We start from the raw sequence: 102662 nt of genomic DNA, 5'->3' as shown, positions 1-102662 counted from the left end.
TCCCCAAATTGGTATTTCATTCTCTCATTCAGACATCTTACACCTTTGCAGTTGAATAATAATAATAATAATAATTTATTATTTGTACCCTGCCCATCTGGCTGAAGAATAATTGAAGAATTATTGTTGTTGTAGCCTCCTTTGGAATTCATTTGTTCCTGAATTTGCCCGACCTAGAAGAAGTATAACTGTATCAGTCCATAATTCCTGCATTCACTATACTTTCCTGACTGGACATTGTTATTAAGGTTGCAATCCAATATACACCTGAGAATATGTGCTACTGAGGTCAGTTTGGCTTGTGAGAATTGTGTGAGCATGCACAAGATTGTGTCAAAGTACTGCTTTAAAACTAACTCCCAATGCCTGGCTTAAGTATTATTAATGGAATAAATTCCATAATACATTAGGGCAATACCTATATTTGACTAACTGTAATTCGTGAAATTGCATACAAACTTAAGTTTCCTAAGATTTCATCAGGCTAGGCTCACTTTCCATTTCCTCATAATAAAAACTTTCATGTGCTGTTCTGTACAAGAACAGGGAGAGAGTCATTCTTATAAAATTTCAGAAGCTTTTGCTGATCTTGCAATACTGTGTCACCAGAAAGGTCTTAGATAAAGACGTTTACAGGAGTATAAAATGTTAACTCCTGTAAGATATTTCATTAGACTACCTCAGAAGTTATAACACAAAAGCAGCTTCTGAACAAGGAATAGACAGAGTCTATAGTATATGAGGATATTTTGCTTTATCATTCAATACCAAATAGAGTTGATTTAATGCAAGCTCTTGAGTAAAATCCATCAGCTGTATTTTTGACAGCATATTTTACCAAATCCATTTTTACTTAGCCCAATGAAATAAATGTGAGGTGCTACAAAGCAAGGAACAACATTTAGGAACAAACTCACAGCCAAGTCTTCTAAACCAGCCACTCCTCTAAATACTGTAGTTTTCCTAAAATGAAGGTTAAAATATGGTATGCACTTCTTATAAAGGCACAAAAATTATCACCTGTATTTCCTCTGGTTTATCACCACTGCATTCTGTTTTGTTTTCCTCTGGGTGGAGCCCTCCTCACATATACTTCTCCTGTTAGGGCTCATTTGCTGAGGCATATTTACTTGGAAGTAAGTACTGTATAAGTGAATTCAGTTGTATGTAATCCCAAGTAAACATGCATGAGTTTGTGGACTTAATTGTGCCTTCATATTTTTCATTAAGGTTTCGAACCTACACGATAGCAGTCACTGAGATGTCTATAACTATTTTGAGCACCAATATAAATCAGTGTTTTCAAGCTTGCATAGTTGCGAGGTACTACAAGAGATCCAAATTTTTGTTTATGAGGAATATATAGGGACTATTTGTGTTCCCATCACCACTCAAGATTATGACCTGTGAAAGGAATAAACTCATCACAATTAAACAGTCCACATCTGGGTTTGCATTGCAGCATTTCATGGTGAGGTAGATTATATGTGTGTATGAGGATTGCCATTTGTTTCTTTTAACAGAAATTTAATAAAATAGAATTTTAATAAATATATACAGTAACAGCTATATGACAGGTCAAAATACAACAGATCAAGCTGTTCTTTGAACCTTGGTGTCCATCAGTGCGGCTGCCAGCCCTGCAGATAATAACATAACAGGAGTTCTTCAACAAGGAATTCCAATTAGAAGCAAGCGGCCTAATGTCACTAAAAGTCAGGCAGAACATAAAATAAGACAAAGTAATGCCTGTCTACAGTCACTGCTTCATGTAGAATTGTTAGAGCTCCATAGGCGGAAAGAGGGAGAAATATAGAGTGGTGTTTTGATGACGACGATCTCTTGTAATTGCTACCAAAATCACATTCATGAGGAATAGGGGGTCTCACATTAGTCACTGGATCCCTGCCTTTTCACTACAGTATTTCCATACAAACTGACCAAGTAAAAACGGGGCCTGCTCTTTATGAAGCAAGATATATACACGGTAATATCCAGCAGATATAGACAGCAGCACCAGTTTTGAATCTGCAGACATCTGTTTTAATTTCTGTAGCGACGGACATGTTAGCCTGTGGCAGCAAAAGCAATGAACCTTCTTGTGGCATCTGAAAAATGCTAGTCCACAAAACTGTTGTGCCCTTTCAAGAGTGCAATCCTATACAATGCCTACTCGAAAGTAAGTCCAATGAGTTCAATAGGACTTACGGTACTCCCAGGTAAACGTATTGCTGCTTGGCAATACGCTCAACCTAAGTCAGCTGCACTGACCACATCGAGACTAAAACCAAGTAAGTGTATATAGGATTGCCGGGCTCGTTTGTTAATGTTTGAGACAATGTGTGATTCTTATATGAACGTCTGTTTTTATCATTTTTGAAATTTCCACAAATCCTTTTAATTCCATCTGTGAAATGCTCTCCCCAGGGAAGTTCGCCTGGTGCCTTCATTATACACCTTTAGGCGCCAGGCAAAAATAATTCCTTTTTAACCAGGCCTTTGGCTGACCTGATTGACATTTTAAAAATGTGGCTCTTTTTGGGTTATTGTTTTTATTTTGATTTTATATATTGTGATCTTTTCTGTGAACTGCCCTGAGACCTCTGGGTATAGGGCAGCATATAAATTCAATAATTAAAATAAATAAAATAAAACCTACCACATATGATCGAATGAGCCTACAAGATAAATGTTATTATAAGCAGTGCTCTTTTTTTTCTGGGGTTACCACTAAACATTTTGTGAATCTAATGGGAGAAGAAACTTTTTTTTTTTTTGAATTTTTTAGGTTCTTCTCTAGCATGGTGAATCATCAGTTCTATTGCTACCCCCAATGTCCTTTTACTGTGTTTGTTTTTCCCGATTTGAACTACAAAATTATGATTTTCTTGAGTCAAAATGAGAGTACTGTACATAGCTGTCCGTCCCTTATTTGGCGGGAAAGTCCCTTATCCCAGCGCTGTGTCCCGCTCCTGTCCCTTATTGATGATGTCCCTTAAATTTCCCGGGTTTCAAAGGAAGCAGCTTCTCTCCCTCCCTCCCTGCCGGTCAGTTGTCTAAAATCCCTTATTTTGGCTGCTGATCCCTTATTTTCGAGGCTGATGGTCACTTATTTTCAAATCTGTAAGTTGACAGCTATGGTACTGTACCCCTAAACATTTTTTTAGAAATAAGCACTGATCATAAGCTACCGTTCATGGTTCCATCTACCCTCCTCAGTGAAAAATAAAATAAAAACAAACACCGCTTGGTGCTGCCAATAACTTCTCCCACCCAAATCTGCTGCCTCCACCCTCCCCGGAAGCTGTAAAGAAAAGGAAAACGTGCGCTGGGCGAAGAGTCATTGCAAGGTTGCGCGAGGGGGGCGTGTCCAGGGTTGCCTGGGGGGCGGGGACCGAGGGCCAGCCAGCGATTGGCCAATAGGAATCGAACCCGCCTTCGTTTCTGGCCCCGGGTTGGACACCGCGGACATTCCGCCGGCGCTCCGGGCCCGCTGATTGGCTGCGGCGCCCCTTCCCGCCCAATGAGCGCGCGCGTGTCGCCTCGGCGGAGAGGCGAGAGGCGCGCGCAGCCGTTAGCTGGCTCTTCTTTTCGGCGAGCGCTTCGCCGCGGCGCGGACGGCTCTCGCTCTTGCCGCCGTTTCCCGGAGATAATGGCGCCCCTCGGGAGCTGACGTTCGTGGTTCCTCTCTTTCCCCTTCTCTGTCCTCCTCGTCCTCCTCCTCCTCTAAGCTTCGGAAGGGACCGACCGTGAGGGAAGCCGACGCCGCCGACGCCTCCGGGCCTCGCGCGCAGCAGCAGCATCACCAGCATGAAAGTCATCGTCGGCATTGGCGGGTGAGAGGAGGGTTTTGGCGCGCGGGGCGCGGGCGCGAGCGAGGAAGGCGCGCGCGGGAGCCGAGCGGGCGGGCGCGGGGGCGCATGGCTTTGGACCGACATATATTCGCCATGCTGCTGCTGCTGCTGCTCTTTTTATTTTCTTTTCACTTGCTTTTATTTTAGTTTTATTAGTAATAATTATAATAAAGTAATAATAATTATATCAAGATGGTTTTCACTTGATATAATAATTATATCAAGCGGGTGCGCATGGCTTTGGACCGACATATATTCGCCATACTGCTGCTGCTGCTGCTCATTTTATTTTATATTCACTTGCTCTTATTTTTATAATTATTACTTTATTATAATTATTACCATCAAGCGGGGACGAGGGCACATGGCTTTGGACCGACATATATTCGCCATGCTGCTCTTTTTATTTTTTCCATGTTTTTGTTTTATTACAATTATTACTTTGTTATAATTATTACTGGGGACGAGGGCACATGGCTTTGGACCGACATATATTTGCCATGCTGCTGCTGTTTATTATTTTATTTTAGTTTCATTTGTTTTTGTTTTATTATTATTACTTTGTTATAATTATTACTGAATTTATCAAGAGGGGATGGGGCGCATGGCTTTGGATCGACATATATTTGCCATGCTGCTGCTATTATTGTTCATTATCTCCTCTATTCAGATGGCTTGTTTCTCCCAGAGCGGTTCAGTTTTGAACGTTTGTTTCTAGGGGATTGGGGAGAAAGAAGAGGGGGCTGAATTTTTATTTTTTAACTTATTTAATGCTTGCTCTCGTTTGTATTATGATTGACCCCAACAAATAAATTTTGTTTACATAACTGGCTGGATTTAAAAACAAGCAGCAGCAATAGGTTACAGAAAACACTTTTTTTTTGAAAACTAAGGCGGCCTTTAAAACAGATTTTTGGGGAGAGGCTTGTGATGCCATCAGGTTGGCAGAAAAGGCGCGCCAAGGGCAAAAGGGGAAGGTGGAGAGATGGGAGGGAAAGAGCCAGAACAAAGTGGCGAATTGCACAGGCGCTTATTTGGAGAATCCAGGATAGGCTTCCCTCCCTGTCGTTTCTTTATTACTGGTATTTTTATTTGAGTAGCAGTTGGCTTAGAGGGCACCTTCCCCCTCCAGGCCTCCACCTTTGCAGGGCAAGTGGAGCTGAGCATTATTTCCGGTAGGGAAAGTGATTGGGGGGGGGTAGCGAGAGAGGAGCTGAGTCTGCTGCAGTTGCTGCTGCTTGTGTTGGATGAATGGGGCCAGGATGGTTTTCACCCTCCTCTGGGGATGGCCTTCAGCCCTGCTGCACATGTGCAAGATCTGGCAGCCGTTGCAGCAGGAGGCTTGCTTCCACATGCTTCGTTTCCATTCTGTGCCGCAGCAGCTGTTGAGGTTATGGTGTGGGATGTTAAAAGTGTGAGGCGGGGCTGGTTGCTGGCCTCATGGAACTGTTTCATTTTCTCTCTTTTTTTAAAAAAATAATGTTATACTTTTTTATTCTGACAAATTAATAATCATAAATAAATAAGAATAAAAATGTGCACCCCACCACTGAGACCATTCCATTTTAACTATGCAAACTCCCAAAATTTCAACACCTCTTGCGATGGCTTGATCCCTTTCTGTTTTAACAGTACAAATTCTACAAACACCCTCCATATCTCCTCAGAATAATTTCTCCTGCATATCTCCCCATCTTACCTTAATGGCACATGTTAATTTATCATTATATCCCACACCTCTTTATACCATTCTTCCATTTTGTATTCTGCTTGCCCCTTCCACTTCCTCGCTATAATAATTTGTGCAGCTGCCAATAAATTTGTGAGCAGGACCTTCCTAGCCTGCGAACCTTCCACCCCATCGTAAATTGATAATAATGCTACCTCTGGGCTTTCAGTCAGCTTTAACCCAGTGATTTCTGTTACTTGATTTTTATGGAAATAAAAATTACATTGTATGATATTGTTTAATAAACGTGTGAGTTAAAGCCAGTTGGGTGGTCAGAAGCTAGATTCTGTGGCTGGTTGGGGAGGCTGCTTAAGAACCCACGCTGATGATGACGACGACGGCACAGCTTTTTAAAAATTATATTTTTATCTTGCCCTTTCTTTAAGGAAAGGGCTTAAGACAGCTTCACAGAAGATTAAGTTAACAGTGGCACCTATGCCTGCCCCCCCCCCCCCCCCCCCCCAGGAACAGAAGCAGCATAGCACTGAATACCAGTTTTGGGAGAAGACAGTGGGAGAGGACTATTGTCCTTATGTCCTGCTTGTGGGCTATCCTAGGTATCTGATTTACCACTGTGGGAGACTGGATGCTGGCCTAGATGGGACTGTGATTTGCGCCATTGGAACTCTTGAGTGCCGAATGGTGCATGTGGTTCTCACCATGCACAAAAGTGGTTCTACTTTGCATTGACAACTCTGAGCTGGGCTGAAAGGGTGTGATAGTTATCCTATGAACTTTACGGCTGGTTGGGCTGCCCTAAAACCTTTAACTAGTACTTTACTTTGGCTTGTCTATGAATAAAAGCAGTGATAAAACAAGGACTTAATGCATCTGACTAAGCAAATTGTGTGTCTCCAAAGCTACAATAAATGGTGCCTTGCTGTTTAGCTGCAGTAAGCTGACATGGCTAGGCCTTTGAGTCTTAAGTTTTTGTTCTTACTGGGGATGTTTTAAAATGGTAGACACTGTGAGAGAGAGAGAGAGAGAGAGAGAGAAAGGGCGCGTGCAAGGGAAGGGAAGCTTATGGGCGGTAGTCAGGACATAGTTTGCAGCCACTATAAGCAGAATCAGGAAGTACAGCTGTCTTTTCTAGCAGCTAGTTTCATATTTCCCCTTCTTTATCTCTTTGGTTCACTCATCTCCTAGTAAAGTTTTCCCACACAGAGATGTTTCTTGCTTCCCACAGATGTGTTTGGAGTCTGCATGTTTTCTAATTTAATTCATACCTTTTTCCTTCCTCCCATATTCTTATTTCAGGATCACCAATGGTGGGAAGACCACCCTGACCAACAAACTTATGCAGGCACTGCCTAATTGCAGTGTTGTGCACCAAGACGACTTCTTTAAGGTGAGGCAGAATTCAGTTAGTATACCCTTTTACGATCCCCACTTTCCTTGCATCACCTCCTACCATATCCTGTTTTGAATACAAGAAATCCTGCAACCTGCATATGCTGTAAGTAGACTGCTTATTACAGACTTGCTGTCTGTAAGGGGTACTTCACTTGACTCTTTCTATATAAGGTGGCTTTGGGAAATGGGTTGAATTCTTAAGATGAGGGTTGTACTGTGTGGCAGTGCTAGGGCCATCAGCACCCAGTGTTCTGAATGCCAAGTCCAAAATACATCCTATTTCTGTCTGGTGGCTGGAATCTCCCATACAGTCCCACAACAGTAACAGAATGCTGCAGTTTCTGCTGCAGCAAGTAAGCCACAAAGGATGCTGTAGTATCTAATATCCATAATTGTGTATTCCTGTCAATATCTACATGATTAATTGAGAAATTTCTGTTGTGCTGTCATCTGCACAAACACAACTGAACGTCCACATAACATGGGCAGAACTGCTGTTGTGACCTTCTAGGGCAGCAATCTGACTACCTCTGTGTAATGAATAATGGCCACTGTATGCAGAAGTTAATATTAGTTGATCATATGTTGTCCAGTAAGCTGTTAAAACCAGTGTTCTTTATTTAAAGTACTTTTAACTCTACTTCTTCATCAAGAAGGCTCCCAAAGTCGCTTAACAAGATCAAGTAGTAAGACGGTCCCTGCCCTCCGCCCAGCTTATAATCTAAAATAGGTGACTCAAAAAGAATGATGTAAAAAGCAATCATAGGCACCAGTTATTAACCTTATGACTCATTTGTGTAAGTAAAGCATATAGAAGTTGCTCATCTCTTATAAAAGTGGTATTTTCCCCTTTTGTCCCACAGCCATAGTAATGTTTTGAAAGGCAGGGAAGGGAGGTCATCTTGCAAATGTTAGAATACAAATGGTCCTGCTAAAATGGATTTTTGTACTGGTCACACCTTGGTGAGGCAGATTTCTAGCTGTTATAACTGAGGAGAGTTTTGCAGATGTGTTAGAAAATAACCTGCTATTTGCAGAGGTTAGGGAGTGGGGCTTCGGTGATAAGCATAGCCTGTTTTCCTCACGACTAACATGATAAAATATGCAGAAACATGTTGGTTTGCTGGTGTTCCCTTACCTAATTGCAAGTCTTGGCTGCTTTTAGCACAGAATGTTCACCTTGGTGCTGAATTCTTAATTTTACAATAAGACTCTAGATAGCATCAGCAGCACATCCATACATTTAAAATGGGGGACAAGGTATTCACTTCTAACAGCTGAATGGGATGGTGAGTGAGGGCCCTGTGTCCATTGTTTACTTCCCCATAGCCTTTCTTAATCTTACAGCTTAGCTAGTATTGGAACTTAGCTGAGAAGCACACACCTAGATGGAGGGCTGGCGCACCACCTCTTTTTGCTGTAAAAATTAGATACTCTAAGGGACGCGGGTGGCGAAGGGATGCGGGTGGCGCTGTGGGTAAAAGCCTCAGCGCCTAGGGCTTGCCGATCGAAAGGTCGGCGGTTCGAATCCCCGCGGCGGGGTGCGCTCCCGTCGCTCGGTCCCAGCGCCTGCCAACCTAGCAGTTCGAAAGCACCCCCGGGTGCAAGTAGATAAATAGGGACCGCTTTCTAGCGGGAAGGTAAACGGCGTTTCCGTGTGCGGCTCTGGCTCGCCAGAGCAGCGATGTCACGCTGGCCATGTGACCCGGAAGTGTCTCCGGACAGCGCTGGCCCCTGGCCTCTTGAGTGAGATGGGCGCACAACCCCAGAGTCTGTCAAGACTGGCCCGTACGGGCAGGGGTACCTTTACCTTTACCTTTAAATATTAAGAGAAATTTGGTTTCAAATATGCAGGTCTCCTATAGCTGTATCTAATTACCTCTACTTTAAACAGATGTAATATTGGACATATTTAGCCCACCTAGTCCTTTTCCCCCACGCTGTGTGCAAATTCCTCCCCTTCTTTCTCTTTTCCCTGCCTCCGGCATTGACCATTCAGTTGGTAACTTTGATCCTAGGAGTATAGAATCATTCCACTCTTAGTGAAACTGCTCCATATCCAGCAACATTTTTTTCCCCCAACTTGCTAACCTAATGGGGTTTCATACTGTTCCTACCTGAAGTTTTAAGCCGTCTTTGTCCTCTTGGCCTTGTTTTTGTTTTGCTATATCAATTTACTTTGGGAGGAGGGTTGAAGCACAGGAGTTGTTCTGCAGTCAGTGGATAAGACCTGGTGTGGCCTCTGGATGACATTTCTGTTTTTGAAAGTAGGTTAGGTGTGCTTGTGGTAGTGATTAGATAAAGGGTGAAGTGTCTTGTTTCTGCCTTGTCCATCTGCACTACTTAAATTTATTGAAAATGCAGCTGTAATACATTTTTAAGGGCACTGAGTTACCAGAAATCAGTTTCAACGGGCTCTTTACCCATCATGCTCTTCTTAAAATGGATGTTGAATTTGTCAGCAGTTCTGTAGACAGTTCTTATTCTGTTTCAGCCCCAGGATGAGATAAAGGTTGAAGATGGATTTAAACAGTATGATGGTAAGTTCTGCTTATATCCATGCAATTACTAAAAATAAAAATTCTAGTCCTGGAACTGCACAATAGGGCATGAGTTGGTAGAGTCCCTTGGAATTCATAACTTTGATAACATGTGTTTTCCTTGAATCTAATGAATTTACTGCTTTTTTTGTCTTAGTTATTAGTGCTTTGGACATGGATGCCATGATGAGTACCATCAACGCTTGGAAGAAAAACCCAATTAAGTTTGAACGATCTCATGGCATTAACACACTAGATACTAGAGCAATAGAGGATTCAGAGGAGAACGATACCATCCATATTCTTATCGTGGAAGGATTCTTGCTTTATACTTACAGGTAACTGAAGCACACGGTTAATGAGCTCTAACTAGGTGATTACTTTATAGAGTCATGACATTTCAATGATCCCTTCTGTTTGTAAGTAAAACATAATATTCCTAAAGCTGTTCCAGCCGTCTGTATCTAATCACATAACTGCTAGCAGCTGCTTGGCAGGTCTTTGATAATGAATTGAGTGTTGTGTGATTATTTTTGATTGTATGGGCACATAACAGCAGACTGTGATAACATAACCATTACTTGTTCTGGTGCATGATAGATAATTGCTGTTCTGATGGGCAGTTCTTTCACAATGTGATTACCTTTTGGTGGGGCTGACCAGGGCAGAATAGCAGAAATGAAGGACTAGGTTGGCATATTTTCAATGAGGAAACTCAAATCTTAGCAAGCATTTTTAAAATTTATATTCCTGGTTGCAGCTTGAATATGAGCAATCCCTGTAGTAAGGGACTTGGACTTCCAAACAGCTTTGGATCATCTCCCTCACCAAAATCTCCTGAGTGAACTTAATGATCATGGGTTAGAATTACCAGTTCTTTTATGGGTCATTTGAGTTCAAGAGCAGAAAACAGCAAGAACAGAGAGTTACGTTGTGCTGTCTGCCAAGAATACGTGTTGGGACTAGTACTATTTAATCTATTCTTAACTATCCGGGTGAGCTGTGAAATAGTTAAAATTGTGAATGTGACACCACAATGTCTGAGATGGTGAAAATCCAAGCTGATTAAAGAGAACTCTAAAGCAGGTCTCTTCAGCCTTTTTCAGACCCACACCCACTTTTAACCCAAACATGCATTTGGGGCCCCATTTCTTAATTTTTTTAATCATATATTGTAAAGTTGTACCTTGGATCCAGAACACCTTGCGAGTCGAACGTTTTGGCTCCTGAACGCTGCCAGCCCGGAAGTGAGTGTTCCAGTTTGTGAAAGTTCTTTGGAAACCGAACGTTTGGCGCAGCTTCTGATTGGCTGCAGGAGCTTCCTGCAGCCAATTGGAAGCTGTGCCTTGGTTTCCAAATGTTTTGGAAGTCGAAAGGACCCACCAGTTGAAGTCCAGTTCTCTCAAGGACTTGTCCAAGTTGAGTGAACAGGCAACAAAATGGCAAATGGGTTTCAATGGTAATAAATGTAAAATGATTCACCTTGTGGCAATGACATTCACATGCATGGTGCAAGGATATGAACTGGCACCGACTCTTCAGGAAAGATCTTTTGTTATAGTGTGTAGTAATATAAAATCATCAAGCCTCTTTGTGGCAGCCTTGAAAGTAAAGGTCCATGCTAGGAATTGAAAGTAAAATGACACATTGTTGCCCTGATGGAAATTTAATGTGACCACATTCAGAGTACAGGTGATTCGCAACTTACAAGCGTTTAGCTTGTGAGCATTCAGCTTTTATGCGCTTGGCAGTTTAAAAAATAAATAGAAGAGGAGGCAGGTATATGGGGAAAAGCCTGGCAATCCTACCTGCTGTTGATCCCAGTGAGTTTTGACTATATGCACTGTTGGGTTTAGGTGCTATCTTCTGAACATAACCCCCAGGGTAAGTTGAGAGTCACTGTATTGTGTATACTTTTGTTTGCTTAATAAAAGTATGGTAGAGCTGTAAAGGTGTAAAAAAAGGAAATATAAAATATCAACAGGTTAAAAGGCAGAGCATGTGGGCTTTTCAGTTTATAACAACCAGTGCGGGAGAGGGCATGACATATTATTCATGGTTATGGATTTCACATAATGAATTCGATGAGCAGACCATTTGCGACAGAAAAGAAAATATTCTTTCACAGGAGCTTAATGTATTACATTCACTGCTGCAGAACATGGTTGCAGCTTAAATGCCTTTAATAGGGGATTAGACAATTCATGGGGAATACGCCTGTCAATAGTTCTTGGCTATGAGCCACATAAGAGGCAATGTCCTGGTTGCTGGATGTAACTATTGTGTTGATGCCCATTGCTGGATAAAGGAAGCTAGACCATTTGGTATTCATGAGGGGTTTTCCTTTGTTTTGTTGTATTAAAAAAACCACCCAGGTCACCTTTTCTTTTCTTTTTAGGCCCTTGATTGATGTATTTGACTACCGGTATTTTCTTTCTATTCCCTATGAAGAATGCAAGAGGAGGAGAAGGTAAGCCAAACACACCCCCTACAAAAAGCACAAGTTGTTTGATAATCTGAAAAGTCATGTTGAGGTGACCGAATAAGTAAATGGGGTTTGCATGAGCAAAGGACTCCTAATTTGCTCGATAGTAATCACATTCAAGCTGAAACTTATGGTGTGTTTTTCTTCCTCCTCCCCAAATATTTAGTTCAAGGAATTACACTGTACCTGATCCACCGGGTTTGTTTGACGGTCACGTCTGGCCCATGTATGTCAAGCATAAGATGCTAATGGAAGACCTTAATGTTGATGTGGGTAAGTTTAAATTGGGACGTGGGGTCAGTTTTAAAGATGATTGTATTCTGTGAGGTAGGTGCTATAAGTTTATTTTAAGATTTTATAAGGCAGTGTTCCCACGGTGATTTTACCGGTGTGAAATATTAGTGTTATTGAAATGATCGATTTGCTCAAGCTGCAACTTTTGCTCATTAAATAACTTCATAATGAATTGACTCAGTATATGACTGAGTAGGGCAGTGTTGAATTGATAACAACTGTGTATCTGCCCAGCCTTCACTTCAAAGTAGTCCTTTTCCAGCAGCCCAGATTCTCTCCTTTACACAGCTTCAAATGGCTAGGGCTGCAAAGGATGCTTCCATGCCATATGGAGACTAAACGTTCTTCCCCACGATTCAGAACAAGTTTTCAAATTAAAAATGGGTGGGATATAGTGTACTCAAAGCTCACAAATCTGTCTTTGGGCTAGGACACCTTTGGCCCTCCAGATGTTGCTAAACTACAACTCCCATCTCTCTTGATGGGGCTGAAGAGAGTTATAGTTATAGGGCTAAAAGGGTAGGTGGTTTGGATGGGCTTGCTTAGTTGTCTGGGGCCATTTTACTCACTGCAGGCACATAACTTTACAGTAATCTGTAATCAGTATCCTAGCTCAGAGGTTTTCAACCTTTTTGGGTCCACGGCTCCCTTGACCCAACTACATTCTTTCTGTTGCACCCCTGTGGGGCTCAGGAGCCCAGTTATGTCACCCCTTGCCTGCAGAGCTGGCAGCCCCTCACCCCTCCTTTGTGGAGGATTCCCTCAGCCTCCTGTCTTCTCCCCTCTCATTGGGGAGTCCTTTGGGCAGCTGCTGCCCCTGATCTCTGAGCTGCCCACCTTGTCCCAAAGAGAGGTGCCTCATACTGCCCCACAGGTGCCTGGGAAGCAACCCTTGGCCATCCCCAGAGGCACTGTTTGCCTGGGGAGCTCAACAAACAGCTGTGCAAGCCTTTGGGAGGCAGAGATGTGTTGAGGGCATCAGAGGAGGGGAGGAAAGAGAAGCAGAGGCCAGGGTAACCCAACCATCATTCAAGGCACCACAGAGTGCCACGGCACACTGGTTGAAAACCACTGTCCTAGCTTGTTAACAAACTGTACTTTGAACTCTCCTTTATTTCCTGTTTGCTGAATTGCCATGGTTTGTTGCTAGGATCAGAAACATTGTAAAAGCAAACCAGTATTTTGTTACATCTGAATCAGGCCTGTAAATGGTCTGAAAACTTTGAATAATCCAGTATATATTCATGAAAATGAAACTGCATTTCTTCAGGAAGATCTTTGTGAATCTTAAACAACATTCTTTCCTCCTCCCCCTAACTCTTGTTGGCCAGATTTAAAAATGTATTACATATGCAGATCTGTGCGCCTGGCATACACAGAAATAGCAATACTTAAAATAACTGGCTTGTTTCAGCTTGCTTGCTTCCTTCTTCAAATGGTGGTGTTTTATATTTCAGTTCAATTGGATGGAACAAAATCAAGAGAGGAGCTCTTTCATGAAGTCTATGAACACATTCAGAACAGCTTAGAAGAACTGCTGGTAGGAATTGTTCTTAAGTAGGGGGGCAAAATGAGTTGCAGATTGTCCCATGTAAGATGATTAACTCTCATTACAGTTCGAAAAAAGTACATCTGTGTGCATGTGCATCAATGCTCTGTATTTTAATTTGGGCTACCCGCTAGGGTTGCTAACAGGTACTTGATGGTGAGAAATCTCTCAAATATTGATTTTTTTCAGATTATTTCAACTATATAAAGACTACATCCCATGTCATACAACTGTTATAAGCATATAATTACCTCTATTAGAAAATGTGTTTATTTAAAGTATGTGCAGCAGTCACTCCCTTAATGTTTGTTTTCTTTCTTTCTTTCTTTTTACAGAGATAGACAAGTGGTTGGAGGATTCTTGTGAAGTAGAAGACACTTGTTCAGTAACTTATTTTTTTTCTCCTACATATGCCTGGCTTGGCAGTAAAGTTCCAACTTCTATGAAGATTTTTTTCCCTTTGCTGTTAATAAATACATTTTTCTTGCTGACATAAGTCTCTAAAATGTGGCCTTGATTAAAAAGCATTTACCACCTTCAAAGCTTTTAAGATTTATTTTGTGCTTTTTTTAAATTAACACTAATCTATATTTGCATAGGAATCCTAGAGGTTGTATTGTGCAAATTATATTGTCAATAGTACAGGATGCTTCCTAATACCTGGTCAGACTGCCTTGTCTATTATTATTTATAACCCACCTTTTTCTCAGTGTGGCTTACAGCTAAAAATAAGAACCACTAAAATAATAAGCAATAATTAAAGAACAATTAAACACTGATATAATTAAAACTATAATCTGTTAAAACCATGCAAATAATTACAATAGAAACAGCACAGCAACAGCCCTTTCATTAAAACAGTTCCCAAAAGCCTGTTGGAACACAAAGGTCTTCCTGCCAGCAGGAGGACAACAAAGAGTCTAGCTTCTCTAGGGAGGGAGTACCAAAATCTGGGAATGAACTTTCCTGAAGAGTTCAAAATCCAGGCAGGTTCACATGAGGGAATACGGTCTTTCAGATAGTTTGGATCTAAGCCATATAGGGCTTAATAGGTTAACAGCACTTTGAATTGCACCTGGAAAGACAGAGGGCTAGTGGAGCAATTGTGGAATGCCCTCATCAGATGTCAAACAACTACCGTATTTTTTACTCTATAGGATGCACTTTCTCCCCTCCAAAAATTAAGGGGAAATGTGTGTGCATCCTACGGAGCGAATGCAGGCTCCTTGGCTTCAGCGATAGCAACGCGAAGCCTCCAAAGCGCAGAGGGAGCCCTCCCTCCGCGCTCCTTGGCTTCGCGTTGCTTTCGCTGAAGCCTGGAGAGCGAGAGGGGTCGTTGCGCACTGACCCCTCTCGCTTTCCAGGCTTCAGGGATAGCCGCCTGAAGCCTTCGGAGCACAGCGCAAGATCCCGCTGTGCTCCGCAGGCTTCATGTTCCTTTCGGAGAGCAAGATTCCTGGCTTCAGCCGAGAGGGAGAGCTGCGCAGCGCCCCTTCAGCGAAGTGGGAGGAGCAATGGAAGGGGCTCTGTTTCTCCTGCCGCTTCGCTGAAGGGGCGCTGAGCAGAGAGGGGGAGAATTTTTTTTCCTTGTTCTCCCCCTCCAAAACAAGGTGCGTCCTATAGAGCAAAAAATACGGTATTTGACTTTTAGAAGACATCTGAAGGCAGTTCTGTTGAGGGAAGTTTTTAATGGTTGGTGTTTTATTGCATGTTTAGTACTTTGTTGGGAGCCGCCCAGAGTGGCTGGGGCAACCCAGTCAGATGGACAGCATACAAATAATAAAATTGTTAATTATTAACAAGGGAGTCGTATGCACCCTATAACCAGCCCTAGTCAACAACCTGGCTGCAATTATTTGAACCCGTTGAAGTTTCCGAGCACTTTTCAAAGGCAGCTGCACATATATCCTGTTTAGATTATTGTAACATGCTGTAACTGAAGTGTGTGTCACTGATCAAATCGGGCATCTCAAGAAAATGGGTGCAGCTGGCAAACAGCAAATGTGCCCCTGGCCACCCCAGAGCTTCTCTAGCTTAGTATTACCTACTGCCAGCTGCTTTCCAGGCAAAAAGGTGTTTTACACCACCCATCTCATTCTTTGAATTAGAGATTGTGCCTGGGACACTACCTACAAAACATAGGCTCAATCCTACTGAGCCATGACTCCTCCCCAACACAAGAAAATTCTGCAATTGCTGACAAATCACAGGAAACAGGCAGTTGAGACAGTTCCCACTGACTTGGCTGCTATCTAGGGAATATTGACTTCAGCAGTGTGATACAATACGTTTAACAATGCAGATATTGGCAGTACTGATAGAAAAGGCCACAAAATAAAGCCTGGTTTTCATTGAACAAGTGCAGAATGTTCCATATTTGTTACAAAGATAAGTTCTATGTAAGGAGACACTTGCTGATAAGGAGTTGGTACAATTGTAACGATGACATGACATTTTATAGAACGCTTTCTGAATTTTCCCTGTAGCCCTTCTGACAGATTTGTAAGGTAGACCATTATCTCTGTATTACAGACTTGTAACACTTCTTGAACTGGGATCATTCAAGGTCAACGGTTAGCCACTACACCAGCTGTTAAAGCTGGGAAGAGAGCGCATATATAAGCTAACACAACTCAGTATATTATCTCATGGGTAGACTCAAAATAGAAAGTCAACAGCTAAAAATGCAACTGTTGCTACACTATGCTGGATGGTGCATTTACTAGCTGGATAAAGTTTTCTTTAAAATGTAGATTCGGGACCTACAAAGACATTGAAAAGTACCAAGTTTATTTGCTTTAAAAAATAATACATAAAATCCAAGTATTTATGAGTCTGAAGCTCTAGTCTGCTCAGAAACTTTTATTGATATACTAACCACAGGACATCTGTTTCTATATCTTGCTGTATACCTTTTAAAGCTGTGGTCGTACTTTTGTGGTTCATAGCAGGTACAAAAGGACTGGCGGCTACTTCAACCCTAGGTGTAGCAGTTTTCGTATCGGAGCCGGACCTCCCCAGTATCCCCTAGAAGAAATTTTTCAAGGGTTAGAACTGGGATAAAGATCCCTTCAAGCTTCATCATCCTATTCACCAAAAAAACCTTTTGTATTTAATGTTGGTGCTTTCCTTGCAATCAAGATTCCCTTCTCTTATTTGCGTAAGCTATGTAACTGGCATGACAGAATATAAATTGAAATGGTTGCTATTGACTGAAGTGATGGCTTGTTTGTATAGCTCGTGTTTAATCTGTGATGTAAAATTTCGAAACCAAGGGGAAAATTGGGTGGTGTTTTTTTTAAAAAAAGGGGGGGACAGAATACAATACCTGTGTTAGTTTGTTTTTAAATACACATTACCTACCAAAAACACTGTTTCTTTAGGACTGTGAAATGAAATACAGTCGTACCTTGGATCCCAAACGCCTTGGTAATCGGACGTTTTGCCTCCCAAACGCTGCAAACCCAGAAGCGATAGTCCCGGTTTGCAAACGTTCTTTAGAACCTGAACATCCGACACTGCTTCCGATTGGCTGCAGGGGCTGCCAGCAGCCAATCAAGCCGCGCTTTGGTTTCCAAAAGTTTTGGAAGTCGAGCGGACTTCCGGAACAGATTCCATTCGACTTCCAATGTACGAGTGTACGTATAACTTTGTTTACTATAGTTGAGCTCCACTGTCAGGGACTGCCACTGGGTGTACCCACCCAAACAGGCAGGCAGAAGCCCATGAAATTGGGGATTTCTGGGATTGGCATGAGAGTTGCTGTCCTTTGACAGCAATGGGCCTGATCTGGGCATCTTTGCTGCACCAGCTAGAGAGATGGCTCAGTAAAGGGCCATTCTTCCCTGCTCCCCTGCCTTGCGTACAAGAGATGGACGGCCTCCAACTTGGATCTCTTTCAAAGAGGATAAAATAAATTGAGGATCTGAATACTTAACTGCTGGAAATGGCAGCTTCTCCTATGAGGTGGTTCTGTTTGTGGGCTTCCCATGGGCAGCAAGTTGTCCAGATTCTGGACAAGATGAGGGCACTGGTGTAATCCAGCAGACTCTTATGACCCTAAATTGGTGCGATGGTTGTGTCAAGCCTCACTATGGCCAACCCAGGCGTTAGGACTGCAGTTAAAGCTATCCCTCTGAAAAATGAACTTTGCAAGTCAAATTTCCCTCTCTGCAGCTATGTAAGTCGAAAGCTGCGTCAAACCATTTGGAACGGCAGATCGCTAAACTTTTTTAAATTTAAAGTGCTTGTTTGGTGTAAAGGAAAGGTAAAGGGACCCCTGACCATTAGGTCCAGTCGTGGCCGACTCGGGTTGCGGCGCTCATCTCGCTTTATTGGTTGAGGGAGCCGGCGTACATCTTCTGGGTCATGTGGCCAGCATGACTTAGCCGCTTCTGGCGAACCAGAGCAGCGCACGGAAACGCCGTTTACCTTCCCGCCGGAGCGGTACCTATTTATCTACTTGCACTTTGATGTGCTTTTGAACTGCTAGGTTGGCAGGAGCAGGGACCGAGCAACGGGAGCTCACCCCGTCGCAGGGATTCGAACCGCCCACCTTCTGATCGGCAAGTCCTAGGCTCTGTGGTTTAACCCACAGCGCCACTCACGTCCCTTTTGCTTGTTTTGTGTACTTCGGCATTAAACTGATAGCACATATAGAACTTCCCTCTATCAAAGAGTCTTTGAAACATATAACTGCATCTTTAATTCCTCCCCCAATATAAGATGTTAAATTTTCTCTATGACGGTCCAAATGGCTTTTATTTTAGACATTCACCGTTCAGACGAAAACCTACCTGTGCAGTTAAGAAATGTGCACCTGGTTTGCCGCACTGCACAAACCTGTGCCGCAAAAAGTGCCCATGCATTTTACGTCGGTCAATTTTTCCAAAACCCACTGTCAGGGGTTCAGGGAGAGAGGCACAGATGAGGGAGGAGACTGAGAGCGAGGGGGAAGAATCCCGGAACGAGGAGGAGGAGGATGACAATGACTTGAGGGTTTCCATGAGTCTTTCAAGTGAATCGGAGGATTCCCAAAAGGGGGCGCCCCTGGTCAGGCCAAGGGGAGCCACAGGGGGGACTCGTCAGGAGCAGGGGAGCAGCAGGGAAACCCCGAGTGGGAGTTGGAGATCGGGGCCGGCTTCCCCGCCGGAACGGAGTGAAGAGGGTGGAGTTCCCAGTGTGACAGACGAAGCAGAGCAGGAAGCAGAGAGGGGAAGGAGATCGGGGCAAGACGTCCTGCCGGAAGGGGCGGAGAGTAGCACAGAGAGTAGTGTAGCTGTCAAGAGGAAGGTCAGAGGTAGCGAACGCGCGCCAAGTTCAAATGTGGAGGCGCGCGGAAATGCGGAGAGCCCGGAGGAGGAGCCTGGTCCCAAAGCACGGAGGAGGGGGGAGCAGGCGTCTAGGGACTCAGCGTCAGGGGAAAGCAGGAGGGAAGGAACCCAGGGGGGCAGAAAGACCCTGCGGAAAAGGAAGGACAGGAAGAGGTGGACCAGCAGAAGCCTCTTAAACTGGTGTGGAGGCGGGACTGATTCAGAAGGGACTTCAGCGGTCTAAGCGTAACAGACGTGGGGCTGCGCGCCTCGGCTGTGGAACAAACAATGTACTTCAATAAAGACTTTTGTAAATAAAGTGGACTTGGCGTTGGTCTCTTGTGAGCTGGGACCTGAGGCGGCCCTGACACCCGCGCAAGTTAGTTTGGCTTATAGACACAAGGGATACTTACTTCAATAGCCCATGCCAGTAAAGGAAAGGCATGAGATCAGCTTTCATGTGAAAACTTGTCAGCCGCTCCTTGCTCTGGTCAAAAGGAAACGTTTCTAAAGGCTGCGCGCTGTAATCAAATTCTGCCAGGATCGCACGGTTGTAGTTGGTTACCAGGGGACAGGATGTGTATCCATCATACTATAAAAGATTTTGTGGTGTACATTTTACATAATGGAACCAAATAAACTTCACTTGAATATTGCAAAACAATTTCTCAGGTTTCCCCAACCCCCGAAGGATCCTTCCAGTCTGCTTATGTCGAGGGCCAGATTCGATGAAGTGAAGGGCCGTGAGGGCTGACCTAAGTTTTTAACCTTTTTTAAGGATTGAAGCTGTTGAGCTTTTTAAAGGATTTTACCTCAGGACATAAACTGCCACAGGGGCCAGATTAAACCGGCTAACAGGCCAGATTAGCCCCCCAAACGGACTTGGACATGCCTGGCTTATGTAAAATACAGTCGTACCTTGGAAGTCGAACGGAATCTGTTCCAGAAGTTTGTTCGACTTCCGAAATGTTCGAAAACCAAAGAAGCTCCTGCAGCCAATTGAAAGCCCCGTTGGACACTTGGCTTCCAAAAGAACCGAACACTCACTTCTGGGTGTGGGGTGTTTGGGAGCCAAAACGTTCAAGACCCAGGCTGTTTGAAAACCAAGGTACGACTAATAGCCTTTGTGTAATTCTATCTCTTTACCTCTTTCATACAACATGGTATATAAATTATTAAAAATGAGTTTGGAGATGGTACTTAATGTAGTCAGATTAAATCAAATAAACAAGGAATATTCAGTGTTATGCTGGAGGGGATGCCAGGAAACAAGGAATTATGTTCACATGTGGTGGGGGTGTAAACGTACAATTTTGGGGGGCAAAGGGTGTTTAAGGAGATAACAGAAACCACTGGGTTAAAGCTGACCAAAAGTCCAGAAGTAGCATTATTATCAATTTATGATGGGGTGGAAGGTTCACAGGCTATGAAGGACTTGTTCACAAATTTATTGACAGCTGCACGAATTATTATAGCGAAGAAGTTGAAGGGGCAAGCAGAATATAGAATGGAAGTATGGTATAAAGAGGTGTGGGATATAGCTATTAATGATAAATTAACGTGCCATTAAGGCAAAACGGAATATTCAGTAGAAATTATTTTGAGGAGATATGGAGGGTGTTTGTAGAATTTGTACTGTTAAAATGGAAAGGGGTCAAACCACTGCAAGAGGTGTTGAAATTTGCGGAGGTTGCTTAGTTACAATGGAATGGTCTCGGTAGTGGGATGCACATTTTTATTCTTATTTATTTATTACTATTAATTTGTCAAAATAAAATTTAAAATAAAGATGCAAAGAGAGAGTATACCTCCCCAGTATGCAGTTCTAATTATGATGTTTTGTCTTTTTCTACTGGCTTGGCTTACGTCCAAAAGCAGGGATATAATGGCAATTTGGAAGTTCTCTTGCCTGCTGTTGTATGTTAGCAGTATTAAACAATTAACATTGCAGAAAAACCCATAAATAAATTTGCGAGAGTTTAGCATATCATAAATCTTTAATAAGTTAAAGAATACTGCCTCAAAATATGTAACAAAACTTAAGTCATTGCCCATGGGATCTTTATCAAAAATATAATTCTTCATTCGAAGTGATAATACTACCCATTTAATGACCAATTAATTGAATTAACCAGCTTACCTTTTTAGCTGGAGGCTTGCCCTTCATTACGCAAGAAATGGTTTTATCAAGCACACCAGACTGGCCAGCTACAGAAGAGATAATGGTTTGTTTACATTAGTGCCGCAACGTTTTTCTTCCCGAAATAGGAACACTAGAGTCTAAAAATAAAATTCTATTTTTAAGCGCTACCCCTTGAAACATTTCTCTGTGTATTCCTCTTATCGTTTTTATTTATTATTATTTAAGCTACTCATAGACCACTTCATTGCCAAAGTTTCTAATTGGTGCTGGGTTGCAATTTCTTTTTCTGTTTCTAAACGGACCAACACAGCTTCCTCTGTTAGAATATCCACTAATTTGTACCATAATTTAGTCAGTTATAAAATAGATGGACCCTGGTCTAGCTAAAATTGGTTGTAAATAAGTCCTATTAATTTGTTCTAAGGCATGACTAACTAAAGACCAATGCTTGCTTATAACAGGGCAGATTAGAGAGAGCAGTTGTGTAGCTCAGGAGCAGAGCAGAGAAGATCTAAAGAAATAATAATAAGAAGAAGAAATAATTTTTTATTTATACCCCGCCCTTCCTGGTTCAAAAACCGGGCTCAGGGCAGCTAACAACAAATTTAAAACACTTTTAAAACACTTAATTATAAAAGCAGCATAAAATACAGTGTAAAAACATGAATAACAATAAAAATAGACAATCAATTAGATAATCCCCAGGGCTAGCTGGCTGAATTGGTCTGAGATCTAATCCTTGGTATCTCCAGTTTAACAAAACTGGAGCTTCAGATACAAAGGCTGGAAAGGCTGATATCTGAGGCCTTGAAAAAATTGGGTTGGGGTAGAACAAGTATGCGAAACCTCAGGCTCAGGGACTAAATCTATTCTAACTCAGCTACATTAGTCAAAAAACAGTATTTTGAATGCGTTATGAACATGCAACACCAGATGGAGCCAGAGAGCAAAAGAATTTCTGTGTGATTTTTCTATAGCGATTTTCCCTTTTGTTATAATGATTTAATTTTAATAGCATTTTCCCCCTGTATGTAGATGCACCCTCGGTCAGTCAAATAAACTTTTTTTTTTTAAATCCTATTTCTGATCTTTCTGACATCAGATCCATAAAAGGCTTCTTTCAGTATACGAAGCTTAAGACTCAGTGTTTAAGGCCAGATTTGCAGCAAGCAAATCTGCTTTTCTTCAGATATCAAAAGGGGTTGCAAAGAGAGCGAAAAAGGCTACATTAAATAAGAATTAAATGTAGTATTTATGTTAACACAGAATTAAGAAAAAAAGGTAAAGGACCCCTGGGCCAGTATGGTGTAGTGGTTAAGAGCGGTAGACTCGTAATCTCGTGAACCGGGTTCGCGTCTCCGCTCCTCCACATGCAGCTGCTGGGTGACCTTGGGCCAGTCATACTTCTTTGAAGTCTCTCAGCCCCACTCACCTCACAGAGTGTTTGTTGTGGGGGAGGAAGGGAAAGGAGAATGTTAGCCGCTTTGAGACTCCTTAGCGTAGTGATAAAGCAGGATATCAAATCCAAACTCTTCTTCTTCTGACGACCGTTAAGTCCACTCGTGAACGACTCTAGGGTTGCGGCGCTCATCTCGCTTTACTGGCCGAGAGAGCCGGCGTTTATCCGCAGACAGCTTCCGGGTCATGTGGCCAGCATGACTAAGCCGCTTCTGGCGAAACCAGAGCAGCGCACGGAAATGCCGTTTACCTTCCCGCCGGAGCAATACCTATTTATCTACTTGCACTGGCATGCTTTCAAATTGCTAGGCTGGCAGGAGCTGGGACAGAGCAATGGGAGCTCACCCCGTCGTGGGGATTCAAACCGTCGACCTTCCGATCGGCAAGCCCAAGAGGCTCTGTGGTTTAGACCACAGCACCACCCGCGTCCCTAACATTGAATTAACATTGAATTAGCTAATTGCAAAAGCCACTCTTACCTACAGCTGCAGCTGTCTTTGAAGTGGGGAGGTTAGTGCAGTCTCCGATCCCAAACACATTTGGGTATTTCTTGTGCTGCAATGTCTCCTTGTCTACATCGACCCAGCCCCCAGCATCTGAAACCGGACTGTTCAGAAGTACGTTTTGGGGTCCCATGGGGGGTGTGACATGAAGCATTTCGTACTGCATCCAGAGAAAGAGAAAAGAGTTCAAGCAGTGCCGGATTTACGTATAAGCTAAACAAGCTATAGCTTAGGGCCACACTCTCTTGGGGCCCCCCCAAAAATTTAAAGGGAAAAAAACCACCGGATGAACATTTCCAAAATATAAGATAAAAAACAAATAAAACAAAACCTTCATACAGCAACAGTGTTTTGTGTTGTGTAGGCTCCTAGGATGTAAATAATGGGCCCCGTCTGCTAGCCTGCTCCCTAAAATATCACTGGTTTGCTCATTTCTATATATAGGGTGCCTACATTCTGCATATGCAAATGGCTTTAGATACCTATTAGGTCCATAAATTACCAGACAGCAAATATTCAACACAAAAAACAGTGACAATTTGTTGTTGACAAAGGACAGCTGGACATATAAAGGACCCCATTACCTTCAGTAGCTTAGGGCCTCATCAGACCTAAATCCGGCCCTGAGTTCAAGCACAATTGGATATCTGATACTATAGCTTAGCATGAGAGAGAGAGAGAGAGAGAGAGAGAGAGAGAGAGAGAGAGAGAGAGAGAGAGAATGAGAGAATTTTCCCTGGCTAAGATGCATTTATGCGACTACAGCTGCAAGGATGTTGCTTGCCCAGCGACAGGAAGAGAGTAAGATGCCAACAAAAGCAGACTGGCCGATGAAATTATTGGAGTAGATTGACTTTGAAAATCAGAAATCAAGAGGATCAAAACTTCAACCGAGAACGGGACAGATATAGATCATATTTAAAAGAACACTGGAAACACTTGAACTCTTTGGCAGGCTTTGAATAACTCTTGCAATGTTATAAAGACTTTGGATATTTTGGAGGACCGTAATTGGAAGGAACTATTAATATGCAGTGGATTAAGATATATAAAGGACCTGCGGAGGGGAGGAAGGAAGTCTCAGGATTCGGACGAATCTTGTTTTATTTTAAGATGTTAAGAAAAAAAGGATAATTGTGTGATTTATTTTGTCATACCAATAAAAATTCTTTCAGAAAAACGGTATTCCCAGGGATGATTGTCATGTTTTTAATATTCTGTTGAGAGCCGCCCAGAGTGGCTGGGGAATGAATGAATAAATAAATAAATATTTGTTGTTGTTGCAATTATTATTATTATTAAGATAATGTCCTTATATAATGTCCCTTATAGGGACGCGGGTGGTGTTGTGGGTTAAACCACAGAGCCTAGGACTTGCCAATTGGAAGGTCGGCGGTTCAAATCCCCGCGACGGGGTGAGCTCCTGTTGCTCAGTCCCTGCTCCTGCCAACCTAGCAGTTTGAAAGCACGTCAAAGTGCAAGTAGATAAATAGGTACCGCTCGGGCGGGAAGGTAAATGGCATTTTCGTGCGCTGCTCTGGTTTGCCAGAAGCAGCTTAGTCATGCTGGCCACATGACCCGGAAGCTCCCTCGGCCAATAAAGCAAGATGAGCGCTGCAACCCCAGAGTCGGCCACGACTGGATCTAATGGTCAGGGGTCCCTTTACCTTTTTAATGTCCTTATAAAGTTTCCCCCCCACTTCTTCACCAAAGTGTGCCATAGGTGGAGGGGTCTGTTGCAATCTCATCCACATACTTCAACCATCCCAGCGCTCAAAGTTGTTTGGTCAGTTTTTCATCTACACTGTATCAACCATTTTCACCTTCTCACATCACATACTTCGATCAACATTTTGATTTACTATTTCCTGCCTTTTCTAACAAACAGGAAAATCACGATAGTCACTGTAATTCGCTTTGTACATAGATGCACCTGAAAAAATCTCATTTTGCTGACCTGATAGACCTCCGTCTCCCCACTTTTGTCCAAGTTCTCAAAGACCGCTTCCTGTTTATCAGCTCGAACTTCAACAAGGTTGTATTTGTAGTTGACTGTAATGTCCCTCGATTTGATAATCTCTAGCAGAGCATCGGCATACTTCTGAACACCAAAAATCACTCCAAGGGCAGTATTGAAGATTATTTTGGCTTTCGGTCGTTTTCCAGTCTACCAAGAGGATAATTCAAAAGTAACGGTTCAAAACCATAGTTATGAGTGGCAAACCAGAAGCAGGAGACAGAATGCTATTTTTTACAACACCCACCAAAAATATCCAACATAATTTAGTACAACTTTTTTGGGGAAAGGGTGGAATTCAACATCGCACTATTGCACACACACCATCTATAAAGCAAAGTGCACGTCTTTCTTCAAAACAATTGCTTTAGTCCTTTGCAAATATATGCAGACACAGCTGGAAAAAAATGTGATTAATGAATCAACGTAATTGTTATAAGAATTCTAAGGTCTAAAATATAAAATAAATGTACAAGGCAAACGCATACATAAGTATATAAACCGCCTGTCTGAAATAGTACAGGAGAACAATCCTGAAGCCATTTTGACTCTCCCAAATTGACCTCAAATATTTCTCTGCAAGGAGGAAGGAAATGGGAAAAGCTTTTGAATGGTCTTTTGACTGTAGGGGCTTAACCCTCCCTTTTCAAATACAGTTTGGCAAGTATCTGTTAAGCTGAGTGCACTTTCAATATGCGTAAGAGATTCAGGAACTAAGTATTTACCATCCCAAAGGAATGGCCAGGCTACCCGCCGGAACCACATAACACCGGTTCTGAGAGATCTGCATTGGCTCCCAGTATGTTTCCGAGCACAATTCAAAGTGTTGGTGCTGACCTTTAAAGCCCTAAACGGCCTCGGTCCTGTATACCTGAAGGAGCGTCTCCACCCCCATCCTTCAGCCCGGACACTGAGGTCCAGCTCTGAGGGCCTTCTGGTGGTTCCCTCATTGCGAGAAGTGAGGTTACAGGGAACCAGGCAGAGGGCCTTCTCGGTAGTAGTATCCTATCTTTAAAAGACATCTGAAGGCAGCCCTTTTTAGGGAAGTTTTTAATATTTAACGCTGTACTGTTTTTAACACTTGATTGGGAGACGCCAAGAGTGGCTGGGGAAACTGCCTGATGGACGGGGTATAAATTATTATTATTATTATTATTATTATTATTATTATTATTAATAATGTAACCAAGTAGGGAATTATCAGGTATCTTGGCAGACAGAAGAGAAGCAACACTCAAATTTCTGCCTCCTCCGGTGATGTATGTATGTTTTGGGGGGTGGTTTTGGGCTACAGGGTGTGCAATTTCAAAAGTCTATATAAGGGCTGGTGCACCATTGTTCGGGATTCTCCTCCCTCCTGCATGTGGTGAGTGAGGACCCTGTCACAACAGTTCCTTGAATAAAGATCAGGCTTACTAGCCGCTTTGCTTCTCAATATTCTCTGGTTGACCTCTGTTATTTCCTCCTACCGATAGGGAACCCACTTAAGGACTCTATACGGGCTTTGGAATACCCCATAAGGGAAAGGGAGCAGTTTTTTTATTATAACATAATCAAGGGACAGCCTCCCTGCCACCATCTTTCTCAGCAGAGGAGAGAGAAGTCCACCCTAATAGCTAAAAAGTTTTTGTGAACAGAGGCTGAGAGTCCCAGCAGTTTGAAAGAGCGTAATATCTGTGCAGATGAAGATCTGGCCCTTTTGCATTGCAAAGATCATGCCACCTGCTCAAGCCACAACGCAGATCTATCAAGTCTGCTAGCTTCCAGTAACAGACAGCGCATACCTTTCTCATGTACGCCTCTGACAAGTACATGATCTTTTGCGGTGCGCCGGCACATTTCACGGGTGTGTTTGGAAAGGTGAAGATGGCATTTCCTCCCTGGAAATCTTGCAGAGCCTTCCAAGTTTTCTCCACGGTGTGAACGGAATAATTGGAACCTATTTTAGGAGTGCTGAAAGCTTCGGGCAAGCCCTTGATCTGCAACAAAACAAAATTAGCTGTGTAGTATTTAATTGTGCCAGGCGCGTGGGAAATGCAAATTGAGAGTGGCTTCTTTCCAGCTACGTTATTAAACCCGCTGAGTATGAGAAGAAAGTGCCAACCTCAGTAACATAGTAACACAAATCCTATAGATTTTCTTGGGACCAAGATCATGATCAGAGCTATTACATGAGCATTTATCTTGATTCAGTACAGTGGTACCTTGGTTGGAGAACAGCTTAGTTTATGAACAACTTGGATTAAGATCGCTGCAAACCTGGAAGGAGGTGTTTTGGTTTGTGAACTTTGCCTTGGAATAAGAACACGTTTCACTTCCTGTTGAGTGCGTTCCATTTGTAAATTGAGTCCCCCATTGCTATGGGAAAGTACCTAACTATCGAAGGCTTTTCACCAAAGCCAGACTGAATGTCTTCCCCTCTGCAGTGCTGGATGGTAGGTGGAGAGGAGTTCCCTACCAGGACAGACTTTGCTCGTGTGCTCAAGACATCGATTCCATAGATCATATTTTGTTACATTGTGCGAAGTATGAGCAGGCCAGGGCTGAACTGATACTACCCTTGCTGGTGCCTTTCCCGGGAAAGTCAGAGGCTCACTATGTCAGGTTCCTACTGGAAGACCGGACAAAAGCTAGAACGTTGGCAGTGGCAAAGTTTTTATCGGTGGTTGCAAGAACAAATGAGCCCTATATTCCAAACAAAGTGCTTGATTAACCTGGAGGTAGGCTGTATGAACTCTGTATTGATTTGTAATGTTTTGTTGGGTCTCTGGACCGTAATAAAGATAGTTGTTGCTGCTATGGGAAAGTACATCTTGGTTTAAGAACGCTTTGGTTTAAGAACGGACTTCCGGAATGGATTAAGTTTGTAAACCAAGGTACCAATGTAACTGGTAAAATATTCAGATCAAGTCTTCGCATAAACAACAAGGCATATTATTGTGTAATACATCACATGGAGTCTCCTGGTTGGTATATGCAAGCAGTGAGTAACCTGAAGCTCTCTAGATGTTGCTAAACCGCAACTCCCATCATCCATTGGGGCGTTGGGCATCTTTTAACTAGAGGCAATAGGAGTTGCAATCCAATAACATCTGGAGGGTCGCAGGCTCCTGTCTCAGATATTAACTGGTCCTCAAATTACTGATGCCTCCCTGAAAGTATGGATGGCTATGGGGTCATAATTTGGTAAAAACTGCACATGCGTTGGAGATGCAATAGAGATAATGCTTCTCTAAAACATGTTTTTTCACTGTCCTATTTTGATAGATTTTTGGCAGAAGGTAACTGAAACCATCAACAGAACTGAATGGAACAACCTTACATTTACAGAGCAAAATATCCATTTGAATTATATACCCAGCACATGGAACCCTACAAAAAGACATGAGTAGACTCTCGGTGCCCTTACCACAGCAAAAAGACTGATCCTGATAAACTGGGAAAATAAAAATGCGGCTCCCTTCTACGATTGGATTGAAGACTTGTACAAACTCGCAACATATGAATAACTTGCATATAAATGCAGACTTTCCATGGACAAATTCAATGATATTTGGAATCCATTCTTACAAATACTGTAATAGGTTAAGATCTGGTGAAGTACAATAGCAACCTCGGAAAATATACAATTTTGGGGGTTCCTCCCCCCTTTGTTTTCTCTTCTGCACGGGTTCTGTTTCTCATTTTCCTTTTCTCTTTTTTGTTTGTGTCTCACCATGTTTGGTGCCCATATAGTCATGTACTTTTTGACCTTTCAATAAAGATTTTTTAAAACCTGCACATGCGTAAGTTAAAGAAGTCTTCCTCCACATAACAAGAGCAGTCTGAAACAGAGAGCAATTGACTTATTTCTATTTTTTAAATAAAAGAGGTTGTATTGTTGATGATGGAAATGAAATCCGATTCTGGATGTACTTCTAAACATGTCCAAAATTCCACCATTAACTGTCATATTCTAACATGAACTGCGAGTATTCTCCGATTTGAAGAAGAGTTCATTCATTCTCACACTGATCCCATGCATGAAGCGAGTGCTAGACCTTCGGATATATTCAACTTCTTAAGATAGACCACCAGAGGGCCCCTGCAGGCCTTCTCTGTTAGCCTTCAGGAAATACAGTGGTACCTCGGGTTACATACGCTTCAGGTTACAGACTCCGCTAACCCAGAAATAGTGCTTCAGGTTAAGAACTTTGCTTCAGGTTGAGAACAGAAATCGTGCTCCAGCAGCGTGGCGGCAGCGGGAGGCCCCATTAGCTAAAGTGGTGCTTCAGGTTAAGAACAGTTTCAGGTTAAAAACGGACCTCTGGAACGAATTAAGTACTTAACCCAAGGTACCACTGTACATGCAACTTGTCTTGTCATGATCACCATCTGGAACAAACAGTCTGCATGCACACACTCCCAATTTAAAAAATAGTGCCCTCACAGCACCCAGACCCTGAACATCCTGGCCCCAGCCCATCAAAGATTCTAGTACACTTAAAACCACTGAAATCGGTGGCATTAAACTCTGTGTTGGATTGTAGATACCATAGTTTTCCGTGTATAAGATGATGTTTTTCTATTATAAAATAATGTTAAAAATTGGGGGTCGTCTTATACACAGATAGTGCAGAGTGGGGACGGGCGATTGGTTTCAGCCACTGCGGCAATTGGGCGGGTGATTGGCGGCTGCTTGCGGCGAGTGGTCAGGCGATTTGTGGCTTTGGCAAGGCATGCGATTGTCAGCGTTGGTCAGGCGGGTGAGCGACTTATGGAACCCCCCCCAAAAAAGCTCAACAACTTGGGGCAACCCCCCGCCCCATTTTCTTAATTTGGAATCCCCCAAAATAGGGGTTGTCTTATACACAGGGGCGAGTTTTACACGGAAAAATACAGTGTTCTAAATGCACATTGGCCCCACATCTGCATGCAAATAACTGCAACGTTTTCCAGACTGAAATTCCTCCCAGGGATGAATTTTTTGTCCACCCACCCCTGCCAGTTTTGGGAAACAATATAATGTCTCAAGGAAAAACCAAAACATGATTTTTCATTGGTGTTAGTTTTTCCAGCAGAAACCTTTACAATCCAGCCAGCGGGGAAGGCCCGGCCTTCTTTTAAGGAAATTTGACCCTCCAGAATCAGAAAGTGAATTTTCAGGGCACCGGAGTGCATTTCAGGGGGGCTTACTCTCTGGTAAGTGGGCACTGGGCAGCAGCAGCTTTCACCAACTTGGTGGACTGTTGATGTTTTGGACTATAACTGCCACAGATTATCGCTTTTTTATTTTTATTATTCATATTCTGTTGGCAAATGCCCAGAGTGGCTGGGGAAACCCAGCCAGATGGGCGGGGAATGTATTATTATTATTATTATTATTATTATTATTATTAACAAAACGACAATGTAATGACATAATTTTGGGACCACTTGCAAACACTACATAAGCTGTGTCATTTCACCGCAGCAGACGGCAAGTTGAATAATGTGGATTGCAGCAGAACGGAAGCGGCGCTGCATGAGACAAATGCAGGATGGGCAGTAAAATGATGCCCAAAGTAACTCTTTGTCTCCTGCTTCACACCAGGGTTTTTACTAGCAGAGAGATTTTTTTAAATAAAAAAATACCTTTTCAAAATGCAGCTGGAGCCCAAGGGCGATGATCAAATACTTGTAAGATATCTGTAAGATAAGAAAGTCATTCATTACATTAACCAGGGATGTTTCAAATATATATTTCACTTAGGACACGGTGCCTTGGAACATAAACCCTGCGTAAATTGGGAGTTGCCTACACATCACTTTTAACAGTGTGATCCTATAGATGTCCACTCATATGTAAGCCTTATTAAGTTGAATGGGACTTGCTCCCAGGTCAATGTGTGTATAGGATCGCAGCTCTAAAACAATCACATAAGGGGCAAGTTGTAGAATCTCCTATGACACCCCATCTGGAAGCAATAGGTTGTACCCAACTCCTGCTCAGAGTAGGCCCATTGAAATGAATGGATCTAAGTTAGTCATGTTCACCAGTTTCTTTCATTTTCTTTTTCTTTTTGGCAAAGTAATAATCTATAAATAAATAAGAATAAAATGTGCACCCCACCCCGAGACCATTCCATTGTAACTAAGCAACCTCCCAAAATTTCTACACCTCTTGCGATGGTTTGACCCCTTTCCCTTTTCATGGTACAATTTCTATAAATTATCCTCAAAATCATTTCTCCTGCATCTTCCACATCTAACCTTAAAGGCACATGTTAATTTATTGTTAATAGCTATATCCCACACCTCTTTATACCATTCTTCCATTTTATATTCTCCTTGCCCCTTCCACTTCCTAGCTATAATAATTTGTGCAGCTGTCAATAATTTGTGAGCAGGTCCTTCCTAGCCTGCAAACCTTCCACCCCATCGTAAATCGATAATAATGCTACCTTTGGACTTTTGGTCAGCTTTAACCCAGTGATTTTTGTTATCTCCTTAAACACCCTTTACCAAAAATAATTGTACGTCTTTACACCTCCACCACATGTGAACACAATTCCCGGTTTCCTGGCATCCCCTCCAACATAACACCGAATATTCCTTGTTTATTTGATTTAATCTGACTGGTGTCAAATAGCATCTCCAAATTAATTTGTGATGTTCATCTGTTTCAATGAGTCTACTGTGAGCAGGGCTAATATTGGATGCAACTGCTTGTCTCTAGCCCAAGTTTCCAATGTTCTCCATCAAGGTGACAAGTTTCCGTAAAGTACGGAGCTTCAGTTTTTGTAGCAACGAGGATTAAATGAAGAGGCAGCTGAGAGCTTACCTTTTGGTTGTTCTCCAGGTGGACACAGTTCTTGTCTGGATCCAGCTTCTGAACTCTGGATTGGATCCACTTTACACCGGAAGGAATCACACTTGCCGTTGGACGGGAACAGGGTGCCAGTGGTTTTGCTCCGGCCCCAACCAAAGTCCAGAGCGGCTGATAATAGTGCTTCTGAAAATATACATTTTTTAAAAAAACAGAAGCATTTTTACTTGGTATTATAGGTCAGGACATTAACAGGCAGTGGCGTAGCGTGGGTTGTCAGCACCCGGGGCAAGGCAAGCAATTTGCGCCCCCTAACCCATGGATTTGCGCCCCCTAACCTGTGGATTTGCCCTAACCCCAGATGTTGCGCCCGGTGCGGCCAGCCCCCCCTGCACCCCCCACGCTACGCCACTGTTAACAGGCAAGATGTTAAATTGTTTTTATATGCAACAACTGCGGCAAGAGTATTGTTAGCCCAGAAATGGAAACAAGAAGAAATTCCGACGAAAGAAGAATGGCAGACGAAATTAATGGACTATGCAGAATTGAACAAAATGACAGGAAGGATTCAAAACCTGCGGAACCAGAGATTTACAGAAGATTGGAAGAAGTATCTGAATTATTTGAAGAGCAACTGTAATCAACAAATTACGCTAGCAGGACTACAAGAAGTTTTGTAAGGAGAAATATACGAAGTGTTACAAAGCAGAAAAAGATAGAGATATTGGTTATGAGTTTGAAATGTAACAGGGAAGATAAGAAATGCATACTAAGAGATTAGACTGGAAAATTTTCAGACAGGATTGATGGAAGTCAAAAATTTGAATAAGATGTAAAAGTATGTTTAATTACTGTTGAAAATGATATGTTAAAAAAAACACTAATAAAAATTATAATTAAAAAAATAAAAAATAAAATAGTGCTTCTGAAAAACAGGAGCCGAAGCCACACAGCCTGAGCACTGGAGGGACTTCTTTCAAAAGTCAGCTACGCAGGTGTGGTAAGAAAGGGGCATCTGTACCTCAGTCCTTAAATTGTAACATCTCCAATTAATAATCTTTAGTATGGGGGCTAGTGAACACCTGTCTTTAGCAGCCCACAGCTCAGAATAAACAATACGGGGTTACAGTAGGAATGCGGAAATCTGTCAATTTTTGTTTCTCTCTAGTTCTCATTTTTCCACATTGCGAATTATATTTTTTTTTTTTTAATAAATTTTTATTGAGTTTTCAAATTTTTAAAAGGCAGACAGACTTATAAAGACAAAACAAAAACATACATAATTACATAACGTTGGCTTCCCCGCACCCTCCTTCCCACATTCCAGTTTCATTAATTATCTCAGCAAATTATCTGCTCTCCTCCCTTAAATGTCTCATCCTTTCTTAAAATTTGTCACTTATGCTTGACCCAATTTAAACTTATCCAGTTTTACACAATAAATCTTTTCTCTAAGGACGGCCTAAATTCTTCTCCCATGAATTCCTTCCTTCACATATTGCATCAAAAAATCATAATATAGCAGTTCTAAATCTCAGATTATAACTATTCTCCTCTCCCCTCCTGCCCTGCCCCGGTTTCTGTCCCTTCCCAAACCAATGTCCCAATAGATTGGCTGCTTTAGCCCGGGTTTCTCACATCAGAGGCTCTTAAGCCCCAGTTAGTCTCTCTCCACCAATTTTGTTGGTAATCCATTTTGTTGGCCCTCTCTTCTTGAAGAGGTTCTGTCACCAGCCTCTCATTTTTTCCTCCTTCCAATTCAATAAGTTTCAGTTTCTGCTCAGGACCACTCAGTCTCTCATACTCCTGCTTGTTGAAAAAGCCCCAATCATACTTGTTTACTCTTATATAGTCCAATATTCCAGTTATTCTGGGGGCTTCTTCCTTTATCTTTCTCTCCTTTTGCAGATTTGTAATCCACTTGTCGTTTTCTTTGTTTCCTTTGTTCCCAGAGGTTGCAGGCTTTTGGTTGGTTTTTTCCACCTGAAGTTCCTCTCCTTCTTCTTCTTCTTTTTCCCCCCGCTCCAAAGTTATCTCCTTCTCTGCAGCTGCAGAATTTCTTTCCATCAACTTTGTATCATTGGCAGAGTTGCTCAGTTCCAAACCGAAAGTCTCCAGTTGTTTACTTATTGTGGTACTTTGCTCTTGTAAAGTTCCCACGAGAAAAAACATCCTTTCAATCTCTGCCCATAGTTTCCGTTCTGCAGCCATTGCAATGTCTCTAGTTCCCTCCAGGGGGGTTTCCATCATGATTCTGTTCCAACAATCCGTTTCTTTGTAGCTCCCAGCCACTTTAATATTCCCAGTCACTTTGTTTCAAAAAGGTCAATTTTAATGTAGCTTTTTTTAGTCCGAAAAAGTACCAATAACACAGTCCCAAGTCTTTGCCTCCCGTTTGACAGCTCTTTTGACAGCTGTCAAACTCTTTATTCTTTTTCCTCGGGCTCTCACGCAGGGCGCTCCCGGGTCCAAGGGGGGGGGATTACCAGGAGAAAAGGAAACTTTCAAAATTCTCTCTTTTCCACTCCAGCACAATAACTTTGTCATCCAATTCGTGAGAGTTATCTTTTTAAAGCCAAAGTCTTTCCGCCTTAGTACTCCTCTCTTTGCTTTGAATCTTTCTGTGGGGGGGGGGGGTGCGGACTTCCTTTTAACACACCCCCGATCGTACTCAATTTTGGGTATAAAAACTTTTAATGCCAAAATTCCCTTCTACTCACGGGTTATTTGTTTCAGTCCAAATTTCAGGAAGAAAGATAGCGCTCTCCGATCATGGCTCGCGGCTTCGCTCCGCCAAGGCAGCGATCGACTCTCAGCACCACGCCACTCTCCGGTCCACTCCGTAGCCTTTAAAAAGGCTCTTCGCGGGTCAGGGAGGGCGATTAAGGTGCCCACCGAGTCACCATGTCCGCAGGCTTCCGCGCCTGCGGTTTCTAAGGGTCCCCGTGTCGCCGGCACGGCAAGACCCGTCCTTAGCGGAGCCGATTCCCTCCAGAGCTCGGAGGGAATCCGCCATTACCCGTTCGCGCTATCCCGGAAGTCGGCACATTGCGAATTATATTTCTTAGGTCCTTATAAAAATTCAGCAGTATTCAATGTGAATTTATCCTAAGGTATACACTTGTATGCAATTTTGCCCATTATAAATTTCTGCAAAGCAAATTCCCCTCATGTTATGTTCACTAATACAGTCATACCTCGGGTTACAGACGCTTCGGGTTGCGCGATTTCGGGTTGCGCACCACAACGAACCCGGAAGTACCAGACCGGGTTACTTCTGGGTTTCGGTGCTTGCACATAAGTGCTAAATCGCGCTTTGTGCATGCGCAGAAGCACCAAATCGCAACCCGCACGTGAACAGATACGGTGCTGAGGGTTGTGAACCTGCTTCCCACACGGATCACGTTCGCAACCCAAGCGTCCACTGTATGGGCATTTTTTATACATGCTTTATTCTAATGTACAGTGGTACCTCAGGTTAAGAACTTAATTCGTTCCGGAGGTCCGTTCTTAACCTGAAACTGTTCTTAACCTGAAGCACTACTTTAGCTAATGGGGCCTCCTGCTGCCGCTGCACCGCCGGAGCACGATTCTGTTCTCATCCTGAAGCAAAGTTCTTAAGCCGAGGTACTATTTCTGGCTCAGGTCTGTAACCTGAAGTGTATGTAACCTGAAGCGTATGTAACCCGAGGTACCACTGTATGTAGTTTTGTACACAATACATGGCTGGAGAACAGCAGAGCAAAATTCAGAGAAGTGCAAATTCTGATGGATTGCTGCCTTTTGGTTCTCACATGGTGCGAGTTACAATGATTTGTCTTTAAAAGTGTAGTGAATCAAATGTCTCCCTAGCCTACAGCTGAATGCGTGCTCCGACTCCATATAGGGCAGCTGCAGATTATGTTCACCACCTGGCGACAAATTTTAATATTTCAAAATGCGTAAACTCAGCCCAAGTCCTGGATGTTCTATTTCTAGATGAGAACAGCAACCCACACCCCGCCCGGTGAGTGATCTTTCCAGGTCAAGAAGCATTTGTTCTTCTAGATGCAATGCAAAAAGACAGGAATGTTGCAGCCCCCTAGGTATCAAAAATGAAGGCCAAAACTGAGACAATTAATACGTGGGTGAGCAGCATTCAATCCTACCCTGTTAACAGGAGAACATCTTGTCTCAGGCAAAAATGATCTGAGGGAGACTCTCTCTGATTGCTTGCTTAAAATCCCGCGATGAAGTATTGTTCTTTAAAAAAAATTAATCAATTTTATTTGATTTTACAAATGAAAAGTTATAATACCACCAAATACATATCCGTATAAAGAGATTTCTCTAAATCTCGAGACTTCCCTCCCATCCCAGCCATGGGTCCTATTGTCAACATTTCTAACTGTATTTTATTTCATAGTCTATATTTTATATCTGTCCATATTGTCCATTGTATTTGTTACACTACAAGTGTTATTAGAATCCTGCTAATGTTCTCATCTGCTTACAGTGGTCTCCTAAATAAATTATAGTGTTCTTATTTTAATTTAAATGAGGCTTACAAACTTCGAAACGTACCGGTAAATTTCTCCCCCAGCAGACCTAAAGGGTAAAGGTAAAGGGACCCCTGACCATTAGGTCCAGTCACGGACGACTCTGGGGTTGCGGTGCTCATCTCGCTTTATTGGCCGAGGGAGCCGGCATACAGCATGACCAGCATGACTAAGCCTCTTCTGGCAAAGCAGAGCAGCGCACGGAAACGGCATTTACCTTCCCGCCGGAGCGGTACCTATTTATCTACTTGCACTTTGATGTGCTTTCGAACTGCTAGGTTGGCAGGAGCAGGGACCGAGCAACGGGAGCTCACCCCGTCGTGGGGATTTGAACCGCCAACCTTCTGATCGGCAAGCCCCAGGCTCAGTGGTTTAACCCACAGCGCTACCCAAGTCCCAGCAGACCTAGCACCACCTAATTAAAATTATGCACATTGGGTCTTTTTGAGCAAATTTATATACACCCCACCCCTGCTCAGCTGTGAGAGAGAACTTCTCAAGATTGTTCTGTCTGGAATGCCAGTGGGAGAGGAATGCGATGCATGGGAGGTAACTATTAATATTAGGAACTTGCTGCCCACTGGGATGGAGGCAGGAGGAGAAGAGGGAGAGCCACATTTTTACCTCACTGGGCTCCACAACCGCCACATTGCCAGCTCCGACTTTTCGCTTCATCCGTGCGCTCATAGAGACCCCGCCGGTGCCTCCTCCTAACACAAGCACCTCGTAGTAATCCTTCGAAGCAGACCTGGCTGTGGTGTGCAACTGGGACGATCTCATTTTCTGAACCCCCTGCCTCAGCAAAGGCACCATGGGACGCACACCGGCACACGAAGACACCAATCCAACTGTTGCCATCTTGGGACAGCGTCAAATCTGCGAAGCGTTAAGGAGAGATGTGAGTGGTGAAAACATTGGTTTACATTACCATTTGGGTACCGTCAGGGACCATGCTGAGGGCTGCCTTCCTCTTGATCCTGATCCTGAATCTTCCCAGGAGCAGGAAGACAGTACAGTGGTACCTCGGGTTAAGTACTTAATTCATTCCAGAGGTCCGTTCTTAATCTGAAACTGTTCTTAACCTGAAGCACCACTTTCAACACCAGTCTTGAAAGACCTACACTGGCTCCCAGTATGTTTCCGAGCACAATTCAAAGTGTTGGTGCTGACCTTTAAAGCCCTAAATGGCCTTGGTCCAGTATACCTGAAGGAGCATCTCCACCCCCATCGTTCAGCCCGGACACTGAGGTCCAGCGCCGAGGGCCTTCTGGCGGTTCCCTCGCTGCAAGAAGCCAAGTTACAGGGAACCAGGCAGAGGGCCTTCTCAGTAGTGGCAACCGCCCTGTGGAACACCCTCCCACCAGATGTCAAAGAGAAAAATAACTACCAAACTTTTAGAAGACATCTAAAGGCAGCCCTGTTTAGGGAAGCTTTTAAAGTTTAATATATTATTGTATTTTAGTGTTTTGTTGGAAGCCACCCAGAGTGGCTGGGGGATTATTATTATTATTATTATTATTATTATTATTATTATTATTATTATATTTCGCTAAGGGGGCCTCCTGCTGCTGCCGCACCGCCAGAGAACGATTTCTGTTCTCATCCTGAAGCAAAGTTCTTAACCCAAGGTACTATTTCTGGGTTAGCGGAGTCTGTAACCTGAAGCGTATGTAACCCAAGGTACCACTGTATAGATCTGGAACAGTGGTTTGCAGAGGGGCATAGTTTAGAAAGCAGAAGCTGGGAAATACTGGGAAATACAGCTAGCAGAAGAAACACCAGAAGAGAGAAAGTTAACAGATTCACTGTCTCTGGATAGTATCCACCTCCCTTCCCCAAAGTCCCGGAGAGCTCAGAAAGTGGCAGAACAGAAAACGCAGTGGCTCCAAGCTCAGGTTACAAGACGTAGAAGTGACAAAGATTAATAGGGATGGAGGGGGGAACACCACCATTCCTAGGAGATGGGTTCTTTTTCTCTCGCTGTGATTATTAAAGTTTCTAACTGGTAGGAAGACTTCTTTTCCTTTGTTCTGTTTATCTACTGCCACGAGGGAGGAATAATAATAATAATAATTTATTATTTATACCCCGCCCATCTGGCTGAGTCTCCCCAGCCACTCTGGGTGGCTTCCAATCAAGTCTTAAAAACAATACAGCATTCAATATTAAAAACTTCCCTGAACAGGGCTGCCTTCAGATGTCTTTTAAAGATAGGATAGCTGCTTATCACCTTCACATCTGAAGGGAGGGTGTTCCACAGGGCGGGTGCCACTACCAAGAAGGCCCTCTGTCTGGTTCCCTGTAACCTCACTTCTCGCAATGAGAAGCCCTCAGAGCTGGATCTCAGTGTCCGGGCTGAAGGATGGGGGTGGAGACGCTCCTTCAGGTATACAGGACTGAGGCCGTTTAGGGCTTTAAAGGTCAGCACCATCACTTTGAATTGTGCTCGGGAACGTACTGGGAGCCAATGCAGATCTCTCAGGACCAGTGTTATGTGGTCCTGGCGGCCCCTCCCAGTCACCAGTCTAGCTGCCGCATTCTGGATTAACTGCAGTTTCCGGGTCACCTTCAAAGGTAGCCCCACGTAGAGCGCGTTGCAGGGAAGCCAATTCCCTGAAGCCTGACAGGTACCGCTCCTATCACAGGTTCTGTGGGTAGAGCCATGAGTGCGAGCTGCCCGAAGGCGCTATACAAACAGATGTTGATAACCTGGAATACTCGGGTGCCGTGTCAAAGGTCACATCCACAGTGTTCCTTTAAAGCAGCGGTTCTCAACCTGTGGGTCCCCAGATGTTGTTGGACTACAACTCCCATCATCCCTGAGCTCTGGCCTTGCTAGTTAGGGGTGATGGGAGTTGTAGTTCAACAACATCTGGGGACCCACAGGTTGAGAAAGGCTGCTTTCAGAGTAAGCACTACACATTTATTTATTTTTGAAATAATTTTTATTTGATTTAACAAGTGTAGAGTTATAGCAACACCAAATACATATCCATATTTAGAGATTTCACTGAAGCTCCAGACTTCCTGCCTTCCCCTCCATGGGTCCCATTGTCAACATTTTCAACTGCGTATTATTTTATAATCTATATTTTGTATGTGTCCATATTATTTCTTACATTACAAGTGTTATTAAAATCCTGCTAATGTTTTCCTCTGCTTACAGTGGTCTCCTAAATAAATTATATATTCTCCCCCATTCTTTCTTGAAGTTTTTGTTTTCTTGGCTCCCTAGCCTTCCGGTCAGTTTTGCCATTTCAGCGTAGTCCAACAGCTTAGTTTGCCATTCTTCTCTGGTACCAGAAAGCACCACACATTTAAAGCAGCATCATACCACTTTAAGCAGTTCCTCCACCATCACCCAAATCCTGGTGAATTCTATAAATTCTCCTCAAAATCATTTCTCCTGCATCTTCCCCGTCTTACCTTAATGGCACATGTTAATTTATCGTTAACAGCTATATCCCACACCTCTTTATACCATTTCTTCCATTTTGTATTCTGCTTGCCCCTTCCACTTCCTAGCTATAATAATTTGCGCAGCTGCCAATAAATTTGTGAGCAGGACCTTCCTAGCCTGCGAACCTTCCACCCCATCGTAAATTGATAATAATGCTAAGGTAAATGTAAAGGGGCCCCTGACCATTAGGTCCAGTCGTGACCGACTCTGGGGTTGCGGCGCTCATCTCACTTTATTGGCCGAGGGAGCCGGCGTACAGCTTCCAGGTCATGTGACCAGCATGACTAAGCCGCTTCTGGCGAACCAGAGCAGCTCACGGAAACGCCGTTTACCTTCCCGCCGGAGCGGTACCTATTTATCTACTTGCACTTTGACGTGCTTTCGAACTGCTAGGTTGGCAGGAGCAGGGACCGAGCAACGGGAGCTCACCCCTTCACTGGGATTTGAACCGCCGACCTTCTGATCAGCAAGTCCTAGGCTCTGTGGTTTAACCCACAGCGCCACCCATAATGCTACCTCTGGACTTTTGGTCAGCTTTAACCCAGTGATTTCTGTTATCTCCTTAAACACCCTTTGCCCCCCCCCCCCAATGTACATATTTCTATCCCCACCACCTGTGAACATAATTTTAAACACTTCTGTCGCATTCCCCCTCCTTTACTCATCTTTTTCTAAACTAAAAAGTCCTGAATGTCGCAACTTTTCCACCCAAGGGAGTTGCTCCCTATTATTCTATTTTCCCTCGCCCTGCAGACTTCTCCTGACAGGAGGAAGTTGGGGAAAGTGGATGACGTTCAGTGAAATTTCGCAAGGCTGCTATATTTGATATACACAGAGCATTCATGTTGTACTCGGGACAAATGACTCAGCTCTTTCGACCGTTTCCTTCTCCTTTCCAGACGCAGGCTTTGCAAAGCAGGCTCAGAGATCTTTTGCCACCTCGCATCCACCCCCCTGAATTTAATTCCTTAAACGTTGGGGGCAAAGAGACTATCTGGTGGCTAAAACAAGAGTCTTGTGGCACCTTAAAGGCTATCCCAAATTTATTATGCCTAAAGCTTTTGTGGACTGCAGTCGGCTTCATTAGTCATATCAGATGAAGGAAGTAGATTGTGTTGTTTTTGCTGGAAAAACCCAGCGTGATGTTTAAGAGGCCATTAGTTCGGATCAATTCTGGATAAGCCGCAAAATAAACAACTTTAGTAGCACTAATGAGCCAAACTTAATGGAATGCCAGCAAATCTATGCATTTAAACCAGGGTTAGGGCTGGCCGAGGGATGCAATTTTCAGATTGGGAAAGGTTATGGAAAACTGACTTACATTTTTCGGCATGCATGAAAGAAATGAAAATGATGTACAGATGGTATTTGACTCGTAGTAAACTAGCAAAAATGTATAAGACAGGTACAAATATCTGCTGGAAATGTAAAGAAATAAGGCACCTTTTACCATATGTGGTGGAAGTGTAAGGTTAAAAAAAGCATTCTGGGAAATGATATACTGTATAATGAGTTGAAAAAAATGTTTAAACTAACTTTTATTTTAAAAAACAACAACCAGAGGCTTTTCTGTTAGGAATTGTAGGTGCTGATATTCCAAAGGAGCAGAAAAGACTTTTTCTGTATGTGACGACAGCCGCACGGATGCTACTAGCCCAGAGATGGAAAGAAGATCAAGTCCCTACCAGAGAAGAATGGCAAATTAAACTGTTGGACTACGCTGAAATGGCGAAACTGACTGGAAAGCTCAGGAACCAGGAAGACCAAAACTTCAAAAAGAATGGGAAAAATTTATAATTTAGCTTGGATGAAAACATTAGCAGGATTGCAATAAGACTTGTAATGTAGCAAATACTATGGACAAAATGGAGTGACTTAAAACATGGACTGTTGGAAAATATGCAGTAGAAAAGGTTAATAATAGGACCCATGGAAGGAAAGGTGGGAAGTCTAGAGATTCGAAGGAATCTTTAAATGTGGATGTGCATGTTTGTAGTGTTATAATTTTATACTAAGGGACGCGGGTGGCGCTGTGGGTTAAAGCCTCAGTGCCTAGGACTTGCCGATCGAAAGGTCGGCGGTTCAAATCCCCGCGGCGGGGTGCGCTCCCGCTGCTCGGTCCCAGCGCCTGCCAACCTAGCAGTTCGAAAGCACCCCCGGGTGCAAGTAGATAAATAGGGACCGCTTACTGGCGGGAAGGTAAATGGCGTTCCGTGTGCTGCGCTGGCTCGCCAGATGCAGCTTGTCACGCTGGCCACGTGACCCGGAAGTGTCTGCGGACAGCGCTGGCCCCCGGCCTCTTGAGTGAGATGGGCGCACAACCCCAGAGTCTGTCAAGACTGGCCCGTATGGGCAGGGGTACCTTTACCTTTTACCTTTAATTTTATACTTGTGAAATCAAATAATTTTTTTTAAAAAAAATCCCGCATTGCAGGGGGCTGGACTAGATGATGCTCAAAGTCCTTTCCAACTCTACAAGGCGATGATTCTATGAGACTGAAGAATTGATGCTTTTGAATTATGGTGCTGGAGGAGACTCTTGAGAGTCCCATGGACTGCAAGAAGATCAAACACATCCATTCTAAAGGAAATCAGCCCTGAGTGCTAACTGGAAGGACAGATCCTGAAGCTGAGGCTCCAATACTTTGGCCACCTCATGAGAAGAGAAGGCTCCCTGGAAAAGACCCTGATGTTGGGAAAGATGGAGGGCACAAGGAGAAGGGGACGACAGAGGACGAGATGGTTGGACAGTGTTCTCAAAGCTACAAGCATGAGTCTGACCAAACTGCGGGAGGCAGTGGAAGACAGGAGTGCCTGGTGTGCTCTGGTCCATGGGGTCACGAAGAGTCGGACACGACTAAACGACTAAACAACAACATGAGACTGACCAGATTACTGAACAGAGGGGAAATGTCCTTTGGCTGGGTGCTGATTTGAACATGGATGCTGCTCGCTGATGGAAAATATATTTATTTTACTTTTCTTCACCCATCTCATTAGAACAGCAAGGCCATGGTTATGGGAAACCAAATGTTTTGTATGTGCTTTGATTTGCAGAATGCACACACATTATTATTATTATTATTATTATTATTATTATTATTAGGTGGTTTACTGAGACTTCCCAGTGATTTTAAAGTGGTTCCCCCCAAAAGGGAGACCACCGTGTTAGAGGGTATAAAACTATGGCTGGACTCGCTGTTCGAAGCTCAAAAATTAAAGCTAACTTTTGGACTAGTTTTATAGTTAGACAGCAATAAAAGCACAATCCTTTCTCCCCTTTTAGCAGTGGAAGCGTAAACATATAAACCAACAGCATATGCTCCATATCTCCATCATTGCCCTGTAAATAAAGCTCTTGCTATCAAACTCGTGCTCAGTGAAAAGGGGATGACTGCAAGTTTCCTTCCCCACCAGGCTCTGTGGCTTAATGATTAAACAGCAGCTTCCTTCAAATTGTAAAAAAGTGGTGGAAAGCACGCAATATAATCCCCACAGTCCTCTGTGTGCAACAGTTCAGTAGACCCAAGAGCAGCTGTCCCAAGATTGATTGCAACAGAGAAAAAATTTGGTGCCCACCTGGATTTTATAGAGAGCAAAATGCTGTCCACTCCCAGCAGCATCTTGTGGACTAGAAACTTGAACGGACTTATTCTACTTGGCTGCTTTTTTTTTTTTGGTAATAATTTTTATTAGTTTTCAATTACAATAATCCAATAATAGCCTCATTATATCAGACAAATTATAGTACAAGTTACAGGTAGGTAGCCATGCTGGTCTGCCGTAGTCGAAACAAAAAAATAAATAAATAAAAATCCTTCCAGTAGCACCTTAGAGGCCAACTAAGTTTGTTCTTGGTATGAGCTTTTGTGGCGCTGTGGGTTAAACCACAGAGCCTAGGACTCGCTGATCAGAAGGTCGGCAGTTCGAATGCCCGCAACGGGGTGAGCTCCCGTTGCTTGGTCCCTGCTCCTGCCAACCTAGCAGTTCAAAAGCATGTCAAAGTGCAAGTAGATAAATAGGTACCGCTCCGACGGGAAGGTAAACGGTGTTTCCGTGCACTGCTCTGGTTCGCCAGAAGCGGCTTAGTCGTGCTGACCACATGACCCGGAAGCTGTATGCCGGATCCCTCGGCCAATAAAGCGAGATGAGCGCCGCAACCCCAGAGTCGGTCACGACTGGACCTAATGGTCAGGGTTCCTTTACCTTTAAGGTGCTACTGGAAGGAATTTTTAAAAATTAAATTATAATACAGTTCCTAATATCAATCATTCAAACACCAAATTACCGTATTTTTCGCCCCATAGGACGCATCTAGGTTTTTTGGGGGGGAAATAAAGAAAAAAAATTATTTCCCCCCCAGGCGCGGGGCTGGCGCGGGGGAAGCCCGAGCTTCCCCCGACCCCAGCCCCCAGAACAGACTGCTATCCGCAAGCCTAGGGAGCCCAGCGCGACTTCGCGCCGGGCTCCGGATGGCTGCGCAGAGCTGCGCGAAGCCCAGGGCTGCAGTGCGCACCTCCGCGCAGCCGTCACGCCGGGCTCCCGAGGGCTGCGCAAAGCTTCCTGAAGCCTGGAGAGCAAGAGGGGTCGGCGCGCACTGACCCCTCTCGCTCTCCAGGCTTCAGCAAAAGCCTGCATTCACCCCATAGGACGCACACACATTTCCCTTTCATTTTTGGAGGGGAAAAAGTACGTCCTATAGGGCGAAAAATATGGTATATAATTTAGGTGCCCCCCTCCAGCGTGCTAGAATTTATGGTTTGACAATTTACTTTATTTCTGCGTTCCAAAATCTTATTGATCTCAGTTACATTCCAGTCATCATAGTAACCCCTTATACAACAGCTGCAGTATTTATAACTTCTTTTCGTGGTGACACATTAAATGGTTTATAAGTCTACAAGTGAAAATCTCATACTGTATCCTTGTTCTTCCTGTGTGTGACATTTATTCTGTCCATATTGTTTCTTCCTGTCCTTGGAAAATATTACATCTATCTTTTACCAGTTGTTGCTCCTATACGTCATGCCTTGCGTGGAGCTGATGTCCCGATGCTATGCCAAAATTACTTGGCTGCTTTTTGACAAAAATCCAGCAGGTGGATATGGAACAACTGATTGGTTCAAAATTGGGAAAGGAGTATGACAAGGCTGTATATTGTCTCCCTGCTTATTTAACTTATATGCAGAATTCATCATGCGAAAGGCTGGGCTGGATGAATCCCTAGCCGTAATTAAGATTGCCAGAAGAAATATCAACAACCTCAGATATGCAGATGATACAACCTTGATGGCAGAAAGTGAGGAGGAATTAAAGAACCTTTTAATGAGGGTGAAAGAGGAGAGCGCAAAATATGGTCTGAAGCTCAACATCAAAAAAACGAAGATCATGGCCACTGGTCCCATCACCTCCTGGCAAATAGAAGGGGAAGAAATGGAGGCAGTGAGAGATTTTACTTTCTTGGGCTCCATGATCACTGCAGATGGTGACAGCAGCCACGAAATTAAAAGATGCCTGCTTCTTGGGAGAAAAGCAATGACAAACCTAGACAGCATATTAAAAAGCAGAGACATCACCTTGCCGACAAAGGTCCGTATAGTTAAAGCTATGTTTTTCCCAGTAGTGATGTATGGAAGTGAGAGCTGGACCATCAAGAAGGCTGATCGCTGAAGAATTGATGCTTTTGAATTCTGGTGCTGGAGGAGACTCTTGAGAGTCCCTTGGACTGCAAGAAAATCAAACCTCTCCATTCTGAAGGAAATCAGCCCTGAGTGCTCACTGGAAGGACAGATCCTGAAGCTGAGGCTCCAATACTTTGGCCACCTCATGAGAAGAGAAGACTCCCTGGAAAAGACCCTGATGTTGGGAAAGATGGAGGGCACAAGGAGAAGGGGACGACAGAGGACGAGATGGTTGGACAGTGTTCTCGAAGCTACAAACATGAGTCTGACCAAACTGGGGGAGGCAGTGGAAGACAGGAGTGCCTGGCGTGCTCTGGTCCATGGGGTCACAAAGAGTCGGACACGACTAAACAACACCACCACCTTTTCTCAGCGTGAAACTCGAGTGAGGGAGAACCTATGCTCTGCACTACGGTTCAACATGCGATAGCAGACAGATGGTGGAAATCAGGAAAACTTGGCCTTCTATTTCATCCCACCCCTACAGACCATAACGGTGATATGTTTAGTTTGGAAGAATTATGGCTGCAGAGACAGCAGCCAGAGGTCAGGTAAACACACATATAAAAGCGTCTTCTGGATGGCGAGAATGTTTGATGTAAAGCAGAGACGTTGTCCTCCAAGGTCTTGTTTATGCTACATACAGCCCAGCTCAATGCCAAGTAAGCAAAAGGCTGCAATTTACTGCTGAGCAATACAGAGCTGAAGTTGACTCCTGTTAGCGCTGGAGCTATTTAGCAGGGATAGGGGACCATCTTGGCTGCCTCTTAGTGCAGACCCAGGCCATTGAGCCTGAACTTACCGTACATCATCTTCTTTGGCAATCACTCGTAGCCGAGTAAGATTGTCTTCCATAAACACAGTTTTAACTATGAGTCCGTAAGTGACTGTGGAGGCCAGTTCTGGATCCACACATCCTTTGACAGTGGGGACATAGGTTTTGGGCGGGAGTTGATCACAGTCAGGGCCGGATTTAGGTTTGATGAGGCCCTAAGCTACTGAAGGTAATGCAACCCCTTTATATGTTCAGCTGTCCTTTGTCAACAACTAATTTTTGCTGTTTTTTTGTGTTGAATATATGCTCTATGGCAGTGTTTCCCAACCTTTTTTGGGCAAAGGCATACTTCTTTCATGAAAAAAATCTCGAGGCACACCACCATTAGAAAATGTTAAAAAATTTAACTCTGTGCCTATATTGACTATATAAAAAGTACAGTGGTGCCTCGCAAGACGAAATTAATTCGTTCCGCAAGTCTCTTCGTCTTGCGAGTTTTTCGTCTTGCGATGCACGGTTTCCCATAGGAATGCATTGAAAATCAATTAATGCATTCCTAGGGAAACCGCCTTCAGACCAGGTCCGGGGACAGTCTGTCCCCCGACCTCTTCTGAAGGCTGGGGGGGGGGGACAAGGGCTTTTCTTCCCACTGCCAGCCTTCAGAAGGCTGTTCTGAAGGCTGGCGGTGGGAAGAAAAGCCCTTCTTCCCACCTCCCGCCCCGCAAGCTCCGGGGACAGGAGGGCTTTGCTGCTGACCGCCAGCATTTTAAAAGCCCCTGCTGTCCCGGGGCGATTTTAAAATGCTGGCGGGCGGGAGCGAAGTCTCCGCTGCCCCGAGGAGATTTTAAAATGCTGGGGGTCGGCAGCGAACGCTTCGCTCCCGCCCGCCAGCATTTTAAGATCGCCCGGGGCAGCGGAGAAGTCTCCGCTGTCCCGGGAAGGCAGGCGGGGGGAGCAAAGACTTTTGCCCCCGCCTGCCTTCAGAAGAGGTCCAGGACCTCGTTCCGATGCCCGGCGGCGGGGTGCGAGGTTCCCGCCCCACCGCCCGGCATCGGGGCATCGTTCCGATGCCCGGCGGCGGGGGGAGAGGTTCCCGCCCCACCGCCCGGCATCGGGGCATCGTTCCGATGCCCGGCGGCGGGGTGCGAGGTTCCCGCCCCACCGCCCCGCTTCGGGGCAGCGTTCCGAAGCAGGGCGGCTGGGGCAGGTGTTCCCGCCCCCCCGCCCCGCTTCGGAGCACCGGGAGAAGCGATCTCCCCGCAGCCCCTTGCTTCAAAAGAGGTCCGGGGGCAGCGGGGAAGAAGCGCTTCCCGCTGCCCCCGGACCTCTTTTGAAGCAAGGGGCTGCGGGGAGATCGCTTCTCCCCGCAAAGCCTTGCTTCAAAAGAGGTCCGGGGGCAGCGCGAAGCGCTTCCCGCTGTCCCCGGACCTCTTTTGAAGCAAGGGGCGGTGGGGAGAAGCAATCTCGGGCGCCGCGGCGCGCAGGCGCACTGCTCGCTCCTCTTTCCGCGCAGGCGCCTTGTCTCGCTCTTTCGCCTCCTTTTCTTTCTCTCTCGATGGTCCGCCTACAAAGGAGCGAGGGAGGCGCCCGCCATGTTTGGATTTGCATCCAGCAGGAGATGCCGCCGCCGCCCCGCCTCTCCCGCCTCCCTCCCACGGCACACCAGGCAAGGTCTCACGGCACACCAGTGTGCCGCGGAACACCGGTTGGGAAACACTGCTCTATGGTATTTTATGGACCTAGGTAAAGGGACCTTTACGTGGCCGACTCTGGGGTTGAGGCACTCATCTCGCTTTATTGGCCGAGGGAGCCTGCATACAGCTTCCGGGTCATGTGGCCAGCATGACTAAGCCGCTTCTGGCGAACCAGAGCAGTTCACGGAAACGCCGTTTACCTTCCCGCCGGAGCGGTACCTATTTATCTACTTGCACTTTGATGTGCTTTCGAACTGCTAGGTTGGCAGGAGCAGGGACCGAGCAACGGGAGCTCACCCCGTCGCGGGGATTCGAACCGCCAACCTTCTGATCGGCAAGTCCTAGGCTCTGTGGTTTAACCCACAGCGCTACCTCCGTCCCTAGTTTATGGACCTCGTAGGTATCTAAAGCCATTTGCACATAACAAAATATGCAGGTGCGTCTTACCCATAGAGGCTAGTGGCGCTGAGGTTCCACCACCCCTTTCCTAAAAGCTGCCTATATGCCCTTTTCTTGCACAAGAAAAGCTTTTCCTGCCACAGGGAAGGGCAGAACAGAAGTTGATGTAAGCTTATATTTGATTATCCAAGGCCAACGGTCCTAAGTTTGTTTCTTTAGCTTCCTTGCCACACCCTGGGGTTTCAATAAACCATTCAGCTGCAGTCCTGTACACATTTCCTTACAGAGGAAGTGCCTTCCACCAGGCTCCATCAAGCCCAGCAGTGCCTACTCGGGCTGTCAGCAACAATCCTATCACCTGACACTTTAGACTTTTCACGAGAGATGCCAGGAATTGAACCCAGAACCTTCCCTATACAAAGCACATGCTCTCCCACTAAGCTACAGCTTTTTCGAAAGAAGTGCAATGCAATTTGAGTGTAAAGGTCAGTAGACGCAGACTTCTAGGGTTACCACCACTTTCTGAAAGAAATGCTATGCTATTTTTATTTTTTTAAAGGATAGTAAAGGCAGCACAGCCTTCCCCATTATATCACCTCTATTCTGGGGGGAGGGGGGGCACGCTCCACCTGCTGAATTCCTGTCTGTCATGTAAGGGGGGCGGGAATCACACACCCAGCAAACTTAATGGCTTCTCAATGCTCTACATAAAGTGGGAGAGGGGCAAGTACTTCCTCCTTACAGACAAACCAATGGTTTTATGATAGCTTCCATAAACATGGCTGAGCAGACCATCAGCTGCACAGACTACCTTGTAAAAAAGGTAAAGGTACCCCTGCCTGTACGGGCCATTCTTGACAGACTCTAGGGTTGTGCGCCCATCTCACTCAAGAGGCCGGGGCCAGGGCTGTCCGGAGACACTTCCGGGTCACGTGGCCAGCGTGACAAAGCTGCATCTGGCGAGCCAGCGCAGCACACGGAACGCCGTTTACCTTCCCGCCAGTAAGCGGTCCCTATTTATCTACTTGCACCCGGGGGTGCTTTCGAACTGCTAGGTTGGCAGGCGCTGGGACCGAGCAGCGGGAGCGCACCCCGCCGCGGGGATTCGAACCGCCGACCTTTCGATCGGCAAGCCCTAGGTGCTGAGGCTTTTACCCACAGCGCCACCCGCGTCCCATTTAGACTACCTTGTAGCAATTCCTAAAAAGAATACAGTGGTACCTCGGGTTAAGTACTTAATTTGTTCTGGAGGTCCGTTCTTAACCTGAAACTGTTCTTAAACTGAAGCACCGCTTTAGCTAATGGGCCCTCTTGCTGCTGCTGCCACCGCGCCGCCAAGGCACAATTTCTGTTCTCATCCTGAAGCAAAGTTCTTAACCCGAGGTACTATTTCTGGGTTAGCGGAGTCTGTAACCTGAAGCGTATGTAACCCGAGGTACCACTGTATTTCTGTATTTATTCATACAGTGGGAGCTCCATTTGCGCACGTGATCCGTTCCAGAGCTCCAGTTGGATCCTGAGGAATTTGCAACTTGAGGTGCCTGTTCTGCGCATGCGCGCGGTGCGGTAGAGCGCTTCTGCGCATGCACGAGGGGCGAAAGCCGGAAAAATACTTCCGGGTTTGCTGCGTTCGCATCCTGAAAGATACACAACCAGAGGTGTGCATATCTAGAGTATGATATCTACTGTATCTACTTGAGGCCAGTAAGCACTTTGCAAGTCTAAAAACCAATCTTGTTGTTGGCATCCGTCGGTCTCGAAAGACAACAGAGCGCTGCTCCAGGGGCGAAGTCGAACAGCTGTGTGGGGAGCACCAAATTGACCTCCCCGGGGCGCAAGCCTGGGCAGTGTGTGGAGGTCCTGGGCTGCCCAGACAACAAGACCCCCTTCTCAGCCTCGCTGACGTGGTCCAAAGGAAAGCAGAGCAATATGTTTGGTACCAGCTTGGCTGAAGGAGTTGCCGGAAGAAGAAGATGGAGGAGGAGGAGGAGGAGGAGGAGGAGGAGGAGGAGGGGAGTTTAGATTTGACATCCCGCTTTATCACTACCCTAAGGAGTCTCAAAGCGGCTAACATTCTCCTTTCCCTTCCTCGCCCACAGCAAACACTCTGTGAGGTGAGTGGGGCTGAGAGACTTCAGAGAAGTGTGACTAGCCCAAGGTCACCCAGCAGCTGCATGTGGAGGAGCAGGGAAGCGAACCCGGCTCCCCAGATTACGAGACTACCGCTCTTAACCGCTACACCACACTGGCGTACAAGGCACCAACCAACTGTTTTAGGGACTCCACTATGGGTTTGTGTAGGGTTGACTCTGCAGCCTTTTTCTTTTCCCAAATACATTGGTACCTTGGGTTACATACGCTTCAGGTTACATACGCTTCAGGTTACAGATTCCACTAACCCAGAAATAGTACGTCGGATTTAGAACTTTGCTTCAGGATGAGAACAGAAATCGTGCTCCAGCGGCGCAGCGGCAGCAGGAGGCCCCATTAGGTAAAGTGGTGCTTCAGGTTAAGAACAGTTTCAGGTTAAGAACGGACCTCCGGAACGAATTAAGTACTTAACCCGAGGTACCACTATATATCCCTCAAGGCAGCAAGGGTTTAGGACCAGAGTTTTCCTTCCCCTAGATGGGCTCAGTGGCGAAGGTACATGCTCCGCTACTGGGGGTGGGGGCGTGGCTGGCGCCCCCGGGGTGTGGCGCACGCCCTGAGGGCGTGGCATGCCACCCATGGAGGTGTGGCACACATTCTGGGTGCGTGGAGCACTGCCTGTGGGGGTGTGGCACCCAGTGCATGCGGGGCTCCACAGCACATGTTCGCCGGGGGGGGGGGCAGCCAAGATGGCACCCTACCGTGGTGCCGGGGGCGGTCTGCTCTCTCCACCCCCCCGTTCCTCCGCCAATTGATGGGCTACCTTCCCAGGTTGACAAGTTCTTTCTGCCCTTCCCTTCCCTCTACAGCATGTGCAGAAACCGCCTTCTTGACCGTTGGACCCACAGGTCTGTTCAATCTGCCGGAGTCTGTCTTTGCATGCAGGGGAAGTCTCTAACTCACCAAGGGTTTGAGACCCATTGGGTATCCTTACCTGGTTTAGCCTGCCAATCAAAGCCATTTCTGGGGTTGTGGCCGCTGTCGCATGCTCACAGCTTCTAGCAGCCACAGGTGGGAGCTGAGTGTAGGGTGAGGACCAAACTTGGACAAACTACCCCAGAAGGAGCATGATGTGTCCCCTTCCCCGAACACCCTATACACGCCCCAAATCAATCACACAAGCAAATGTAAGTCTAGCAGCAGTAGTCTATCACTAGCAGCCAGCTGTAGATTACATGACTGCAATACTGTTCATGGACGAAAGCTCTGTAGTTGTGATATCCAAAAGGAACCTCAAAGGCTGTATACCTCCCGGTACCTGTTTTTTTAGAGACAGGTACAAGGCCCATGGGGACGTGGGTGGTGCTGTGGTCTAAACCACTGAGCCTAGGGCTTGCCAATCAGAAGGTCGGCGGTTTGAATCCCCGCAACGGGGTGAGCTCCCGTTGTTTGGTCCCTGCTCCTATCAACCTAGCAGTTTGTCAAAGTGCAAAGTAGATAAATAGGTACCACTCCGGCGGGAAGGTAAACGGCGTTTCAGTTCACCGCTCTGGTTTCGCCAGAAGCGGCTTAGTCATGCTGGCCACATGACCCAGAAAAACTGTCTGTGGACAAACGTTGGCTCCCTCAGCCAGTAAAGTGAGATGAGCACCGCAACTCCAGAGCTGTTCGCAACTGGACTTAACTGTCAGGGGTCCTTTACCTTTACCTTTACAAGGGTCATGCCCATCACACCCTGCTAGCAAACTTCCCAGAAACCTCTGGTGGAAATAGACTAGATGGACTTTGGTTTGAGCAGGCAAGTCTGTTTTACCGGCAATTCCAATACAGTGGTACCTCGGGTTACATATGCTTCAGGTTACATACGCTTCAGGTTACAGACTCCGTTAACCCAGAAATAGTGCTTCAGGTTAAGAACTTTGCTGCAGGATGAGAACAGAAATCGTGCTCCGGCGGCGCGGCAGCAGCAGGAGGCCCCATTAGCTAAAGTGGTGCTTCAGATTATGAACAGTTTCAGGTTAAGAACGGACCTCCGGAACGAATTAAGTACTTAACCCAAGGTACCACTGTACCAATACCAATACCAATAATAGATTTCAAATGATGTGAAACTGCAGGTAAAATGTGGCCTCTTAGAAGTCACAACCCTTTCCAGTCACCCAGGAAAGAAAGCTTCTCCTAACATGATGGAGCCTTGTCATGTCAAATACACACATCCCCAAAATAAAACAAAAATTAAAGGAACCCCCCCCCCAATACATGAGAAGTATTGCTCTCATTAACAATTAACCAACAAAATCACATAAAATTGAATATGATATTTTTTTTGCTCTGTCAACGCCGCCTAGTAGCTTACTGGGCTGCAGCCAAATCTCCACATGCTCAGAAACACTCTCTTCTGTTCCATTTGTCAGGAAGGAAGCCAGTCATTCCGGGGGTGGGGACCCTGTTGTGGCTGAACTCCCATCATCCCTGACCAGTGGCCCTGCTGCCTGGGCTTGATGGGATCCCAGTTCCCCCCACCTCTGACCCCAAGCCGAAAATCCTCTTGCCCTGCTGCTCCTCATTGCCCTCCAAACCCCTCAAACTCCCCCGGTGGAGTTTTGCTGGCGGGAAAAAAAGATCTGGCGACGGGCGGAGCTTCACCGGTTGAATTTCCACCTGGCGCAGCTGTTAAAAGCGCAGAGGGGAAAAAGGAGCGCTGCAAGAAGAAAGAAAGAAAGAAAGAAAGAAAGAAAGAAAGAAGGAAGGAAGGAAGGAAGGAAGGAAGGAAGGAAGGAAGGAAGGAAGGAAGGAAGGAAGAAGCAGGCAACTTCAACCCTGATCCCCCCAGGAAAGAAAACTCACCGGCCAGAGAGAGAGAAACCGACCTCCCAGTTCTGCTCTCCCTAATTTCAGAGCTGATGGCCGATGGCTGCGCAGCCTCCGCCCGCCTGTTGCGCAAGAGCTGCTCTTTCGCCTATCAGAGGGAAGAGCCCGGAGGGGCCGGGCGGAGGCCGGGGCTGAAGGCAAACAAACGCCGCTCCCTCTCCGGATCACACTTGCGCCCCGGCATGATGTTTCCCTGCGCAATAAATTCTGGGCGCTCCAGAAACGCCGGTGCGCTTAGGTGATTTTAGACTCTGGACTGCATGGAGTTATCTGTAAACACACGCACCCTCTTTTATTGGCTGGCAATAAGTTGCACCCAACTCAGTTTTACTCAAGAGTAGGCCCATTGGAATTAACACAGTTCGCGTAGGATCGTGGAGTTGGAAAGGACCCCGTGCGGTCATCTGGCCCAACCTGGTGCAAGGCAGGAATCACATACATATATATATGAATGGAAATGGTTTGTTGAATGTTTACAGATAAATTCTAAGCAGATGAAAACATTGGCAGGATTATTGCAATGACCTGCAGTTTTATAAGAGTATATATTTACAGAAGATGAATAAATGAGCAAACTAAGTTAATTTGGATATGCAGAAGATACTAAAAATAATTTTAAGGAACCGCAGGAAGAGGGGGAAGGAAGTCAAGTTTTGAAATGTCAAAATGATGGTAAAATCAGTGAAATGTGTAGAATTAGTGGAATGTATAAAATCGAAAAGTATAAAATAAATAGATAAATAAATAAATAAATAAATAAGAGTATTTTGTAATGATTTACTTGATTTAGGAGGGACGCAGGTGGTGCTGTGGGTTAAACCACTGAGCCTAGGGCTTGCCAATCAGAAGGTCGGCGGTTTGAATCCCTGCTACGGGGTGAGCTCCCGTTGCTTGGTCCCTGCTCCTGCCAACCTAGCAGTTCGAAAGCACGTCAAAGTTCAAGTAAATAAATAGGTACTGCTCTGGCAGGAAGATAAACGGCGTTTCCGTGCGCTGCTCTGGTTCGCCAGAAGCGGCTTAGTCATGCTGGCCACATGACCCGGAAGCTGTACGCCGGCTCCCTCGGCCAATAAAGTGAGATGAGCGCCGCAACCCCAGAGTCGGCCACGACTGGACCTAATGGTCAGGGCTCCCTTTACCTTACTTCATTTGGGGGGGCAGCTGCCCCCCTATGCCTATGGGAGGCAGCCGTTAGGAGTTAGAAATTACCAGTCTCTGCAGCCACAGCAGGCACTGTGATTCTCCAGTGGTTTGACTTCACCCCTGGAGGTGCACTCCATTGTCTTTCTGAGTCAAGCTAGTGGCTTTTGCCCAGAAGAGAATGCAGCCCTGCACCCCGAGCAGGACTTTTGAGCTCTCCAATTTCAGCAGCAAAGGTAAAAAAAAAAAAAAAAAGGTAAAAGGACCCCTGGATGGTTAAGTCCAGTCAAAGGCGACTATGGGATTGTGGGCCTCATCTCGCTTTCAGGCTGAGGGAGCCAGCATTTGTCCACAGACAGCTTTCCGGGTCATGTGGCCAGCAGGACTAAACCGCTTCTGGTGCAATGGGACATTGTGACGGAAACCAGAGTGCACAGAAACTCCGTTTACCTTTCTGACACAGTGATACCTATTTATCTACTTGTACCAGCCTGCTTTCAAACTGCTAAGTTGGCAGAAGCTGGGACAGAGCAACGGGAGCTCACCACCGTCGAGCGGATTCGAACCACCAAAATTCCGATCAGCAAGCCCTTGGCGGTTTAGACCACCCCATGCGAAGCTAAAATTTGGAGCCCTCCCACCTCTCATGCTCTGTTCTGCAGCATTGTTTTGGCGCCCCCTGCAGTGTGGCACCCAGTGCGCTGCCCTGAAACTGTCTCTAATGGCATTGACACAGCAGAATCGCTCTCAAATGCAGGATTCATGATCTTCCGCACTTCCGTAGGTGCCTTGCAGTGCAGAAGCTTGTTGTCATTATTTGCATGCTCAGGGCTTGTTGATCTTTTAAGCTCAGGGCTACCAGCACTAAATTAATCCGTAAACTCAACATGTTTGTCTGGCCAACCTGCTCAAGGCTCACATAGTGTTAGGCAGTGATAACATATCAGTCTTGCTACAGCAGCATCTCCCTGGGCATCTGTGTACCAAGAAAATTCCCATGCCAGCAGCTCCTGCCATTTGCAGGTGGGGGGGGGGTGTTCTTTCTGAAACCTTGGCAGGCTGCTGCCAGTCAGTGTGGACAGTACTGAGATAGGTCTAAATTACTGAGCCTGTGATTACTCTAGCACAAGTTCCTGCAAGTTTCCTTTGAGAATGTTTGAAAATGCATCATTTCACAAGTCTGATGAAAGTTCACTTGTTCGCTCTTACAGAAAAGATGGATGGAACACACTCTTCCCCCAAAGGGAGAGGGAAGTGAAATGATAGGCATAATAATAATATATTTATTTTTTTTAAAAAAGTTAAAGACAAAGAAATTTGATATACTGGAGTTGGTTGAATTGTTTCTTTATTATTTTTCATATTGTGTCTTTATTTTTTTCCATTTTATTGGAATTAATTAAGCTATATATATATAGACCTGCAATCTAATTTCATTTACATTTGATTACAAATAAGGTGTTTTAACAGGAGATACTCTGTCCCAAAACAAAACAATAAAACCCCCCTGGACTTTAATATATATATATATATATATATATATATATATATATATATATATTAGAAATAAGTGGAAACCACAGCATCTATCAGGTTTTTTTTCCCACTGAGAAGTACGCAATTAAATTAATTATTAAAGTATGCTTTAATAATTTGCAATATCTGCAACCAAGTCGGGTAACCCACTTTGGCTCCGAAGATTGTTTGAAATCCAATCGGCCTTAGTTACAGCAGAGTCATTTTTTGCTCTTTCCATAATTTGAGTAGTTGAGGGCATAGAAACATGGACATAAAAAATATATCTGTGAAACTGAAGTGATGCAATAAGGACTCAACACAGGCTAGTTTTCCACTAGCTTTCTAGCAGTTCAGATGTCATCCTATTCTTTTGCCATATCTAGAAGATGTCATTGCAATGCACATTGAACAATTCTAAAACCACGCTACGGAGCACCACTAGGAAAGCTGGAACCAATGGTTATAATCTACAAGAACTTTCAAGGGGCTCCCTAGATATGTCTCTAATCCTTTCTAACCCTCTAGCCCTCTCCCTTAACCCCATCCCTAACCCTCCAACCATCACCCAGGCATCCCCAACCTGCGGCCCTCCAAATGTTTTGGCCTACAACTCCCATGATTCCTAGCTAGCAGGACCAGTGTTCAGGGCTTATGGGAATTGTAGTCCAAAACATCTGGAGGGCCGAAGGTTGGGGATGCCTGCCCTAACCCTCCAACCCTCTAAACATGGGCGTTTAAATATGGAAAGGATGGGGGACTTTTGGCCTTTGAGATGCTGCTAGACTCGAACTCCCACTATCCCTGTTGTTTGTGTTGTGCTGATTAGGGCTTATGGGAATTGTAGTATTACCACATCTGGTGGGCCCTGTATCATCCACATTTTGCGATTTCAGCAGGTACCTGCAGCGTATGCAGAGCCAAGAGTTTTGCCACGTAAACTTCACTACTGCCACCACCGAAATCAGTGTTATGCAAGAGCACTCATTTGCTGTGGGTTTTTACAGACACACTTTAATTCTGACATGATCGGAAGACGACATAATTGAATCTAAAAGCCTCACTTCGCCCGCAGTGCCTATTGTTCTCCGAGTTGAAATAAAACGGACAAGGTTGTCATGCGGCTTCTCATTCCTAGTCGGTCTACAGCTGCCATGCTTATTTTGTACACGGCAACAGGAAAGGGAGAACCAACGAGCCAAGAATTGTAAACCAGACTTAAAGATTAAGCCTATAGTTAATGAGGTAGAGGTCAGCTATCAACAAAACATTCGTACATTTAGGGCAAGGATGCACCAACCTAAGACCATCTAAGATGCTGTTAAAGAATGCAAGATTCTATTTGTGGGAAGTAAGAAAAAGGCTGACGCAGCAACGTTAAGCTGTATAGCGTTAATCGAAAAGGCATCTTGAGCTGCTGGTAAGCTCCCTGTTCCTGCTTTCCTGATTAGGAAACAGCAACCTGGAAACGCTAATACTGAACTAATAAGACTTCTTGGCAAGGAAGAACATCAGGTTCATGAGGTGCGTACATGGGCCTCCCCACCAAGTCCAGAGAATAGTGTAATTAGTTCGACAAGCCAATACATGTTCGGCTTTCATGTTCTTTTTGCGGGTTTGGCCGTTAACTGTTTCTCTCTTTCGAGCTCTTTTTCCCGTTGCTGCTCTCGTTCCAGTTCTTCTTTCTGCCTCTTTTGCTGGAGTTTGAGAGCTCTTCTCTGAAACGAAAAGCCAGAAAAAGAATGTGACTTTCCTGAAGCTGTAGAATTAGATTTGACAGGACAGCAGCAATGATATCCCGTTGTTATTTCTCCTGAGGTTTTTCAGAAAACTCCACCCACCCAAAAAAATGCCCACCAAGTGGGATTTGCAACATAATGTCACGGTGGATCCGACCTAACAGAAGTGCTCCTGTTCAGGATTTTAGCCAGCCATTCGCTCTAAGCGTAGTATCCTGTTCTCTTCCCCACTCACACATTTTCCCCACTTGCTTTTCCAATTGACACTCAATACTGGATTCCATGGCTATTCAGTGTGCCCAGACAACATCAGGCTTTTTTTAGGGGTGTGTGGAATGCTCCCTAAGTGGATACTTAGTCTTTCCGCAACCTCACAGGTCCCTCCCAAAGAGGCCGATGACAATACAGTCGTACCTTGGAAGACGAACGGAATCCGTTCCAGAAGTCTATTCAACTTCCAAAACATTTGGAAACCAAAGCACAGCTTCTGATTGGCTGCAGGAAGCTCTTGCAGCCAATCGGAAGCCATGCCAGACATTCGGCTTCCAAAAATCATTTGAAAACCGGAACACTCACTTCCGGGTTTTGATCGGGAGCCGATTTGTTCAGGAGCCAAAGCATTTGTTCGAGATCCAAGGTACGACTGTACCTTCTTTTTATTTTCCAGCAGCCTTGCTTTTATTCTTTTTCTACCAGTCCTCACCACCTGAGTTTGCTATTACAGGGAGTGCTGTTGGTCTAAGGAAAAATTACATGCAACACACACAAACAATTCAAATAATTTTATTCATGTTTACATACACTCCTACCCGTACAGCAATTGAAACAACACTTATGAGTAGCCAATATATAGACTGAATACTTAGCCTATGTATGAATAAAAGATAAATTCATCATTAGGTAGCATCTATAGATAACAAGGGACGCGGGTCGGGCTGTGGCTTAAACCACAGAGCCTAGGACTTGCCAATCAGAAGGTCAGCGGTTCGAATCCCCGCAATGGGGTGAGCTCCCATTGCTTGGTTGCTGTTCCTGCCAACCTAGCAGTTCAAAAGCACGTCAAAGTGCAAGTAGATAAATAGGTACCGCTCTGGGGGGAAAGTAAACGGCGTTTCTGTGTGCTGCTCTGGTTCGCCAGAAGCGGCTTAGTTATACTGGCCACATGACCCGGAAGCTGTACACTGGCTCCCTCGGCCAATAAAGCGAAATGAGCGCCGCAAGCCCAGAGTTGGTATGAATGGACCTAATGGTCAGGGGTCCCTTTACCTTTTAGATAATTTTAATACAGCACATGTATGCTTACTTGTAGGGAAGTTCTGTTTTGTTAAGTGGTGCTTGCTTGCTGGTAAGCAAGCGCATAGGACTGTCACCTTCATTCATTAGAGACCTAAATATGAGATGTACAACTGGATATCATGTATATTAACAAAGAAGTAAGTCTCACTAAGTATAGATGATTGCAGCCCAAACATACTAACAAGATTGCACTATCATAATATTACGGTAACTGCTCTTCGGTAGCCTGATAAATTCTCCTCATGGTAGCATTAATGGTACTAGGGATTCTGCTTTCCCTAGCCTTTCATCAGAAAGATAACAACTTCAAAAACTGGAAAATTAAGAAAATGCTAGTTCCCAATAGAAATATAAAGCAAAAGCAGAGGATGAAGATCAAACTTGATCTGCAAGACCTCAAAGAACAAAGAAATAAGAAGTACTCTTTAACCTTTGTTAGTCAAAGTGAAACAAGACTCACTTTCAACTTTGATGTTTTCTCATGCAGCAGGAGCATCTCTTTCCTAATGTTTACCAGCTTGTTGTGATAGTACTTTGCTTCTGAAAACTTGAGAGAGCGACAACAAAAAAAGCAAGAATTCAGTAGAACATATAACTTCAACATCAGCAACTCACGTAATGGCCTGAAGTTACTGAAATAAGTGAAAAGTTGTAATACAATGCATATGTACTTGGAAGTTAAGTTCCACCTTCTCAGTGAGTTACTTCCATGTAAACCTGCATGATTGGGATGTACGATGCTAGAATGTGCTAAAAATCCATCTATTTTAAAAGGCCGTACCACATCAAGAGCTACTCCTGAAGACTGACCTGCACTCTCATTTATGTATGTTTGCTCAAAAGTAAGTCTTACAGTGTGTGATGGGGAGTACAGTGGTACCTCAGTTCTCAAACACCTTGGTTCCCAACCACCGAAAACCCGGAAGTAAGTGTTCAGGTTCTCGAATGTTTTTCGGAAGCTGAACGTCCAATGAGGCTGTCGGCTATTGATTCCTGGGCGCCTGCACCAATCAGAAGCTGCGCATTGGTTTTTCAGTATTTCAGAAATCAAATGGACTTCCGGAACGGGATAAGTTTGGCACTTTTGTTTTTGCTATTTATTTTGCGTTTTTGTTTTTGAGGCTTTTTCGGTTCATTTGTTTTTGTGACTGTGTGGAACCCAGTTCAGCTACTGAATGATTGATTGTGTAACTGCAGAAATGGATAAAAGCCCCCCCATCCAAACAATGACTATCACTGCAGGTAAGGGGGGGGGAATTAATTTTTATAATCTACAGTACTGTCTTATTTATTTTATAGTACAGTGCATTGATTATTGCTTTTATTTTATGTATCAATGGTGTAATTAGATAGTAAAATTCATGTTAAATTGCTGTTTCAGGGGTTGTTTTTAAAAGTCTGGAACAGATTAATCTGTTTTGCATAACTTTCTATGGGAAAGTGCACCTTGGTTTTGGAACACTTTGGTTTTGGAACGGACTTCTGGAACGGACTAAGTTTGAGAACCAAGGTACCACTGTACTCCCATGTTACATGTGCCAAGGACAAAGGAGAGACAATTGTGAATACAAATATGCAAGATATGAAACTTCAGAACGAGATGCTAAGTTTCCCTGGTTGTGGTTAATTATCCTGTGTTTAGGTTTCCCCACTGAGCAAAGATTTTCTCAAAATACAAGATTCCATTTGTAGTGTTTTTGTACAAACACGACCTTTAAAACTGAGGAAAAAGCAAACAGTTATATGACAGAACACACTTACCAGCACATTGATATCAAGAACAGAATTGCATTCTTTAAACTTTGAGATTTCTTGCTGCAGAGTTTCTAGTAGTACTTCTTGGTTCTGTCTGAAAGAAGAACACAATAGTTTACATATATTTCACAATAAAACCACGTATTCAATTACAGAATTTAGTGAAGAGCAAATGCTGCGTGCCAGAAGAGTCAAATATAAAAGGAAACTTGTTCTTTTCTTACAAACAATCTACAGTATTTAGCATCTGAAAGAAAGAAAAAGAAACATGTGCATTTCGATTGTTTACATACGTTAGCTCTTTTAAGGATAGTTTTGATCGTTGTAGATCAGGTAAATAATGTGAAATCAGCCCTTCTGTTAGCTGCTCCACAGCTTTCTGGTCTATAACAGCGAAGTCTTCTATTAATCCTTCATCGGGAGAATTATCGTTAGAATCTGTAACAGATGACATACATTTTTGTCAAATGTGTATACGTGTGCACACAAATGTTAATTATGTAAATGCAAAATTAAAAACCCAATGAATAAGCATACAAAATACAACCACATAACAAGCAGTTAAAAACCCTAAACACTAAAGAGCAGAGTAATGCAAGATCCCTGCTAAAATTATTTTATGCTGTGGTGATCATTATTGGGTGATCTGAACAACATGCATAAATAAAGGCTGCCTTATTTTCCACGTTTATCCAAGGTGAGAAAGCTCACCTTTCAATCTTCAGCCTGCAAATTCACCCACCCATCTCTTCAATTTTTGGCAGTTTTCCTGTGAAGTCGCACTGTACTCTTTTTGCCGCTTGCTAGAGTACGGTTGTGACTTTTATTTTATTGTTTCACCTTTTGTAAACTGCTTTTGAGTCTTAAAAACAAACAAACCAAACCAATCAAGAGGCGCATACACTTTTACCAAACAAACAAAGGTAAGCAGAACCTTTTAAAGCATGCTTTTTATTATCTGCAACCAAGTTGGGTAACCCATTTTGGCTCTCAAGCGTGTCCACCCCCATCGTTCAGCCCGGACACTGAGGTCCAGATCTGAAGGACTTCTGGCAGTTCCCTCCCTATGAGAAGCGAGGTTACAGGGAACCAGGCAGAGGGCCTTCTTGGTAGTGGCGCCTGGCCTGTGGAATGCCCTCCCACCAGATGACAAGGCAATGAGCAATTATCTGACTTTTGGAAGGCATCGAAAGGAAGCCCTGTTTGGGGAAGTTTTTAATGTTTGATGTTTTGTCGTGTTTTTAATATTCTGTTGGGAGCTGCCCAGAGTGGCTGGGGAAACTCAGCCAGATGGGCGGGGTATAAACAATATTATTATTAAAAAATCCAATTGGCCTTGCTTACAGCAGAGTCATTTTTTTGCTCTTTCCCTAATTTGAGTAGTCGAGTACATGGAAACATCGACATAAAAAACCTCCATGTTACATTGAAATGAAGCAATAAGGACTCGACACATGGAGGTTTTCCACTAGCTTTCTAGCAGTTAGGATGTTCTTTTGCCATATCTAGAAGATGTCATTGCAATGCAACAAACAAACAAACAAACAAACAAACAAACAAACGAACGAAAACACATCCTTTGGAACAAAACCCCAAAACCCGGTGGCATCTTTCAAGAACTGAGGGGCTGCATCCCAACAAACAGTTATACTGAAGCACAGTCCTGTCGAGATTAATGGAACCCGAGTTAGCCAATAATAAAATACAATTATTGATGATGATGATGATATTTATACCCGCTAATCTGTCTAATAAATAACAACAACAACAACAACAATAATAATATCATTATTTATACTCCGTCCTTCTGGCTGGATTTCCCCAGCCATGTCCCACAGTTTTCAACAGGTCTACTCCGAGTAGGATGCAACCCCGTGATATTTTATTACGGACTTAATATACATTTCACGGCGTTTGATGGAAGCGAGCCGTTTTTGGCTGCGGTCCTGGAAGGCTTCAGCCGCACGATCCGCAGCTCTGTGATCTGTGAGCGGCCTAGATGTCTTCCCAAACGGACCAAGAGCGGGCGGATCAAATCCGTTCAGACTTTGAGGGCCCCGCGAGGGGACCCCCGGCGGTCATCTAGCCCAACCCCCCGCAACGGCAGCCCCGGCCGCCGAAGCCAACATACCCAAAGCAGGGTCGTTTCGGGCCTGCAGAGCCGCCTCCACGTCCAGCGGGTCCGCCAGACTCATCGCTTCCTCCCTCGCGAAACAGACAGACAAGATATTTATTTTCGAGGGGAAGCCAAGGCAACGCCAGGCCCCGCCAAAGCCGGAAGTTGAAGTAGGCCTTCCGGTCAAAAAGGCAGCCAGCCTCGACGTAGGAAGGAAGACGGGCGCCTGAGAACCATAGAGATAAGAAAATAAAAGTCTAGAGGCGAACAGCAATGTTGTTGTTGTTTTGAAAAATCTTTATTGAAAGTACATAATTTTAATGTATTTTTAATCTTTGTTGGAAGCCGCCCAGAGTGACTGGGGAGATCCAGCCAGATGGGCGGGGTATAAATAAATAAATAAATAAATAAATAAATAAATTATTATTATTATTATTATTATTATTATTATTATTATTATTATTATTATTATTATCATCATCATCATCATCAGTGCGCCAAACAAGGTGAGACGTAAATGAAAGAAAAAAAGAGAAACAAGCAGCACCATAGTATTCCACAAGTAGAGAAGAAGGCAACAAAACAAAACCAGGAGGAAGCTTTGTTGAAGAAATAATATTAGAAACACTGTAAAAAAGGGAACAAGGGAGTAAGTTTATTTAAAACAAAAGGCAATGTTAAATTTAGAATTGCGGATAGAAGATTTGATAATGGAAGATTTGCGGATGAGTCAAAGGAAGTCAAAATTTGTATTTGCGATAATATTGAAAATGTATGTTTAAATTTTATATTGGAAATTGAATAATTAAAAAAAACAAAAAAGAAAACAAAACCAAAAAAACCAGGAGACCAGAGTATATAGCTGGGGTGGGTGTGTAGAAATCTCCACAGATAAATTTTATGGGGCAAACTAGGAGCCACCTCACAATAAAAGCAGAAGCTGCCAATTAAAAAGAAAACTATTCATGGTGACACTAAAGGAGACCATGAGCAGTTGACTTTTGCTCCAAGTTTAATCTTTACTGGTTTTTCAAAATACATCACGGTTATCCTTCTCCATCCAGAATATTCACAAAAGCAATCCTAAAGTGTTGGAAATGAAGTACAGTTGTATAATGAAGTATTGAGACTTCCCTCCACCCCAACATGGGTCCTCTACATCTCTGTATTAACTGCATATTGAATAATATCTAGTTTATAATTATCCATTATTTCCATAAGTTATGTCACATGCTGAGCAGTTGACTTTTGATCACATTTCCTCAAAACTGCCTTCCAGTTTTTTCAGAGCAATCCTAAATGATGTCAGGGAGAAAGTGCAACATGGCAGCTCAATTGCTTTGTGCCAGCCAAGACAGTAGGTACGGGGAATGTTGCTTTGCAATTTTTCACTATGCCAATTTCAGGGTCCCTTAGGGGATTTGCGGAGCTTTGTATGAAGCTGATCCAAAGCTTTTGGGTGACAAACCTTGAATCCTTTGGGGGCTTTCTGCTTGCTATTACTAGGGGGATAATCACCTTCCTGGGCACAGCTGCAGGATAAATTGGTTTATCCTGAATTTTAATTGATTTATCTGTTATAAGGGGTTGCCTGCCATCATTTTAAACCATTTTAACCAGCTTGATATGCACAAACCAGCAAGGCAAGTTATTCAAAGTATAAACATTATACCCTGACTGTGCATCAGTTGACTCCAATAGGCACAGCTTCAGTGATTGCTCCAAAAGCTAGTAATCCCATATTTCTTCAGAAAGAGTTAGTAGCCTGAGAAAAACAGAAGCACCCATATCCCTTGCTCTAGGATTGAAAACGTTTAATGAAGAGCAAGCTTTAAATGATGTAAATAATAAGAATGATGATGATATATTGAAACAAAGCCCCACCCTCTCCTGACATTGAATGGTTTTGGATTGGAATCAATTACACCAATCTGCATATTAATCTGTTTACCACACTTCTGTATATTGTGAAAAGGGAATTAGTTGTCAAATATTTTCTGGCCTTGCCTCCATGGAATGCAGAAATTGAGTAAGTTAATAAGTGAAACGTGCAACCTTTCAAACAGCTAAAAACAGACCGTTTCACAGCCTTCAGAGATTTAAGAATGTATTGTCCAGAGGGTGGAGGAGGTCAGAGTGTTCATTGAGCAAAAATAGAAATCAAAATGAAGTAAACCAGGAATGTTAAACCTTAATTAAAACAAATTAAAACATTTCCAAAACATTTTTTTTCTTTTGCTGCTCTTAAATTTACAACGTTAGCAGCCAAATCCTGTGCATGTTTACTTGGAAATTGGTTCCACTTAGTGCAGTAGGACTTAACTTCCCAGTTGCTTTGCTCTACTAGGGAGTAATGCTCATTGAATTAGATGTGATTACTCAACTAAACCGCCTTGGGTAAGAGTGTTATATGGTCTTGGCAGCCGCTCCCAGTCACCGGTCTGGCTGCCACATTCTGGATTTGTTGTAGTTTCCGGGTCACCTTCAAAGCTAGCCCCAAGTAGAGAGCATTGCAGTAGTCCAAGTGGGAGATTTAACTAGAGCATGCAACACTCTGGCAAGACAGTCTGCGAGCAGGTAGGGTCTCAGCCTGTGTACCAGATGGATCTGGTAGACAGCTGCCCTGGACACAGAATTGACCTGCACCTCCATGGACAGCTGTGAGTCCAAAATGACTCCCAGGCTGCACACCTGGTCCTTCAGGGGCACAGTTATACAGTGGTTCCGCTCCTTCCTCCTGGGCCATGTTCAGAAAGTGGTGGTGGGGGATGAGTGTTCAGACCCCTGGGCTCTCATTTGTGGGGTGCCTCAGGGTTCTGTCCTCTCCCCCATGCTTTTCAACATTTACATGCAGCCGCTGGGAGAGATCACCAGGGGGTTTGGGTTGGGTGTCCATCAATATGCAGATGATACCCAGCTCTACCTCTCTTTTAAATCAGAACCAGTGAAGGCGGTGAAGGTCCTGTGTGAGTGTCTGGAAGCGGTTGGAGGATGGATGGCGGCTAACAGATTGAGGTTGAATCCTGACAAGACAGAAGTACTGTTTTTGGGCGACAGGAGGCGGGCAGGTGTGGAGGATTCCCTGGTCCTGAATGGGGTAACTGTGCCCCTGAAGACCAACTGTCTCGCCAGAGTGGTACATGCTCTGGTTATCTCCCGCTTGGACTACTGCAATGCGCTCTATGTGGGGCTACTTTTGAAGGTGACCCGGAAACTACAACTAATCCAGAATGCGGCAGCTAGACTGGTGACTGGGAGCGGCCGCCGAGACCATATAACACCGGTCTTGAAAAACCTACATTGGCTCCCAGTACGTTTCCGAGCACAATTCAAAGTGTTGGTGCTGACCTTTAAAGCCATAAATGGCCTCGGTCCAGTATATCTGAAGGAGCGTCTCCTCCCCCATCGTTCTACACGGACACTGAGGTCCAGCTCCGAGGGCCTTCTGGCAGTTCCCTCACTGCGAGAGGCCAAGTTACAGGGAACAAGGCAGAGGGCCTTCTCGGTAGTGGCGCCCGCCCTGTGGAACGCCCTCCCATCAGACGTCAAAGCGATAAACATCTACCTGACATTCAGAAGACATCAGGGAAGTTTTTAATATGTGACATTTTAGTGTATCTTTCATCTTTGTTGGAAGCCGCCCAGAGTGGCTGGGGAAACCCAGCCAGATGGGCGGGGTACAAATAATAATAAATAATAATAATAATAATAATAATAATAATAATAATAATAATAATAATTATTATTATTATTATTATTATTATTATTATTATTATTATTATTATTATTATTATTATTATGTTACCCCATTCAGGACCAGGGATTCCCCACACTCACTCGCCCAGTCCCCCCAAAACAGTACTTCTGTCTTGTCAGGATTCAACCTCAATCTGTTAGCTGCCATCCATCCTCCAACCACCTCCTGACACTCACACATAAGTCTTTATGAATTAAAACCAGAACTTCTTGAATTGTGCTCAGAAATGTATAAGCTGTCAGAGCAGTTGGGCCAGAACAGGTGTGCTACAAGGTGATGCTCTGACCCTAGCTATTAATTTGGCTCCTAGATTTTACACTAGCTGCAGCTGCAGCTTTTCTCCGCCTACCTAAAGCTGTTAATAATCTTCTGCACAACTTTAAAAGATACAGGAGCCCCTTTTTCCCTTTAGCATAAGGATGGGCTGAAAAGGGAAGAGAAGCAACAAACTTGTTTGAATATAAGCAGATTTGCTCAGTGCCAAGATTGGAGAGCTTGTTTACTGTTTTGAGTTCTGCAGGAAAGGCGAGATATACACAGGCATCACCTGTTGATTTTCTGCCTAACATATAGCTCTTGAAGGTGCAGAATGTCTGCCCATAAGAAGGTGGTAACACTTTGCTAAGCCCAGGAAGCCACAGCATTTAGCAAAGCAAAGAATCCCGATGCAAGCCAGAATGACTGCTGTTAATCACGCTGTGAGCAATTTAAAAGGTATCTACGGCGAGGATTTTGTACTGTTATGTCAGCGCTTTTTCATTGCAGAGCATTGCTTTGTCCAATCTTCTTAAAAGCATTGTAAAAATTGCACTTCTGCTAATGACCAAATGACCACGGCAAGCATTTTGCTATTCTAGTTTTTGTGGTTGAAAGATAAAGCTGCTGGTTATGTACAATGTGACTTTTTTGTGCTCTACAAAGAACAGCAGATTTTCCGTTTGCGTAGGGTAGTGTCCTTGCTTCTCATGAGAAATGATTAACAGTTTTGTTAAACATTTGGTGGGAAGCGGCATGGAGCACAACCGAGGTTTCTTGGTGATGGTCTAGCAAGTTGTACTGTCAGTGCAGAATGCCAATTGACGCATCTTGTAAGAACTATAATTAATATAAGGCAAGATTTACTTCCACACCCCATTGATTTCAGTGAGAGTAAAGTATATAGATGTTTAAAAGCACATTTCCAAAAAAATCCAGAGTCCTTTTGGTTGGGGATAATTCAGAGGGAGATTCCCAGTTGTCAAAAAAGACTATTTATGTATGCTACAGGGATCCCTTTACCCGGTGGCGTAGCGCGGGGGGTGCAGGGGGGGCCGGCAGCACCGGGCGCAACATCTGGGGTTAGGGCAAATCCACGGGTTAGGGGGTGCAAATCCACGGGTTAGGGGGCGCAAATTACTTGCCTTGCCCCGGGTGCTGACAACCCACGCTACGCCACTGCCTTTACCTTTACTTTACTACTGTGGCCCCCAAATGGAAAACTGAAATTGATGGAATACACACATTTTGCAGTTTTAACGTATAGAACAGGCATGCCCAACAGTTGATCACGGGGATGTCCCAGGTTGATCATGGTATGAAGTACACACACACAGCTCAACAATGGGGTAGATCATAGCCGGTTTTTTTATACTGTGAGTAGATCGCAGTCTCTTGGGAGTTGGACGTGCCTGATATAGAATAAGAGAACAAGAAGAACATATGTTTAGAGAAGACTGGAAAATGTTTACTGAATATATGTGTGAAAATTGTGTGCATTTAAAAACGCTGGTAGCATTAGGATAATTTCAAGTGTAAGTAAGTTTTGATGGATATAATAATAATAATAATAATAATAATAATAATAATAATAATAATAATAATAATTTTTTATTTATACCCCGCCCTCCCCAGCCAAGGCCGGGCTCAGAGCGGCTTACAAGCAATAATAAAAACAAGAAGAATGATTACAACTTAAAAACAAAAATAAAATGCAACATTAAAATAATGGAACATTAAAATATTAAAATGTAGCCTCATTGCAGGAGGAGAAGGAAAAGAAAAAAGAAAGAGAGGGAGGGAGGGAATCAAATTGGCTCCAAGCCAAAGGCCAGGCGGAACAACTCTGTCTTACAGGCCCTGCGGAAAGAGATCAGATCCTGCAGGGCCCTGGTCTCATGAGGCAGAGTGTTCCACCAGGCCGGAGCCGGTGTTGAAAAGGCCCTGGCTCTGGTTGAAGATCTTAATCTTAACTTCCTTAGGGCCCGGGACCACTAGGGTGTTGCTATATATGGACCCTTAAGGTCCTCCGTGGGGCATACCAGGAGAGGCGGTCCCGTAGGTACGAGGGTCCTAGGCGTCCTAGGGTCCTATAACAATAGATTACTGAACGGTTTTGTTCACGTAAAATATGCAGGGATGTATCACTAGTCTCCCAGCTTGACCTACCTCTTAGGGTTATTGTGAGGATGAAAAATTGGGGGAGATGAGCTTGTACAACTCTTGTAGGTTACAGTAAACAAACAAACAAACAAACAAACAAACAACAGAATGCAGACAGGAAAGCAACAAAGCAACCTGCATGCGTGCATTTGCTTTAAGGCTTATTTATTGCACAGGAGGTCATGCAACAACTCCCCTTCTAGAACTGCCTACAATTCCCAGCCTGCCCCGCGCTCCGACTCCATGTGCACGCTTAACCCTTTCGAATCCTGGGCGCCGTTGCTGCAGCGGTTGAGATTCGGAGCTCAGATGGGTGTCAAGAGAATCCAGGCACGTGAAACGGCAGCTGGCTTTTCTTCGTCTCGGAAAGGCGGTGCGTTTGCGTGTGTATGTGCATTGCAACCCCCGCTTTTTTCCTCCTTTTTTCTTGCTGTAACTCCGTGATCCCCGGACCCGCATCGTGAGAACGCGTCTCGCCTTTCTGTGTAACCGATCAGCCAGCCTCCCAAAGAAAACAGCAAATAAAAAATGGTCGGGGACGAATTGCTGGGGGGCGAGGGGGGCACCTGGGCGCAGCACCCGGGACCCGGACGCTGGGACAGCGGCTTGCACATCCGCCATGGGGAAATCTAAAGGCCTCTCGGAAGCTGTGCGCCTCTGGACTGGCTGGTTTTTGGGTTTCCCCCCCCTGTTTTGGGAGGTGAATGGGGGGGATGGCGCGATCGGCGGAGAAACCTTCCCTTTCCAGGGGGAGGCGAGGCTGCTTGGATGAATATTCAGGCATGCATATTCTTCCCCAGAAGCCCACACCCTCTTTTTTTGCTAATCCCTTTGCAAGCTGGCTCTGCTCAGTTGGCTGCCGGCGGGGGAGAAGAGCGCAGGAATCTATTCTCTCCGACTCGAGGGACGTATCCTGAAGCGCTGGATCGCGCGCAAAGCGCAGGGCGCCTTCTCCACGGGGGCAGGTAGACCGCGCGTCTTTAGGCGCTGCTGTTAGGGACCCTGTTCCTGTGCAGACGTGCCGCGATGTCCCCCTTCCGCATCGGGATAGCGGCTGCGGTTTTCCCTGGCGGTAGGAAACATGCCATTGTCCCCGAGGCACGCCAGCTGTGCCACTGCGCGCTATTGTTTTTGTTCCGCGCAGGGAGGCATAGGGATTGCGCTTCCCTCTGTCACTTGCAGGGTCGCCCCTCTCTGCTTTTCTATGGGGACCCCGGGGGTGGATGAGGGAGGGGGTAATAATCCTCTAAATTATGTTGCTTTGACTATATACTTTATATTTGACTTTCTTCAGAAATGTTTGATTCTGGATTGTTTCATTGATATTTTAATATGCTGTAAAGCGCTTTGAGATTTTTCTTTAAAATACAAAATGGTATAGAAATGAAATTAAAACAGTGGTACCTCAGGTTCCATACGCTTCAGGTTCCATACGCTTCAGGTTACAGACTCCGCTAACCCAGAAATATTACCTCAGGTTAAGAACTTTGCTTCAGGATGAGAGCAGAAATTGTGCTCTGGCAGCAGCAGGAGGCCCCATTAGCTAAAGTGGTGCTTCAGGTTTTAAGAACAGTTTCAGGTTAAGTACGGACCTCCGGAACGAATTAAGTACTTAACCTGAGGTACCACTGTCATAATAATAAATAGGTCACCGGTGCTCCTCGAACCCTTTCCCCAGCTGTTTCTTAGAAACATTTCCTTCCCTATAACATCCTGATCTGATGAGTCACAGGGTGCCACCAACATCCATGGCACTTTTTTTTGCATAATTGTTAATGGAAGCAGTTCCCTGCCTCGAGGCGCTTACAGTTAAAGGAATTATACAGATGGGAGAGGCATGGGACGAGTATGAGGAAACTGGGCTACACCTTCTTAGACTTTGTAACCCATCAGGCCGGGCAGCTTATTGCAATCCTGGCACAATATCAACGGGCAGAAGTTTACCTCAGTTCCTAACCCGCCCTCTTCTTTTTCCGTGTTGCAGTTTTGATCTCTTGGTGAACTCGGCGCATGCGGCTTCTCCCAGGTGAGAGATGACCCGGGTGAATAGCAAAATGAAGCCCTCTGGCCTGCGAGGGGACGTTGCCTGAGGAGAAAAGGGCCGATTGGGCCGGCTTTTGGCTGCGGTGCCGGCCGGCAACCCTTACCATGGCTCATTCCAGCATCTGGAACAGCCTCAAGTCTGTGCTGAGGAAGAACAATGACCCCTTGTTCCTGAACGACTGCAGTGCCTTTGACTTCTCGGACGAAGTTGGCGAGGAGGACTTCCCCAGGTTCAACAAGCTGCGGGTGGTGGTTTCGGAGGATGCGGCGGACGCTTCGGCCAACGGGGCCCACCTGGGCCCCCACTCCGACGACGAGTCCTTGCTGGACAGAGACATTGCCCTGCGGAACGCGCAGACCGGACCCGGCGCAGAACCTTGTAACAATTGCAACAAGCAAAGGGAACTCTCGAAGCAGAGGAAGGTGAAGAGGCGGCTGGTTCTAGCAGCCGTCCTCTATCTCCTCTTTATGACAGGGGAGCTGATAGGTAAGAATGCCTTGATCTCTCCTGAGAAGGAGATCTTTCAATTGTTTCGCTGTGCCTTCGGGGACAGTCTTTTAATTATTTACTTGGTGGGACCGTCGGGTAACATATCTCATTATGAAGAGACGGCAAGCTCAGAGGGCATCTTGAGTAAGTCAAAGCAATGTGAGGGTGGAAAAGGGCATTGCCACCTTTGCAAATTACTGCTACATTCATCGATTCTCCTGAATAGTACGTCTCCATTTGCAAAGTGGAGATTTCGTGTTCCTGTTGGTGATGCTTTTCTGAAAGGGATAAAGGAAGTTTAGTAGTACAGTGGCACCTCGGGTTACAGACGCTTCAGGTTACAGACTCCGCTAACCCAGAAATAGTGCCTCGGGTTAAGAACTTTGCTTCAGGATGAGAACAGAAATCGCGCGGCGGCAGCAGCGGGAGGCCCCATTAGCTAAAGTGGTACCTCAGGTTAAGAACAGTTTCAAGTTAAGAACGGACCTCCAGAACGAATTAAGTTCTTAACCCAAGGTACCACTGTAGTCGTAATTATAATAAAACTCCCTTTCTCTCTCTTTTTAACCTCGAGAGGTTCAGAGGGTGGCAACATGAGAACAGGGCCTTCTCTGCAGTGGCTCCCCGTCTGTGGAATGCTCTCCCCAGGGAAGTTCGCCTGGCTCCTTCATTATACACCTTTAGGTGCCAGGCAAAAACGTTCCTCTTTAACCAGGCCTTGGTTACATCCGATTTACATCCTATGCCCTTTTAAAATGTGGGGTTTTGGGGTGCAGGGGGTAATTAGGTTGCTGTTTTTATTTTTATTAGGTATTTTGTGGTTTTATATCTTGATTTTATTCTGTGAACCGCCCTGAGACCCTCGGGTATAGGGTGGTATATAAATTCAATAAACAACAACAACAATGGGGCACTATGTAGCTCGGTCGGTAGTGTGTGAGACTCCGATTTCCAGGGTCATGAAAGTTTCCTGCATTGCATTGTGGTCCCTTGAAATTGTACACTTCTATGATTCTGTGATAGATCATAGATCTAATCATAGATCTATGATTAGCTGTATGTCACATGCCCAGAAGTAACAGCCTTGAGGCTTTCTCTTGAAATGTGTAGAATTTACACGGAAACTATCCCTCTGATGGTGACACTTCCGAAAAAGTTAGTTGCAGCTAAATTCTGTGAAAATCAATGGGCCTCAGCTTAGTCCCATTCCATTGTTTTAACTGGGATGATCATAATTGATTGTGACCGTTGTATTTGTTACATGCATAGTTCAAGCTCTTTATCTGACATTCATTCTGTCTGAAATCGTGCGGTTATTCTGGACCATGTGCTTTTGTTTTTGTTTCAAAACCACAATGTTTCCCCCACTAGCTACTTCTTATGTTGAATGTTCAACCCACCACAGTTGGATTTATGCCAACTGTGAACATTATGTATGTTTGTTTGTGTAATGCTTGCATAAATACATGTCAAGATTTAAAGCCCAGAATAAAGTCACATGGTTAGGTTTTTTCATTTTGAAAAAACAAATCCGTCAAATCATCAAATTACCGGCCATAATCTAGCATACATAGGCATTCCTAAACCCCATTCATATCGACAGCATTCAAAGTATGCACAACCATGAACTTTCGCAGGTACAGATATTACAAAAGCCTTAAAGGTAAAGGGACCCCTGACCATTAGGTCCAGTCATGGCCGACTCTGGGGTTGCGGCGCTCATCTTGCTTTACTGGCCGAGGGAGCCGGTGTACAGCTGGTCATGTGACCAGAATGACTAAGCCGCTTCTGGCGAACCAGAGCAGCGCACGGAAACGCCGTTTACCTTCCCGCTGGAGCGGTACCTATTTATCTACTTGCACTTTGTGCTTTCGAACTGCTAGGTTGGCAGGAGCAGGGACCGAGCAACGGGAGCTCACCCCGTCACAGGATTCGAACCGCCGACTTTCTGATCAGCAAGTCCTAGGCTCTGTGGTTTAACCCACAGGGCCACCCGCACCCCACAAAAGCCTTAAGTAGCTGCAAATTAGAATTTGTTCATAGAATTGTAGAGTTGGAAGGGACCGCAAGAGTCATCTAGTCCAACCCCTTGCAATGCAGGAATCTTTTTGCCCAACGTGGGACTTGAACCCATGACCCGTGAGATTAAGAGTCGTATACTGTACCAACTGAGCAATCCCTTTAGTTGGTGTGATTACTTGGATGTATTCTTCCTGCTATAATTTGTATTCCTGGACTTTCTGTTCAGATTAATATCTCTTGGGTTAATTATTCTGACATTCTGAGTTCTCGCAGCTAGCAGCACCCTTGTTAGATATCGGTAACTAAGCAATGAAACTTTTCAGATAAATTACCAAAAAACAAGAGGATTTATTTAAGCAGTGTTTGGATTTTTTTTAAAAAAACCCTTTGTCCTGAAGTCCAGCAACTGGATCTACTCTACTTTTCTCCGCATGTTTCTAAAAGTCATGTGAAAAGTTTTGTTGCATAAAGTTCCCCGTATAAACTTGCCATTTGGTCAATGGCGGCAAATGAGGGTTGTTTCCTGTCAACTCAAACTTCGTTGATGTGGTTTTGAATGTGGTTTCAAAGGCCTGTGTTGTGCTTTCAGCATGGGAAGTGTCTCCCGTTTAGATGTTCAGTGTCATAAATAACTTGGCATATACTTGGTGTAGGCAAATATGGTTAATAAAACTCTTGGGCTGGAGGCTTGCAGCTTCCTTGGACTTAATGGAAATGCAGTTTTCCTGAGACGTAGCTCTTGCGGCACTTGAGGAGTCTTTGCACCGTGGCAGAAATTAAGAGAGACTCTGCAGTTTGGAAACCCTCAGAGAGTCAAGTTAACCAAAGCAAATGCAGTAGTGTGGTTTTTTAATAGTTTTTATTAAATTTTTCTAATTTACATTTCAAGATATTCCTTTAGACAACCTTAAATCAATGTTTCTCCTTCTCTTTCCATGGTTCATTTTGCATACAATACATCCCTGCATATTTTAGATGAACTAAACCATTCAGTAATCCATTGTTAGTAAAGGTAAAGGGAACCCTGACCATTAGGTCCAGTTGCGGACGACTCTGGGGTTGCAGCGCTCGTCTCGCTTTACTGGCTGAGGGAGCCGGCATACAGCTTCCGGATCATGTGGCCGGCACGACTAAGCTGCTTCTGACGAACCAGAGCAGCGCACGGAAACGCCGTTTACCTTCCCGCCGGAGCGGTACCTATTTATCTACTTGCGCTGGCGTGCTTTCGAACTGCTAGGTTGGCAGGACCAGGGACCGTGCAACGGGAGCTCACCCCGTCGCAGGGATTCGAACCGCCGACCTTCTGATCGGCAAGCCCAAGAGGCTCTGTGGTTTAACTTCTTTACACTGCTGAATTTATCTTAATGCTACCAGTGTTTTTAAATGAACACAATTTTCACCCAAATAATCAGTAAACATATATTCTTCTTGTTCTCTTATTCTGTATGTTAAATCTGCAAGCTGTGCATATTCCATCAGTTTAAGTTGCCATTCTTCTTTGGTTGGGACCTCACTCATTTTCCATTTTTGGGTTAGCAAAACACGGGCCGCGGTAGTAGCATACATAAATAATATTTTTGGATACCTGGGTGCAGTGGCTGACTTCTCAGTCTCCGCAGGAAAAAATGCCACCTGGCCTATTATTTATCCCCACGCTGCACCAGTTTTCAGCTCTGAACCTCCTAAGCTGCTTGCACAAAGATTTGTGATCAGCCAGCCATGAGATGGGCCTTTGTCCTTCATGGCTCATTGAAGGCGGCAATGAGACAGACATTATTGACCGGGATGTTAACATGTCCTTTTTGAAATCTCTTCTACAGAGGAGGAAATAAGGAGACTTCTTTTTTCTTACTCGCCTATGGTGATCGGGTTGCTGCGGACACACCTCACCCTGCCGCTTCCATCGGCAGAGAAGTGCCTCTGCCGTTGGCACTGATTTTGGGCAACATCGTGCTCATTGGGGGCAAGATCGCACCCAAAATTGGCGCGATGGCGACGGGGTGCACAGTGGTGGCAAAGCGGGCAGCGGCAGGAGCAGGGAGGTAGTGGTGGCAGCAGTGGCAGGGCGGAGAGGCGCTTCCCGGTGGAGGAAGGGAGGACAGGAAGAATAGTTTGTCAGCCAAGTGCTTATTTAAAAGTAAAGGTAAAGGGACCCCTGACTGTTAGGTCCAGTCACGGATGATTCTGGGGTTGCGGCATTCATCTCACTTTTTTGGCTGAGGAAGCCGGCATACAGCTTCCAGGTCATGTGGCCAGTATGACTAAGCCGCTTCTGACGAACCAGAATAGCGCACGGAAACACCGTTTACCTTCCCACCGGAGCGGTACCTATCTATCTACTTGCACTTTGACGTGCTTTTGAACTGCTAGGTTGGCAGGAGCAGGGACCGAGCAATGGGAGCTCACCCTGTCGCGGGGATTCGAACCGTCGACCTTCTGATTGGCAAGTCCTAGGCTCTGTGGTTTAACCCACAGCGCCACCTGCATCCCAAGTACTTATTTAGAGCAGGGCTAAAGACCTAGAGGAGGAGGAGGAACTTTATTTTAGGATCTGTACCTCATTTTCATGGTACTATGCATATGCCCACACTCTTCCTCCACGCCCAGGTTCCGCCATTTAATCACAGGGGCAGGAGAGGCACATTAATCCCACACAACAGATCGGTACATGTGATTATTGTTGCTCCTGGAAAAAAGCCATGGAAAAGGTTTGTCTGTTTTTCAGTGTAGTTCCAAGGCTACAATGGTTGCGTCCCACCACTGCAAGTAGTGCTTCTTTTTTTGAAATAGTTTTTATTTGTTTTTAGAAGTATAACATCATAACAATACATCCAAACACATCCGCTTTTACATATTCCTCCGAATCTCTGGACTTCCCACCTCCCCTTCATGGGTCCTTCTTATTAAACCTTTTCTACTGCATCTTTTCCAATAATCTGAGTTTTATATAACTCCATAGTACTTGCTACATTACAAGTGTTGCTGCAATCCTGCTAATGTTTTCACCTGCTTACAGTGGTCTCCAAGATAAATTATGAATTTCCCCCATTCTTCGTTAAAAGTTCTGGTCTTCTTGATTCCTGAGCTTTCCGGTCAACTTTGCCATTTTGGCATATTCTAATCGGGGCGGAGCAAGGTGGTGGTAGGACGGACTCCCTGGGTGTCATCACCAAGGGGGGTGACATTCGGCGCGCTGCCTGCCCATGACTCCTGCTGACCCTGAGCTGTGGGGGGAAGGGGGGTAGTTTCGCTGCCTAATATAGTGGAACCTTGGATTTCAAATGTAATCCATTCCGGAAGACCGTTCGACTTCTGAAAACCAAGGATCAATGGGCGGTCGGCAAAATCCATTGAAAAATGGAAAAGCATGCAGTGGAAGCCGTTCGATTTCCGAAAACACGTCCGAAAACGGAAGCAATTACTTCCGGGTTTTCAGTGTTCGGGTTCCAAATTGTTCGGCTTCCAAGATGCTTGAAAACTGAGGTTCCACTCTATTAACTTGTATGTGCTTCTTGCTACAGGTCCTTTAAAACACACCCTAGCATATTTACACCAGGGCTATAAACCATGTTTCATATACAGTGGTACCTCAGGTTAAGTACTTAATTCGATCCGGAGGTCCGTACTTAACCTGAAACTGTTCTTAACCTGAAGCACCACTTTAGCTAATGGGGCCTCCCGCTGCCGCCGCGCCGCCGGAGCCCGATTTCTGTTCTCATCCTGAAGCAAAGTGCTTAACCTGAAGCAATATTTCTGGGTTAGCGGAGTCTGTAACCTGAGGTACCACTGTATGTGCATTGTACCAGATGTTTTTTTTCTGCTAAGGGCTTCATATGCTGTAATGGCCTGGAATTATTACGACCCCGGCACAGCTGCATTTATTCATTTGTTGATATACATTTTAAATTGTAATGTGTGGATATGGCAAATGATGTGCTTGTGTGTGATTGGCGGCTGCTCCCTTTTGAGGGTACACTTGGTTTTACTTCTCTCTAAGCATAGGCCCCTCAGTATTATAGACCTAACATATATTTTCTTTTAAATTTGCATGTCAAGGTGGATACGTTGCCAACAGCCTAGCAATCATGACGGATGCGCTTCATATGTTAACAGACCTCAGTGGCATTATTTTGACCCTGCTTGCTTTGTGGCTATCTGCAAAATCACCGACCAAAAAATTCACCTTCGGATTTCACCGCTTAGGTACGTAATCTTTTTAAATTATTATTGTTGTCATTCTAGTAGAGCTGTATGTATCAATATATGTAAGTGCTGAATCTCTAAACAGTGTGACCTTTTACTTCAGGGTCTAGTAGCCTGTGAGGACTATGTTTAAAAGTTGATTTATGAACTTAAAGTTGGCGGTATGGGTGAGGGGAGGAATGTAAAGCCCACTTTTACCTGTATATAGGAGTCACATTTTTGCAAACACTTTCCCACCCTTCTTCTTTTTGCTTTCCTATATATGTTCAAAATGGAACGTGGGTGGTGTTGTGGTGCTGTGGGTTAAACCACAGAGCCTAGGATTTGCCGATCCGAAGGTCGGTGGTTCGAATCCCCACTACGGGGTGAGCTCCCATTGCTCAGTCCCTGCTCCTGACAACCTAGCAGTTCGGAAGCACGTCAAAGTGCAAGTAGATAAATAGGGACCGCTCCGGCGGGAAGGTAAACGGTGTTTCCATGCGCTGCTCTGGTTCGCCAGAAGCAGCTTAGTCATGCTGGCCACAAGACCCGGAAGCTGTCTGCGGACAAACGCCGGCTCCCTCGGCCTATAGAGTGAGATGAGCGCGCAACCCCAGAGTGGGTCACGACTGGACCTAATGGTCAGGGGTCCCTTTACCTATATGTTCAAAATATCTTTGGTGTTCAATGTTTTTTGCATCAGGACCCTGACAGGCTTATTGTAGTGTGAGGTTCCATAGGCAGAAGCTCCCATGTGCACAAAAAAGAGGTCAAGGTCAAGGCCTGTAACTCAGTGGTTAGAGAATATATTTTGCATGCAGAAGGTCCCAGGTTCAGTCCTCAGCATCTCAAGGTAGAGGATGTGGGTAGCGCTATGGTTTAAACAACTGAGCCTCTTTGGGCTTGCCGATCAGAAAGTCGGCGGTTCGAATCCCCACAACGGAGTGAGCGCCCGTTGCTCTGGCCCAGCTCCTCGAACCTAGCAGTTTGAAAGCACACCAGTGCAAGTAGATAAATAGGTACCACTGTGGCAGGAAGGTAAATGGCTCTTCCATGCATTCTGGTTTCCATCACGGTGTCCCGTTGCGCCAGAAGCGGTTTAGTCCTGCTGGCCACAAGACCCGGAAAGCTGTCTGTGGACAAATGCTGAATCCCTCGGCCTGAAAGCGAGATGAGCGCCACAACCTCATAGTCTCCTTTGAGTGGACTCAGCCGTCTAGGGGTCCTTTACTTTTTACCTTTTTTACTAGGTAGGGCTGGGAGAGAACCCTGTCTGATATCCTGGAAAGCTGTTGCCAGTCAGTGTTGAAAATTCTGCGCTCAGTCGATGAAGGGTCTGACTGATGTGGTTTAGGGCAGCTTCCCATGTTCTGAAGATATAAAGCAGCAATCCCACACTCGCTTCCCTGTGTGTAAGCACAGGTCTAAGGCATACCTTCTAAGACAGCTGCTGTGCTGCAGTGGTTAGAGCAGGGCTGGGGAACCTGTGGTCCACCAGCTGTTACTAGACTACAAGTCCCATCCTCCTTGACCTTCGGCCATGCTGACTCCCACATCATCTGGAGGGCTACAGGTTTTCCCCATTGTCAGGCCAGAGTGTCAGTCTTAGAACTGGATCATATCCCCACACAGCCATCAAGCCCACTGGGTGATCTTGGGTCAGTCTCACACATCTCCTCCTTCTCCCCGCCCCCATATATATAATATTTTATTAGTTTTTTTAACATATCATTTTCAACAGTAATTAAACATACAGTGGTACCTCAGGTTACATACACTTCAGGTTACATACGCTTCAGGTTACAGACTCCGCTAACCCAGAAATAGTACCTCAGGTTAAGAACTTTGCTTCCGGATGAGAAGAGATATCGTGCTACAGTGGCGCAGCAGTGGCAGGAGGCCCCATTAGCTAAAGTGGTGCTTCAGGTTAAGAACAGTTTCAGGTTAAGTACGGACCTCCGGAACGAATTAAGTACTTAACCTGAGGTACCACTGTACTTTTACATCTTATTCAAATTTTTGACTTCCATCAATCCTGTCTGAAAATTTTCCAATCTAATCTCTCAGTATGCATTTCTTATCTTCCCTTTTACATTTCAAACTTATAACCAATATCTCTGTCTTTTTCTACTTTGTAACACTTCGTATATTTCTCCTTGCAAAACTTCTTGCGTAATTTGTTGATTACAGTTGCTCTTCAAATAATTCATATACTTCTTCCAGTCTTCTGTAAATCTCTGGTCCCGCAGGTTTCGAATCCTTCCTGTCATTTTGTCCAATTCTGCATAGTCCATTAATTTCGTCTGCCATTCTTCTTTCGTCGGAATTTCTTCTTGTTTCCATTTCTGGGCTAACAATACTCTTGCAGCACACAGCTCCTCCTTCTGACTTGCAACCTAAGAACATAACAGCCCCACTGTCAGAGACCAAAGGTCTGCCCAGTTTAGCATTCTGTTCCAGTGGCGTAGCGTGGGTTGCCAGAACCCGGGGCCGTATGGAGGCTGGTGGGAGGGACATGAACAGAGTATGCATGTGTGTTTAATTGCCTAATGGCGTCTGCGTCACCCAGCAGATCATACCCACAGAGATAAAGAAAAGAAGAGCTGTTCCATTGTACGGAGAGGTCACTTCCTGGTTTGCATGGAGAAGCCATTTTCAGATTTCCATCCGCTAACAAATCTGCGCATGGGGCCTTCTCATGCTACAGCACTGTTCTGTTCGCCCAGCGACCAACCAAATACCTGTGGGAAGCCCATAATCATGTGTAGCTTTGTGCTTCTTGGTTAGAATGTCAGATTAGGACTTGAGAGACCAGGGTTCAAATCCCCGCTTGGCCATGTAGCTCACCTTGGGCCAGTCACTGCCTCTTAGCCTAGGCTGCTTCACAGGGTTGTTGTTGAGATTAGATGAGGAGGGGGAGAATCGAGTCTGCCACCGCTTGGAAGAAAAAAAGTGGGATATAAGTGTAACAAATGAACAAGCAAACAATATAACGTTCTTAATAATAAATGCTGAATTAGGCCCATTGATTTCAGATGAGCTGTGTATTGGATTGTGGTTAAGTTGATAATAATAATAATAATAATAATAATAATAATAATAATAATAATAATAATAATTTATTATTTATACCCTGCCTATCTGGCTGGGTTTCCCCAGCCACTCTGTGCGGCTTCCAACAAAACACTAAAATACAATAACCTATTAAACATTAAAAGCTTCCCTAAACAGGGCTGCCTTTAGATGTCTTCTAAAAGTTTGGTAGTTATTTTTCTCTTTGACATCTGGTGGGAGGTTGTTCCACAGGGCGGGTGCCACTACCGAGAAGGCCCTCTGCCTGGTTCCCTGTAACTTGGCTTCTCGCAGCGAGGGAACCGCCAGAAGGCCCTCGGTGCTGGACCTCAGTGTCTTTAGAAACTATTCCAGTTTATCTCCTAAAGCCAGGGCAGCACCCACCAAAAGTTCCCAAGAACATTTATCAACTCTTAGAAAGCAAAGTTGCGAAACAAAAAAGTGTGTTGCAGTTAAAAAATGCACTGACTCAGCTCTGCTTCAAGCCTGTGTTGGGTTAGTCTCTGATCAGATTATTTAATTCACTGTTCACATGACGACTACTTCTTCTTTAAAGCTATAATTAGATTTTTTTTCAGTCGTGCTTTTTGTTTTTAGTTCCAAATTGTAATGGGGCCCCATGGGAGATGGACATAATAACCCCAAGCAATGGGGTGTATTTAAATGCCTTTGAAAACGACTCCTGGCCCCGGTGGGTTATATTTCAGTCATAAGGATACTCATGCCACAAAATTAAAAACTCTTGAAAGAAAAGGTTCGTTGCTGCCAAACTCCTTATCGCTTGAGACGGAGGAAGACTTGCTACCGTACAGTATAGTACAGTATGGCTTTATAATGAATTGATGGGCTTATACTGTAAGCCCAGTGTGCAGGGAAATGTCTCTATCTAGGAATAAAAACTTGGCAGGCTCAGTTATGAAATTTAACCCTCCTCCTAGATGGAGTAAAAGGAGACTTTGGAAATATTTTTTTCCTCACAGGGCCCGTTAATAGTTTCACTCTTCAATTTTTATGCTGCTTTTATGTTCTGTTTGCATGTATTACATGGTTTTCTTTCTTTCTTTTTTCCATTTTTTTGGTTTAGGCAAAACAACTTTAGAAAAATAATTATAACCAAACTGAAGACAAATTGTTTTGAGAACACTCAGGCATTATTATATGACAGCATCAGTTACTTTAATCCTAATAAATGTTTCTTTTCTTTTGTATTACATGGTTTTACCACACTGTCCTATGTATGATTACTCGGAAGTAACTCCCAGGTATTAAATAGGGCTTTTTCCTGGAACAGCTACTTGGATTACTCCCTTAATATTTGTTCATTTTTATTTCTAAATTTCTAAACCACTCAGTATTGAAAATGTATTTAAGTGGTGTACAGAAATACAAACAGCAAAACAGTATAACAAAATCAGAAATTAAAAAAATACAGTATTGTTGTATTTTTGATGTATGCATCTCCTCAAAGTCACCCTGGTTGTTGTTGTTGTTGTTGTTGTTGTGTGTGTGTGTGTTTTTTTTAAGATAGTAGGGAAAATAGCTTATATTGGGCTCATAAGACTGGGAAGCAGCTGAAGGATTTTGAGTTCAGTTTCTCCTAATAAGATAGCCTATTACTGTTGTGTGGGTTTTTTTTAAGAACCTGTGACAGCTTTGTAGAGTAGCTGTCTTGCAGCCAGCTAATCTGTGGTGCAGTTTTTGCTAATTAAAGGAGCTTGTGATGTTGTACGGCATGGACTTTCCAAACTGAGGGTTCCAGGGAAACTTTAGATTCCTCAAAAGCTTAAATGGGATTTCTCCATAGCTTATCTGTTGGTTTCTCCCAGGCATATGGTCACAGCCATTGTGAGAAGAAGATGCTGGAATAGTTGGGGTATCGGCCTGATCCAGGAACCTCTTCTCACATTTTTATTTCCTTTTTTTGGGGGAAATAATTTTTATCTGATTTTACAAGTATAAAATTATAACAATACAACCATACACATCCATATTTAAAGAATCCTCTGAATCTCTGGACTTCCCACCTTCCCCTCAATGGATCCTCTTGTCAGACTTTTCAGCTGCATATTATTCAGTAGCCCATATTTTATGTCACTCCATTATCTCCATAGTACAGTTGTACCTTGGTTGTCAAACACCTTGGTACTCATACGTTTTGGCTCCTGAACGATCGAAACCCAGAAGTGAATGTCCCGGTTTTCGAACTTTTTTAGAAGCCAAACGTCCAACGTGGCTTCCGATTGGCTGCAGGAGTTTCCTGCAGCCAATCAGAAGCTGTGCTTTGGTTTCTGAACGTTTTGGAAGTTGAACGGACTTCCGGAACGGATTCCATTTGACTTCCAAGGTACGACTGTATACGCTACATTACAAGTGTTTTTGCAATCCTTCTAATGTTTTCATCTGCTTACATGATCTCCAAGATAAATCATTAATTTTTCCCATTCTTTGTGAAAGTTTTGGTCTTCTTGGTCCCTGAGCTTTCCAGTCAATTTTGTCAACAGATTAATTTGCCATTCTTCTCTGGTAGGGTCTTCTTTCCATCTCTGGGCTAGTAATATCCGTGCGGCTGTCGTCACGTACATAAAAAGTCTTTTCTGTTCCTTTGGAATAAAAGGTAAAGGGACCCCTGACCATTACCGGTAGGTCCAGTCGCGGACGACTCTGGGGTTGCGGCGCTCATCTCGCTTTATTGGCCAAGGGAGCCGGCGTACAGCTTCCGGGTCATGGGGCCAGCATGACTAAGGCGCTTCTGGCGAACCAGAGCAGCGCATGGAAACGCCATTTACCTTCCCGCTAGAGTGGTACCTATTTATCTACTGGTACTGCATGCTTTCGAGCTGCTAGGTTGGCAGGAGTCCTTTGGAATATCAGCACCTAAAATTCCTAATAGAAAAGCCTTTGTTAAGAAAACATTAGAAATGTTTAAACTTACATTATTAACATTTACCTCACCCAGCCTGGATTCAGTGTAATTAAAAGTACTGTAGAAATGCTAAACGCTGCATGATGTTTGTGCGCAGATGTTCTTGTAACAGTGCTGCTGTTTTTCTTTCTCTTTCCCAGAGGTGTTGTCTGCCATGTTCAGCGTCTTGCTGATTTACATCCTCATGGTTTTCCTCTTGTACGAAGCTGTTCAAAGGACCATCCACATGGACTACGAAATCAATGGGGATATCATGCTGATTACAGCAGCCATTGGGGTAGCGGTCAACCTTATGTAAGTGTTCCTTTTCCTTCTGTTGAAAGTTCGCCGCCTTCTTAGCAAGGGACTCCTGTGAAGAAAGTCCCAGAACCACCCCACCGTTTCTCTTTTTTTATTATTTAAATTTTTATTTATACTTTTCAAGTTTAAACATTTCATTAGTTTTACAATCACTTTATCGTTTCAAAATTTGACTTCCTTCCCCCTCTTTCTGTGGCTCCTTAATTTTTTTGCTTTTTTAAATATCTTCTGCATATCCAAATTCATTTAATTTGCTCCTTTGCCCCACCGTTTCTTTATGCTGGTTTGTCACGTATCTCCTGTCAATCCTCTTCAATTGCCAAAAAGGGTACCAACTGGACCTCATTTGTCAGAAAGAGACAGAAGTAAGGTTACCAGATTTTTTTTCAGTGAATCCGGGGGCACTTTTCAACTTCAGTAGGAATGATAGGATTTTGTATGGGGACTGATTTGTAAATCCGGGGACTGTCCCCGGGAAACGGGGACGTCTGGTAACCTTAGCCAGAAGTCACATCTTTCAGAAGAGAGGTTCAAAAAAACTCATCTGCCCTCAATGTTCCCCTGCCACCATCAGGGTTTCAGAATGGACTTTCTATGAAGCTGACTAGCCTCACGACTATGGTGTAGTCAATAGGCTAGAATTAGTCCAGTTTGGGAATTTTAGGTGCCGAAATCCCAAGGGAGCAGAAAGGTTTATCTATGTACGCAAGCACGGCTACGCGATTGCTATTAGCCCAGAGATGGAAAGAATAAAAAGTCCCTATCAGAGAAGAATGGCAGATCAAGTTGATGGACTAGTCCGAAATGGCAAAAGTGACCGGAAGAATCAGAAATCAGGAAGACCAAAATTTTAATAAGGAATGGGGAAAATTTATGGTCTATCTTAAAAACCATTGTAAACAGTTAAAATTGTTAGTGGGATTGGAATAACATGGTGAACTTTGGACATAATGGAGATGTAAAAGGGCAGGAGGGAAGTCCAGGAGATTCTGTGGAATCTTCTTAATCCTCTTTTGGGAGCTGCGGTGCTCTGGTTTATTTTGCATTCTGGCTCTTGCCTGGTTTCCCTCTACCTTTCGTTTTTAGCGAAGTCTCCTAATTTCACCACTGCGGTGGATGCGATTGCCAGCTTCGAGGTTCTAGCATCCCCATGTGCCTGGACGCTTAGAATTCCTGGTACTGGAAGTTTAGGATCGGTGCAAAAGCAGGAAGAGGACGAGCCTTTCTCTTGGTGGGATGATTTGATCTGCCGGCCAATGAGGCAGCGCGAGTGCGACCACCGTTGCTCTCCTGGCTTCACAATCCGGTCACTTGTTGGCTTTTATCAAGAGGCAAGTGTGTCACACCTCTCCCTTCTTACTGACCACTCGCAACCAGCTTTGTTGGGAAGCCAGGAGAACAACGGTTCCCTTTCTGTGCTACCTTACTGACTGCGGGTGGCGCTGTGGTCTGAACCACTGAGCCTCTTGGGCTTGCCAATCAGAAGGCCGACGGTTCGAATCCCCGCGATGGGGTGCCTATGAATGCTTCCGTTTTCAAACACGCCTCGGAAGTCGATTGACTTCTGAGGCGCGTTTCTCCATTCTTTCAATGGATTTTGCTGACCAGCAATTGCGCCTCAGTTGTCAAATGTTTCAGAAGTCAAACCGTCTTCTGGAACAGATTACCTTCGACAACTGAGGTTCCGCTGTATATTGTTTTCGGTCTACTACAGTTTAATCACTTTTCAATATATGTTATGTGTGTTCTTTCCCTCTGTTTACGGTGGCCTAGCAGTAAAAAGCACGGTAGACCATCATCAGCTGTGCATTTAATTCTAGCTACATGGGGGGATGCAGGTAGCTCTGTGGTCTAAACCACTGAGCCTCTTGGGCAGGCATAGGCAAACTCGGCCCTCCAGATGTTTTGGGACTACAACTCGCATCATTCCTGACCACTGGGCCTGTTAGCTAGGGATGATGGGAGTTGTAGTCCAAAAACATATGGAGGGCCAAGTTGCCTATGCCTGCTCTTGGGCTTGCCGATCGGAAGGTCGGTGGTTCGAATCCCCACAATGGAATGAGCTCCCGTTGCTCTGTCCCAGCTTCTGCCAACCTAGCAGTTCGAAAGCACGCCAGTGCAAGTAGATAAATAGGTACCACTGCGGTGAGAAGGTAAATGCCATTTCCGTGCGCTCTGGTTTCTGTCATGGTGCTCCGTTGTGCCAGAAGCGGTTTAGTCATGCTGGCCACATGACCTGAAAAGCTGTCTGTGGACAAACGCCGGCTCTCTCGGCCTGAAAGCGAGATGAGCACTGCGAGTCCATAATTGCCTTTGACTGGACTTAACCTTCCAGGGGTCCTTTACCCTTTTTACTTTTACCTGTAGTAATAATCATGGCTATATCTACAGTAATAGCTAGCGATGGAACACCACTTTCATTCTGAGGCAGCCTTAACGTTTAAGACAAAAATGAATTTTCAAAAAGGTTTTAATATATGTGTCCAGGGGTCCTTTACCTTACAGTAGTACCTCTGGTTAAGAACTTAATTTGTTCCGGAGGTCTGTTCTTATCCTGAAACCGTTCTTAACCTGAGGTACCACTTTAGCTAATGGGGCCTCCTGCTGCCGCCGCACGATTTCTGTTCTCATCCTGAGGTAACGTTCTTAACCCGAGGTACTACTTCCAGGTTAGTAGAGTCTGTAACCTGAAGCGTTTGTAACCCGAAGCGTTAACCCGAGGTACCACTATCCTAGCAGCTTGCATTTGTGGTTTGCTCTCTTCATTCTTACGAAAAGGATGAAACGTGCTAACATTTGGGGCTGGTTCTAACATTTGGGGCTGGGTGTTTTTTTGGGTCTCCCTCCTTATCTCTGTTTTATTCTCAACTTCTTTCCTTCTCCTTTCCCTTTCAGCATGGGCTTTCTGCTGAACCAGTCTGGCCACCTGCACTCCCATTCGCATTCCCCTGCCCCTGTTCCTCCCTCCAGTTCCTCTTCTGCCTCAACTCCTGGGCACGGGCACGGTCACGGCAGCCTGGCAGTGAGAGCCGCCTTTGTGCATGCCCTGGGAGACCTGGTGCAAAGCATCGGCGTTCTTGTAGCTGCTTACATCATTCGTTTCAAGGTAGGGCTTTTCATTAGACTTGCAAACAAAGGCATTTCTCACCTTGGGCTGGCCAGCGCTTGAACTCCACAGGAACCTGTATGTGCTCTTAACTTTCCCCCCCAGTGTGCAGGGTTTTGCATGCAGAACTGTAGTTCTGCTTAGCTCAGTGGGGAAATTATTGTGGAGCTTCCACCCCTTCCAGGAACTGCAGGGTTGGACAAATTAGGATCTGGGGGCTAGGTGCTGGGGATATACAGGTGATGCATTTCAGTGGCATGCTGTTACATATTTAATTTTTAGCAGTGGGGAGGGGGAGTGTGTCAATAATAATAATAATAATATAGGGACGCAGGTGGCGCTGTGGGTTAAACCACAGAGCCTAGGACTTGCTGATCAGAAGGTCGGCAGTTCGAATCCCCGCAACGGGGTGAGTGCCCATTGCTCGGTCCCAGCTCCTGCCAACCTAGCAGTTTGAAAGCACGTCAAAGTGCAAGTAGATAAATAGGTACCGCTCCGGAGGGAAGGTAAACGGCATTTCCGTGCGCTGCTCTGGTTTGCCAGAAGCGGCTTAGTCATGCTGGCCACATGACCCGGAAGCTGTACGCTGGCTCCCTCAGCCAATAAAGCGAGATGAGCGCCACAACCCTGGAGTCGGCCACGATTGGACCTAATGGTCAGGGGTCCTTTACCTTTACTACTAATAATATATTTATACCCCACCCATCTTGCTGGGTTTCCCCAGCTACTCTGGGCAGCTCCCAACAGAATATTAAAAACACGATAAAAGATCAAACATTAAAACTCCCCTAAGCAGGGCTGCCTTCAGATGTCTTCTAAAAGTCAGATAGTTGTTTATTTCCTTGGCATCTGATGGGAGGGCGTTCCACAGGGCGGGTGCCACCACCGAGAAGGCCCTCTGCCTTGTTCCCTGTAACTATGGGATATGGAAAATTTGAACAGCTTGCCTTGCTTAAATCAGCCTAGCGGCACACGGAATATCAGATTATCTGTTCTGTATATAGAATCATAGGATTGTAGAGTTGGAAAGGGACCGCACGGATCAGCTAATTCAACCCCCTGCAATGGAATCGAACCTGCAACCTTGGCGTCACCAGCACCACGCTCTAACCAACTGAGCTGAGCGCCTGCCCCCTCTCCCGCTACGTTTTCTTGGCTTAGCATGATGTATGTCCTCTGGGTGCAATCCTCTGATGGGAGTTTGCCTCGCTGCAAAATGCTTTGCCCCATACCTGCTTACTGAAATAGGCAAGGAAAGCTCTCCTTTTTGTTTGGGAACGGCAGGGAGTGTCATCTGCGGTGATGAGAGGCAGGGCCTTTTTTCCTTTTGGGCCAGTTCAGTGGCGCTTCTTCCAAGAGAAGCCTGTGAATGCTCAAAACAATTGATGTGTAGAATCATTGTCAACCTACCTTTCTATGCATTGTAGTACTCGATACATATTTATATTTTAAAACCAGCGTAGATTTTTAAAATGTTATTTAGAAACAGTTATAGGCCTCTTAATCAAAAAGATTCTCTCTCTATATATATGGAGAATTTTTATATATTTATATTTATATTTATAAATATATAAAAATTCTCCATATAGAGAGAGAGAGAATAGGGACGCGGGTGGCGCTGTGGGTAAAAGCCTCAGTGCCTAGGGCTTGCAGATTGAAAGGTCGGCGGTTCGAATCCCCGCGGCGGGGTGCGCTCCCGCCGTTTGGTCCCAGCGCCTGCCAACCTAGCAGTTCGAAAGCACCCCCGGGTGCAAGTAGATAAATAGGGACCGCTTACTAGCGGGAAGGTAAACGGCGTTCCGTGTGCTGCGCTGGCTCGCCAGATGCAGCTTGTCACGCTGGCCACGTGATCCGGAAGTGTCTGCGGACAGCGCTGGCTTCCGGCCTATAGAGTGAGATGAGCGCACAACCCCAGAGTCTGTCAAGACTGGCCCGTACGGGCAGGGGTACCTTTACCTTTACCTTTATTTATATTTATATATTGTATTATTAAATTATATATATACACACATATGCATACACACACACACACACACATATATATATGTATGCGTATGTGTGTGTGTGTATATATATATATATATGCAGGTTTTGGTGTCCTCGGGTGTCTTCCCGTGTAAAAGATGGGGTGTCTAGGCGACGTTTCGACGAGGTCTCACTCGTCATCTTCAGGCTGGTGCTTTCGGCTTCTTGTTACTGGAACAGAGCAGGATCTCAGTGTTTGAGTTCCTATAAATACTGTTGAGGAGGTGTGTTGTATAGCCTCCAATGTTCTGGGCAGAGAGGAAGTTCCCAGGCTAGTGTGCCTTTTCTTCTTTTGTTCCTTAATTACTTGAGGGATATCTTGAGTGATTTCTTGAGTGATATCCTGAGTACCACTTAGGTGGGTCATTAGGTGTGGATTAGTTGCTAAGGCCTTTGTGTCTTGACCTCTTGAACTTTGTGAAGAGTTTTTCTGAGAAGATGGCTGTACTGCACTTAGTTGTGCTCTGGCTTGGCTTCGTGTATAGGGGCGAGCTGTGGTTTTGTGGCCTGTGCCAGCCAGATCTGTGTAGGGATTGCAGGGGGGTGCAGCATCCGGAGGTGCCACCATGGTTTGGCTACTGGATGGTGTCTGTAATTTATCTGTGGAGAGGGTCTGGGTTTGGGTCTGGTGTGGTTGATTGGTGATGGCGTTCTGTGTGCCTCTGGCTCTGGTGTCAGTTTTTGTGGGGAGGGCTAATTTCCAGATGTCTGGCAAGCGGGATGTGTCGTCACGCTTGTTCATGTTGTGAGGGTGTTGTGAGGCCACAAAACCACAGCTCGCCCCTATACATTGTTGCTTCGTGTATAGGGGCGAGCTGTGGTTTTGTGGCCTCACAACACCCTCACAACATGAACAAGCGTGACGACACATCCCGCTTGCCAGACATCTGGAAATTAGCCCTCCCCACAAAAACTGACACCAGAGCCAGAGGCACACAGAACGCCATCACCAATCAACCACACCAGACCCAAACCCAGACCCTCTCCACAGATAAATTACAGACACCATCCAGTAGCCAAACCATGGTGGCACCTCCGGATGCTGCACCCCCCTGCAATCCCTACACAGATCTGGCTGGCACAGGCCACAAAACCACAGCTCGCCCCTATACACGAAGCCAAGCCAGAGCACAACTAAGTGCAGTACAGCCATCTTCTCAGAAAAACTCTTCACAAAGTTCAAGAGGTCAAGACACAAAGGCCTTAGCAACTAATCCACACCTAATGACCCACCTAAGTGGTACTCAGGATATCACTCAAGAAATCACTCAAGATATCCCTCAAGTAATTAAGGAACAAAAGAAGAAAAGGCACACTAGCCTGGGAACTTCCTCTCTGCCCAGAACATTGGAGGCTATACAACACACCTCCTCAACAGTATTTATAGGAACTCAAACACTGAGATCCTGCTCTATTCCAGTAACAAGAAGCCGAAAGCACCAGCCTGAAGATGACGAGTGAGACCTCGTCGAAACGTCGCCTAGACACCCCATCTTTTACACGGGAAGACACCCGAGGACACCAAAACCTGCATTCCTGTACCCGTGAAAATCTACGAAAGCATATATATATATATATATATATACATATACATACACACACACACACACACACACGTTTGATATTTTATTTTAAAATTATTTATATATATATTTATTTTGTATTTTTATGTTGTGAACTGCCCTGAGATCTGTGGATGAAGGGCAGTATACAGATTTATTTATTTATTTGAAAAATAAATAATAATAATAATAATAATAATAATAATAATAATAATAATAATAATAATAATAGATTAAACCATCTTAATCTGCTCCCTGCTGCAAGGCCCATTTCCACCCGGCCTGAGGAGCAGGGCCCACACTCATCCTGAATAGCTAAAAGGCTCCTGGGAGGGCACTGGGACATTGCTGGAACAACACAACTGACTAAAATGTTTTAAACGGTTCTAATTTTGGTTCCTCCGTTTCATGTTTGTTGGGTTGGTGTCGGTTAAATGTTTAGTTGGGGTTGACGGTTATTTTAGTTTGGGTATAACTATAAACTATTGGTTTTTTTATTGATTTATTGGTTTGTTTGTCGCTTGTATCGGATATTTGTTTTTTAATGTTTGATGTTTTGTTGTGTTTTATATGTTGTAAGCCGCCCAGAGTGGCTGGGGAAACCCAGCCAGATGGGTGGGATATAAATTAAACATTATTATATTATAGTTATTTATGCAGATGTAATCTTACCAGGCTTTAACCTCCTTTGTTTCAGCCAGAATACAAGATTGCGGACCCTATATGCACATATGTATTCTCAGTCCTGGTGGCTTTCACAACATTTCGGATCATCCGGGACACCGGAATAATTGTACTTGAAGGTAATGACTGATCGAACTCCTATATTTGAGGTGCCCTTTCAAGAGCAGATAGAAGCAATGAGCAAGTGGACGCAACAATGGCTGTACTACTTACCGTATTTTTTGCTCTATAGGACGCACTTTCCCCCCTCCAAAAATTAAGGGGAAATGTGTGTGCGTCCTATGGAGTGAATGCAGGCTCCTTGGCTTCAGTGATAGCAGCGCGAAGCCTCCAAAGCGCAGAGGGAGCGCTCCTTCCGCCCTCCAGAAGTGTTGCGTTGCTTTCGCTGAAGCCTGGAGAGCGAGAGGGGTCAGTGCGCAACGACTCCTCTCGCTCTCCAGGCTTCAGGGATAGTCGCCTGAAGCCTCTGGAGCACAGTGGGAGGTCCCGCTGCGCTCCGGAGGCTTCAGGTTCCTTTCACTGAAGCCAGGAGAGTCTTGTGGGAGGTCCTGCTGCGCTCGGAGGCTTTGGGTTCCTTTTGCTGAAGCCGGGAGAGCAAGACTCTCCTGGCTTCAGCAGGGAGGGAGAGCTGTGCAGCTCCCCTTCAGCCAAGCAGGAGGAGAAATGGAAGGGGCTCCGTTTCTCCTGCCGCTTCGCTGAAGGGGCGCTGAGCAGAGAGGGGGAGAATTTCCCCCCCCTTCTTCTCCCCCTCTAAAACAAGGTGCGTCCTATGGTCGGGTGCGTCCTATAGAGCAAAAAATACGGTGCTTTGATTTTCTAAATAACTTTCAAAATCTTGATCAATAGTTTTGAAAGATTTATGCATTTCACTGTATGTGGTTGTCTTACGAGGTGATTTGGCACTGAATCTCAGCCGGGCATCTGAGATTTACTCAAAATCTTCGTCGATCATTTCAGTCGTGCTCAGGCCCCCCCCCCACCAAGCCAGAACTCAGTGAAACTCAGGTGGGTGCCATTGCCATGCTAAGAGAATGAGGGAGGTGTGGAAAGAAGAAAGACTCCCTACCAGAGAGGAATGGCAAACTAAGCTGTTGGATTGTGCCAAAATAGCAAAATTGACCGGAAAGCACAGGAACCCAGAAGACAAAAACTTCAAGAAAGAATTGGGGGGGAATTATAATTTATTTAGGAACCTGCTGTAAGCAGATGAAAACATTAGCAGGATTTTAATAACACTTGTAATGTAACAAATAATATGGACAATATGGACAGATACAAAATATAGATTATAAAATAATATGCAGTTGAAAATGTTGACAATAGGACCCAGGAAGGGGATGGTGGGAAGTCTTGAGATTCAGAGAAATCTCTTTACAGTGGTACCTCGGGTTACAAACGCTTTGGGTTACAAACGCTTTGGGTTACAAACTCTAACCTGGAACCTAACCTGGAAGTAGTTACCTCGGGTTGCGAACTTTGCCCCAGGATGAGAACAGAAAAAGTGCACCGGTGGTGTGGCAGCAGCGGGAGGCCCCATTAGCGAAAGCGCACCTCAGGTTAAGAACGATTGCGGGTTAAGAATGGACCTCTGGAACGAATTAAGTTCGTAACCCGAGGTACCACTGTATATGAATATGTATTTCGTATTCTTATAACTTGGTATTTGTAAAATGAAATAAAAGCGATTTCAGAGAATGAGGGAGGTGTTCGTGGTGAGTTCTGGCACCTCTTTTTCTAGAAAAATAGCACTGGTTGTACTTCACCCAGAGGACTTTAACTTTTTATTATGCTGTCAACTGAAACACATGTTTTTCTGGGAGATTCCACAAGTTACCATCTATCAGCCAACAGTGTCAGAAGCTGTGCTAGCTGTTGTTGACGGATAACCCTAATAAGGCTGCAAATGGCTCTCCCATTCTTCTTTACTGAATGTTGATTCCCTTTTATACTGCAGATTAACAAGAACTCATCCATCAAATTCCTAGCCAGCTGCCATGAATTGTTTTCATCTTATGTTAACAGCTTCATGCAGGTCTTTTGCAATCTCAACCCAATTCTAGATTTGCCTTCTTGTGTTTACTCAGGTGTAGGGCTGTGTGATAAATCACCATATTGAAATCACATCCTGATAAGTGTTTCAACAAGGCAATATACCTGTAAACAAAAGGTGAACACTTAACAAATTCCCAGGGCTTTTTTGAAAAAATAAATTTTATTAATTTTTCTGTTTTACAATTTAGAATACTCATTTAAACATCCTTAAAGTATCAATGACTTCCCTTCTTCTCTTTCCATGGTTCATTTTGCATATCATAAATCTCTGCATATGTTACAAAAACCATACCATTCAGTATTCCATTTTTGCATCCATCAAAACTTATTTACACTGTTGAATTTATCTTAATGCTGCCCGTGTTTTCAAGTGTACACAATTTCCCCCCATATATTCAATAAACTTTTCCTAATCTTCTCTAAACATACCGTATTGGCCCGAATATAAGACGCACCTTTAAAATTCCATAGGCACTCACACCCGTTCGTTCCGTTTTACCGTATGTCTGTTTCAGCAGCGACATCATAAAAGCCAGTTTTTGTCACGAATTTAAGCCGCACTTTAACTTTTCACGGTAGAAATTTGGAAAATAAAATAAAATGAGGCTTATATTCAGGCCAATACGGTATGTTCTTCTTGTTCTCTTATTCTATATGTTAAGTCTGCAAGCTGCGCATACTTTGTCAGCTTAACTTTCCATTCTTCTTTAGTTGGGACCGCTTCCAGGGCTTGTTGAGAAAAGCCCGCTTTATAACATTATTGTAGAAGGAGCCTTGAGGGACGCAGGTGGCGCTGTGGGTAAAACCTCAGTGCCTAGGACTTGCTGATCGTATGGTCGGCGGTTCGAATCCCCGCGGCGGGGTGAGCTCCTGTCATTCGGTCCCAGCTCCTGCCCACCTAGCAGTTCGAAAGCACCCCTAAGTGCAAGTAGATAAATAGGTACCGCTTTATAGCGGGAAGGTAAACAGCGTTTCCGTGTGCTGCGCTGGTGCTGGCTCGCCAGAGCAGCTTCGTCACGCTGGCCACGTGACCCAGAAGTGTCTTTGGACAGCGCCGGCTCCCGGCCTCTTAAGCGAGATGAGCACTCAACCCTAGAGTCGGACACGACTGGCCCGTACGGGCAGGGGTACCTTTACCTTTCGAAGGAGCCTTGCTTCAACAAACTTTAGTTAAGATTATCCACAGTTTAGTTTTTGAATATGATGTTAAAATGTTCTAAGCGGCACTGCCCATCTCTTTGTTGCAACTATGCCACTGGATGGGAGGGGCAACTGTGGCTTCTTCAATGCTAAGTGAAAACTGGGCCAATTTGTCAATGGTTCTCCAAAATTGTTAAGAACCAGTGCACTACTATTTCCGAATAAATGTTATCACTTCAAAGTGACTGATAACATTTCAGTTCCTAGAAATGCAGAAGATGAAAATGTTTACACGAGTGTTTTCCCTTGAGGCACTTTCACAATGTGACTAAATGGCTGCTTTTTATCCTTTTCTAAATACTCTGCTCAAGTTTAATATAATGGCACCACATAATAATCAACAATAATTCTAAACATCTAAAACTCATGTCCTCCTTATAGGAGTTCCAAGGCATTTGAATGTGGATCGCATTAAAGAGGAGCTAATGAAAATTGAAGATGTGTTTTCAGTGGAAAGCCTGAATATTTGGTCGTTGACTGCTGGAAAAACCATTGCCATAGTCCACTTGCAATTAGGTAAAACTGGGAAGCAGGCAGAGCTAACGGTTGTGTTAATAAAGCAGAATCGTGATTAAATTCAATCAATAAATTAAATTTTTTTTGGGGGGGTCATATTTGTGGTTTGTTAACTATAAATTAATTTATTGTTTCCTGTGTTCTTCTTTCTAGATCAGGGATGGGAATATGGGGTCATTTAAATGTTGCTGGACTTCAGTTGCAATCATCCTTGACAATTGACCATTATTCTCCTCACAGAGCTACAATTTCCCTCTCAGCACATTATAGCTCCCATAATTACCGTATTTTTTGCTCTATAAGGCTCACTTTTTCCCTCCTAAAAAGTAAGGGGAAATGTGTGTGCGTCTTATGGAGCGAATGCAGGCTGCGCAGCTATCCCAGAAGCCCGAACAGCAAGGGGGATTGCTGCTTTCACCGCGCAGCGACCCGTCTTGCTGTTCTGGCTTCTGAGATTCAGAATATTTTTTCTCTTGTTTTCCTCCTCCAAAAACTAGGTGTGTCTTGTGGTCTGGTGCGTCTTATAGAGCGAAAAATACGGTATTTGGGGGAAGCCGTCACTCTTGAAAGTGGCATCCCAGTGCTTTAGATGCGTGATGTGAAAGTAGCCTCTCTTCCCACAGCCCCCTGCCCAGCAGTGCTTTGGAGATATCTGCCATTTTCCACCACCACCACCCCCAACCCACCGATACGATAGCTCTGCCCATGTTTTGGTGGTACTTACTGTGTCTTCCTTGCTTCCCAGTTCCTGGCAGTTCATCAAAGTGGGAGGAAATCCAGTCGAAGGCCCGGCGGTTGTTGCTGAGCACATTCGGAGTCTATCAATGTTCAATCCAGCTTCAGAGTTACAGGCGAGAAGAGAACAAACCGTGCACAAGCTGCCAGAATTCCAGTGCCTAATTTTTCCATGCTTTTTTTCTTTTTGGGAGGACTCGCTGCCTTATTCTTCTTAACCTTTGCAGCCAAAAGACCACGAAGCAATAAATGCAAGATTTGCAAACAGAACGGAATCCCTTGGGGCTGGACTAGTATTGGCAATCCTCTTGCAACAAGAAGGGTTTGGAACGGGGTCAGAATTTCCCTTTCCGTGAAAACGAGTTGTAACTTTCTCTCTCTGCCGTTCCTTTCGGCCAGGGTTTTCATGCCAATATCTATACATATCCAACAAATTGTTTACAGATCACGTTGCGGTTGGCGGATACCTCGTAGAGCACACTTCCTCGTTGCCATTTGTTAACTTCCAACAGTGCTTGCCTGCTTTCCTAAAGGGCGCCAAGAATTACCTACTTGAGTTTAAAAAGAGTTGCCAAGGTTGATCATGTCTGTGATCAAAAAGGTTAATGATCCCTGAACTGGTTACACCGTATTTTATCTCTCTCCAACAGCTATGGGTTTTTTTTACTACCTTGCCTAAAACAAAAACGATGCTGCAGGTATAGCAGAACATTTTTTTATAAGTTGTCTCTCTTCATTCAAACCTGAATACATATTGAGAAGTATAGCTTTTGCAGTAACCAGTCCTGGAAATTTTAGCTTTAACCTACGATCCAAACCAGAAAAGGTCTTTTCCTGGGACAAGCTATCGGTTGTTTATCTGAAGACTTTGGGGCTGGACCCACTACATTTGTAAGGAATAGTTCTCTCTCGTATCTTTCGGCGTAGGACTTTTACCATAGAAAAGCATATTTAAATTTCTTTTCAAATATATATATAATTTGAGACGATTCTTATCGATCTTCTTGGATATCTAACATTTTAACCTGCTTCAAGAGGCTGTTTGGTTAAGCATGAACCTTAATTCTAGTGAATAAATATGTTGTAGGGGACTTTTTGTGATTGATTTGCCTCTTGCAAGAGAGGGGGGAGGCTTATAGAAACCACATTTAAAGCAGAGATCCAATCAGTAGATGTACTGTAGAATAGCCTGCACCAACTCTGTGCCCTGCAGATGTTGTCCAGCTGCCATCATCCCCAGCCAGCACAGAATTGTGGTCCTTCTGCATCTGGAGGGCACTGGGTTGGTGAAAGTTGTCGACATTCAGGAAATAAAGAGAACGAAGGCGTCAGATACACTACAGCCCCTGAAACCTACAGTTGTGAGCATATGGTTTCCATTTCACCTTTACATTTCCTCCCGATAAATATCGATTTTGCATGGTAATGTATGCTAACGTGTGCCAGTGAAATGTTAGTGATTTGGTGAACTGTACTGCCTTTTAGTCAAACAGAAGGACACCCACTGTCCATTATTTTTTTGGTTGTCGTTCTTCTCCTAGCAGTCTAAAAGTAAAATGTTCCACTTTTTTGACCTGTGTTGAATTGCAGGCCTTCAGAACTCTTTTCCAGGCACCAAATTATTGCTGGATTCTTCCTAAAACTTTTGAGTATAGAGAAGGTGAAATCAGGAGAAAGAACTGCAAGACGAGAGATGTTTCTTCTGGAGCATAGCTAATCCAAAGCCGGATACCATGAGAATTAGTGGTGTAGAAATTTATATTTTGAAAATGCCAGGGATTTGACCTCCGATCCTTTACATCTAAACAGAACTATCGGTGTGAATAAGATTGCGGTGTAACAAATACATGGTATAATCTCTTGGAAAGGTTTGATCTTCAACTCTGAAATCCGAAGCAATCAATATTTTAAAGCTTAGCTTGCCACATTTTATTTTCCACCGTAGTTTTTGTATCGCCCGTAAATAGGGCTAAAGAAGCCAAAAAAAGAAAATAAGCCCACTTAATCCCAACAAACAACAGAAATAAGTATCAACGTTAACAATTGCCAGCATGTTTTGACTAATTGGATAACTATTTCGCTGTTTGGAGCATAATAGTTTGAAATCTGTTCTTTTTCCTTCACAGAAGAGATACTTGTTATTGTTTTTAAGGACCAATATCTTCTCATGAAGGGTGACTTTTAAAATTAACACTTCATGAAAGCAATATGCATAGTTATTTAACTTTAAATTATTATTCAAATGCTTCATGCAAAGGAAGGATGACTTCAGATTTTATTGGACTCTAGTGCCCATTGACAATTGGCTAAAACTGATGGAATCTGGAGTTCAACAAGATCTAGAGAGCAAGAGATTCCTTGAAGAGCAAACTCTCTCCATCCACTGATGGATAAAAATATGCCCATTTGCTGGATTTTATGTTGCTTGGGCCTAGCCAACTTTCCCCCCTTCTGCTCAACCCCAAGACAAAATTTCAGTATTAGAATGAGCAAGCTGCACTAAATGATATCGAAATGAAGAACTGGCATATTTGGGACCCTGTTGTTTTGATACACGACAATAGAAATGCAAAGCCATATCTCAGTTTGTGAAACTTTTTGTGTATCCCTTCTTTATGACCTTTTCGGAAGTCAGGTATTTTTGCACACAAATGGATATTCATAATGGGTATTTCATTAAACTGGGGTTTACAGTACACCTAATTAGAAACGGGGGGGTTGGTAGATCTGTACTGTACTTGGAGTTTTTTTAATTGTAATTATATACTATATATTTGTTTAATGAAACAAATGTGTTGCTTTACTGTGGATTTATTAAATTGATTATTATACTGCCCACTTCTGAGTTATTCTTATTACTCTTTTGTGAACTCTGAGCTCACTTTGGATTGCAGATGAGTAGATAAGTGATGATTTTTATTTTATTTTTTTGCTTGCCTAGCCAAGAGCAGACTTTAAAGTGCCTGGGCAAATAGAGTTAAGTTTTGACCTGGCACCGAAACAGTTGTAGAGTCAGTGCCAGACATACCTCCATAGGGAGGGCATTCCAATGGTATTGTACCGTCGCTTGGAAGTATAAGCCCTGTTTCTTTATCTCAGTGGTATGTGTGCATTTGTGCAATGAGAGTTACAGTATTTTTTGCTCTATAAGACTCACTTTTTCCCTCCTAAAAAGTAAGGGGAAATGTGTGTGCGTCTTATGGAGCGAATGCAGGCTGCGCAGCTATCCCAGAGGCCAGAACAGCAAGAGGGATTGCTGCTTTCATGCGTAGCAATCCCTCTTGTTGTTCTGGCTTCTGAGATTCAGAATATTTTTTTTCTTGTTTTCCTCCTCCAAAAACTAGGTGGGTCTTGTGGTCTGGTGCATCTTATAGAGCGAAAAATACGGAAACTGCTGTTTTCAATCTACGTACAGTATTTCTATATTTTATTCAAAGGACAGGTGAGGCCCTGTGCTTAATCATAGAGTGCAGTGTGTGTACGTACACTAGTGGCCACAATTGTGGGAAACTTTTGGGGAAAGTATTTCTGAAGCTTGATGGCTCATAACACCATTTTTTTTAGTAATACCATAATATTATATATCAATGGAAAGATAATTTAATGAAGAATGGAATTCAACAACGTTTGTTGAATTATCTGTATTCTATCAAAAGTTATAGCCAAATAACAAGAAAAAGGAAGCACAACTTGCTTAGGTTGATATGCAGTAAGCTTTCCTTCATTTGAATGTAGCCAATGAGCATGAGTGTTTGGAGAGCCAATCAGGTGTTATGAGCCATCAAACCTCGGAAATACACTTTCCCCCCGAAAGGTTTCCACAATTTTGGCCACTAGTGCACAGAAGTTTAGGTTCCTCCACAGCAAGGCCAGTAATAACAGCGCCAAACTTAATCTGTTCCAGAAGTCTGTTTGATTTCCAAAATGTTCAAAAACCAAGGCTCAGCTTCTGATTGGTGCAGGCGCCCCAGAAACAATAGCTGACAGCCGCATCGGACGTTTCGCTTCCGAAAAACATTCGCAAACCCGAACACTTCCGGGTTTTCAGCATTTGGGAACCAAGGCATTTGAGAACCGTGGTACCACTGTATTGTCTATACTGACTGGCAACGACTCCCAGATTTCAGTCCGTGGCCATGTTGTTAATAGTCTCTCCCAGCCCTACCTAGAGATGCTGGGAATTTGAACCTCAGATATTCTGCCCCCAAGACTGATACAGTGGTACCCTGGGTTACATACGCTTCAGGTTACAGACACTTCAGGTTACATATGCTTTAGGCTACAGACGCCGCTAACCCAGAAATAGTACCTCGGGTTAAGAACTTTGCTTCAAGATGAGAACAGAAATCGTGCTCCGGTGGCGCGGCAGCAGCAGGAGGCCCCATTAGCTAAAGTGGTGCTTCAGGTTAAGAACAGTTTCAGGTTAAGAACAGGCCTCCGGAACGAATTAAGGTCTTAACCCGAGGTACCACTGTACTCTTACCAGGGAGCCAAGGTCAACAGATTATTGCAATTTACATCGCAGAGAAAGCTTCCTCCTTCCTGTTCCATTGTTTACGGCAGAAAGAGCCAGTACAATGGCAAGCTCAACATGCCAAAACCACCCCACAAAAAACAAGAAGAACAGTCCTTCTTGATAAGGTCAGAGGAGGCCTGTCAAGGTGACCTGTAAGCAACAGCACTCTCCATTTGCAATTGCCAGCTACTAGTTAAGGTATATCTTCTTTGGCAATCCCTCGTAGCTGAGTAAGATTGTCTTCCATGAACACAGTCTTAACAGTGAGTCCGTAAGTGACTGTGGAAGCCAATTCTGGATCCACATGTCCTTCCACAGTGGGGACATTGGTGTCCGGGTGGGAGTTGATTATGGTGAGGGTTTGCCAATCATTCCTTCCTCTTAGCGTGTTTCTCCCTTTCGTCCTGAGTTCAAGCGTCTTCAAAGCCCATGACACCTTTGGTAATGGCTGTTTTCCAACTGGAACTCTCGCAGGCCAGTGTTTCCCAGTTGTTGGTGTTTATACTACATTTTTAAAGATTTGCCTTGAGAGAGTCTTTAAAGCTCTTTTGTTGACTACCATCATCACGCTTTCCATTTTTAAGTTCGGAATAGAGTAGTTGCTTTGGAAGACGATAATCAGACATCTGCACAACATAACCAGTCCAAAAAAACTGATGTTGAAAAATCACTGCTTTGACACTGGTGAACTTTGCTTCTTCCAGTACACTGGCATTAGTTCGCCTGTCTTCCTGAGTGATCTGTAAAATTCTATACAGGCATACTGCCTCTGACGACAATGTGTGATGCTATTGTAATGTGCGATTGCCACTTAACGGTGGCAAAAGTATTCCTCTTTGCCTCTCTGTGCGTTTGGTGCCACCCAGAGGAAATCCTCTGCTGTTCCTCAAAAAACATAATCCACACCGTCCGAAATGGTGACTTGGCTTTCTTTCCGTTAGGAGAGCTAAAAGGCAAAGCCTTGAGGAAGTTAATGATTTCTCACAGAATTGCAGGAAAACAGGACTGAATTTGTTTTGCAAGTGAATTGTTTCAAAAACAACATTACAGGGCGTTCTTCACACTGCGTTGAGGGCTCATTTTTTGGCCTACCTGGAAACGCAGTGTTTGCACTGCCAAACATTGCAGGGGGCAATTTGCAGGTGTTTGGCACTGTTTTTTTTTAGTGAATCAGAAGACCTAGGAATTTTAGCGAAAACTGTGACCCGTGGGTAAGGTCGCCAAGAGCTCATTTTTTTGCCTACCTGGAAACACAGAGTTTGCACCACCAAGCGTTGCAGGGGGCAATTTGCAGGTGTTTGGCACAGTTTTAGAGTGAATCAGAGGATGTCAGAATTTTGGCAAAAACCATGACTACTGTGGGGACATCCTGAGTGCTGCTGAGGGTGCCTGGCCAGCTGACCAAGGGAAGGAGGGGGGCAGAACAAGCACCCCTGCCATGCTGCCCATGCCCACGTTGCCACTAGCTGCCGATGCTCGCTGCTCCTGCCTGGGCACACGACGGCCTGACCCCTGGCACGGAAGGAGGGGGCCAAGGGGCTGGGGCTAGACGGACCTGCTCCCCCACTCCAGCCCAGCCCTGTTTCGCTCAGGTTGGCACCATAACCTCCTGGCACATGTGGGGAATGGATTCCCCGTGGAATTAACATGCCACAACTTCTATCTGTTTCCCTTTCCCTCAGGTGAAATCTTTCAATGGCGAATGAATCACGAGCCACAGTGGGTTTTTCTTTGGCGAAAACTTTGGCGAAAGCTTTTTGCAAGCAAACTTTATTTGACCAAACTACAGGAGGCAGTGGAAGACAAGAGTCCATGGAATCACGAAGAGTCGGACACAACTAAATGACAACCACAAAACCAGGAGTTTTTGGTTCTTCTTCTTCCACAGAAATATAACAAACACTGCTGTTGCTTATTATGAACGTATACAGTGGTACCTCGGGTTAAGTATTTAATTCGTTCTGG

General features: G+C 44.5%; 4 protein-coding genes across 9 annotated transcripts; 2 read left to right on the top strand and 2 right to left on the bottom strand.

Annotated features, from left to right (window-relative positions):
- The first annotated feature begins 3574 nt into the window (after positions 1-3574).
- On the top strand, positions 3575-14346 carry LOC114584285 (nicotinamide riboside kinase 2-like). Its single transcript, XM_028706002.2, has 8 exons — positions 3575-3836; positions 6841-6931; positions 9431-9476; positions 9634-9814; positions 11875-11946; positions 12128-12234; positions 13713-13795; positions 14140-14346. Exons 1-8 carry the CDS (start codon positions 3811-3813, stop codon positions 14143-14145), a joined length of 612 nt encoding a protein of 203 aa, XP_028561835.1. The 5' UTR covers positions 3575-3810; the 3' UTR covers positions 14146-14346.
- Positions 14347-16573: 2227 nt separating this feature from the next.
- Positions 16574-53710, bottom strand: SQOR (sulfide quinone oxidoreductase). The gene is made up of 10 exons (XM_028706358.2): positions 53510-53710; positions 37187-37438; positions 32040-32210; positions 30851-30904; positions 27022-27216; positions 25178-25387; positions 23197-23380; positions 21257-21324; positions 19530-19708; positions 16574-16831 (listed from the first exon to the last, which is right to left on the bottom strand). Exons 2-10 carry the CDS (start codon positions 37418-37420, stop codon positions 16774-16776), a joined length of 1353 nt encoding a protein of 450 aa, XP_028562191.2. The 5' UTR covers positions 37421-37438; positions 53510-53710; the 3' UTR covers positions 16574-16773.
- A 2622-nt stretch (positions 53711-56332) lies between these two features.
- Positions 56333-63283, bottom strand: BLOC1S6 (biogenesis of lysosomal organelles complex 1 subunit 6). Of its 2 annotated transcripts, XM_028705719.2 has the most exons (5): positions 63110-63274; positions 61272-61416; positions 60985-61072; positions 59684-59770; positions 56333-57906 (listed from the first exon to the last, which is right to left on the bottom strand). In XM_028705719.2, exons 1-5 carry the CDS (start codon positions 63171-63173, stop codon positions 57787-57789), a joined length of 504 nt encoding a protein of 167 aa, XP_028561552.2. In that variant the 5' UTR covers positions 63174-63274; the 3' UTR covers positions 56333-57786. The 2 variants fall into 2 exon arrangements, with proteins under 2 accessions (XP_028561552.2, XP_028561553.2); XM_028705720.2 differs by lacking the exon at positions 59684-59770 and having other exon boundaries at positions 63110-63283.
- Positions 63284-69498: 6215 nt separating this feature from the next.
- On the top strand, positions 69499-99019 carry SLC30A4 (solute carrier family 30 member 4). Of its 5 annotated transcripts, none has more exons than XM_077918803.1 (8): positions 69499-69642; positions 71254-71799; positions 77881-78027; positions 84142-84295; positions 87197-87407; positions 91692-91797; positions 95312-95446; positions 96192-99019. In XM_077918803.1, the coding sequence occupies exons 2-8, from the start codon at positions 71418-71420 to the stop codon at positions 96344-96346; spliced, it is 1290 nt and encodes a 429-aa protein (XP_077774929.1). In that variant the 5' UTR covers positions 69499-69642; positions 71254-71417; the 3' UTR covers positions 96347-99019. The 5 variants fall into 5 exon arrangements, with proteins under 5 accessions (XP_077774929.1, XP_077774932.1, XP_028561551.2 ...); XM_028705718.2 differs by lacking the exon at positions 69499-69642 and adding an exon at positions 69676-69800; XM_077918804.1 differs by lacking the exon at positions 69499-69642 and adding an exon at positions 69897-70234.
- Positions 99020-102662: the final 3643 nt, after the last annotated feature.

This window comes from Podarcis muralis, chromosome 14 (assembly GCF_964188315.1).
Source record: "Podarcis muralis chromosome 14, rPodMur119.hap1.1, whole genome shotgun sequence".
NCBI classification, from domain to species: Eukaryota; Metazoa; Chordata; class Lepidosauria; order Squamata; family Lacertidae; genus Podarcis; species Podarcis muralis.
Note: the sequence above shows the minus strand (reverse complement) of the source record. Positions and strands in the feature narration are given on the sequence as shown.

Excerpts from the sequence above, each read along its gene's own strand:
- BLOC1S6 (XM_028705719.2), bottom strand. The coding sequence starts at position 63,173 with ATGAGTCTGGCGGACCCGCTGGACGTGGAGGCGGCTCTGCAGGCCCGA. Across the intron at positions 61,417-63,109 it reads CCGAAACGACCCTGCTTTGG|ATTCTAACGATAATTCTCCC; the intron begins GTATGTTGGCTT and ends CATCTGTTACAG. Across the intron at positions 61,073-61,271 it reads CTATCCTTAAAAGAGCTAAC|ACAGAACCAAGAAGTACTAC; the intron begins GTATGTAAACAA and ends TTCTTCTTTCAG.
- LOC114584285 (XM_028706002.2), top strand. The coding sequence starts at position 3,811 with ATGAAAGTCATCGTCGGCATTGGCGG. Across the intron at positions 9,815-11,874 it reads TTCTTGCTTTATACTTACAG|GCCCTTGATTGATGTATTTG; the intron begins GTAACTGAAGCA and ends TTTTCTTTTTAG. Across the intron at positions 12,235-13,712 it reads AGACCTTAATGTTGATGTGG|TTCAATTGGATGGAACAAAA; the intron begins GTAAGTTTAAAT and ends TTTATATTTCAG.
- SLC30A4 (XM_077918803.1), top strand. The coding sequence starts at position 71,418 with ATGGCTCATTCCAGCATCTGGAACAGCCTCAAGTCTGTGCTGAGGAAG. Across the intron at positions 78,028-84,141 it reads CTTCGGATTTCACCGCTTAG|AGGTGTTGTCTGCCATGTTC; the intron begins GTACGTAATCTT and ends TCTCTTTCCCAG. Across the intron at positions 91,798-95,311 it reads CGGAATAATTGTACTTGAAG|GAGTTCCAAGGCATTTGAAT; the intron begins GTAATGACTGAT and ends TCCTCCTTATAG.
- SQOR (XM_028706358.2), bottom strand. The coding sequence starts at position 37,420 with ATGGCAACAGTTGGATTGGTGTCTTCGTGTGCCGGTGTGCGTCCCATG. Across the intron at positions 30,905-32,039 it reads ACCTGGAGAACAACCAAAAG|ATATCTTACAAGTATTTGAT; the intron begins GTAAGCTCTCAG and ends CTTATCTTACAG. Across the intron at positions 25,388-27,021 it reads CAGAGGCGTACATGAGAAAG|ACTGGAAAACGACCGAAAGC; the intron begins GTATGCGCTGTC and ends TCCTCTTGGTAG.